This window comes from Diadema antillarum, unplaced genomic scaffold (assembly GCF_040938485.1).
Source record: "Diadema antillarum isolate AM-2024a unplaced genomic scaffold, OU_Dant_1.0 seq00000042_RagTag, whole genome shotgun sequence".
NCBI classification, from domain to species: domain Eukaryota; kingdom Metazoa; phylum Echinodermata; class Echinoidea; order Diadematoida; family Diadematidae; genus Diadema; species Diadema antillarum.
In genome coordinates this window covers 7640-151818 of record NW_027271154.1, presented here as the reverse complement: position 1 = coordinate 151818, position 144179 = coordinate 7640, and the positions used below count along the sequence as shown (strand labels likewise).

Sequence of the window (144179 nt, the reverse complement as noted above, 5' to 3'; positions counted from 1 at the left end):
GCCCATTCGTGGCGGGTACAGGTGGACTGGTGTCTGCTGCCGGGGATGGCCCCGTGGTCGGTCCAGCAGGTGTCCGGAGCTTGGATTGGTCTCACTGGCTGCACGTCCCCCATAAAGGCTGTTAGGAACACTCGGCATGGTGAGGTTGTCGACTAGCATTCACCTTTGATACGACAGTCATAGAAAATATAAGACCAGTTAATACAGTTTCCACACAAACAGTCTTACATAACATAACTTGTAAACATGAAAAAGCATTGGATGCACACATTGTGTGTAGTTTTTCCTCGCTAAGACAATACATCTTAATACTCTACAGATATTTCATGAAGCAAATAAATAGATGAATAAATAAATGAATAAATAAATAGAGAGCTAAATGTGTTTTACTTATAATAGCTTTGAATGCCGGTACAAAGGAGCCAGTAGACAGCTGCCCGACTCCTGGGAGAGATGATGTCCACGAAACGGCCGTGTGGTCCTCACCGCTCCTCACCGGCATGATGTCGGATGTCTTGCTGCAGGGGAAAGTGACTCGTTCCTCAGCATGCACGACTCCTCCATGAAGCAAAGACTCTCCTCCAGCGGCGATACAGGCTGGTCTCTATCCACGCTGTCCCCTTTAATACTTTTCACCAGGGAGATGGTTCCACCTCCCTGTTTTCACTGAATCTACCCCTATAGCCAATGACAGGAGTAAAAACTCTCTTCAACGCCCAAATAAGATAATCCCTCGTTTTCATTGGTTCTCACAAAATCAGCAGTTTCTCAATATATCCTGTCACGCCACCCAAAGTGGGTGCGGTTAACATTCCTAGTCAAGGGATTCCAATCATAGAAGTCTAATTTTATTGAAATGCATGCGAATTCCCGCCAACTGATGTTATGTGGGGCAGACTATACTAGGAACAATACAAAAGGGGCGAAATGTCCACTGACTGCTCTATTGACAAAATACCGTGTCTTTATTGGTGCTACGAACAAAATCAGCTGTTCCTTAGGCTGGGTTCACATAGGAGTACACTATTCGGGTATATGGTGCACGTTTTCGAGAGCACACGAATAGCTTGAATCGAACGATAGGATTTCCTAATGTTCGAAAATGCCGTACAGCTGCGTATAGCATGGTATAATGGGAATCGTGCTTGTTCGATTTTCATGCAGCGTATACAATCTCTCGTTTATGAAAACGATGAAAATTTTGGTCTGGATTTGCCCTTTAAAAAATAAACATGTAGACTGATATTCTGATGCAGTGTCGTGTATCATGATCAAATAATGTTATTAAACCAATTAAAAATAATCAGTTTTAGTTGATTTACCCAAAATGACCCCAGGTTGGAGTTGGATCAGTTTTTTATTCATATACTCAATTTATAGCTTTCTTGTCACAAAAATGGTACGTTCCAATGTAATCTCAGTTTAGAAACTCTTAATAAGATGGTTGTGTAGGAGGAAGAAATCCTCCCTGCATGGGATAGGAGTTTATGGTGCGGGTGATGGTGTACTGGATCGACTTGACGGCGCCATATTAGGACACGCGTGTCCAAAAAGCGTATAGCGAATAGCAAATAACGAATAGCGAATACCGTATACCGTGTACTTCTTATGTGAACCCAGCCTAAGGCTGCGTTCCCATAGAAGTACTCGGTATTCGGTATTCGCTATTCGCTATTCGCTATTCGGTATTCGCTATTCGAGCACCGAATACACCATCACCCGCACCGTCAACTCACCATCCCATGCAGTGAGGATTTCTTCCTCCTACATCCCAGCAAATCTTATTAACAATTTCTAAACTGCATCAGAATGTCAGTCTACATGCTTATTTTTGCCAAATGGCAAATCCAGATCAAAATTATCATTATTTCATAAACGAGAGACGGTATACGCTGCAAGAAAATCGAACAAGCTCGATTCCCACTTTGCTATACTATTCGCAGCTATTCGGTACTTTCGAATAGTGCCTCTTATGTGAACCGGTGTGAGGAAATCCTATCGTTCGATTCAAGCTATTCGCGTGCCCTCGAAAACGAGCCCCGAATACCCGAATAGTATACTTCTATGTGAACGCAGCCTCAGAGTAGGCCTTACCTATCATGCCTATCACACGAACCAAACTGGGTGCGGTTAACATTCTTAGTCAAATGATTCTTTTCAAAAGCTGAAATATATTCGAATGCATGCGAATTCTCGCTAACTGATGCTGTGTGAGGCAAACTACTACGAACATTACAAAATAGGCAACCTGACCACTCGATCGATGCCTTATCGAGAAATACCGTGTTTTCATTGGTGTCAACAAAATCAGCAGTTTCTCAAAGTAGGCGTAGCCTGTCACACGACCCAAATTGGGTACGGTTAACATTCTTAGTCAGTTGATTCCTTTCAAAACCTGAATCGTATTCAAATGCATGCAAACTCCCACCACCTGGTGCTATGTGCGTCAAGCTACTACTATCATCACAAAAGGTGGCAACGTGACCACTCTCCTGCCCCATTAACGAAAATACAGTGTCTTCATCGGTGCTATCAAAATCACGTCAGTTTCTAAAAAACAAAAACAAAAACAAAACTGGCACAAGGATCAAAACTGGGGGATGTTAACATTAATGTGTTTGCTTTCAAAACCTGAATCGTATTCAAATACATGGAAACTCCTGCCGCCTGATGCTATGTGAGACAGGCTCCTATCTACGGACGGTACCAAAGGGGCAACCTGATCACTCGCTGCCCTAATGACAAAAAATACCATGTCTTCATCAGTGCTATCGACAAATCAGCAGTTTTTCAAAGTCGCCCAAGAATCCAAACTGCGTGCGGTTAACATTTCTAATCGTGATCCCTTTCAAAACCTGAATCCTATTCAAATGCATGCAAACTCCCACCACCTGGTGCTTTGTGAGGCAAGCTACCACGAACATTACAAAAGGGGCAACTTTATCACCTCGCTGCCCTAATGACAAAATACCGTGTCTTCATTAGTGCTGTCGAAATCAGCAATTTCTCAAAGTCACCCAAAGATCCAAACTGGGCGAGGTTATCATTTCTAGTCAAGTGATTCCTTTCGAAATCTGAATCGTATTCAAATGCAGCAAACTCCCTCCACCTGATGCTATGTGAGGCAAGCCACTATCAACTGCATAGCAAGCCACTATCAACAATACAGAAGGATACTAAATGTCCTCTGGGTGCCCTATTATGGACAATTCCCCGTGTCTTCATTTACGCGCTTCACATCAGCCTACGATGTTTCGAAATAGCGCCCTATTTTTGCTGACTATTTTCTGCGAAAAATATCTCGAGCTCTGGATTTTTATCGGGCTGATGTGAAAACGCCGATTGGTGCCATCGAAATCAGCCGTTCTTGAAAGAGATGCCTATCACGACGTCCGTCTGAGAGGTGTTAACAGAAAATATATATTTTAAACAATCTCTCCTTTCTTTTTTTTTATACCCCAGATTGCTCCGTGTCGCTTGGAAGTTACACGACGCTAGTCTGCAGGTATTATACATGTACTGACTTGCTTTGACCATGGACATTCAATCACCCGTTAATTACATTAGGCGTTGTCAAATCAGCCCGATGTTCGCAATAGCACGCTATTTTCTGACTTGGGAAATTAACCCGATTCGAAATAGCGCGCTATTTGATAATGTGAACATCAAATTAGCGCACTAAATAGGCGTTTTCACATCAGCCCGATAAAAATCCAAGCTCGAGATATTTTTCGCGATTGCGAATTAGCGCGCTATTTCATTTCTTATTCACATCAGCCCGATGTTTCGAAATAGCGCGCTATTTTGCTGATCTATTTTCTGCGAAAAATATCTCGAGCTTGGATTTTTATCGGGCTGATGTGAAAACGCCATCTAATTAGCCGATTTTTTCTTTTCGAGCTAATTCGACAGCTGAGTATGCGAAAAAACAGCATCAGTAATGTGTGTGCCCATCTCGAAAATTCCTCATGATTTGTGTGCAGTTTGCCTCGATCGATCGGGTCACACACGCTACGCATGATGGGATGCATCGCGCTAATTTCTCGAGTCGTTTTCACATTATCAAGTAGCGCGCTACATATCCCGCTATTTTCAGAAATTTCCCGAGTTGGACTCGAGAAATTTTCTCGATCAGAGCGATACAATTTAGCGCGCTAATTTGTCTTCACATTATGAAATAGCGCGCTATTTCGCTATCGGGATAATTTCCCAAGTCAGAAAATAGCGCGCTATTTTGGAACATCGGGCTGATGTGAAAACGCCTATGGTATCTCTCTGGTCGAGAAAATTTCTCGAGTCCAACTCGGGAAATTTCTGAAATAGCGGGATAATTGGCGACTTAGCGCGCTATTTGATAATGTGAAAACGCCTCAAGAAAATAGAGCGCGATGCATCCCATCATGCCTAGCGTGTGTGACCCGATAAATCGAGGCAAACTGCACACAAAGCATGAGAAATATATGAAAGTGCACACATTACTAAAGCTGTCGAATGAGCTCGAAAAATTTTCGGGCTAATTCTCTTTGGGTGGATGTGAATAAGAAATGAAATAGCGCGCTAATTCACATCGCGAAAAATATCTCGAGCTTGGATTTTTATCGGGCTGATGTGAAAATGTCTAAATTCTGTCAAAAGCGTTACAATAACATTTTAAACATGCTTTCCCACTTGGATCCCATCATAACCGCCGACAACCTGCCTGGATAAAGACAAGGAGGCGTTTAAAGAGCGGTTTGGAACATGGAACACCAAAGCCAGAAGAAATGCTACTTTTTCAATAGTCATTGCTATAGGGGCTACGCATAAATTTGCAAAAGAGCGAAGAGATATCACTTCTTTTCCAGTAACCACCTGCCTGCGCCACCAAACTGAGTGCAGATAACATTTTCTAGTTAAGTGAATGGTTTCAAAAGCTAAATTTTATTCAAATGCACGCAAACTCTGACTGCCTGTTGCTATGTGAGGCAAGCAAACGGCGAGCATTACAAAGGAGGAAAACAAACAAACAAGTCTCTTCCTTCAAGACAAATTCCTCGTCGTCTTCAGTGATAACAACCAGAGATTCAGCAGATTTCATACACTATATTACGCAATCAAAACAGCTTGTGCTTCATAGTATGCACCCTGCAAACTGTGAAAAATTGAATTCTATGATTACTCAAGCAATTATCGGCGCCTGTTACCTTTGAGACCAACTTCTGTAGACATAACCAAAGGAGCAAGCTGTGTAGACCTACTCTCCTGCCCTCATGACAAAATCCTTTTCTTCACCAATGCAAATTGATCAGCAGTCCCCGCACCCTCCCCGCTCCTATTATATTTCATGTAATTAGTCGTAATATTAGCCTTAGCAGCCATATTGGAATTCAAAATGGCGGGCAAAACCGCTTGTCAGACAGATTATATTATTCCATTTCCTAACCAAGCGTGTTATGATATTTATGTGCAACCAATTTCAGCGACGTTTGCAATTTAGAACTTAAAATAGGGATTTTCAACATTTTGGTCGAGGCGGCATACTGAAATTCAAAATGGCGGCCATTCGATATGTTTGTCAGACATTTCAAAGCCATCCGTCACATGAATTTGAATTTAGCATGTCCAAAAGCCCTTGTGTACGAAATATTAATGCCACAAGTCATTTAGAAGCCAAGACAAGAATTTTTAAGCCCTAATTGTTTCTTCATTGCGGCCATGATATTGGAATTCAGGATGGCGGCCGACCCTGTGGTCATGTCTTTTGGATCCTGCTATTGTTTTTTAAGGTGCATTCTAATGTCTTTTGTTAATCAAGTAGTTCCTGAATTTGGGAGCTTTGTGAATGTCAGGGTGGCTGAGAAAACAGAGGTAGGCCTACATATGTACTGTATACAACAGTTTCGAAATCAAAACGTCACTCTGTTATAGCGATCGTGTCTAAAATAACAGCTAATGCTCTCCACTACTATACCAAAAAAAAGTGTTGGAGAAAAAGTGGAGTCTCTTCGCAATTTGTGCGAATAGCGTATGGGTTCTATAGCAAGACAAACCCTAACGCTAACCCTTAGCATTTCACTGGCTCTGATGTTCCGTGCTCCACGCCGCTCTTCCATAGGGTTTGGATATGGAGACCAAAGAAGAGGCTCTTGATTTTAAGAATTTTGAACTGTATTTCAGAGGAAATTTTGAAATCTTGTATGCAACTTGGCGGTAATCGTGTATGGAATAATAAGTTTTTTTTCTTCTTCAAATCTCCTTATTATTAATACCTTCAGACTGAATATTAATATCTCATAAAAAAAGGTAATATTTAACAATCTTACGTATATCAAGTGCATAATATTGTTTGCCGGGTTTAATACTCAATTATCAAATCTTTCGAATTTAGTACTTGGTAATTGCGTGTTTCTGCCTGTTTAGTCAGTTTTACAGTTAAAGAGGTACATTTTTTTTTACTACATTCCTTCGTGTGTCCTATATAAATTTATATTCTTTGCACATTGTGCCAAGGAGGTTTAAGAACCTCCTTGATTGTACGCACAATTGCTGCTGAAAATATTGGACGGGCAGCGCATTGCTGCTGGCTATAGGTATGTTGTATTTTAGGAATGATGCATTAAACAGAAGTGCTGTCATAGGTCAAAGCAATTTATCAACACCTGCGGTAGAGTGCATAACTTCTCGGCAGCATCCACCGGGCATGAGCAAAAGAAAAGATTCTCGTTTCTTCTCCTTCTCTGACACCCCCCCCCCCCCCCCCCCCAATGCTACTGTCAAGGACGCGTAATCCCGGCACGTAAAGTAATGCGTAATTTGCCAAAGCGGGTAACGTTTCTTTATTCAAATCATGGAACTTCCATGTTCAAATGAAGCCTTTCGACCGTCGAATATCACGCAAAAAAATGCATGTAAAGCTCGGGGCTGTTGCTATGCTGTACAGGGATCCGCAGTGACACGCCGGAGCTGACTTTTATTTTGAACATATCAAAAGAAAAAAAAAAACACCTGCTCCAGCGTATCTCTGCGAAACTAGCTACTGGAAACAAAGACCGTCAAACTTGGTGATTGTTATGAATTATTCTTAAGCATTAGCAACGGATCCGAACGCATCTCCATTTTTGTTTAATTCGTTCGGGAATTCGTTGTCTCGATAGGCCTTTAGAGAAGGAGCGAAATCTCTTCGCACTTTGTGCAAATTTTTCGTAGATTCATTGCATGACAATTCTTGAATGCTTACAGACATTCCACTGTCTTTGGCAATGACAGTGCTCTAAGCCGCTCTTTTACAGAGTTTGAATATATCACGGAGACCTCCGTTCAGAAGATATGTGGAAATCCTGTGTGGGCCTTGGGGGTAATAATTATGGCGGCGAACAAATCCCTTCAGTTTTTCTTCATAAAAAATCGATCAACTACCTTGCGCACAAAATGGCTTCGTTGGGGAAGTTTAGAACTTGAATGTGAAATATTTCTAATTATGAAATGTAATTGGCTATAGCAGGGCCCTACTTTTGTGTATACTTAATTATCATGTTACAGTTAACGATCCGAAGTATGCCTACATTTTTTTAACTGATTTTTGTTCACGTGTCCTGTTCTCTATACACATTGCTGCCGAAAGTATTGAAAGGGGCATCGAACTGCTGCTCGTTCGGTTCACTGTGATTGAGGAACTACGCATACTTAAACAGGAACGCTGTGTTTCGTCAAAGCAACTCATCAACACCTGCGATAGATCTCATCAATTCTTCCTTGCACGGAGCAACATTCGTCATTTAGAACTTAAGATAGGGATTTTCAACTTTTCGTCGAGGCGGCACACTGATATGTTTGTCAGACATTTCAAATCCATCCGTCACATGAATTTGAATTTAACATGTCCAAAAGTCCTTGTGTACGAAATATTAACGCCATTAGTCATTTAGAAGCCAAGACAAGAATTTTTAAGCCCTATAATTGTTTCTTCATGGCGGCCATGATATTGGAATTCAGGATAGGGGCCGACCCAGTGGTCATGTCTTTTGGATCCGGCAATTTTTTTTCTTTTTAGCGCCCCCAAAATACCTCTGAGAAAAAAAAAATCATACTCTCCGCCGATGCATCATCTCGACCAATCTTTATAGCTACATTATCTGCGCCACTACCAGTCTTATTATATACATACCAACAGCATGCATGAATTCCTGAATCTATAATGCCTAATACATCTAAGAAGCATGCTATGTTTGGCACTTTTCCAGACATAAGGAATCTGCAATAAACATTTGAATCGAGCACACCATTTCTAATTGTCCATTTTGCTACTCGTCCATTTATTTCCATTTGCTTTTCATCCATTTATACTACCGTGTATAAGGTTTGGAATAAATCGTTCCATAGTATAGAAGTGACTAATTACTGTACTTGCTTCATTCAAATAGCTAACAAATCAGAGATTCCGTTAGATTTTCCATTACTCAGCTCAAACTGCACGTATATAGTATAACCCCCTGTCAGATAAACCCTTGCAATGTCGAATGTCGAAAAAGATTCTATACTGAGAATAGATTCTTTGATATCATGCGAAATCAATGCTCACTCATTCTCGGTTGCTGTTTGTATGCTAATTTCTAACCGGGGGCTTCAAGTATACTGATAAAAGATAATTCATGCACTGACATTGCAACGCCCTGACTCCTCTCATAACCCATTGAAAGTGCTTTTGTTCTTCTTTGGAAGCCCCCAGTTATGGCTGGCTGCCATAAGCTATACAGTGCTCTGAAGTCAGATTTATCTATAGGGCGGCTTGCCCTCGGGAGTGCTGACATCGCTACACACTATCTGTAAAGGGGGTTGTGGAGCCGGGAAATGTGCAAACGCCGGGAATTGTGCAAACGTCTCGCCGGGAAATGTGCAAACGCCGGGAAATGTGCAAACATCTTGCCTGGAAATGTGCAAACGCCGGGAAATGTGCAAACGTCTCGCCGGGAAATGTGCAAACATGACGCCGGGAAATGTGCAAAAGTTCAATTTTGCCGGGAAATGTGCAAAACGTCGCCGGGAAATGTGCAAATCATTTACTTTAGCGACATTGTGTATAAAGATAATAGATAAACTCCATATCAAAACTGCCCATGAACTTCCACCATTTAGATTTTCTTAATAAAATCCTTGACAGATTTTCAACAAAATTGGCAGGTAGTACGATTATGGCAATGGGATCTCAATTTGTTTATATAGTAGCCACCACCCCCCCCCCCCCCGAAAAAGGGGAGGGGGGCTCAATTAAGTCCCCAAACTATGGTATTATCGAAATTCTTCTTGAATTATATAACCAAATAAGAATGAGCTAGGATGTTTTTTTTTTTTTGCTATGCTCACACCGCCCCCCCCCCCCCCCCCCCATGAGATCTCGGCCACTGGTGGTGCGATCGCGATGAAATTTCGCATGCGTGAGACCCACGTCATAATCTACAAAAGATTGTGTCATAAGATTTTTTGAAACAATCAATTTCTAATTCCAATCAATTAATTATGCAAATTAAGCTCAAGATGATATTTTAGCCTAATTAAAAGCATTGAGAGTCTAATTTTCGATCTGTAAATCTGTTTTTGCATATTCAACAATTGTACATCACAAAAACTTCCACAAAAACTTCCGTCCGGATCGCGGGGGAGGGGGTGAGGGGAGGAGAGGGATTTTCTACATTGTCAGTATCTTCTTGAAAAGTCTAGGACAGATTTTCACGAAACTTGTCAGATAGCCTCATTACGGTGATATGATCTTTATGAATTGAAATTAGCCCCCAATCCTCCCCCCCCCCTCCCCCCGGCCGAAAAGGGGGGGGGGTTTAAGCCTCAGAGTCCCTAAACTCTGGATTTTTAAAAATCTTTTTCTGTCGAACAAAAAAAAAAAAAGATAGAGCTAAGTTAGTGCCTTGTATGACTGAAATTTCATGTTTGATTATGGCAGATCCAGGGGTGCCCTGATTGGGGGTGGGGGGAGGGGAAGTAATGGAGAGGAGGGGGATTGTCCACATTTACTGCATCTTCTTGATAAATCCCAAGAAGGATTTTCACCAAACTTGGCAGATACCATCTTTACGGTGATATGGTCCATATGGTAAAATGAGCTCCACCCCCTCCCATCGCCAAGGGGGGGGGGGGGGGGGGAGGAGGGGTGGAAGTTTTAGGTCCCTAAACTCTGGAATCTGTAATCTTCTTCTGTTGAACCGAAGAATATGGAACTACGTTATATGAAGACACTACAGTTACTAAAGTTTCAGGTTTGATTATGACGGGTCCAGGAGTGCGCTGATAAGGGGTGTGAGGGGGATTTTCCACATTTTCTGCATAGTCTTGTAAAATATATGACGGATTTTATACCGAACTTGGCAGATTGATTATGGTGATTCGATCTTAATTTCTTAAATTGAATCCCCCTCCCCCCCCCCCTCCCCGCCGACGAGGAGGGGGGGGGGGGGGTGAAACCTCAGAGTCCCTATTCTTCTCTTGATTTTTTTCTTTTTACTTCTGTCGAACCAAAAAAGTTAGTGCTGTAAAGCCATTAATGACCGAAATCTCATGTTTGATTATGGCGGATCTAGGCGTGCTCTGATCGGGGGTAGGTGAGGGTGAGGGGGAGGGGGTGCTGTTCGTTATTCCGAAGGTTCGCTGTTCCGAAGGTACGTTATTCCAAAGGGTCGTTAATCCGAAATACGCAAAGTCCCTATACCTAGAGGTTCGTTAATCCGAAAATGAAAAAGGGTTCGTTAATCCGAAAATTTGTGGCTTTATCTCGAAGTTTTGTTATTCCGAAGACTGGTTAATCCGTAAATAAAATTCGGAACAATGAACCTTCGGAAGACTGGTTAATCCGTAAATAAAATTCGGAACAATGAACCTTCGGAATAACGAATCTTAGGAATAAAAGAGCCCTCGGAATAACGTTCCTTCGGAATAACGAGCTGTAACCAGGGGGAGGAGGGGGATTTTCAAAATTTTCTCCATCTTCTTGAAAAATCTATGACGAATTTTCACCAAACTTGGCCATAGCATCTTTATGGTGATAGTACTGTAAATACAGTTAATGCATGATGTACAAGTAGGCTCAAGTTTACAATGACAGATGAAGGGATGCCCAACAAGGTGAGTGGGTAGGAAGGAGGCTTAATTTTCACATTTTTTGTCTTTTTCCTGAAAACTCAAGACGCATCCCTCGGATAATAAAATTATATATCAGCTTTAAAAAGAAGAAAAAAACCTTCTATACAAATATGATGGAGCTAATAGAGTGCTGGTGCCTGTTATGGTAAATTAATTCATGAATATTAACGTTAAGTGCGGCGGAGGCGGATTTGTCACTTATTCAGCTTCTTCTTGAAACCCTTATAATAGATATTTGCCAAGCTTGAAACGTAGCGTAGCGTATTTATCTGGTGATATGACCTCAATTTGTCTAAATGAGCACTGCCCCAACCCCTAAAGTGGGAGGAGATGGAGCCCCCCCCCCCCCCCTACCTCATCTCCGCCCCTTGAACTTGAAAGGAACCAACACGAGGGGGTGGGGTCGTTCGGGTGGAATTCAGAATTTTGTTGAAAACCCTATACATATGAAAGAAAAACCCGGAAAGAAATTTTCTATACAACCAAGAGTAATAAAACACAATCTTATCACATTTTTAGAAGGTAGATCTATACTTTGATGAAATTTCACTTCTGCTTACTAAATGATGTGGGGGCTACCCTGGTCTTATCCCTATAGCTTTGGGGAAGGGGAACAACTTGGACTTGTTGCCCCTTCGAACAAAGTGGGACTCTATTACCCTATGAGAGATGCTACCTCCCACGTTCGGTGGAAATCCGTCAAAGATTTCTCAAGAGGATGCAGAATGTGTGAAAATCCCCTCCTCCCCCTCCTCCCCCTCAACCCCCCCCCCCATAAAGACACCCCTCGATCCGCCACAATCAAACTTGAAATAAAATTTCAGCCATTAATGTCTTCATAGCACTAACTAAGCTCTCTTTTCTGGTTTGACAGAAGAAGAAAAAAATTGAGTTTAGGGACGCCGAGGCTTCAACCCCCCCCCCCCTTAAGCAGTGTGTGTGTGTGTGTGTGTGTGTGTGTGTGTGTATGGGGGGGGGGGCTCATTTTAACAAATTAAGTGCGTATCACCGTAAAGAGGCAATCTGCCAATTTTGGTGAAAATCTGTCGTAGATTTTTCAAGAAGATGCTGAAAATGTGGAAATTCCTCTCTTTGCCCTCACCCCCTCGATCTGGAGACCCCTTGATCCGCGCCATAACCAAACATGAAATTTCATTCATTAACGCTGTGTCTTCATAGCACTAACTTAGCTCTATCTTTATCGGTTTGACAGAAGAAGTCCTAGAGTTTAGGGACGTTGAAGCTTCAACCCCCCGCAGTCCCCCCCCCCCCCCCTTCGGCGAAGGGGGGGGGGCGCATTTTGACAAATCAAGATTATATTACCATAAATATGACTGTCTCTATATTTCACAAGTTGGGTGAAAATCCGTCCTAGATTTTTCGAGAATGTGCTGAAAATTTGGAAAATCCCCCTCCTCCCCTCACCCCCGATAAGGGCACCCCTGGGTCCGCCATAATCAAACATGAAATTTTAGTCATTAATGTCTTCATAGCACTAACTTAGCTCTTTCTTTTTCGGTTCGACAGATGAAGAAAAAAATCAAGCGTTTACCATGGTATAGGGACTCTGAGGCTTCAACTCCTCCCCCTCCCCCTCCTCAGGATTGGTGTGTGTGTGTGGGGGGGGGGGGGGCTCATTTTGACAAATTACGATTGTTATCTGCCAAATCTGGTGAAAATCGTTGTAGGGTTTGCAAGGAAATGCTGAAAATGTAATAAAAAACTAGAAATGTCGCTATGGCGACTGATGCCTCCGCCATAATGCATGATTCTCCCAATAGGTGTATACTAGTAGTACAATGTCTTCACAATGTGTGATGACAGTTTCACATAACTGGCAAAATATTGAAATGACAGGTTTGTCAGAAATATCTTGAATGTTCACTTTCCTTGAACTGGGTTTGCTATAATTATTGTCTAGGAGTGCAGGTACACATATTTAGGAAATTGAGAATTTTTACTTGACTTCTGACGGACCCTTTTATAAGTTTATGCATTGAGTAATTTCCAAGGTATGAAAAAAGAATGTAATTACAGTACAAGATAGTTTTTTGTTGTTGTTGTTGTTGTTTTTTGTTTTGTTTTTTTTTTTTTGGGGGGGGGGCATTGAAACCTGGCCCTTGACACTTAACCTTTGACCTTTGATCTTCTGGCTGGAAATTTCCCGGAGAATCTCCATTAGGTAATGCACGTATATATTAAGTTTTAAAACTAATAATGCAAGCATTGCATATACTAGTATATGAGGGAAATAGTAAACTTTGAGGAGTTGACCTTGACCTTTGACCCCCTGACTATTGACCCACGACCCCTAAATTCCCTAGATAATCCCTGCCAGTCAGTACATGCGTGCACCAAGTTCCATGAAGATACATTGAACCATTTGCGAGAAAAGTGATATTGCAACATTTTCACCTAACCTTTGACCTTTTGACCTTTGACCTTATGACATGAAACTCTCCTTGGAGAATCTTTACGCAGTAGTACATGTCTACACTAAGCTTCAAGAAAATACCTTTGGGCATTGCATAGATATGGAGAAATAGCAACATTTTCAGCATTTGACCTAGACCTTTTGACCTTTGACCTCTTGCCAATGTCACCTAAATCTACTCAACTAATTGATCCATCCTACATCATCCTTGGACCAAGTTTGGTGAAAGCTGCTTCATCCAGTTTTGAGTTATCACGTAAACAGATAAATTTTAGGATTTGACCTTGATATTTGACCTTTGACCTCTGTCCGATTTCACTAGAAAACTAATCAAGTAATTGCCCCATCATACATCATCCTCCGACAAAGTTTGGTGAAATTTGCTCGATCCAGTCTTGAGTTATCGCGTAAACGGATACAATTTCATGATTTGACCTTGACCTTTGACCTCTGACCTTCGGCCGATTTCACCCAAAATCTTATCAAATAATAACCCTATCATACTTTATACTTGGACCAAATTTGGTAAAATTCCAGTCAATATTACTTATCTTACTTATATTACTTAAAGTTATCGCGTAAACGAAAGCGGATGGACGTACGTACGGACGGACAACCCGAAAACATAATGCCTCCGGCACCACTTCGTGGCGGAGGCATAAAAAGACAGATGGTCGCTAAGACAGGTGGTAAAGATGGTAATATCGTGCGCAGCTTTGATTGAGAGTTTCTCTTCCATCTCTACATAATATAGGTGAAATGAATGGTTTGCACATTTCCCGGCGACGTTTTGCACATTTCCCGGCAAAATTGAACATTTGCACATTTCCCGGCGTCACGTTTGCACATTTCCCGTTGATGAAATTTAGAGATTTGCACATTTCCCGGCAAGACGTTTGCACATTTCCCGGCGTTTGCACATTTCCCGGCGAGACGTTTGCACATTTCCAGGCGTTTGCACATTTCCCGGCGTTTGCACATTTCCCGGCTCCACAGGGGTATCTCACTGAGCGGCGAACGTTGGCAAACGTAGCGAATTTGGGATTTTGCCAGGGTTCGTAAAGGGGGTATCTCACTGAGCGACGAACGTTTGCGAACGTAGCGAATTTGGGAATTCGCCAGGGTTCGTAAACGGTTGCAAAAGGTTCGTTAATATTCTCAAGCAAGTTCGCAAACGGTTTTTATTGTCGCAAACAGTTTTTCTTGTCGCAAAGAAATTTTGAACATGTTCAAAATTTCTTCGCGAACCTTTGCGAATTTGTATTTTCGCTAACAGTTGCAAACATTCGCAAACATTCGCAAAACACTCGTAAGAATTCGCAAACGGTCGTAATACGGTGTCGCTAACGTTTTATTCGATTCGCCACTGCTAGCGAACAAGTCTTATGTGAAAGCTCCTGAAACAGGCAAGGTTTCTTGAAGCTCTTGACATCTCCATCATGTAATTGCTGCAAAAGCTTTTCATTGTAATTACCAAAGTCTGTCCTCTGCAACAACCACTCTTTGATCCAAACAGTCTTTCTTTTCTTCTTCCTTTCTTGTTTTTCTTCATCTTCTTTCTCTTCTTTCAATAGGGGAGAACAACTTTTTCTACTAACACGCATAAGAAAGAATATCGATATTTTTATGTATATCCAAAAAATGGGCCCTTTCGGGCATTTATCCCCTATTGGCCAGAGTCAAACCTTGGTTATCAACAGATATGAGTTATATTATATGATTATACCAATATGAAACTGGCCAATAGGGGATGATAGCAGCAACATTTACAAGCGATATTCCTCTATTATGGAAAATACACAAATTTCCAAATACATCCCCAAATAGGCCGTTTTGGGCATTTATCCCCTATTGGCTATGGTCAAACCTTGTTTATTAACATTTATGAGTTATTTGACGTCAGTTATAGTAATGTAAACCTTGCCAAAAGGGCAAAACAGCTTTTTCTACTAACACATATAACTCAAGTACAAAAAAAAAATCGATATTTTCATGTTTATCACAAAAAGGGAACTTTCGGGCATTTATCCCCTATTGGCCAGAGTCAAACCTTGGTTATCAACAGATATGAGTTATATAATATAATTATACCAATATGAAACTGGCCAATAGGGGGATAGCAGCAACAATTACAAGCGATATTCCTCTATTATGGAAAATACACAAATTTCCAAATACATCCCCAAATAGGCCGTTTTGGGCATTTATCCCCTATTGGCTATGGTCAAACCTTGTTTATTAACATTTATGAGTTATTTGACGTCAGTTATACTAATGTAAACCTTGCCAAAAGGGGAAACAGCTTTTTCTACTAACACATATAACTCACTTTGATTTACTTTGTTTTTGGATGTTTCAGTCATTCAAACCCGATTTTCATCAAATGAACTTTAAATTCCTCTTTAAATGATATGCTCTGTACTATATCATAAGTGTTTTCTTGGTATCTTGCAAAAAGTTAAAAGACCAATTCTCATCTCCACCAATACTGTACCACCCCTTTAAGGGAAAAGGAGTGGAGAAGAAGAGCATGGATGGAAAGCTTGAAGGGAGAATAGTTGAAAGTTATGGAATAGGCTATACAATGGTACATGTATCAGAGAGTTGTGAAATAACATGATCGCTTAAATCTAATGACACCTGATTGGAATAAACATCATACATTGGAAAATGTTTGATTTTTTTCTAATTTTAAAATTAGTACATTGTATCAAAAGTGTTGTATTTGTCTTTCAGACCCCCCTCACTCTCTTATTTCTAAAACGTCTTTCTCTTCTCCCGTCTCTCCATACATCATAAGTATTTGTTCAAAATACAAGCTCTCTCTATCTCTCTTGACTTCCTCTCATATCACATGATTTCTGTTTCTAAGACCCCCTCTCTATATACATTGTATTATGTACATGTATTGATTTTATTTCTCAGACCCCAACCCCCTCTGTTATACTAGGTGTTTCAAAAAACATTTCCCACTTTTGATTCTTAATAATTCAAAAACTATTTATCAGATAACACTGTCATTGATATGAGTGATAGCTGAATAGTGTACAGTTTGGTTGGAGGTGGTTTAAATATGAAAGCATGAATCAGTTTCATGAAATTCATGATTAATTTCACAGTTTAGGTTCCAGATTTTGCTCTATTTTCAACCCTCTGTACAAAATTTCACTTTGCACAGGGGTCAATGGGTGTGTATGGGAGTGTGTGGTTAACACCCTGACAATGGTCCTGAACAATGGCCAGGCTTTGAATGCTTCATTATTTATTCATGAGAAATTCCACTATCACAACTAGTCTTTATTCAGCCTCTAGCAGTATCTGTGTAAAGTCAAACGCCTGCCAATACTGTCGTTGAGTCGCGACAGTGCTCTCCTTACTTCTGAAAAACGAAATTACAATGAATACCTTCTGTTCTATCGTAAACATGGTGACACGAAGCAAAGAAATCAATTGGACTATACACTTGTGTATATGGAGCCTTAAATAAATCTACTGTGAAACAAATCGCCCCAATGATAAATGCTGCTGAACTCTTTACCAAAAATAATATCTTTTTATCAAAAAAAGCGAAAAATTTGTCAACTATCTAATTAGTAGACAATTGTATTAAAATGAGGAACTTTAGATCATTTATGCTTATTTATATCCCAAATTTAGTGATATGTGAAGCAAAATTTGAAAATGATTGCCAGCTGGAATGAAATGTGGTGTTTGCAAGCACATGGAAACATGTGCTTACTTTTTCCATGTGCATACATTTTACCCTTTACCGTGCATGAATTCAGACTAGCAGTGCCCAGGGCAATCCACATGAATTATTGATTAAGCATTCATGTGCCAGGGAGCGCGAGACTGACGCCTAGTCAACAGGTGGTTCAGGCATGTCCATTGTTCATGGCCATTGTCAGCACACACTCACACTCACATGGTCATTGTCACATATCATTGGTTCTTGTGCAAAGTTCAATTTTTGTACAGAGGGTTAAAATTTGACCAAAATCTGAAACCTTACTTCAAAATCAATCTTATATCTAATGAAACTGATTTATGCTTTCACATTCAAATTACCTTCAACAAAATTGTACACTATTCAGCTATTACTCATATTAATGACAGTTTTATCGGATGAATAGGTTTTGCACTATTAATGATCAAAAGTGGGAAATGTTTTTTGAAACACCTAGTATCTGTTGCTATTAAAGGCCCTAAATCTATCTTCATACTGATGGTATATTATTCTGTTTCTCAAACCTGCCCCTCTTTTCTTCATACTAGTTTCAAAGACTCACTCTGCATATTCATTTTTCCGACCTCTCTCGACCCCCTCCTTTTTTCAAATGCATGACTCGTGTATTTTTCCCTTCTTCGATCATTGCTTGATCATACAATTTATTTGTTTCTCATACGCGCTCTCTGTCTCTCCCCCTTCTCTCTTTCTGATTCTTAAACTTTACAATGTTTGTTTACAAGACCACTTATTACTCTCTACATTGAAACATGTACGGTCACATGTTATGAAGGAAAATTACACCACTGTTGCATGAAGTCATTATGCACTTTATTCACTTCTTTATGTTCAAGCACTTTTTCTTTTCATGAAGGTACAGATGTAATCTGATCCTCCAATATCCAAGAAGTATTGTAATACAAACTAGAACTATCACTCGATGTGATTAATATCCCTAAAACTAAACAATGAGGCAGTTAGCTCAACAGGCAATGATTACTTTGTAAGCTTTTCTTTGAAAAAAAAAATACCATGGCAATGTAATTTTCAACATTGAATAAAATTAACAGTAATGTGTTATTTTGCTCACTGATAGTCACATGTGCCATATCTCGTCAAGTGCTCAAAACTTGAGTTAGTAAAGTAAGTAAATCAGCAATTTCTATACGATTTTCATTAAAAAATACTGTTACCATGTCAACACAATGTTTTACATATATTAAAAAAAATGAAGTTTGCACAAGTATATGTCATAGCTGCCACATATGCCAAATTTCAAGTCAAATGCTCAAAATCTGAGGGAGTTAGGTGAATTCATATCATTGTATGATTTTCTTTCAAAATATGCTGTCACCATGTGTAGAGCCCACTAATGTCAACAATAATCGACCAGTATATAGAGTCATAACAACCACTAATGTGATTGTCGTATCGTCAAGCTATATGCTCACTTGACGACAATCTTCTGCATTTACACTCCCTTAATTCAGTCAGATCATTTGATTTTCTTTATTCCGAGTGGTTCCCAATCGACGCGTTCTCTTACTCTTTTCTTTAATCTGTTGATACACGTATATCTCAATTTTATATTCGGATGTACACACTGCATGTTTCATTCTCTTGTAAACAAAAAGAAATGACTGTATTTCATTTTTGTAATATCATAATCGATGCAGAAAATTCTTAATAAATTCATTTGAATTGGGATCGCATGTAATGTCATAACAACCACTAATATCATCATAACACGTCGACGACAAATGTCATAATGGCCATAACACGTCGACAACTGTCAAAATCGGATTAACCACAAATGTCATAACACGTCGACGACAAAATGTTGAAATCAAATTAATCACAAAATGTCATGCGTCGCAAATGTCATAACGCGTCGACCACGTATGTAAAATGTCAAATTTTTCAAATTTACTTCAAATGTCATAACGCGAACAAAATATAGAGACGGGGCACAACAGAGGGATGCTCCCCCTCTCGATCCGCGATTGCGTCAGCCACAAATGTCAAAATCGGATCAATCACAAATGTCATAACACCTCGACCAGAAATGTCAAAATTTCCTAATTTACTGCAAATGTCATAACGTTTCACAGGGGAAGATCCAGGAATTCCGTAAAGGGAAGGCGCCTTTTCAAAATCAAAAGCTTGCGCAACCAGCTTCCTTTTATTTCATTTTATTTCTTTTTGTTATAGCAAAAGTAGGAGAGGGGCGCCGCGCCGCCTCTCTCAGAACCGCGACTGCGTCAACCACAAGTTGATGGCAAAACCCAGTCCTTGCATTACAGGGAGGCGACTTTTCAAAACTACAAGCTGGCGCAACTCCTCCCCCCCCCCCCCCCGCCCCCATTTTTTTCCTTTTTACTTCTGTTGTTTTTAACAAAAATAGAAAGGGGGCTCCAGAGGGGGATGTGCTCCCTCTCGATTCGCGATTGCGTCATCCACAAATGTCAAAACTCATTGCTTGCATTTCAGGGGCGGATCCAGGAATTCCGTAAAGGGGAGACACCTTTCAAAATGAAAGGCTGGCGCAACCTCATCCCCCTTATTTTTTTTTTTCGTTTTATTTCTTTTGTTTAAACGAAAAAAAAAAGAAAGAGAAAGAAAATGGAGGAGGGGATGCTTTTGTAAAGGCACCTCCCTTTACGGAATTCCTGGATCCTCCCCTGTGACGGGTTATGACATTTGCAGTAAATTCGGAAATTTTGACATTTCTGGTCGACGTGTTATGACATTCAATCTGTTAGTCCGTTTTTGACATAATTTTTTGGTTAACCAAATCGTTGATCGAGGGGGGGGGGGGGGGGGGGCGGCGCATCCCCCTCTGTTATCTCCTCTGTTATTATTATTTTTTTTGTTTAAACAACAGCGATAGAAAGAAAAAACGGGGGGGGGGGATGGCAGCCTTTTATAATTTTGTAAAGGCGCCTCCCTTCTATGGAATAATTCCTGGATCAATCCCTGTAGTGCAAGCAATGGGTTTTGCCATTTTAAACTTGTGGTTGACGCAGTCGCAGATCTATAGAGTGGGGCGCGGCGCCCCTCCCCGTTTTATTAAAACAAAAGAAATAAAATGAAAAAAAAAAAGGGAGGGAGTTGCGCCAGCCTTTGATTTTGTAAAGGCGCATCCCTTAACAGAATTCCTGGACCATCCTATATGACGCGTTATGACATTTGCAGTAAATTTGGAAATTTTGACATTTCTGGTCGAGGTGTTATGACATTTGTGGTTAATCCGATTTTGACATTTGTGGCTGACGCAATCGCGGATCGAGAGGGGGAGCATCCCTCTCTTGTGCCCCCTCTCTATATTTTGTTAAAACAACAGAAATGGGGGGGGGGGGGGGCGCCAGCCTTTGATTTTGTAAAGGCGCCTCCCCTTTACGGAATTCCTGGATCCTCCCCTGTGACGCGTTATGACATTTTGCAGTAAATTTGGAAATTTTGACATTTCTGGTCGACGTGTTATGACATTTGTGCACATGGTCAATTCGATTTTGACATTAATTTGTTGTCGACGTGTTATGACATTTGCAGTAAAAAATGGGAATTTTGACATTTGTCGTCGACGTGTTATGATGTGGTTAATCCGATTTTGACATTTGTCGTCGACATGTTATGACATTAGTGGTCATTATGACATTTGTCGTCGACGTGTTATGGCATTAGAGGTTGTTATGATATTGCACGATCCAAATTCAAATGAATTTATGAAGGATTTTCTGCATCGATCATTATTATCCCATTACAAAAATGAAATACAGTCATTTCTTTTTGTTTACGAGACAATGGAACATGCAGTGTGTACGTCCGAATATAAAACTGAGATATACGTGTACAGATTAAAGAAAACAGTAAGAGAACACGTCGATTGACCCACTCGGAATAAAGAAAATCAAATGATCTGACTGCATTATGGCACATGAATTGCGAGTGTAAATTCAGAAGACTGTCGTCAAATAAGCATATAGCTTGAAGATGCGACAGCCACATTAGTGGTTGTTATGACATTGGTGGTCGATTATTGTTGACATTAGTGGGCTCTTAATACACATGGTGACAGCATAGATTGAAAGAAAATCATAATATGATATTGTGAATTCACCTAACTCCCTCAGCTTTTGAGCATCTGACTTGAAATTTGGCACATGTGACAGCCATGATAATAGTTTTGCAAACTTCATTTTTCTTTATGGCAAACATTGTGTTGCCATGGTAACAATATTCTAATGAAAATCATAGAAATTGCTGATTTATTTACTTTACTCACTCAGGTTTTGAGCACTTGACTTGAGATATGACACATTATTGTGAGTGAGCAAAATATAATGTACTGTATTCAATGTTGAACAATACATATATACATTGTCCTGGTATTTTTTCCAAATACAAAGTAATCATTGCTAGTTGAGCTAACTGCCTCAGTGTTTATTTGGGGTATCAATCACATTAGGTGATACTTCTAGTTTGTATTACAGTACTTCTTGGATATTGCAGGATCAGGTTACATCTGTACCTTCATGTAAAAAAAGTGCTTGAATATAAAGAAGTGAATAAAGTGCATAATGACTTCATGCAATGAGTGGTGTAATTTTCCTTCATATATACATGTGACTGTACATGTTTCTAGACAAACTGTATGATCAATGTAGAGAGTAGAAAGTGGACTTGTAAACAAACATTATAAAGTTTAAGAATTGGAAAGAGAGAAGGGGAGAGACAGAGAGAGTATGAGAAACAAATAAATTGTATGATAATTCAAGCACATAATCGAGGAAGGGAAAAATACACGCGGTGTCATGCATTTGAAAAAAGGAGGGGGTCGAGAGAGGTCGGAAAAATGCAGAGTGAGTCTTTGAAACTAGTATGAAGAAAAGAGGGGCAGGTTTGAGAAACAAAATAATATACCATCAGTATGAAGATAGATTTATGGCCTTTAATATAGCAACAGATATACAGTACAATTGTATAACAGAGGGGGTTGGGGTCTGAGAAATACAAGTAATACATGTACATACAATGTATATAGAGAGGGGGGTCTTCTAGAAACAGAAATCATGTGATATGAGAGGAAGTCAAGAGAGATAGAGAGAGCTTGTATTTGGAACAAATACTTATGATGTATGGAGAGACGGGAGAAGAGAAAGACGTTTTAGAAATAAGAGAGTGAGGGGGGTCTGAAAGCAGGCGCGCCGGAAGCAGTTTTGGATTGGGGGGCAAACATTGGAGGGGGCTCAAGATTAGACCATGCATATGTTACACAATATACACATACACACACACACACACACACACACACACACACACACACACACACACACACACGCACACACACATCTATTATATATATATATATATATATATATATATATTATGTAAAGTGGCGTACGGTGGGTCGAAATATGGGGGGAACCATAAAGTAATTTTGACCGTCCGTATGCTTGTGCGTGTGTGCGTGAGCAATAATGGGACTACAATACATTACGGAATGTGACATTCAACAACGCAGTCATTGAGGAACATTGTAAGTTTTCCTTACATGGATTATGAATGACGGTGTGAAACGATCGACAAATTATATACTGTCAGCAACATAAGGTGAATGGCATAACAATAAAATGCGAGCGAGCTTGAAAATTTTGATATTCTACAGTTCCAAAACTGGAGTTTTTTATTGTAGCTACATATTTCGCTTTGAAATAAATGGGGGCGCATCGGGCGCAACTGCTGGCAATTATTGGCAGCAACATTAGGAGAATGACAAAACGATTCAATGCGAGCAAGCAAAGCGAGCAAGCTTGAAAATTGTGACATTCTACAGTCCCAAAACTGGGGCTTGTAGCTTTATCTTTCACTTTGGAAATTAATGGGTCGGCGGCGCATCGGGCGCAACTGCTGGCAATTACTGGCAGCAACATTAGGAGAATGGCATAACGATTCAATGCCAGCGAGCAAAGCGAGCGAGCTTGAGAATTTTGACATTTTACAGTCCCAGAACTCCCGTTTGTAGCTATATCTTTCGCCTTGGAAATAAAGGGGGAGAGGGGCATCGGACGCAACTGCTGGCAATTACTGGCAGCAACATTAGGAGAGTGGCATAACGATTCAATGCGAGCGTAATTTTGACATTCTAGAGTCCAACAATTGCCGTCGTATAGCTTAGAAATTAAGGGGGAGGTGCACCGGGCTCAACTGCTGGATGCGAGCGAGCGAAGCGAGCGAGCTTGAAAATTTTGACATTTTACAGTCCAATTAAAAGCTGCCGTTTGTAACCATATTTTTCCCTTTTATTCATATATATACATATTTATTGTATTTTCTTTGTATATTCATTTATTTTTATTATCATTATTATTATTTTTTTTTGGGGGGGGGGGGGGGGGGGCAAAAATGCGTTTTGCCCCCCCCCCCCCCCACTTTTTGGATGGGGGGGGGGGGGGCGCCTATGTCTGAAAGACAAATAGTATACTTTTGATACAATGTACTAGGCCTAATTTTAAAATGAGAAAAATGGCCAACATTTATTTCCAATGTATTTCATTCCATTCAGGTGTCATGTTATTTCACAACTCTCTGATATACATGTACATGCACAATGTACCAGCCTATTCCATAACTTTTAGATCTTTTGTTTTGTATTGTTTTGTTTTTCGCACTCTCACTCGTTTACATATTAAATACGTACATGGTTTGGATGCAGGTCTACCACGGCAAGCAAAATTTTCACAACGCGTACAAACACTCACTGGTGCACGTGTACGAATCGAATCGGCGCGAGCGGAGGCACTGTACTTGTAAGTACAAGCAGGTACAAGTAAACCCACAGAACTCTTCGCAACCTGAGCGGAGTAAGCATAGACGCATCACGAGCGGTTTCATTGAATTAAATTGCGAAAAACCACAGGCTTGCGTGTAAAGTGATTACTGTCCAAGATGGCGGCGCCCAGTAAGCTGTGGAACAGGTGCACCTGCTATGAACTCGGGCACTGCTGGTCTCCAACATGTCTCGGAGCCACGTTTTCCATAGCCAGAGCTGCTACCCAATATTCACTTAAGCTGTATGCTGTATTTTACTTGGTATGTACACATTTCATAGAGAAATTTGAACTTCGCCGCCCACACTAACGTTATTCTTGTCGGCAATGGCCCAATGCTTGCTGAGAAGCGCGCCGGGCGGCGTGTTTTTTTTAGACGGCACAGATTGGGGAAACTAAAAATCTATCGGGGACCCTATCCCTAAACCTGACCCTAATCCTAATCCTAACCCTAACCATCAAACCCTAACCCTAACCCTAACCCTAACCCTAACCCTAACCCTAACCCCAACCCTAACCCTAACCCTAACCATAACCAAAAACCCTAACCCAACGTTTTTCCCATAGGTTTAACACGCGCCATGCCCCAATGTGTGCCGTCTTAAAAAAAAAAACGCCGCCGGGTGCGGCGGTGGATCTAGTAGAGTAAACTTTGTTTTAAGACTAAGAGTAACGAACGAATGTTGTTGACAATTTACTTCAAAACAGACAAAGAAATCAAGTGAAACGAAAGGCAGTCATGCAGTAGTACTAGCCCCGGAGACCGCGCCGCCAGGCGCGGTCCTGGCGGCTTCCACGCAGTTTCGCTTATGTTATAGTTCAAGTATTCTGTGCGCTTGTGCAAGTGATTGTGAATTCTGTGAACATCGGTGAGCTGCTTATAAGACATCATTTTGTGCATCACAAGCAATGAAATGCATCAAACAGTCGCCGATGATAGTCATTTAGGTTTCATCGACCCATGTCAGTATTCCTAGTAGTTTCTGTTGAAAAATTAAGGAAATATAGCGCCGCAAAGGCACCCGTTTGTTCAACATGAAGATCTTTTATGGGAGCACGGCGCAGCCGCCACACTGCGTGTGGCGGCTGTCGCAGTTAGCAGTAGTACTAGAGCTAGTAGGCTAGATACTCTTTCATTGAACATATATAATAAGTCAAACAATGAAGCAGGATCACCTCCGAACACAGAATGACTGGTGACCCCTCCCACCCACGACCAGGGTATCGCAGGGATTGTGGGGTCAGGGTTTGTTTTGAGGGGGCGGATGGTGTGTATTATATGCGTAATAGATTGGTCTATATTACATTAGTAGGATGTTTGATATACTAGCATGACCACAAACTACTGTGTAGACCATGCATGAGTTACAAATGTCAGGTGAATGTTGCATGTTGCAACCCATTTCAACTGACTCACTGAAGAAAAATGATTGAAAAAGCAAATGGGTCTAGGACCCTAGATCTAACGTTAGACAAAATTCTAATACTAAAATAATACTTAAAAGTAAAGTTACTTAAAAGTAAAGTTAAACAAGGTTTCCTGTCATGCAAGCAAAATTATTGAAGGCTGTTGTATAGGCCTTGTGTAAATCAACATAGAAATTGGAATGCATCAGAATTCAGATACCATTCTCTTTCATAGAATAAAAGATGAAGAATCAATAAATAATTATTCGAAGAAATTATTTTGGAGCATATGAATGCTTACAGTGAGAGAGCAGGGTTAATGATTGTACTGTAGTCTAAAATTAATCATATTTGTAATGATGCAATGAGGAGAATGGACATTAGTACTGGTAATTGAATATATTCAAATTTTATGCATGCCATCAGAAAGAGCTTGGCAGTCTTCAGAATTGAACAACAATTGTTTTGTTAGCACTTCATGACCTCTAGAACTTCTGTGCTCGTGGCTGTAATAGTGCAAATTTTGAATGTACAATCAGAATGTTATCTTCTATGTAATTGTAGGTGTCAAAAGCCAAGTGCTTACATTCTGTTTTAATTTTTTTTGTTTTTTCTTAAAATAAACAGGCAAGTAATTGGGTGTGGTTAATACACAGACCCTGTGGCTGGAGGTGGTCACATATGGAAAACAGCAAGGTTATGATGAGTGCGACACTAAGAGTGCTTTTGTATCTAAAAATTTTTTGAGGCAGAATCATGATCCTAAATGCATTTGAGGCATTTTTTGGCAATAACGCAACCATGTTACCTTTTCAATGCATTTGGAAACACGGATTTGAAATGCCATTCAAGGGGCAATTTGAAAAGCATTTGAGACCACGGTGCCTTTCTGCGAGTAGATGAATGCAAGGCCATTTTGAAACACATTCCTCGGAGCTGCCAAGGTCAACTTCCAGTATACTATACACACTGTCAGAAAAAAAAAAACCCGCATACCTCGGTGTTGACCTCTACTTTGCAAAGCAGCTCCACAGTGACAACACTTGAATTGCCATTATATGATGTTAAGACAAACGTGGCTCCGCTAGAACTCCTTGCGTTTCAAACCATTTTGTAAATGTGTTTTGAAATGTGATTCTGGCTGTTGAGTTATGTAAATGCAACCTAAGTGGAAAAGGTGCATTATAGATAAATCAAGTGAATCTTTAAACAAAGCAAATATCATCACAAAATTAAAGCGCATTGAAACCAAGATTCCAAGAACATAATTTTTCGTTCAGGTATGCCTGACATTATCAAGCATTGCTTAATATGTTTTAGTATTATGTTAGATTTTCCAGTTTAACAGAACTAAAGCTGTTGCAGTCTCTTAGCAAAACTCAGGAATGAATGAAGGGATAGCTGGCAATTAAGGATAAGGAAATTTCAGTGGTTTTCTAACAGATGATTTAACTTTCCATAATTGTTGGAGGGACTTCTAAATACATGCAAAAGAAAAGAAAAGTGTATGCAAGAGGTGTTCTCTTTTCTAAAAGTGCAACTGTAAACTAAATTAAATCGGTTGATTGATCAGTTCCATGATTTAAGTTTTTGCAAGGTCTGCTTGTAGATCAAACATAACAAAACGAAAAGACAGGAAAGCAATGTTGCATATTGTGGTGAAAACTAAAGTCATTGTCTCAATTCACTCTGTAACTTGGTTGTTTTTTGTTTTGGCAAACTACCTCTCACTTTCACAGATATCTCATCTCTATGGACTGCATCAAGGTCGTCCCTTCTCCATCACCCGTGTACTGGCTTACCTGAGAGATGTGATCCAGTCTACATCCTTTCTCAGTGTCAATGTTTCACTTGTTATAGCATCATTCTGTTTTTTTAGGTACAGGCTCCATTCAAATGCATGATATATTTTTGTCACAGCTTTGTAAAAAAACACATTTTCTGTGTTTTCAAGAAATTTTTTGTTTGTGGTGTCAGAATTTTGTCAAGGCCAGTTATGAGATCATGAAGGCAAGTGTACGCAAAGGTTTAACAAAATATGACTTGGTTTATTTCTTGTTCATGTCTCCTTTTCAATGTACATTTGGTACAAAAACAAATATGAATATTTTCTTCAACATAGGCTTTTGTAAGAATCAACTGCAGACATCTTGGTGTTCAATCGCTGTCTAAACTTTGGTTTCTTCAATACTTATTCGAGTTCATCATTCTTAACATTGGTTTGTAAAGAAGATTTTCCAATGATCACGCCAAGCTCCGTCTGTGGAGAACTTTGACCTGAGGTCAGAGTTCACTCAGCAGCTTGCAGATATGAGATCATGTTTTCATGGACTGATACTGGCCTTCACAGTATGTGTTATTCATGATGATGTCAGTGGTAAATGTGCTCTCACATGATGTGTAACCATTGTACAGAACTAATGTGCCTTGTTGATAAGCATGCTCTTGTAAGCCTGATCAATGAGTGTGCTCTCCATTCAAGACTGTCACTATTAGTCAGTATGCTGCTGTTTTAATATACCGTACTGAATTTTTAGCCACAGTACACCAGATAATTGGAATTCAGACAAAGCTGAATGGCAAGATATCTTATGCTTATACTACACATTACAGGTACAATAATGATAGAATATTTTCAGTAATTGCCATCACTCACAAACTCATTTGGTAGATATCACTCATAGCCTTGTACTTACACTAGTGTATGAGCTTGATATGAGCCTAAATTCTCATGAAGAATTGCCTGCACAAAATGCTTTGTAACAGACTAAAATGTTTCCAAGGTGTGTTTGCACAATTTGCTACTATGGCATCATCATAGATAACTCACTATTCACTATAATCACTGTGTAAGCTTGATTTCTTTAAAAATATCTTCCTTTTTATGTTGTGTGTGTATATGTATATCCCACACAGATTTCTGCTTTAGTTCGTAAGAGAGGTTGGCAGTATTTTCAAAAAGAGCTTCTTCCGGAAATCCTTCAGTCATCAGTATTTTTGGCTACCAATGCAGCCCTCTTCATGTATGACATATGTGTCTATAGGTACTGAGACCAAGCATCACTTTTCCTTTTAAGTTTATGATTTAGAAATGTAGCATTTCACTTCTTTATTTTTTCTTTTACATTACCTTCTGAGAATTGCCAATAACCCACTTTACATTATGAGGTCAGCACTTTTCAACTTGAGCCTTACATTATGACAAAATAAATATGTTTAAGTGATATTGTAAACAAGTTCCTTTGAGATGTTGGCAGAAAATTGATTCAGTTTTTGCTGTGTTTCCCCCTCATCGCAGTAAGGGGTTAATCATTTTCTATCTCAGCAAGACAATGTCAGAAATGTAACTGTCGTTTGAGTTGTCAAAGCAGCAGATAAAAGGATTGGAAAGGAATGTGAATACACTTGGCTGAAGGCTTCAAAAGTCCTGTTTATTCCAGTGGTTTTCCATATTTCAACATGACCTATTAATGAAGACATTTGATTTACATATGCTTAGACAAACTTAGATATCACCCAGACACTGATATGAATGGATGGTATTCTTTTTCAGGGAAGTGAGTGAAAAATTAAACTTGAAAATTTGTCAGTTCAGCTTCAAGGTCAAGGGTATGTCTTAAAAGACACTTTAGTTAAGTTTGCAATTAGTGAAAGTAGAATTGTTTATGCTAATTTCCCTTTGATTTTAACCATTGTTTTCAATAAGACATTTCTGCTTCCTATAGAGCATGTGAGATTCAGAGTTCAGAAGTGCTGATCTTACTTTGGTCATGGGTTGTTATTCATTACCATTATCAATGCACACATGTGAGAACTGTCTTTCATAGAATTGACTTAATTAGTTGGGTCATTATATGTGATCATCACCATTTGACCATATCAAGGTACTCAATTCACATTACCTCCATGATAACTGGCTACAGTAGGTTCCCTGTCCCATTCATGACATTACCCAATATATATTATCCTTGAGTCCATGGATAATGCATATAAGCATTAAATTGCTGTCTAGGGCTATCAACAGCCACCCTTATACTAACAAGTGCCTTAGAGACATAAACATTATTTGGCCAGTATTTGAGGCATCTAAGCTTTCCTTTGGCTTTTTATTCTCTCTCTCTCTCTCTCTCTGTTGCTTTTGGTATTTTTACATATACACATACTGTTGATACCAATTTTAAGTTGGGAAGAAATCCTCGTGTGATGTACACCTAACTTCAAATTTTTCTCTGTAAGGATGGTGAAATTCTTACAGAAACTTAGAGCAGGTTCAGCACATAAAATCTCTTCAGATGCTCAAATCTCATAGCTGTATATCAATTTCCAAATGCTTTTTCCAAATGCGCTTCCATATCCCATTTCATGGCATGCTGCATCATTCATTTGTAGCATTAACCTTTTCCTCAGCTGTAGTCCCATGCTTACACCAGATGAGGAGATCACAAATAGGGATGTATAAACACCAGTACTCTAATAGGTTTGTGACTTGACACTGCTGTATTACCAGTGAATCGTGACAGAAACTCTCAAATTTACAGCTCATAGAAGCAAGGTGGGTTTCCAGGAGTTTGTTTATCTTGGTTATATGTTTTTTGTGTGTTTTTGTCAGAGAAGTAGTCGTTTCTGAAAGGCCACTTGTGAAAATTGAAAGATCAGAAAAGTATTACAGGAACACATGAGGTTTTCTCCTGTGCCCTCCAATAATTTTGTTAGTTTCAGCTGTTATGTTTTGGATCTAGAATTTTTGTTATTTTATGTCAATTGCATGAGTTGTAACACAACTGCTGAACTGTTTTTGGCAAGTTTGGGTTTGAAAGGAAGTGTACTTCAGATATCGATACATCTTGTATGGTGTTCCCTTGATTGATGTTGATTATTGTCCAATGAATACATTTCATATTTGAAATTACTTTGCATGGCAAAAGGAGATGAAATTCAAAAGTTGATGGAAGTGTGTATCTAAAAGTGTCAATGGAGGACCAGGATAAATTGGCACTACAAAGTTTAAACTAAACACAAATATTAGGCCTACAACAGACTTGAGATTTGATGAGCTTTGAGATGTTGATCTCACTTCTTTTTTATTGTCATTGACATGTCAATCAAACAGAATTTAAATCAATCTGGAAAAAAACTAAGCTCTTTATTCATATCTTGATATTTATTGCAACACAAAGGTCCCTAAACATTCTGTAAATGACAGTTTGCTTCATACACAATTAGCATCATAATGTCTATAATGGTCATTTTTGTCATTGGTATATCCATAGTGACTGGTTGAGGACAATTTGAATCCCAAACCTTTTAAACAGAGGATTAGCATGTGATTCCATTATCAAGCTTATTATAGGAAGGAAAGTATGTGTGGGACAATTCTGATCTTTATATTAACAAGTTTATTCAATAATCCAAATTCTTATATACTTTTATCACATACAGTAGATTAGCAGATATTGACATCCATTTCTATGTACATATTAATCATTACTTTCAAGCATTTTTTCCCTGATGGTCTCACCAACTGAAAATGGTCAGTGTTTCTTCAAACTTCCAATGAAAGTCGGGTGAAAAATGAAAGTGAAAACATAGTTCTCATATGCCTGTGGAACTGTCAATTTTTGCTCTAAAATGTACAGATGTGCATAAGAAATGTGTGATATAACAAAATTTCAGTTGGGTAACCACGAAAATGCACAATATTAGCCAAAAGGATTTGCTGGAAGTATTACAATTTCAGAGCTTACCGATTGTGTTTGCTACATAATTTTTTTTAATCAATTATTGATGATAAGCAAATCGGGCCGCAGCAGTATCCACTGATCTGCTGCACTGCAGTGAATCACATGCAGCTCATTGAAAGATACAATTGCTAGGGCATTATCCATCATCACGCAACATTCTACCTACCTACTACTGAAAAGGGAGGGAGCTTCTGGAATGAAAGTTGTGTACCATGATTGAAATTATTTTACTCCTTTGATCTCAAAAATACTCTAAAACAACTCAATATCCTGGCAGATTGCAGCCTTCTGAGAACTGTGTTTTGGCTTTAATATCAGTAGGTCCGTATATGAGACAATACACACCACTAGCAGACATTGAAGTTCAACAAACATAACTATGTCACTTGTCCCTATGCTGACATCAAAACTTTAAAGGACAATAACTATTGACCTTTGTAAAGACCCTGTGCTTGTTCATTAACTATGCTGTAAAAGCAGTGTCATCACTTTGTTATTAATAACCCCAACACACTTACAAAATATGAGCAGTTCATTCAAGAATCATCCAGATGATGTTCCAGCAGTACTTTTTAATCACACTTATACTCTTTTTTCAGCACAAATGATCAGGCAAAACAGGAGTAAAAAAAGATAGAGTAGACTCACCTAAGACCAATTTTACAAAATGTTGCCAAACAGACCTTAGTTGACAGACCAGTGTGGTGGTTCCAAAAACAGAAATATCTCCCTCCCCCCCCCCCCCCAAAAAAAAAAGACAATGATATAGGGGCCTATCAGTGAAATTGTTGTCAGACTTTCTATATGAAGTTGTTATCCTTCCCTTCCTTCAAGTGGGAAGTGGCATTCAGATGTGATAATGAAAGAAAAGCAAAGTTTTGCAATGATTTGGTAGGAGTTTCCAAAACCTCTGCGGGTGCCTTAGACTATGAAATCTGGAAATTGGTTTGAAACCTTTAAGTTGGGACAAGTCACATTTGCCTGTGAAATACTTCATAGTTGGGTTGGAGTTCAATGCATTCTGAGCAGGGGCATTCTGAGCAGGGACCTACTGAGACTGCCCTTAGTTTGTCAGTGTGAATTGGGTCACACTGTCTCTCTATACCTGTGTGCATGTATCATGTGTATCCATCTCTCTTGTGTGTGTGTGCCTTAACCACCATTCTACTAGCTAGACCTACCTCACTTTACATGCTCCAAGTATATAATTGCATCAAGGTCCATGAAAAGGTTAAAATTTCTTGCAAGAAATCTGGGCAGGGACATGAACAAAGATGGCCCCACTGCAGTGACTTGAAGGTGTATTTATCATGATCACAATATACTTTTAGTGGATCTGAATGTAAGGCGTACCATTTCTTATCAAAAAAAAAAAAAAAAAAAAAAAAAAAAATCCATTGTCAGTGCTGCTGGAAACTTCTATGCTTACAATGTTAGCATCATTTTGAAATGTTGGTCTTTAAAGAGTTAACCAGATTAAAATTTGTAGGACAGTTTTAGAAAATTAAATCAGAACATGACATTGTATCAGTCCGGTAACGGGCATCAGAATTTGGGACTTTGCAAGAATTCAGCAATTTTACATAAGGTTGCCTTTATTGTGGGAAAAATTAGTTCTGCCATTTGGAATACATTTCAACAAATGAAATGCAGTAAAAAAAAAAGATGAGGAAATGTAAGAAACCTATAGTGTATTGTGCAGTGGCAAGGAATTTGTCTTGCAAAAAGTTTACTGAATAGTATCACATCTTTTATATATGTATATAATATATATGTATATATATATATATATATTAGAAATTATGGAGTATTTTTAGTTTGTACTGAGGTCAAGGGTCATTGATATACACAAATGTCAAAAGAGATAGCTTAAATGTTTTACAATGCAAGCTATGTGTCAACTGAAGGAGTTCTGACATTCCAGTGATTAAAATATCTACACTGTTGTTTTGTCCCTGGACTACAGGCATCTTTTAGGAGGTTTCTACCCAGGCTTTGGCTTCATAGCTTGCTTCCCAGCATGCGTCATAGCCATTCTACTGGAAAGGAAAGGAAGGTAGGAGGATGTTACTCAGTAGTTTTTGGCTGTCACCAACTCGGGTCATTGTGGAATGTTTCCAAACAAACTTGGCTCACATTTACTTCAAGTGCTGTTCCATGCCACATTCACAATTACATTAATGGATTAAATTCAGTTGAACAGAATTCTAGAGGTGTCTTTAAGATAGTACCCAAAATGCAAAAATGTTGTTCAATCTGAAAGTTTATCATGTCAAACATTTGTCACTGATAAAATAAGTTGCAACTAAATATTCATATTGGTAGATATCATCACCTCACAAGTCTCCCATTAAACTGTTCTCAAATCTGTACCAAATTTACTGTTCTGTGACATTAGATTAATAAGAATAAGATGTATCTTTTGCGTCATATTGTTGGGTCTTGTAATAACCTAGCAACAATAACGTTTAGTGGTATGTGAGGTTGCGGTTGAGAAATCATATATCAAAAACATGATTTTAATGGTATTCTTATGCAAAGAGCAGTGAGAGAGTTTTAGGATGATAACACCATTGACTCTTATAATTCCAGGTGTGGCTACGACTGAAATTACTGTTTGATGACAAGATGTAAAACTGAAATGTACAACTGAATTCCATAGCTGTCTTATTTTATGTCCAGTTTTGATGGAAACACTCTCCACCAATCAACTGATCTGACACTGTTTATTGGGGTCAGCTTGAATGTGGTGTAGATTCACACTTTCTGCCTGAATAACTGTGTTGTGTTCATACCGACAGAGGAACCTCACTGTAGCAAGAACCTAAAAACCATGACACTCGCCTTGTTATGTCCAATTTGTCACTAAATAGAGGTACAAAAATGAAGAGATAATAAAGAATTGGGACCTGCGAAATCACCTTTATATTTGTTATAAGATGGTTTTGTTTTATCTGACCTCTTAATAATGGGATTCCACTGTTTTTCTCTGGTAAAGTGCCAATTCTGTCTATTCCACTTTGCATCATTTTGTTGACATTTGAAATTCTAGACATCTTCTACGTCCTGACTTTCGATGTATTGTGAGAATTTGTCATTGAAAATTTCTATTGGTATACATGTTATTAAACTAGGGCTATCCTTTGGTGAATATGGGGTAAATGCATTGTACACTTCTACTGACTACTTATGATTAATTTCATTTCAGTTACATTTCAATTTTGTGTTTTATTTCTTTACAGGAGAGGAATGTTGGCCTTGTACACAATGAACCTTGTAAGTGTTGTCAGAACTTGTGTGATGTATACCCAGTATATTTCTCAGCATCTTAACCTTCACAAATGTTGTTAGATGACTCATATTCATGAAGATTTACAATGCACAATGATATTGCCTCCTGTGCCACAAAGGCATGGTACTACACATCTTCTTAAAGGTGGGAAATTACTTTTGTCTCTTGGAAAGGGTAAAATCTCTTTCTCCATCAGTCAATGTTGCTCGTGATCACAAACTGGACCACTTCCAAAATTGGCATTTGCAAAATACAGTGTATATGGTTCTTACTGGCCAATAGCATTTTAGAAGACTGGCTGCAAAGCTGTGGGCAATGTTCTCTGCAGGCTGTTTTCTGGCACCTTTAAAATGTCATTTCCTCTTGAATGAAGATTCTTTCCTGCTAGCAAAAACTAATGATTGCTACTGGATGGAGTCACTGGGTTGTTTATGCTACAGTAGGTAGTCTTGCTCTAGCCTTATGGGAAGTAAAGTTTGAGTAACAGCAGCCTATATGAAGAATAGTTGTAGCCTTGGCTGTTTGCACTGTTCTTCCAGATAGACTAAAGTTGATGTGATCAACATCAGTTCCTCACAAATTGGCTGAAATCAAATCTACATATTGGGAATTGTACCTAACCAGAAAACTACACCCATTCCATTAGAACATTCCATTTGAAGATGATGTATCTTTTGTTGTTGTTTTTTGACAGGCCATGGAAGTAGTCTTCAATATGTTAGTCCAGCGAGGTCATGTGACTCCAGTCAGATATGGAGAGGTGAGAGCCTGAGGGCTTGTTTGTTTGTTTGCTTGTTTGTTTTCAAAATGTATTTTGTTAAAAAGTGTGCCAAACAGAGATATTAGTGGTCTACCCTTGGCAAAACTATCATTGATATGCATGGTGAATAGTGTGTTCTTTCCCATGATCTTGAACAAATTGAAATGTTGAATAACAATTAATTGTTCTTTCATGTTACTGTGAAGCAGTTACTTATGAGAGAAGAAAGGTTAGATGTTTTTAGCCCAATGTATTGAATACTGTTTGATTTCAGAGACTTTGTAAGTGTAGTATTAAGATTTTTTGACATGCAGGAGAATACAAATCTTACTACAGAGATGCAACTTTTAGTGCTGCCTATCTATAAAGCAACACATTGTGTTATCACAACTATTTAGTAGTCCTATGGGAACTATGTGAATTTTCTTATCCTGTTCTTTATATGAATTTCCATTTGGACAAATGATGAGGTATCCAGGGGTGTTTTCTAAAGAACTAAAGTCAATCTAAAAAGTTAAGATCAACTTAGAATTATGGTATGCCTTTTTTTTTTTTTCATATTCAGTTCAATTTAATGTTTCAGAATCTACTTGAAATTGTTATCAAACTTTACAGAAAAATTTCTTTGTCGGTCATTTTATTTTGTATATCATGCCCTGCATGAACAATTTTCATTATTTGGAAGTTAGAATATCATGGAAGGCACACAATACGTATTGTAATTTTAAATTGATCTTAAGATTTAAGATTTAAGATTGACTGAAATCCTTTATGAAAAACCCCCTGATGGTTGTGCATGGTGCATGCAGAGCACACACAAATAAAGTAGGAATCAGAGTACAGTTAGACCATTGAAGCTAGTAGAAATGTATTAGCTGATAGAAGAGATCCAGGGAGATTAACATGTGAACTATGCTGCTGGACTTTGACTGTGTGGTGAAAAGAGATAGAAACTTGAAAGAAAAAGAGAAAAAAAAATAGAAAGAGAAGGAAAGAGAGAGAAAAGAATGATAGAGAGAAAGAGAAAGAGATGGATACGGGGTGCAACACAAGTGTGGTATGCGTTATTTGCTTATTCTTGTAATCATTTATACTATGGTTTAAATGGATAGGATCAATTCAGCAAGATGTGGGACTGTTTGCTGATTAGATGGTTCTGATATGAATCGTTGCCCTCTCTCAGTTCACACAGAAGAAGTAGATTAAGTCCAGCATCCAAACACAAACCTCTGAATCACTCAGCATGCAACATTGAAGTCTATTTTCCCTATTTCAGAAGGTGGAGGGAGCTGATTGTTCATATGTGTCTATCGTATATTAAATAGTTAAAGTCTTATTTTCACCCTAATTGTCCCCGCCGAACGAGTTCGAGCAGGGGACTATGAAACGGGCTCCGTACGTGTGTGTGTCCGTGTGTCCGTCTGTCCGTCTGTCCGTCCGTCTGTGCGTCCGTGTGTGATCAAAATGTTCAAAATGCTACTCCTTCGCCATTTCTAACCCGATTTTGATTCTGTTTGCTTTATATGATAGCACTACATGGGAGCTTTGAGACTTGTATACAGAATTTCAGTTGTGACCTTTGACCTTGACCTTTGACCTATATTGTACATTTTGCTTCAAAAAGCTACTCCTTCGCCATTTCTAACCCGATTTTGATTCCGTTTGCTTTATATGATAGCACTAGGTGAGGGCTTCAAAACTTCTACACAGAATTTTGACCTTTGACTTCTTTGACCTTTGACCTTGATTTTTGACCTATATTGTACATTGCCTACAAAATGCTACTCCTTCGCCATTTCTAACCCGATTTTGATTCCGTTTGCTTTATGTGATGGCACTAGGTGAGGGCTTCAAAACTTCTACACAGAATTTTGACCTTTGACTTCTTTGACCTTTGACCTTGATTTTTGACCTATATTGTACATTTTGCTACAAAATGCTACTCCTTCGCCATTTGTAACCCGATTTCGATTCCGTTTGCTTTAAGTGATGGCACTAGGTAAGGGCTTCAAAACTTCTGCACAGAATTTTGACCTTTGACCTTGATTTTTGACCTGTATTGTACATTTTGCTACCAAATGCGACTCCTTCGCCATTTCTAACCCGATTTCGATTCCGTTTGCTTTATGTGATGGCACTAGGTGAGGGCTTCAAAACTTCTACACAGAATTTTGACCTTTGACTTCTTTGACCTTTGACCTTGATTTTTTTACCTATATTGTACATTGGCTACAAAATGCTACTCCTTCGCCATTTCTAACCCGATTTCGATTCTGTTTGCTTTATGTGATGGCACTAGGTGAGGGCTTCAAAACTTCTACATAGAATTTTGACCTTTGACTTCTTTGACCTTTGACCTTGATCTTTTTACCTATATTGTACATTTTGCTACTAAATGCTACTTCCGGCGGGGACATATATTACGCACCGCGTAATTTCTACTTTTCCTTGTTTATTATTGTAATGAATATAATTGGTACTGACACTCATGCAGTTGTGCTTCCCATATTTTAATACGCAATTTGCCACTGATACCTCTGCACATTCCTCATACTGCTTTAGAATATTATTCCATTTATCCATTTCACATTAAGGTGTGCATATGTAATTGTGGTAGATGGGCAAGACAGAATCTGTCCATACCTTGTTTATAAACTATTTAATTCTGGACTTTAGCTTCTCCTTTCTTGTACCTGCTGAGGACGAGCAGATTTTGCTGCAACACACATTTCCCGTAGCCATCTGCCCGTGTATACTCGGGACTAGTCTTCAATGGGTTAAGGATCTTTTGTTGTCCTGTTTTGCAATAAGTTCCTGTCATTTTCTTTCAGACCACCTTTCAGCATACTGTTACGCTGTTATTTTCGCTTACAGATATTTTTGCAAATGAAGAGGTCACCGCCAATTTCATGAGATGTGGTTTTTGCAAATTGATGCCGAGGCTGATGTAAGCGCACCATCACCCAAGCGCTTTGAGACATTTCCACGTGTTGTTAAATTCGCAATCCAACTGTGATTCGCAAAATTCGTGAAAATTAAACCTTCGCGAAAATTAAACCCTCATGAAAATAACAGCTTATACAGTACCTTTTTTCGGAAGTGCTCATTATTGTTCACACGCACACACACACACACACACACAAGTAATGTTTCAACAGTGCACTTCACACAACTAATAAGTTATGAAAACAAGAATAAGTGCTATGCCTCAAAGATATCAACTATTCAAGATGCAGATCCAAACAACATTCTCCTTCAGTCAACCCTGAGGGCAGTGTTTATGTTTGCCTGTAATCCTGGCTGGAGAATACCTTCATAGCATGAGTCTCAGCAGGCAGAGCTGATGTGTGAGTTAGATACTGGAATGAGACACATTGCTTCTAGCACTGTGACCAAAGTGTCATTAGGTGCATGGAAATTATAACATTGACAAAATCTCTTGCCAACAATAGCTGTTATCGTTTTAGCAAATACATGATCAGTGATTGCACACATTACATGTTATGTTTGCATTGAGATGTAGAAATTCTGCAATTATAGTCAGAATTTGTTTGCACTCTTTTAACAAATGAAATTCAGGAAACTTTCAGTTTTTATGCCCTGCAAGGAGTCAGATTATTGTAATCATATTTTGATACTTTTTATCATCTGATTGTTATTTTTCTAGATCTAGCACAGGATATGATATGATTTATTTATTGGTGAAGGTAAAGTATAAGGAAATACGAATGACCTACTCAGTCAATGTTCATCAAGGTCAGCCAACTTGTAAGTTGTGAGATGAATGACTTTAGAATCTTATAAATATTTGAAAATGGTTGTTGTTAGTCACTTCACGGTGATGCCGTAAAGTGGCAAAATGGAAACTGTAATGAATTGTCCGACAAATTCTTGTTCAATGTGGAAGCCTTATTTCCATCAGCCGGTAGAAATGAAAAGCTAAATAAAACCAGACATAAATGCCTAACGATGCATTATGAACACAAGACCCCTGTGAATTTGCAAGAAACTCTTGTCTTGTGAGTGTTGAGATTTCAGTGACCAATAAATACATAACCTCATTGTAAATTATGGGAGCAAGGGAAATTGTAAACCCTTTCTCCCCCTTTAACATCTTCAAGATGTCTTTTCTGACAGTGTCATGGCAACCACGGAGTTCCAAATTTGGCAGCAGAAAGTGTGTGTCTGTGTTTGGGCCACTGGGCGGAGACAGTGCCATCTTCTCTTATCAGGACAATTATTTCATAGCCCAGGGAGATGTAGAGGAGTAGACAGGGTCAGTTATCTCTGCTGGTATTAAATGTTCAAGTAATGATTGACAGATGTTGATACTGGAGATCAGCCTTGTAGTAGCATGTGGTGACTTCTAGGACACACACCTCTTTCAAAGGCACAAAGTATGTCTTATCTACTTATTCATGTCTTGGGCTAGAGATAAAAACCCTCACTTTCACTGCCTGATCTTTCTATCTACTATGAAACTTCACCTGTAGATGCCAAGTGTGGCTTGAGTGCAGCTGCCTTGATTTTTGAGAGCAATAGCTTTCTAATCATGCCTACAGGGCTACTGCTCTGTATGTCATAAAATAACTTGAGTCTTTATTTATAGAAATGCACTATTGAGTGTTGTGATCAGATTGAATGTAGCTTGAATTGATGACTCAAGGGGTAAACATGTCACAACATTTCACCCATGGCCATAGTGTAACACAGCTCATGAAAGATATTATCTTACTCCAGGATCAACTCCAAGATACTGGAAACATTATTAATGGAAGCCATGTTTCCGTCAATCCTAAACTGGTGGTTGCTCTACAAAATTAAGTACACATTTTCTTTGTAAGGAATCTCTATGGGGTCACTGTGGGCAAGTGATTGTTCTTGACAGTTGATGATGATGATGATGATGATGATGATGATGATGAAACAGCATTTATATAGCGCCATTTATCTGTAGAAACATTCAAAGGCTCCCACAATGTGTCACACATCATTCACAAAGTTGCTGGAGAAGATAAGTCTTCTGTTCAGACTCAAAGGTATTGACGCTGTTACAATTCGAAGTTTGTCTCTAGAGCAGGTTGACTGTGTGTGTGAGAATGTATATGTGTATGTTTGTTTATAAAGAGAGAAAAATGAGGGAGAAACCTATCATTTGATATATGAAGTCATGCCAAGTTAGCTCTCTAAAATTGCTGTCAATTTTTTGTTTGCTTGTTTTTATGTTTGCATGACTAGGTCTTGCTGTATGCCATTTCATCAGCTGTCCTGTTCCTGATGTTTAGGTAAGAGATTTCTTGTCTTGGTGTCATGAATTGATGTCATACTGAAAAAGACAGGTAAAATATATGGCTGTAAGCTTTTCATGGGACACATTTGTGTTTGTTGCAATGCTGGTGTTATGTTTGAATGGATGCTTACATTCAGCTGTACCACATACATTATAGATAACCATTATACATGATTACCCTAGTGTAATCTAAATCTTGTGTTAAATTCTTGCATCCTACGGGTATTTCATTTTCAATTTTTTAATGGGGTTGGAGAGGAGGCAGCATTTATCACACAGTGTGTGTGTGTGTGTAACTTTATTTTGAGAGAATAAGAGGAAGACCTTGAGCTGTCATCTCAGGGAGACAAATTTCTTCTTACATCTGTAGAATTGTAGAATCTCAATTTGATGCTTCCTGACAGCAATGGGCCATCAGGCACAATATGTCATTATCAGTGGAGTGATTCATAATATCTCCAGAGGCAGTGGAAGGGTTAACCACCGTGTGGCTAGTGTCTATGCCAACCTGTCACACTTCATTACATCGCCTTTCTCATCTCCCTCCTGGCAGGATGGGAGGTTGTGTGTCTCTATCGTCTGTCAGTCACTCATTTTGTGTTCGCACTGACACGCTATGTGAATGTTTTAATCTGTGGTGTAATGCTCCCGTGTAAATGATCATGTCACAATCTTCTGCACACTGCACTGAAGAATTTTTCTTCTTGTTGTTTTCAGTAGTCTTATAACCATCCAGAGCATATTGTATAGAAATGGTTAAAACATTTAAAACAAAAAAAATCAGAATAGTTATAGATCACTGAAATATTACTTTGAAAACAAAACAAAAATAACCTAGGCTTGCAATATAATGCATACTTACAGTGTATGTTCATGTTTTGCAAGTTTATCAGCACATGGTACTGGCAAGAGTTTATTGTTTTATTTCCAAAGCCACAGTACAGTAGCATAGAGCAGATTTCATATCAGGCTGCATAGCATGTAGTGAGGTTCAACAGGAAGAGCTGTGTGAGTTTTGGCACAGTTCGACAGCATGCAAACATACAGGCAGAGTCATAAGAGATGGTGGGTGCGTGATGGAGGCACCCTGTACTCCTGGCCTCAAAAAAAAAATTCAAAAAAAAAAAAGAGCTAAAAAGAGACACAAACGAAGCCACTGACATTCAAGGTCTGTCATGTGTTAGAATGGGGCTCTCTTATCAAGGCAAGATGGTTGATACCAGAAATATACTTTCATGAGGCAAACGATGGCTTTGTCAGTCAAACATGTCCATGTTATTTTCATGCCATGACATGAAATGTGTCACACAAAACTCCACCTTGAATTTTTACACTCCACAGCAGCTTTACCTCAGTGCACGAATGCATCTGATTTTTTTTTTTTTTTTTTTTTTAGTTGCTAATAGCATTTGGTTGACACATGCATGGAAGCTCAATAGAAAATTACTCTTTTCTGGTTTTTTTTTGCATGCATTTTTGCTTTACTTGTTTGAAGCTTCGTGGACAAGTGAGCAAAAGAAGTGATTACTAGCCTGTTAATGTACCTTGATGTGATGGAAAGATTTGATTGTCTGCCCCCCAAAGTGTCTGCTTGATGTGGGTAGGCAGTAGTGTGGGTGTGTTGATCCCAGCTCCTGATATATGTGCCCTTATAAATTCATTCTATATCATGCTGCAGTATGCCCTTCCTCTCTCTCTCCCCCCCCCCCCCCCCCTCTCTCTCCCTCTCTCTCTCTCTGTCTCTCTTAGGCTCTGGCTCTGTGCCATATCAAGTTTTTTTGAGTGTCAATCTTTAATGAAAAATAATCAAATTTTTCCTTTCTACAAACTACAAACTACAAACATGTTTTCCAACTTTCTTTCCATTCATGGTCATAACTGAGACCCACCATCTTGTTATGAAACACCAGTCTTCTCTCCCACCCCCCTTCTCTTCCCCCCCCCCCTTCTCTTTCTCTCTTCCCTTCCTTCTTCCTCTTTCTGTCTCCCACTCTGCCTATCTCAGTCTCTTACTGTCAATATGTGTGAATCTGAGGTTTTGTGTGTTCGCATATTATCTTGACATTGTTTATGTTTTCTTTAATTAACAGTATAATTTACCATTTGCAGATGAAACAAAAACCCAGCATTAGTGCTTTAAAATAGTTAGTGAGTTAGGGATAGAAACAACCACTGTAAAAATTTGAATCAGTTAAATTGACGTTCAGTATTATTAGATATACAAAATGTGAACAATAATTATAATAAAAATGTTTCCAGACTAAACCATCTACAGTTATGATTTATTGAGAAAAATACAGATAATATCTCCTCATATTTTAGGCTTTAGCACAAAAATTTCATATGATAGGATGTTTTGTGGTACAACAGAACTACACATATGCATTAAATGTCATATCTTGAAAAAATTTTGAAATCACTGTTCCCAGAGGTAAAGAACACCTTTAATGTATGTACCATCTGTGCTACATTTCAATATTATGTTTAGCTTTTTCAGCATAATTGAACGAAATGTGAAGTCTGAATCAGAAAATTGGTGTGATGAACTGATATAATGCTGTATGTTTGCATTTTGCTAATGGTGGTCGACGTAGGCAAACAGGTGTTTTTGTAGTGGCATATCATGATAAAATTTCACAGTTCTCATGGTGTTTTGAAAGAAAATAACAAAGTTTTATGTTGTGTAACTTTTATCAGAACCTTTGTGCTTTGTGCAAAATGCCCTTCTGTGTGTACAAAGATGTTTTGGAATACTGTGTGCAGAAGTTACACTACCGTACTAACTTAGAGAGGTTTACAGACCATTTTAGATTATATTTGTTTCATCATTTCTTCACTGGCCACTTGTAGACAACACTGAAGGTTAGAAAAATGGTTATTGATTAGCAGTCCTTGTAGCTTCCTAAAGCATGTATTTATTTATCTGATTATTTTTCTGTCATTACATGAAGTTTTCATCTGCATTCCCCATGAATCATTTCTGGATATCAAAGTTACAAAAAGCATGTAGGAATGTTCAGCATTTTTTGCTATATATCTTCCTTATGCTTCCTGACATAATTACCCTTACAATGGCTAAGCACAGGTAGGGAAGATTCAAGAATGACAGAATGTTCATAACTATCATAGATATTCATACATTTTCTTTACTGCATTGTATTGTGATTGCTTTATGGTTGCCCAAAATGTTCTGTTTGCAGTTGCCCTTAACTAGATTTGCAACTGTTGTATTCATAGCGATCAAAAGTCCACAAAAAAAGAGAAATGAACAAAGTTGAAGTAACCTGCAACTCTTGGGAAATCCGAACTCTATTCTATATAGATTTACAATTTTATTCATTAATTTATTTGTTCCCTTATTGATTGATTAATTAATTAATTAATCTATTTATTTATTTAAATTTATTTATTTATTTTTGGTCTTTTTGCTTAGTTATGTTTGTCATATTTTGTCAGTAGCAACATCAAACACTTTTGATATTTTGCTTTCATATTATCTTCACTTTGGGTTAGTTTGCCCCAAAGGAGCCCCAAAGGAGCCCCAAAGGGGAAAAAAGGGGATCTAAAGCATTATTTCACAAGGCAAATCCATCATTTTATTGGTCACCTCATCTGCTTTTCATATTGACATCTGTAGTCTTCGTTCAAGAATGCAAAGTGTGACAGAACTTGATAAACAGAAAAATAAATGAACTCATGACTGTCAGACTTTCCACTTTCATCTGTAGAGGATCCAAGAAGCCTTTGATAGCAGTGTAGATGTGTCTGCTCCTTGCCCTCCTGGTGTTGTGATTGGGATTGGCGCTCCATCAGATTATCTGTCACTATTCAATGTTCACTCTTTCGCCATTCCCAGTGGAGGCCCTTGTTAAGTCCCTTTGATAGCACAGTCAGAGTGAATTCAGCTTGATTTAATATGTGGCTGATGAGGGGACAAGGGAAAGACCTAAAAAACTAAGACTGACTTTGGGTCTGTAGAGACTGTAATCGTTGGTCAGTTTGGTCTAATAATCATACTGACCTAAAATCAAAATGCATTCCTTATTTCAAGAAAAAAAGAAAAATGAACTGGCACAATATTACAAGTGTTTCGTGTCTCAATTCCATTGCTCAAATTGTAAAACATGCCAGCAGAACATAATCACGTATATTATTATTAGATTATATTGTTCAAGACATGTATTAAACTCAAAATAGTATGGCAAATGAGATGATGTGATTTTGATACTGATAAATCCAGGCAGTATGAGAAATTTAATGTGTTGCATAACCCCCACTCGACTATAAGGACTAAAAATCTGTGTGTAGTCTTGTGGAAAGCAAGCAAATACTTTGCAAAGTTTTCATACTGTCATACTTATGGTTTAAAAGAAGGCTTCAACAAACAAGGATGTAAGTTTTCATTCAGACATTTTTAACTCTAATCAATGTTGCATCAAAGCCTGCAGTTTATTAATTTCACTTTTATCATTGTAACAAATTATTGACTAAACTTAAGACAGTTTTTCATGAAAATATAATGGTCATCATTACAACCATTCAGAAACTTACAGATATGGTCATACATACGATATCTACACACACATGCACACACGCATGCACGCACACACACACACACACACACACACACACGCGCACACATGTACTTTCATGTGCAGTTGTTGAACACAACAGTTTATAACACGTAATTTGTACTTGATATACATGTAACAATGTCAGCACTTTTGTCAAAGCACTTTCTTCATCATAATGTTGTGTTTGAGGTGCTGACTTTTCTACATTGAAATATGAATACCCTTGTATGTGAATTATCATAATTCAAGTACAAGCGTACATGTATCACTCTTTCACCAAGTATGCAAACACAGTCATATACATTGATGAAGTTTGTTCAGATTTGTATTTTCCAAATTCAAAATGCATTTCAGAGATTTTTTTTTCCAAATAGGTGCTTGTAGAAGATTGAAATAGACCCAACCATGAAATCATGTTCGAAATCATTACAACTCTAGTTGTGAGATGCCAATGGATTTATGTGCATGTGTGGCATATAAAGAAGAGAAAATACTGCATAGATTCATGCTTGCCAACTGTAGCAGGACCAAATGCATGGCAAATTTTTAATTTCAACAGCCAACTGACTTAAGGATCAGCATTTGCATGTAAAGTTGTAGCTTATTTCTTCAGTCTTGAAGAATTTGACTGACACAAGGTTGCCCTAACAAACATAATTACACAAGCAATCAATTTCACAGAAGATATGTACAATATAGCTAAAATGGCAATCACCTGTAGCTTTCTCTACCTGCTTCTTGTAGTTAGTAAATACAATGATTACAATAATGCAATGATAAATATAGAGTATTTATACAAGAGTACAGAGAAAAGTCTACAGCCTATGTTGAGTCTCAAAGTCTCATCAAAGTTGTTAAGCAGGGGAAGTAATGTTGGTAAAACTATCTCACATAACATTTTTGCCAAGTAACGATAGATGGTGCTACGATTAACATAGGCAAAATGAAGTCATATTTGCCCAAACTTGTGACTGCATTTCTAAAATGTTTTTATGTCAAGATAAAAAATTGTACCCCAAGAGCATTCCATGTAACATTTGGTGCCATCATAGTGTCATTTGGTATGAATTTAACAGACATGTGTAGAGCTGATGGAAATCTTATAGCAGACTTCAAAGATGTGAAACACTGAACTCTACAAGGTGGATATATGATATTCAAGCAATCTCAAGGTCACAGTGGAGAGTATCTGTTTAACAAGCAAGTTTTCTTTAACTAAGATGCTTTTATGAAAATATTTCATCATTCAATTCACTATTTATCATGATACATACAGTATAGATTTTTTTTTTTTGCTGTAATCTGCTCAAGAATTTGTGATTTACATAAAAATGCAGTTGTGCCAGAAACAAGAGGTTACATCTCCTTTAATACTGCACTTGAAGTTGGAACCACATGATAAACATCATGAGTTTTCTGCTGTTTGTGTTCACACTGTAAATTACAGCAATCTTCTGGCAGTTGAAGAAAAATCCCACTGTAGTGTGCCATTGTTTTTGACAGTGTTTCTGGTTGCTTAAGGCAACTTTCACCAATTTTTTCTCTGTCAGTGTGAATGCTCCTCATTTCAAAGCAGACATCAAAGAACATTTATACACAGGCAAGTTATGGGGGGGGGGGGAATAACGACCTTGAGAATATAATGTGAAGATGGCATTAACGACACGATACAAACCATACCAGAGAAAATTACAATGCTTGGTCTATTTCTCACAATTTGTGAATTAATAGTTATCAACAAACACAAGGTCTTTTGCAGCTTACTTATATTCAATACTGCTTAGATAAAATCATCAAGGCAAAATGCAATGTTACATGATCAAATGTTCATCACCTAGCACATAATGAAGTCTTGCAAAAAACAAACAAGCAAACAAACAAACAAACAAACATTGGGGTTGCATTCTGAGCATAATTTGGTCCATAGTGTAGTTTGAGAAGAATGGCTCCCCTTTAGTGAGCCTTACCCAATGTGCACTGTTTCTCCTGATTTGTAGGATTTGAATTCATTTTGCAGGATTTGAATTCATAACTTTTGAAGTAAGGGAAGAGCATCTGCAAAAGCAATAAAATTTATACTGTATGAGCTGAAATTTTCGCGTACAGATATTTTCGGGGATTGCTACTTGGAGGACATTTTCGCGTGTTGTTAATTTCGCGGTTGCGAGGGTCTAACTGAACTTAGTTATTTGCGCGTTGTTATTTTCGCATGTTGTTATTTTTGCGGTTCAAAGGCGATTCGCGAAATTCGCGAAAATAAAACCACTGCGAAAATTACAGCTCGTACAGTATATTGAAGCCTGAACACAAGGCTAACCCCAAATATGTGTACCAAGGAACTCATTATTCTACCTGGTGTGTAGTCTCCTTTCACACACCCTTCAAATCTCACTGTGCAGGCATCTTGCACATGAAAGACTGTTTCTCCGAGCATGAGACATCCACCCAGACAGCAACCCCCATCATGGGGACAATCTGCCTGCCACAGTTCTCCACATGTACTGTGTCGCTTGGCTCGTTGTTAGCACGGTACCAGTTGGTGTAGGTGGAGGTGGACCTGTCTGCCCACTTCCATGTTCCCTCATTGCGGCGGTCTGAGAACCCAATCCACATCCCTGGGTCTCCTAGCAACCAAGAGGAGAGAGATGACATCAAATGTCAGTTGTGATGTTGACACTTTTATAAGGGATGGTATAGTTTTGGTTGAGACTTGGCTTCAGGCTTGTAACTTTTTGTGGTGAGATAATGAGAAACCTCTTATGAAATATGAAAGAGTAGGTAATTCCAAGAGGCATTCAATGTTTATTTTCTGAAAATTGGTTTTGATATGGTTGAGATATCCAAAACAAAGTGATCCTAATAACAGGTGGGACCCACCTTTTATTAGGATTGCTTTGTTTTACTTTGTTTTGCTTTTCTTTTGTTTTGTTTTGTTTTGTTTTGTTTTTGATATCTCAGCCATACAAATTTTCATCAAATATAATTTGAATTCCTCTTAGAATGGTATGCTCTGTAACATTTCATAAGTGGTTTCTCAGTATCTCTCAAGAAGTTGAAAGCTCAATCCTCATCACCACCAATATTATACCATCCCTTTCATGTTTGTAACAATCAGCACCATGGTACATACTGTGGACACTACGCTTTAGACACGACTACCAGTGTGTGTGCACCATATTTACATGCAATCACAAATGTGACGAGTGGCTATGAATATAGAGTGAACTTTTTGTGTTTATTCTATGTGACTGGAGCTCTCATAAAAGAGTGAAATGTACCGATTTAAATCATTAAAATCCTTTCTTTTTGTCCCCGCCGAACGAGTTCGAGCAGGGGACTATGAAATGGGCTCCGTACGTGTGTGTGTCCGTGTGTCCGTCCGTCCGTCCGTCCGTCCGTCCGTCCGTCCGTCCGTCCGTGCGTCCGTGTGTGCGTCCGTGTGTGATCAAAATCTTCAATTTGCTACTTCTCTGTCATTTATGAGCCAATTTTGATTCTGTTTGCTTTATATGATAGCACTACATGGGAGCTTTGAAACTTCTACACAGAATTTCAGTCGTGACCTTTGACCTTGACCTTTGACCTATATTGTACATTTTGCTACAAAATGCTACTCCTTCGCCATTTCAAACCCGATTTCGATTCCGTTTGCTTTATGTGATGGCACTAGGTTAGGGCTTCAAAACTTCTACACAGAATTTTGACCTTTGACTTCTTTGACCTTTGACCTTGATTTTTGACCTGTATTGTACATTTTGCTACAAAATGCTACTCCTTCGCCATTTCTAACCCGATTAAGATTCCGTTTGCTTTATGTGATGGCACTAGGTGAGGGCTTCAAAACTTCTACACAGAATTTTGACCTTTGACTTCTTTGACCTTTGACCTTGATTTTTTACCTATATTGTACATTGGCTACAAAATGCTACTCCTTCGCTATTTCTAACCGGATTTCGATTCCGATTGCTTTATGTGATGGCACTAGGTGAGGGCTTCAAAACTTCTACACAGAATGTTGACCTTTGACTTCTTTGACCTTTGACCTTGATCTTTTGACCTATATAGTACATTTTGATACTAAATGCTACTTCCGGCGGGGACATATTTTACGCACCGCGTAATTTCTACTTTTCCTTGTTTTAAATTGTTGTATGATGTTATTTTCTCTCAACAAGTTTGTCAAAGAAAAGAAGAGTCTTACTTGCAAGTGAATGGCAAAGATTCCTTTAAGCATGGTCATGTTTGAACAATACATGTATACCACTAGAGATATCTACTGTGGTTAAGCCCTGTAGTAGGATCATTAGTGTTTGGGTGTATCCAGATCCCTAGATTATGTGTGCATAGTTCACTGGAGGACTGTGCACCCACTGATCTGAATACCTTGCATTTGATGACTAATAATTAAAACAAAATTTGTAGGTGATTCATCAAATACTACCCCCCCCCCCCCCCCCCTCCCGAACATGAAGCAGATAATGTGAGTGGATGCAAGGATGGATTTGTACTGGTACGAGGCCATGGTTACATAATAGGTTTCAGTAAGTGACATTCGTCAAGGGCTAATATCAGTCAATTCCTTATTTCTGAAGGTTTTGTTAAGTTCAGTTTTGTTTACTCCAACCCTCGCCTGTAACACATAAAGACGAGACTAAACATGCCCATGGTGAATATGATACTATTGCAGACAATATCGATTTATAAAACTAGTCGAAATCCCAGAAAGAGAAATGCACACACACACACACACACACACACACACACACACACACACACACATACACAAGGTAATATAAAAATGATTAAAAGCAATACATTGACCCCTAAAAGGCTGGCTGACAGTTATGTGTTTGCAGAGTGATAAATGGCAAAGGGAAGTATGTGTCTGTTGATCAGGTCAGGTGGTATTTTCTTTGAGTGAGCACAAATTCCCCCATACATTGTTTTCCCCATTTAAATGAATGATCAGTTATAGGACCAAGACTGCCTTTCAATGTACCACCCTGAATTTTGTATTGTCTCTATGTATAGAAAGAAAGTTTGAAAAAAAGTTTTTTTGTTTTTTATATAGATGCAGTAGATGATGTCTTTTCCATCCTTATAATTGTAATAAATGTGGGCATAAGTAGCCCATTTTGCAAATACAGTTAAACTCGCCTAAGTCGACATCGCATATGTCGAATAATCGCGCAAGTCGATGATTTTAAAAAGTCCTGATTTTTCCCCATTGACTTACGTGTAATAATTCACTCACAAGTCGAATTTTGTAAGTCGAATAATCGCCTAAGTCGATGAAATTCCAAGAACACTTTCATGGAAAAACCATTAAATTCACTGTGCCTAAGTCGAAGAAGATTTTATTGTGCAATAAATCACTGTCAAAATCACGAGACACCAGTTTTTGTTTACATAAGAACTAGCCCGACCAGACAGGTGACAAAAAAAAAATGATCTAAAGTATCAAAATTCAAAGCGATCGCATGCGATTGTTGAACTCTCTTCGTGTTTGGAGGTCCGCTGGTACAGCCCTGTCGCGCTAGCGCTACATACGTACAGCGACTGGGCTGTGTATAGTTGTGCGTACAGCGACTGGGCTGTGTATAGTCTGTGTATGTTTGCAGTCTGCGCTGTGCAGAGCTTAGTGGATGGATGAAGCTGCTGAGTTTTCAAAGCGGAAAGTAGGTGGGAAGTTACGGGCACGGGTAAATCAGAAGTACACCTCTACACGCATTTCAAGCCATGGTATGGTAAACTGGAATCAATCACTGCTCAAATATCATTCATATTCACTTCCCCAAGGTTTAACAAGGGTGTAAAGTAATCGGACCTGTGCCAATGCTAATGCACTGTCCATGCAAAGTTAGCCGCGGCCCTGCCGGGCGACTCGTGCTGCGGCACACCTCTCCAGCTCTCGGCTCCAGAGTAGACAACATACATGTACATTTATACATAATGTACGTGTGGTGTGACTGTTGTTAAGTCGATTTTTTTTCGACTTACGCACTAGTCGAAACTCGCCTAAGTCGATGTGTTTTGCTCAGTCCCGAGAAGATCGACTTATGCGAGTTTAACTGTATGTTCTATATTTGAGCATTTGTCTTCCACAGGCGTCATTTTGCCTGAGGTGTGCCTGACATGACTACAAATACAGAGATTTATATAAAATATTTTCTTCACACAGATGAAAGATCAAACCTATGATTATTTTTTTCCATGTGTACTTGTAAAGACAGTGAATAACTTAGTGTTTGAGGGTTTAAGCCAAAAAAAAAAAATTGTCATGGTGTATCACTACAAGATTTATGAAAAGGGGACATACATATATATATTGTGTGAAAGTGATAGAGCAGGGGTGGATCCAGGAATTCTGTAAAGGGAGGGGGGCGCAACTAATATTTCTGGTGCCACTTCCAAGTTTCATTTCATTTTTTTCTTTTTATTTCTTTTGTTTTTAATGAAAAATAAAGGGGGGGGGCGCGCGCCGGTTGCGCAAACTTAGAGAAAACGGTTGCGAAAACATAGAGACTGCCAGGGACACTTTGACTATTGGTGTTACTTCCATCACGTCATGACATAAAACTCTTTTTTTTTTCATGCAATGTATGTATGTATGGCAGTGTGATTGCATTGCTTATTGAGACATCACAACCAATTTATCTTAAACTGTATCATGGAAATGCTAGGTAGGAGAATGTTATTATCAGTGCAAACTGAATGTTTAATCAGTGATTGTGGTATTATGTAGGCACTCAGATAACAGCTGCTGCAGTTGCTGGGACTAATCTCATCGTACCAACCAAGGTAATCTCTGTTTTGATTGCGTTGTGAAAGTGGTTCATTCATGACACACCTAAAGAGGATACTAACATTTAAATTTAAAGGTCACATAATGAGATAAAGTCTTACATTTTGCTTGAGAACCAAAGTGTATTAAATGCTGAGTGTCCAAATGCTCTGCATCTATAGGGTTAATATAGTATGCCTTCCATGTCATCAGTAATCTACTCAGCCTATGAGATCATTAAATAAGCAACTCATGAGATGGAAATCTGTTAGGATTCAATCATAGAGTGTCTCTTGTACCACAACTTTTTTTTCTTTGTTAGGAATGATTTTAGAAAAGCATCATGAACTCTTCTGAAAAATTGATAAGATTGCAGAGCATGTTCTGTCAAACTGCAGCACACTATGTCTAGCGTTTGTCAGTGTTAGTGTACTTTTTTTTTCTGATGTGATGTTTTTGTACAGATGAAATGTGAATGCACATTGAAGAGACTCTGTACCAACAAGGAAGGGAAAGACACATGCCTTCAATCTATTCCAGGGTGTGTAGCAAAGTTTTGCCCTATTACCAAACTTGTGGAGCAAATTCACAGAGACGAGAGCCTCATTTCTGTATTACAACATTCAGTCTACAGGAGAAAGTCTTGAGCAACTTACCTCCACCAAATATACCAGTGACGCTCTGTCTGTAGTCAATGACAAACATTTCCTCTTCTGGTCCAGTGAGGGACACTAGGTGAGCCAGCTCCTCCCCTTCACAGGATGAATATCCAGCACATGTTATCTCTGCCTCTGCCCACGTCACCTTTTTGCCAAAGAACCGGTAGCAGAAGATGGTTTCATCTTCCAGCCGGAAGTGTGTCCAGTAAGGGGGGCAGTAGGTGACTGCCAGACAACACTCTATGCTGAGGAGGAGGATGAGGAGAGATCTCATTGTCATGGTAACCGACACGTTGGGATGGCTCCTTATTGTCCTTGGTGGAATGATGTTTCCTTTAAGGTGGAGAATTTGAAGCTTTTTCTCTATTTGATTGTGTTGGATGCAACTGTGTGTGTTAATTTCTCACTGGATTCCTCACTACAGGTGAAGCACTGAACAACAACTGTTTCATCTAGGATCTCTTGAGGCAGTGGTTCATACAGTGATGTAATCAGGATCACAGCAATGCTTTAGTTGCCAGTCCGCTAGCTCTTTGACAGAGTGAATCCTGAAAATGACGTCAGTGATGCAGGTTCAGTTGGTTCAATACGTCATCCACGTTATGTGTACATCCAAGCAGTAGATCAGACCCCTTTGTGCTGGCTTAAAGGTCTTATACCTGAGGTGTGCTGGGACACCTCTTTCGATGAGCCACAGATTTTCAGGTCCAAGTTGCACCAAAGCAAAAACTTTCTGAGAACTTTCCTTGCTTAGTCCTGCTATAAACACATTTGTTGTATATCCTGGTGGGCAAATCAATGTTGTTTACAATCATGTCCAGTTATCAGTGGCATTTAACAGCCCTAGGCCATACCACCAGTATGTTTTTAAGTAGTGTGGATGTTGCGTGTGATGGTTATGAGTCCAAATGTCGTAGCCAGTCTTTGCGCCAGATTTCTCAATTAGGACGCGAGAGTGACATCCAAACATTGGTTGTTGTCCGTTGTGGGAGGCCCCTGATATGCTGGCACGTGTTGCTCCAGAAACTGGGTTATATTTTTAAATGCAAGTTGTGCCAAAGCCCAAAGTCAGTAATTTATTGTTCCTGTCATACTGTTGCCACTTTTTAGTTCTGACTGGTACCTGGGTCAAAAGAAGGAGAAAAAGGGGAAACAGTGTTACCATCAATTACTGCCGATTTCCGTTCTCCACAAGATGCGTGCTAGCGGGAAATAGCTTTCTATCAAGGTGTTGGTTTGGGAAATAATGGAAAGTTCACAATGTGGTCTGTACCTTTGGCAAGCTGTCAAACAGTTCATGTCATACATAACTTGATGCTGAATGTCATATGTGTTCACTGAGCCTGGTAGGCACCTGTAATCAATTCTATTTCTGAAAGTGTCAGGTCTAGTTATCCAAAGAAAGGAAATGTAGCTAGTCACACAATGAATACTAGTATCTTTTGTCCTGTGACATAGCTCCAACAGATTTCAAACACATTTAAATGTTACTAACTAGCTTGAGAACTTGTGATAAGAAATTTATGCACTATATTTTAGCTGGTAATTTCAATAGCCTAAAATAATGAAAGGAACAGAGAAGTAAAAATTAAATTTTCAATTTTGTGAAAGCAGTAGCTGAATACAATGAAAAAGAAAAACCATCGGAATTCATCCAATTGAGGCTGAAGATATGAATGAGTTCGCTGTAATAGTTTATCATATCTCTTCATAGAGAGTTGTGACTGTGTTTACAGTTACGTATGTCATATATTCTAAAACTATCAACAAACATACTGTCTTGCCTTCATCTTTCCCAGTCTAGGAAAAAAATAGAGCAGATATGTGACAAATTGCCATGATAATCACATTAACATCTTGTCTAACAAATATACAATATATCCTGTTGGTCAATTTGTTAGTGACAGTCAAAGTGAAATGGTCAGAGAAAATGCATGGTGTCACATGTGGCCCACACCCAGTGTAGGCTGACCCCTGCCTCCAAGTTGACATAGATTCTAGATTGACCACATTGAAACACCAATGTCCACTGTGTACTCACCCTGTGTTGACAGTCTGCAACTGTGAAAGAAAACCCTCAACCCTTAAAGACCTAATAAAATGCTTGCAAAATGTTTTAATATGCAAAAGAAATGTAAAATATATGTCATGATTATCAATGTAAATATGTTGTCAGTGTCGTTCCGGTTTTTATCGCTTCTAGAAACTCCCCCAAATATCACATTTTTGGAGGACCCCGTTACAGCTTTTGCGAAAAAGATAGTCACGTGACCAACACCCCTGAACCGATTGATGACGTATAAGCACGGAGTTGTGCTCAGTTAGCAGACGCCGCTCAGCACAAGCACTCAGATTACTAGCTTGGTACACGCGCGTACACGATAGCTAGCCCGGCCAGGCCCGGGCCCCGCGCGGGATGTGCGCTCCCGGTCGACCCACTGACTGTCGACATGTACGCATTACCACGTACATTATCACTAAGTTGGCTTGCACAGATACCTGGTACCTCGAGCATAATGTCTTCCCCTATATGGGTAAACTTCGACATTGATGATGATGATGATGATGAAGACTGCAGCTCTGACGATAGCGGAGAAGAAGAGCAGGCACATGAAGTTGAAGGGGAAGATGGGGAGGGAGAGGCAGCCGATGAACCAGAACGTTATCGTGGGGCTGCACCTTACCGATATGAACCAGCTGCATCTCCCCCGCTGCCAGTGCAAGAGCGTATAAAGAACATGGCACCAAGCCCGAGAATAGACCTCACGGAAACGATCGCCTGGGAAATACAGAGTGGTATGTCTGGTATGCCCCCATACAGTTTAACGTTAGGAAGGATATACGTGTACTGTATTCTACATGATTGACATATTGTAAGTTGTAAATGTTTGTCTAGTAAATAGATTAGAAGAACAGACTCAGCTTGCTCACAAAGTGAGCGGCTACTCCGGCCGCAGCAAGCAAGCGGGAGCGTCCCGGCCGTGGCCTGGCCCGTCGGCCGGCGCTTACAAGTTAAACTACTAGTAGTAGTCTAGTAGTAGATCTAGTAGCAGTCTACTAACAATGTTAGTAGTTATAGTAGTCTACTAGTAGTAGTAGTCTACCAGTACTACTACTAGTAGTAGTACTATTACCACTACGGCACTAGGTCTAGTAGACTAGTAAGTAGTAATAGCAGTATCTTTGGTAGTAGTAAAAACAGAGGCTACACTCTAACGCCTATTCGGGAGATATGTTGTTACAGGGTGGGTCGTGGCTATTTATAAAAAAAAAAAGGCCTAACCAGTTTCCCATAGTCAGTTTCTGCAATATTTGTTATCAGTACTTTAGATGCGCCATTTTCAAAGAAAAACGATACCAAGAATGATCGTCAATTGTGGTCGAGTAGTTTTTGTTTTATGCTAAAAATCATACTGTGGAAGGAAGCCCAAACGCCGTGCTTGGTCTACCGACGAATGCCACGGTGGGGCTGGATTCACGAGTAGGTCTAGGCCTATAAAGCAGGTGAGTCGCCGTAGTATTAGTACAGACACGCAGTGGTGGCGGGGCTATCGTGAAATAGGCCCCACCGCAGTGCGCGTGCACCGTACCCGTGCGTTTATAGCAAGCAAGGGTAGGTCCTCCTAGCCTTAGGGTTTAGGGTTGGGTAGGGTTGTATGGTTAAATTGGCCGTTAAATTAGTGGAGGGCCATATTATCAAGTCATTTTCGCCGCATTCACGAGTATTGACTGTGGAAGGCAGCCCCACCGCCGTGCTTACCTACCGAGATGAACGCCACACGGTGGGGCTGAATTCATGAGTATTTAAACAGGCGAGTCGCCGTAGTATTACTATTTATCTATTAGTACAGACACGCAGTGGTGGGGCCTATTTCACGAGTTTGCCGAAAATAATGGATATCCAAGCGTACCACAGTTGTAATCTGTATTATTGGCAGTATTAAATCCGATACAGTTCACTAAATATTCTTTTGTCTAAAGGCTTAGCCAATGACAATAGTGAAGCGCAGCACCTGCTATGCGCTCGCTAGCTCGCTCCCCCGCCAGCGCTAGCCAGTGCAGCCGCCGGCCGCCGGCTGTCGCTGCGCTGCGCTAGCATAGCCTTGCCAGCTCGCTGGCTACGGCTAGACTGGTCGTGAACGAACGACTCCGTTCTTAGACGTCATCACAATTTAGAAGTGATAGTGCGCCGCATGCGGCGAAAGTATAGCAAGTTTTCCAAAACCGAGGAAATTGCATCCATTATGTTAACAAACATAGAACAAAATTCAGAACAGTAAAAAAAAACCGCACAACCATAGAATTACTTAGAATTTAACATTTAATATTATTACATTATTGAGAAAAAAATGCCTAAACCATTTTATTAGGTCTTTAAAAGGGATGATACAGTATTGGTGGAGATGAGAATTGGGCTTTTAGCTGTTTGCGAGATACCAAGAAAACACTTTTGAAATAGTACAGAGCGTACAATTTTAAGAGGAATTCGAAGTTTATTTGATGGAAATCGGGTTTGGAATGACTGAAACATCCAAAAACAAAGTAAAACAAAGCGATCATGATAAGATATGGGTCCCACACTTTATTAGAATCACTCTTTTTTGGATATCTCAGCCATTTCAAACCAATTTTCATCAAATATTAAATATTCCTCAGTAAATTACATGCTCTTTCATATTTCATAAGAGGTTTCTCATTATCTCACAAAAAAAAAAATGTTTGAAACCTGAAATTAGGTCTCGACCAAAACTATACGATCCCTTTAACTGTCAGGAGTGGAGCCATCCCAGAATTTCCAGTAGCAGGTGATTACTAGTACACTACCATATATACCCCAGTTAACCACCAATGTTCATGATATCGCTGTTGTTCTAGGCCTCATATCTCATCAAGACAGTAGCATGTGTTGTGGCACAAAGTTCAATTCCTGAAGCAACAATTTAATAACTTAGAATGATACATCCTTGTCTAGCTAATGTTACAGCAGCTTTACAACTTGACAGTTGTCAGTTGCAGGGTTTGTTTGTTTGTTTGTTTGTTTGTTTGGGGTTTTTTTTTCAACTGGTGTAAAACGAAATTGAAGCATGATTTTGGCTAGAATCGGTTGGTCAAAGGTACTGGTAATATGCGTGAAGAATGAAGTATGTGGATATATTTGAAACACTCTACTCAGGCAACAAAGACAGAAAATGGCTGAAAATTTGATCAATTTGTTTTCCCTTCTAATACCCTGCATTACGGAGAGTTATAGGGAAGATCCAAATAGATTCCAGTTGCATATTAGTTATACACAGAATGGGTTGTAACAGTAAACCAGTAATTAGCATTAACATTAGCATTAGCATTAAGATTAGCATTAGCATTAGCATCAGTCAAAGTAGATACCCCTACAGCTCATCTCTTGTAAATCTAAAGGCCCGGTCACACTGCCCAAAAGTCGCGTAAACGCATGAATCGCGCAAGAAATTTGGTTGTGCATGCTTGTCCGTCGAGAATTTTTGCTGATTTACGCGATGAAAATCACTGATGAATTGCGCAAGAACTACGGAAAGATCACTCAAAAATCACTAACGAACCACACACTTTCAGCGCATAGGCACGCAAAGGCCCCAAATAGGGCGAATTCGTGGTTGTGCGCGACTACTGAGGTCCTTGGAAAACCACGCATAATCTGCACATTATCACTAATGAACTGCGTATGAATCGCGCATGATTCGCACATGAAAGTGATAGCAGCAACATTTTCGCGAACGATCACTGATATTCCACGCATATTTCGCGCATTGTTCGCGTAAGAACTACGCAAACTATGTATAACTATATTATATATATTTTGAGCTGCTCAAAACTTGGAATCGCGCAAAGCGCCGATCCGGCGCACATCGGCAGACAACTACGAAGGTTCCACGTCAGACAAACTCATGAAATGCGCAAATGGTGAATGTATCGCGTAAGGATCAGATTTCTTACGTGATTCATGCGTTTACGCGGTATTTGGGCAGTGTGACCGCGCCTTTACTTCAGTGAATTGGATACTCCATGTACTGGTATTCTTGTTCTCAGAAACTCTCAAATGCTCCAAATTCCTGACCTGGTGGAGGAAAGAGAGAGAATGAAGGAAAGTGGAACAAAGTCATGAATTTTATCGACTGTCTGCCAGCCAATGTATGAGATTTATGTCCTGGTATTATACTGAACAAGCTGTCATCAATGGTCCCATCCATAGGATTCCATGGTGGCAGTGATTAAGTCATTGATTATTTTATCTGGAGCAAAGTGGGACACAAGGGCTGGCTGTGTTGGTGTGTTAAGGGACAGGAAACAGACGTGACTGAGTGTTTCCACTTGCCTCCCACACACATGTATTGCCCTGAAGGGTCAGTGCTCAAATTTGACAGAAGATGGGGGCTGGACAAGGGACCATTCAGATTCAGAGATGAGATAAAACTCCAGACAAATCTTAGACTCTTCCTGAAGTAGTAAAACCTGTTATCACAGTCTATTCTGTAGAGTCAAATCTACTTCAACATCTCAGGAAAGAACACCCATAGATGACTTTACATAGACTAGTAAACAAAATAATCATGGAAATGCTACTTCATCTATCAGATGTCATGAGAAATTTATATGCTGCTCATTCCTATTAAATGCTGTTTGTTTTGGGATTTGTTGACAACTTTGCTTCTTGAAAAGGGTTGATACAGTTTATTTCCTATTCCATTACTCTGGTTCTCAATCAAAACTATAACCACTTGCAAAATTGTGGTACAAGTCCCAATTTGCAAAATGTAATGTGGTCAAAATTTACAGGAGAAGTTCCTAGAATATTTTCTAGGAAATCAAAGATTTTTTTGGGGGGTGGGGGTGGGGAGGGGGATTCAGGAATATTCAAGTTATATGCAATAAACCCAATAGGAGTTTAATATTGGCACAAATTTTCTCTGGTCACTCAGATACTTAATTTTGTTTTCCACAAAACTTTGTCCATGATAAGGTTAATAAGGTTTTTATGGGTTTTGTTTTGAATTTTGTTTTAAATTTATCACAACTTTATCATTCAGTCAAACAATGAAGATATTCCTGCTTTAGGGCCTCTTAAATGCTTGCATTTTATGACAGTGACCACCTCAACCTTTTTCTTCCCCCACAGTGTTATGAATCTAATGCAGATGATACTGTCCAAGGATTAAAGTTGGGGCAGAGTGGGAAGGAGGCTTTGTTCTGATGGAATATCATATAGAAATCATTCTGACACACAGGATTATATAGACCTCCCGTAGCATTCAACAGGTGCTATATACAGCAGGTGTTCTTCGGCTCGTGTTTGCCTTCCAAAGTGGAATGCACACCCTGATGAAAGTATGTAGCTTGATGTGCTACACTAATAACTTATTTAGACAGCGCTTGTATGACACTGATGCCCCTTTCAAACTGTGTTTGGTTTGCTACATAACTATCCTCCTTTGACAGTGTTTGAAGTGATACACAATTTCCCCTCTCAGACAGCGCTAGGTATACTCTACTAATACCCCTTTCATACAAGGCAACACAAGGCAACATTCAGCAGATCTCCCAGCTTTTGATTAACCCCTGTTTAAATGGAGATGAAGTACATGAGATTTGAACCAAACTTAGCCTCCTCACCCTGAGGGTGAAGGTCCTATCTCACAGGAGGGATTGTCACAACAATTGCCCTGACTGATCATTTGGGGAGAGTTGTGTGACTCAGAAGATGGACTTTCATCAAGAAGGTGACTCCAGGGCAAGATTTGAGATGTCTCCAATCAAGGTGACAGCTTTTTTCACCCAGGAAGTCACCAGGACATCCACCATGACATCTCCTGCAGTCATGGGGACTTCTCTGTGACTTCTTCCCAGTTACAGAGATGTCTTTGTGATGTCGCCACATTGTCACAAGATTGTGGAGACGTCTCAGAGACATCGCAGACAAAATGTGTTTCTGCGGCACGGCCGTTTCCGATGGAGATGTTGTGGAGATGTCACTAAGACATTTCAGTGACCAGCTGGAGACTGGAAAAAAGTCTCAGAAAAAAAAAATGAACATAATTGATTCTCGTGTGACTGCCCGGAGACCCAGCTATTCTCCAGGAGACATCTCCACAACCAGCACAACTTGAGTTGCACCAGGTCACTACCTAGTTTCCAATGACATACTAGTACCCACTTAATAACTTGCAATTGTTAAACAGTAATTCCGTAAAAGACTCTAGTCTGAAAGGCTCTCTCTGTGAATCACCATGGGAACAGTGAATTTACACAGGTCTGCTGCCTACTAAGCAGCAAGGTATCCTTCTGCACTACCTGTACTGTATGTAAGAGCTCAAAGCTAGCTGATGATAGGGGTTTTAGTGTTTTCCTCCTTTGGGATTCACTGCCGCTCAGTCTGAGAGATAGGGAAAATTTTTCAGTGATAACGTTCAGAATGTTCCCCGTAGAATCACAGGAAATCCAGTGGGTAAACAAAAGGGTAAAGTCAGGATGAAATGTGTTGCAATCTATATTACCTCTAGGTAGTTGAAATATCCATTTGACAGAGTGCAATTATACACTTTATAGGCATCGCTGTCCTGCAACAGGCCAGTTTACCAACGTATTCATATTCATGGATATTTTTCCTCTGAAGACTAAGTGATAAGCTGTCCCATTCACCTGTACATACTCAAACGTGCTGCATTTCAATGCCTGGAGTCCAGTTTATATGCCAAGTTGATATTCCAATTATAATTTGGTATTCCAGTTCATTCAGGAAAAATGGCAAAAAAGAAAATGCTTACATAAAACAGTGCAATTTACACAATGTCCTTGGACAAAATAATCATGTTTCAACATTTGTTTATCATTTCATTTCAAACCTTTTACTACTATTTTGGAGGACAACTTCAATACCATACCAACCTAGAGGTGAGCTAGTAGTGGACTATTTCACACATGATACCATACAGTGTGTTTCTTTGTCACAGGATATCACTGATGAAATTAATCACTCTCACAAGACTGATTCACCAGGTTACTACATTTAACTCCCTCAAGGGTTTTTACTGATTGTGTTATCTGGTGCAGTCGCAGAAAGATGGAGCCAAATGATTCTCAGGAATGACATTTACAATGTCCACTGGGGATGTGAGGTATGTCACTGAACATGCCAAGCATTGTTCTCATTTCATGTGCTGGAATGGTATTGTCATTGAAACAATGGTTGCCCAGGGTAACCTCTCAGGCTCTGTACAGAGACCTAGCAACAATAGTTGTAACCTGCACACACACACAACACACACACACACACACACACACACACACTGAAGTTCTGTTGGCATAGAAGGTGACTCGGTTCACCCAGGGAGGTCTCACCTCCCTGGTTCACCTTCATGAGTTGTGTGTAGACTGTGTGTCACTTGATTTACCTCCCTTACAAACCCTCTCAATATTGTTTAGTATGACTTTCAAATGATTTTACCCTCAAAATCACTTTTGACATTTGAAATTACGATTCCTCCCATTTCGAGCAGAGACACATATCATGCAGTTCCATATATTCAAAGGAAGAAAGTACACAAACTTCCATTTGCCATATTGTCTGTACAGTGAGAGGCTTGTAAAAGGGCCTCATTTCAACCCTCAAATTCTCACCATTGCACTTTAAAAAGTGCTTGTAGATGCCTGCTATTGATATTTTTTGTTTTGTTTGATTCTTTCAGCATCAGATTAAAAGCTCTGATTCCTTTCTGTAGACATAATCAAACACACACACACACACACACACACACACACACACACACACACACACACACACACACACACACACACAAACACACACACATTAAGAAAGGGAATTTAGGGAAAACATGTGAGCCAAATCCCCACAACAAGGGAATCATATATCATTATTTTATGGGTCTTCTTTTTTTTCAAATTATTCTATTTCAAATATTTCTTTTCTTGATTAGTAGTCACATTACATAGTATTTTAAGCATTTTATCATACCTCCAATGTTTTCGCTTAATATTTGCTTTTTATTGTATTATCTCACTGTTTTATGGGTAGTGCTGCTCGGTGACCACACGTCTCAAGTGGTAGTTTTATTGATTTAATTTGTTTTTATTCTTGTATATTTTTGTCGTGCCACCAAAGAAAATAAAAGATTGTGATTTTTTATGGCCCGAATGGGCCATGTCACCCAGAAAAGTTAGTGTTAAGTCTTGTGCAATGGCGTAATAGAAATTATGTTTTCTTTTGATGTCTTCTTTCTCCCATACTTAATATGTCTTTGGTTTTTACAATTTTGCAATTTAATCTTTGATATTATGTAACCCTTTCTGTACCAGTAACTTTGGACATTGCATAAAATGGAAAGGGATTTTTTGTGCCAACGCCACTCAAAACACGTAAAAGTTAAGCTTTATATTTTATTTGAATAACTGAAGTTTAGGAAAGGTATGCATACAAGAGAATTGGGACCTCTGAGACAGTTACATAATTACTTCATGTGTAGGGCCTAATTACCAATAGGCCTGGTTTGTTTTGTTCAAATATTGTGTGGTTTTTTTTAGGTCAAGTCACACCACAGCATGATTCCACATTATAACTGTTTTTTTTTTTTTTAACATTTGATTTTATTGAAACTTCTACCATTGTGTTTATTTGACTTTATTTCATTTCTCAAAGTCAACTTAAACATTGAAAAGCATTTCACCTATGAGAGGACTTCTTGTTACAGTTCTCCTCCCTACATATCCCATGAAAGCAAGACATCACAGTTACTACAGTATCTTGTATCTTGTATCTTGTCAGTGGTACTAATACAGATAGAAAAGAGTGTCTGGAGAACCCTGGTCATCAAATAAATATGACACACTTCGCTGGTTATAGGAAGAGACAACATCACATCAAATGTTATCATTGCAATGTGATAAAACTTGTACAGCGGTGAGCAGGCTACTTTTATGGGTCGGGTAGTCTATCCTTCTCAGCCTAATATTTACATGGCATTTAAAATGAGACAAATTTTGATTACCGGGACCCTGTTTCATAAAGCTGCTCGTAAAGATACGAACAACTTACGCGCGACTGGTGATCAGTTCTGATGTGCTATACTTGTCAGAATTTCCATAATTCAACACAAGAACTGATCACCAGTCGCTCATAAGTCGTTCGTAACTTTACGAACATCTTTATGAAACACCCCCCTGGACTCAATCTAGTGGCTGTGAGTCCTTCATTAGATTGTACAAGTATCTACATTTTAGCAATCATCTTGTAGAAGACTGACAGTCAGAAAGAATTTCTTAGGTTTAAAGCCAGTCTGCACTGGCCATTATTTTGATGCCAGAACTTTTCGTAAAGAGCGCCATCTATCAAAACTTCCGGTGGCCGGGTTACATCCATAGAACTCTAGTTAGAACTCTAGTTCTGTGGTTACATCGTTTGTGGCTGATCGCCGCCTTGCGCCTGCATGATATGCCGGTCAGCGCACGATCTCACAGCAGCTGTGCACAGAGCCGAGAGAACACACACAAGCAGTGCATAATAATTATGGTGGGGTACCGAGAGCCCAGCCCGGCCCGCCCGGCGCGGCCTCGATCTTTCGGCCGATCGCGAGGGAACGGGTTACTAAACCTTTGTCGCGAGAGAGATCCGCGACAATCCACTCACTCAGCCAAATGACCTACTCGCTATACACAATACCAGTGCAGCGAGCAGAAAAACATCGCTGGGCGGTGAATTACTGTAATGTGGCCGTCGGTTTCTTCGTCGGGCCAGCTGATTTAGATATCTACATGATGTGCAGTAAAATATTCCTTCAAATTTCATGCTCTTTATTGAGTTTTCATGAAGTCCAACACGATGACTCATGAGTGATGAAAGCTCCAGATGCATTTACGAATATCTCTCACACATAAATCTTTGCTACTACTAACAGACGGTAAGAGTTATAGATCTAAACGTTAGTAGTAATAGTACTACTACTAGGCCTAGTAGTACCAGAACAAATATAGGCCTACATGCGGTTCCTATATCTATGTGCTGTCCCCCTGCCCTGAATATTATTATCACACAAAAGCATGTGAGAAATGACACCAAGCTAATATCTCGAGATTGCAATTGGAAAACAGATAACATATCTTGAATTGATCATGATTTCCCTTCCTAGAAATTTCATTCGACAATTTGTTGAGGCTGGGTTAGTGAGGAACAATAACCTTAAACGCTAAAATGAAAACGTTCATACTGATTGATAGTGATACTGATGTGGCCCGTTATGGGTCTACACCGTACACGTTCACTAATTGACTTAATCAGGCCTAGGTCTAGGTCTAGTCATTAAGTCATCATAGACACTTCTTGTCGTAAGTTGGACGTTAGTATTTATTGTAATAATCACTGAAAAAATGTGAATAAGGTTGTTTTAAATTTTGTCATCGTTCATCACGATGTTATGATGATCAACGGCAACGCAGCGGTAATTCGAGTAACGCCAACGGTAACGTTAGTCGTTACATGGATTTGGAAGGTTATAAATTCAACGTTCAGTGAATGTCATTTGCAACTGAATAAAAAGTAGGTACAATTGTACAGTAAACCTCGCATGAGTCGAAGCTCTCGGGACTGACAAAAATGCGTCGACTTAAGTGAAATTCGACTCTCGCGAGAGTCGATTTTTTTTTTCGACTCACAGTTATGTACATGTATTATAGTACATTTGCATGCATGTGTGTGTGTGTGTGCGTGCGTGTGTGTGTTTGCATTCAAATTTGTCTGTTCTTGAAGATAATGTTCTTATTTTGTTCTAAATTGAACATGGAATTTGTATCAATACTAGTAGTTAAACGTAGTTCTGAGAATGTCTGCGCTAATGTGGCAATGTGCATGTGCTATGTCTATGGTGCAACATAGGTAGCCATCTCTGTCAACCTACCCTGAGACAAACACTCTCCCAGGCCCATCCCACCTCCATTGAACAAAAGTATACAGCCAGCCGGGCACGCACAAACAAGCTCCGCCCACTTGGCCTGTCACTAAAATATTAAAGCAGCGATTGGTTGACCAAGGAGTTCTGGCTTGACATGGATAAAGTACAGTGAAGTATGGATGTGCTGTGTGTATGGATAAAGTATATGGATCGATGTGCTGTGTGTATACATGTATACATGTGTATGTATTTGACATGCGTGCAGAGCGGTACGGTGAGTGTGCATGCTTTCCTGCAGCAGGCCAGTGACGGGGTTCTGCGACATGCCCATTTTTTTGTTCTCCTCTAAATGTAATGAGAATGCCAGACAAATCTTCTTCGGCTCAAGTGATGTAAACTACGTGTATTTTGTACAAAAGGGACTGAATGTTTTACTTCGACACAGCCGAAATTCGACTCTCGTACTTCGGCTTATCCAAATATTTCTTAGAGAAAATACATAGGGAAAAATCGGGACTTTTTATTTTGCTTCGAGTTAAGTGATTTTCGACTCACTCGACGTCGACTTATCCGAGGTTTACTGTATATCATACAAGTTGAGTTTCACCCATCTTGGCTTATCAGAGGCTTCTGACTCAGTCTGAGTGCACGTGGAAACTTTCACAACGGGTTGATCCCGCAATCCTGGCAAACAGCTTCACAGGCTCGACACCAGTGCTGATGCCCAGTGGTGGACATCCAGCAGCTAGCAGATGACCAGCTAACCCCGGAGACCGCGCCGCAGTTAATGACCAGCAAAGTCATCCTGTGTTGAATGGCTTGATGGGCCGTCAAGGGCGACGTTTATCTTGTTCATTTCTTGCCGATAAACAGCTCGCATCTCCTCCTACTGGATCCAGCATTTACCAAGTCGTATCCGCGACATAATCGCAGATTGAAGTTCGACACAACGATCAGAATAAACGATCTGAGTGCAGATCGCGCGCATCGCGAAGTGATATAGACTCTAACTAAATCTAGATATCTGTGGTACGTGCATGTATGCACTGGACTGCGCAAGATAATGCGGGAGCGAAGCGAGCCGCTGCGCTGCTAGGCCATCCCCTACGTTTACGGGAACCTGGTGATCTGTGTGTTAAGTCTATGGGAATATCGGAATTCAGTAACGGGTTAATTTTGATGCACGCCGCTCGGCATTATGGGAGACATGCTGGGCACCACAGAGAGAAATGAGCCTTATGATGGCGCTAGACATGTTTCTTACCAATGCAGACCCACTTTGAACCACATGACAAAAACACAAGCACACACATGACAAAAACACAAGCACACACACATGCACACACACGCAGCAATTATGGTTGTTCATCATAGAGAATTTCTACATGATGATTTGTTGCTCATGCATGTGTATAATTTGATAGGTTGTCATCCGATATTTTAAGGAAGCAATCTATAAGTTAAAAGGGTGTCAAGCTATGTGTTAATGCCTGTATATTATATGCTATCAAATTGTTACACAAGTATGACAAACAGATTTCAGAGTGATGTGCAAAGCATGCTCTCTTAATTTCTTTGATAAGTTATCTGTCGAAGATACAAGAACTGACACAATAAAATACTTTATTCATAAGGATGAATCAAGTGATAATTGGCTGTATTGCTGAAAGTTGTGATCAAACTGTGCACAAAATGTTCACATGTACCGCTGTGACGTCTGTTTCAAATATGAGTTTGAATCCCAGCATGAACAGTAGGTTGTGTTTCTCTGTGTGATTGTTGCCATATCTTTGATATCAGCAGAATTCATGTCATCAGATATCATCCGTCATAGAGTCGACAGTTTCCTGAAGGCATTTAGCAGCTCATCTCATCTATAGCTGGGCTTCAGTCAGTAGTTACGTTCAGACGGCAGGCCCTAACCTCGAGGTTAGGAAACCTCGAGGTTTAGCTCTTGCCCCCTAACTACGACGCGTGTCCACACGACGAATCTTAACCTCGAGGTTACGAAACCTCGAGGTTAAGCTTCTGCCCCCCGTAACTACGAGTGGGTCCCACTCGATGTTAAAACCACAAAACCGGAAGTTTCAGCCCACACTGCTAACAAGGCGTCTATTTATTCTTTAGTCCAACCCTGTCGGACTCGCTTACAGGTACTCTTTTTCTCTGTCATGGTATGCAGGGATAGCACTGCACTGATGACTTTATGCCTTTATGAAGATATTCGTCGAAAACATTTTTTTTTTTTGCGTCGGAGAATATATAATACAGTAGCGAGTTCGACGTGTTCAGTTTCATAGATCAAGCGCATGGGAAGAAAAGATGATGTTGTTGTGTCGTGCGTCATAGGCTTTTCACGTGTAATATATAGTGTATTTGTGGTGTACGTTTGGGAGGTTGACCCGGAAGCAGATGAAAATTGTGGGGGCTGGAGTTTACGGCGAGGTCACTCTTAACTTCGAGTTCGTTGTTTTTTGTGTCCACACGGTGCTTAACTACGAGTGGGGACCCCCCGCGGCTCGTGGTTAGAGCGCTAACCATAAGATTTCTCGTGGCTCGAAACATCGAGCAAACCTCGAGGTTTGCTAACTACGAGTGCGTCTTCACGGTCCCTAACTACAAGCTCTAACCTCGAAGTTTCCTAACTTCGAGGTTAAGGGCTCCCGTCTGAACGTAACTAGAGATTCAATGATGACTCGACAGAAGGCATCATCATTCTCATTACCATTCTGCCCATCTTGAAATTCTCTCACTGGTAATCACTCCATCGCCAACTCCTAAGAATCAGTAGCTATCATCCTGTCGTATGCTTGGGCTTTTTTGCCCATTGCAAAAATTTGTGCAGACAAAAACTCTGCTATTTCAGTGAGAACTGTTATGTTGGAAGAGTTTGTTTTGGAGATTTTGATTGAAGGACAGTGGTTGGAAGGAAGGGCTGATTTGTGGCTTGAAGGGCAAAATGCTATAATGTGTTGAGTGACTCATGCAGAGTTTGACTTACGGCTCCTCCCAATAACAGGTAGTGATTCTTGCTAATGTTCATAGAACAAGACTTCTAAGTCTCACATGCACTCAGGTTGTTATACACACACTGTATACCACTTGCTGTGTGAACATCTCTGTATAGATAGTGGATTGTTTCATCAATACGATTACCCTGCAGTGTTCTGCTGCAACTCAACATTCAACTTGACTTAAATAAATACAATAAAGTCAGTGACAGAATGGCAGCACTCCAACTAAGATTAGACGCGATGTAAAGATAATTATTGAATATTAATGTTCTCACAAGTTTTCAAGAAACACAACCGTATATCATTGTAACTTATATAACACCCTGTGGAGAACCTCTGAAGGACATGCCAGATGTATATGAGTCATAGAACTGAGGCAATCCAGCATATCAAACATAGTTTGTTTTTTTTAAGTTATGATAATACATCAAAAATTCGCCATTTTCATTTTCATGCTGGCATCACATAGTGCAAATTATGCAAAAATGTCCACACCACAAAATATTCAACACTTTTGGTATTGAATTGTAGCAATGAAACCTGCCTCAAGACGTTAGGGAATTACAAATATGTGGCAAATACTTTATCATGAAGATACTATCTGCAGAAGTTCATAACTGTCAGATTTTGAATATTTATGTCAGTTACAATGACAATTTTACCTGAAATACTGTATTGTGGTTTGATAAATGCATAATGCATGGATATCATTCTGATTGTCTATCAGCCACACAAAAACTTGAGAAAATACTATGATCATTGCTGTGCTTCTTGACACCTAAAGGAGAGAACTGATTTGAAGGGAATTTCATAACAGAAATCATTTTCTTTTTTCCATTCCACAATCATTGCTGTGTATTATACATGCTCTTTTGCCTTCACATTTCCACCTACCCAGAAGCCAAGTGTGAGGTGGTAACAGTTGGTCAGGTGTGAAATTGACCCTTTGCTCAGGAAGGTTTGCCACATGTCAAACACATGTCTTAGCTGGGGTTATGTCATTAAAGACTTTCCGGAATTTTGTGGTGAAGTGGTAGTATATCAAAAAACACATCTTATGCTGGCTGATAAAATGAAATTTCCAGAAAAAAAAAATGCCAATAGAAGAGTAACACTTAACACAACACATGATAGATTCAATGTAGTGAGTAAGCATTACATGGAGCAACTGCCAACATTTTGGAACAACTTCCACTGCAATCAGACATATGCCTTTTGTCAATGATGATTTGTTTCAAGTTTCTTTATTTCACCAAGCAAAGAAGCTTGAAACTTAAAACTTGAAACTTGAATGATGATTTGTGCATTGGGTTGAAACTTTTAAATTGTCAGAGTGTGACAGCAAATGTTTGCAATCTTGTGAATGTCTTTGAAGTATTCTTGTATGTATACTGGTCCATAGCTTCATATCAACATTTGGGAAAAACTGCTTTTTTGAAAATCATTTTCTCAGTGACAAACTGGGAGATGCTACATAATACTGCATAATGAATTTTTACGCATTTAAAACATGTGCAAACATTCAGAGCTTATACTGGAGGTGCAGAAAACCAAGATTCAAACAGAACCTCCTGCTGAACTAATATGTCCCTCCAGATGACATGCTGAGACACCTAAAATAAATGTAGCTGCCATGTGGTATATTTCTGAATGAAAAGTGCGATGGAAGGCAAGATGTGGTTAACTCAATCAGACTCTTTCTGCAGTGGTCTGAACCAGATAACCGCTCCATTGGCTCTACTCACCAAACAAGTTGGGCCAGTGGGTTGTAATCTATGGGCTTTAGATTTCCTCTCTTGATGACAGAAATAATCAAGTAAAGGATTTCTTTTTTTTTTTCTTTTTTTGCTTGCCAGTGGAATGAAAATATGAAACTTTTGGCAGATGCCAGAGGCAGGGGACTTTTGAGGAATTAATGCCAAAATACAGAGATTTTGTTATTTGGAGGTTTGTTTGTTTGTTTGTTTGTTTGTTTGTTTGTGGTTTTTTTTTCATTTCAGAGTTCTTTTGCACATTCTGTTTAATCTCAATATCTGCAGGATAAATCTATATTTTTAGGGATGAATGAATGATTCATTGGCTTGCAGAGTGAGAAAAAAGTCTGTGCTAGAGAATGGCCTTTTATCATCACCGTCGGTCCCTCTCATGAAAAAAAAAAAGGGCCTCATAGACATTCATTGTCTTTACCTTGCCAATAGGCAAACCAGGGAGGTGTACACTCACACCTCCCTGAGGAAACAGCTAAAGCTATACATACCAAGAAATTTCCCTATTTTTATTAAGTTGAATTATTGTTATGTGGTCATGCTACAAAAGATGAAATATTTCTGTGCAAACCCATGTATAGTGGTATCAAACTAATTTCTCTACCCTGGATGGTCAACTATGGTCTTTCAAATCCATAGAGCTTACTCTTGACTAGAAATAGTTTGAGTACGGAGAAAGTTCTTCTCAGACTTTGTCCAAGTAGGTCTCTTCTGTCTGTTTTTATTATACATGTCATTCAGATAAACATGAGGTTTACAAATCTAGACCAGTAATCGCAGTTTGCCTGAACTGCCACATGTAATAATCATCAGTGTTAGTCTATAACCTGTGAAAGCTTCAGACTCCCCATACGGTAGCTTAAATCTTGAAATCCTGCCAAGATTTCGTGCTCCCCCACGTGGGCCTGAATGGACATGAAATCCCATCAATGTTTGCTGTAAGTAAGGAGGCATCCTACACCTCCTTACTATTTAAGTAAACAGCAAATCCTAATTAATCTCATTTGTAACCTTCCTATTCAAAAGCACATAGTAAAGCTTGATATGGTTTTCAAAGCACATTTGCTTACTTTTCAAGGCAATATGCTGAGTACCGGTAGACCTCCTCAGCACATCCTTTGTTTTGCCACCCAAGTTTTATTGTTTGTCATCCACAAAATGTTGTGGAGATCAAGATGGTGGACAGAATTAGGGCAAAACATTCATGGGGGCTTAGAAGTCATTACCTAGCATCCTGACAAAGTATTTGACACATCACACAACTACCAGTACCACAAAATGTCTTTAACAAATTTCTGGACCAAGTTTGAATTAATGGTCACAGACTAATGAACACTGCAACAAGCTTGCTAGAATACATTAGATTTCAAGCAAATTTAAGGAAAGACTGCATATTTGTATGAAAAGATCTTCCCTGTCTTCAACTTTGATATGTGCAACAGGAAAACAGACTTACAGTAAAGGCTAGCATCAATTTCTTGTCCATCAATATAACTGTTTTTAGGAAGTTAGGCTGACTTATTGATGAGTAACCAGTGAAAACCAGTATAGTTTTTGACTAACCTCATGATTTTTTTTTTTCTATCATTGTACCTCACTCCAGTTGTTCACAGTATATTATTTCTGTGGTTCATTATTCTGAAGGTTCATCGGGAATAATAAAACCTTTTTCATTAATTGGAAAATGAAAAAAGTTTCCTTATTCCAGAAGTTCATTAATCGAATTACGAAAATAACTTCCATAATTCAAATGGTTCAGTAGTATGCATCTTCTTCTTTTTTTTTCATTTTCTGATTAATGAACCTTATTTTGTTTTCAAATGAACATCTAGGTAGACAGAATATATGTGTTTCATGATAATAAACCTTATTTCATTTTCAGATTAATGCACCTTCAGAATAATGAACATCACCCACTCCAACCCTCCCCAACAATATCCCAAATTAATTGATATGCATTAATTAGCTGTTTTGGCAAGTTTTTTGCAAGTCCCCCATGTTTTTGCTAGCTGTTTTTGATGTAAATAGTTCATATTTCCTGTGGTGAAGAAAGCATGGCATAGTCATCAAATGCTTGAAAATGATAAGCTCATCAAAACAAGTAATCATATGTACCATCACCCGCTGAAGTATGCCAGATGACACTGTCTTTGTGCTCTCAGGGTTGTGCTTAATCAAGATTCTCTGCAGATTTAAGCTTGACTTTTCTTCTCAATTCCTTGAGGCCTGATATAAAGAGGAACATGTTATACTGTATAGATTTCGCAGGATTTTTATTTTCAAGAATTTTGTGAGTCGGGTGCCATTCAGGTATTTAAAAAACAACTCTGATCCCAACATGAATGTGACATGCATGCATACATTTCTCCATTCAGGACTGTACTCAACAATCATGAATTCAACTACTTGCGAAATTCTCGAGAAGTCCCAATTCGTGAAAAAGTAGACTCATTACATATATGTCGTATACAGTAACAGGTACCAAGGGGTGGCTATTGGGAAAATGCTATAATGTAAAGAATTTGAAGTCCCCAAACCTATGTTTTTCTCTGTATTGTTTTCTGTTTGACATCATTTTCATACTTTATCATCTGGACTGGCTGATGTGCATGTTAAAATTTGAAGTATTTTCTGATCAAAGATGTTTACAGATTATCAATATCTAATTAGACAAAATTATGCATCTTGATATTGTGTGTATGCAAAGAGCCAGTGGCTTTCCGAAACCCCCAAAGAGACAATCAATTATCATCAATCATCTGTAGCAAAGGTTGGTTGCAGTAATCAGAGGGTTAAATTTCCCATCAGAGTCACCTGTCATGCCAGTCTGTCATCTCGTCTGGAACAATGTCCCATCCCCTTTCCCCTTCTGGGAGTCCAGTCATGGCATAGGAAATGTCGCTTGTTCCAGTAATGAGCAGGAAAGGTTGATTGCACAATGAACTCAATATTATGACAACTGTGGGGAGTTCACTGTACGAACCATCCCCTTCTTAAAGGAGACCTCTGGCTGATTTTCAGATTTTTACATTTGAACAACTATAAATTAGTTATACTGAGGATAGAGTTTCAGAATTTGTGATAATTGGGATGAAGAATAAGAATATTTTCAAAATTTAGAACAAATTGCAATGAACAAGGATGATGACATGGCAGAGTCACCATAAGAATGCATGAGTTGGGGCTCAAGGAAGCAGAACAAAAGAAGAAGGCATGCATAGATCATACACAGGTGAACTCGCAAGCAAGCGGTATTGTAATGAAATTACACTGCTACATTTTTGAAATATGTGAACCTCCTCTGTCATCATCCTTGTTCAGTGTAATTTGTTTAAGGTTTTTCAAAGTATTGTTTCTCTGCTCAAGAACCACAATAAATTCTACAAAACTATACATGGAGTTGTCAATTTATGTACTACATGATGTGAAATTATGAAAATCGTCTGGAATGTCCCTTTAACCCATTGAGGACGAGTCCCGAGTATACTCGAGCAGGTGTCTATGGGAATTGCGTGTTGTAGCAAAATCAAACAGTCCTCAACGGGTTAAGAGTACAGTTCAACATTGCATCACCAATTAAGTGTCATGAAGTACAGATATGACTCACCACGTGAAGTGCACTTTGTTTGTTTGTTTTTAATTCTTTATTTTCTCTCTTTTTTTTCTTTTATTTTGCCCCTCTTCTTTGTTTTTTTTTCCTGGTTATTCATGTTCTCTTTCCCCTTTTACTTCATTCATTTTGTTTGCCATCTTCTCTTCCTTGTTTTTCTTACGTAACACTGTCTGCCATTTACTTTGCTCTCTTAATCCTCTTCCTCCATTCATTCTGTCTTCAAGTCTTTACATCTAAATTACGTTGTTAATTCATTTACCCTCATTTCACTTATCACATGCCTGTATAATTTCCATTTATCTCCCTCTGTCTCCTAAGATAATAGTCAAATGAAAGATGTCTTCGGTAAAGAACACCATGGAAATGACAAATCCATCCAACAGGAAGATGCTGTCAAATCGTAGGCAGTTCTAGATAGTGGAAGTGTGGATAGATAAATAACAGAGTACATGATAGAGACAGGCCTACTTTCCTGGGTATCTAAAGTTGGGCAATCATGATTAGAAAAGGTATTTGATTTGACATCAAGTTCTCCAAGGACCTGGGAACAACCCATTTAAGCTTATTTTTCTCCCCACACTGTATTATATCAATAAGGTTATGTCTGCTCATTATTACTACACCTATTTTATGCTAGTATTTGTTTTCAGTTCATTTACAATAGACTTATATACAAACATGATTTGACGTCATCTTTTGTATCATCAAGATATTTTGTATGAATGACAATGAATAGTTGATATATTTTGTTGCTGTGCTTCATTGAGGATTATAACCTTCAGTTCTGCTCTTCATTGTTAAAAGTGGTAATTCTATGATTAGTGTACAAGGACAATGACCTGTGTGTCATAAAAAGTATATTTTACCTTTAGATAGTGACAGTGACACAATTGCAGTTTCATTCTGGATACATCTTTGATTTCTGTGTTATGATCAAATATGATTTTTTTTTTTTTATTCTTCCATGAAAATTTGGAAAAGTGTTGTGTTTATGTGAAACTGTGATGACAATTATAAGACAAATGTACAATTCAGAAGATGCCTGGAACATTATGGACTTTATCGAAGACATTTACATAAAGAATGTGACATTTTCCTTTATTTTAATACCACAACTCTTGCTTACCTTTCATAGCAGAGAAAATAACATTTGTGATTCACACCTCTCAGACAATAATAGTGTCAGGTTCACCATTCTGAAGCCTATTTGATATGTTTAGATACTTTTTTATGTGTGAGTTTATTCCCAAGGGATATTAAGGAGTTCCAAAAGTTTGTGTTTTGGCTCTGAGGAAATCACCAAAGGGATGAGAGTTAGGGTTACCAAACTCACAACAACATGTCATCCTGTATGAGGATAACCCTACTCCCTATACAGGGAGATGCCACTCTTAATGCCTTCTCTGCATGGCTGATGGTAATGAACTAATCTAAGGGATTTCCTCACATGTGAAGGCATTTGACCATGGTTCATCCATCCTCAGTTTATATGGCCATAGTACTCCAGCTTCTTAATGAAGCTCTGTACCCTTATGAATGGAGCTATTGGACTTGATAGGGATATAATGACATGGATGTGAGTCCTGTGTCATGTTACCATGGCAACCATCATCTCATGCTCAAGGCTGGCCCAATCTAGCCATGACTTTCCTCTGTGTTGTATACCACAAGTTCTGAAATGCATGAACACTTTTGAGAAGCCTCCTCAGTTAAGTATTGATCCATTTTCTCAGATTTCACAAAGAAAGAGTCATTTTAAACTGACATTAGTGAAAATTTGATCAAAATCCAATAAAAACAGTCATTAGGAAATTGTAAGGTGATAACATTCAAGATCACTCATTTGCATATTCATATCAACCTTTTAAGAACTGTTTTATGAAAATTAATGAATCTTTAAAATTTCCCAACTGCCTTACTCGATTATGATCGAATTTTTGCTATTGTGCTTGTAACATTTTCCTCTTTCTTAAACAACTTTTAATTTGTCTGGAACTTCCCTTTAAGTACAATTCCACTTCATATCCACATTGACTTTATCAGACAGAGTACGATTAGACTCACAGACTGTCAGAAATATCATAAGAATTAGATATAGAATAAACTCATTAGAATCTGAAGTTTCTCAAGTTTTCACATAACAGTGATACTTGTCACATTCACAGTCACAGATTGCAAGGGGAATGATGCCAGCACGTTGAAGTGTTACCATTGACCTTTGCACCAATCGTCACTAGATTTCCAGTTTAAATTTTAAAAAAAAATGATAAGTAGTATCCCTTATGTTGCATTAGTATAATAGTGTTTGATCATGTAGCAATGATAATTTTTTTTTAGTAGAGTTGTTGTTGTGAAATCATTTACCACAAACAAAATTGTGTATTTTTTAATGTGAATACCAATTGGAAGTATGTGGATTGATGATACTGTTACCTCTTCTGATTTACATGACTGTGTGGTTACAAATATATCTTTTTAGATGAAAATATAGCAAACTTTAATTCCCAGAACTTTCTGATGTTAGCTGTAATAGTAATGAAATATCTGTTTAGGTTTGAATTTCCTGTGTGTATTGAAACCAACTCGAACATAGAGTGGAACTACCTTTCAGTGCTCATTGAAAGGAAGTAATATTACCTTTAGAATGTCAAATTAATTTTACAGACAATACCTTGTCCCACATACCTATAGCCATGTTGGAAACTTTGAGGATACATTTCCAGAGTTTCTCTTAAATATAGTATAAAAGTGTACTAATGGCTAGTCTTCAAGTAGTGATGCATCATGATCACCACTTACAGTGTGAGCAGGCATAAAAAAAAACTGAATTCAATACAATATTTCCTGAAGTAAACTTTCACTACCAAAACTGCTGCTGACTTAGAATACAAAGAGTTAATTAGTGTGCAACAAACACGCTTAAAACCAGCAATGTGAACCACACAATGAAATCTCTGCCAAACTGATATGACATGGGCATGAAAGAAAGAGACAGTGAAAAGAAAGAGTGACTTACCCCTGTCACTACTAGTCATGTTGTCAGCTGAGCCAAACTTCTAGCCAAATGATCTGCCAGCCCGGCCCTGGCCAGTTCCAACCTCCTTCCTTACCAATACTGTGAATGGCCTGGATGCCTAGCGTGAGGGGAAACCAATCAGTATGAATGAACCCACACTGCTGAGCGGAGTAAGAGAGCCGACTTACAGATGTAATACAGCTGTGACTTTGGGGGGGGGGGGGGGGGGGGGTGAAAGAGAGAAAACAATATCTCACAGTTTGTCAAAAGTACATGTGACTTGTGTGTTTTGTCTGGATTGTGAAAGAAGAAAAAAAGTAGATTAGTGTGCCAGAAACTATGTAGAGAGAGACTTGGGAGGAATACAAAGTAGGTTGGGTCATGCTGAAGAAGATGTAATTTTGCATTGATCCACTCATGTGTATATATGAATGGACTGATTGTTTGATGAATAGGTGATGGCCAGACAGATAGGTGATATGATGAATATATAAATATACAGTTAAAGATGAAGAGATAGATAGATGAAGAATAGATATATATCAATAGATATATAAGTAATGATGTGATTCATGTATAGATTAGAAGACAAAGTGATGAATGAAGATCATTGATAGTTCAACTTAGCAAAATGTTAACTTTCAGGAATAGAAGGAAGACATTTGAAATGAAATTCATAAAGGATGATTATGAAATATGTACCTATCAATCAAGTGTCACATATTTTGCTATAAATGTGATTCTTGATTTTTGCTTAGTTGTGTATCAGTGAGAGAGACATGTTATTTTGTAGCCAAGTGACCCATTCTCATACAGCTGAAAAGGAAATGCAAATAAAAACCAAAAATTTATTTTTTCTTTACAACTCTGTCCATCAATTTCCACTTTTGATGACTCAGAGATAGTGAAAGAAACTACACAGTACAATATACATTGTGTAGCAATTTTACACTAATCTATACATCTAAAACAGCATTGTCTGAAAGATGTACCATTTTTGTCTCAAGGTGACTGGCAGAAGGCTAAAGACACTTTGTTTCAGTACCATTAGTGTCTTGTTACCACTGAGATGAGGGCAGCAAACAAAACATCTGAAGAGGAAAATGGATCAGCTATGTCACATCATAGAAGCATGTGTGAACAGTTGCTGTAACATTTGTTGATGTTGTTCACTTTTACCTTAGTTTGTACAATGTTCACCTGTGCAGAAATATCAAAAGTTGCTATGAAGAACTTCCTTTGATATGATTCCTGTATCATATCTCAGATGGACTTTATCCTTCAGACCTTTGTGTCAGATATAAATTGGTATAAAAGGCCCATAACTCAGACTTTTAAAGGATTCTGTTTCAGCTTACTGCAAAATCAGAAATGTTCACATGCATGAAACCTTAGTAAATTTCACGAGGAGCCAAGATTCATTAGCAAAAAGCAAGCAGAAGATTTTGTCTACTCAATGCACTGAATGCCAGTACTATACTGTACAACGTATAGTACTGTATAGTATAGTAGCTATTTTTCATGGTCGACAATTTGAGGAACTTTAATCCTGAGAATGTTTCTTGTTTTCAAGTATGTTTATATGCTCAAGGATAGATTTAGCTTGAGTTTCCAGCAAATGTCACAACTCATTAAGTGTTTCTTCCATCAAACTCTGGATGGCATGCTGCTCAAAATCAGTGTCATCAAATCTGCATGGGGTGTGTTTGTAACATATTTCAGAAGGCATGTATATATCAATGTGTTTGTATGCACAAGGTATTGATATGCACATGCCTTCTGAAATATGTTACGAACACACCCCTTGTAGATTTGATTTGAGCAGCATGCCATCCAAAGTTTGATGGGAGAAACACTAAATGAGTCATGACATTTGCTGGAAACTCAAGTTAAATCTATCCTTGAGCATATAAACATACTTGAAAACAAGAAACATTCTCAGGATTAAAGTTCCTCAAATTGTCGACCATGAAAAATAGCTACTATACTATACAGTACTATACGTTGTACAGTATAGTACTGGCATTCAGTGCATTGAGTAGACAAAATCTTCTGCTTGCTTTTTGCTAATGAATCTTGGCTCCTCGTGAAATTTACTAAGGTTTCATGCATGTGAACATTTCTGATTTTGCAGTAAGCTGAAACAGAATCCTTTAAAAGTCTGAGTTATGGGCCTTTTACACCAATCCTACTCACAGGCAGAATCCACAGCTCTGTTTCAAGTGCCACTTCATTTTTCATTTCCACTAAGGTAGAGCAATGCCTCATGAATGAATGTTTGATATTTGTGAGAGAAACTCTTCACAAAGAAATAATCCCAAGGGTGCAGGTTTGCCAGTGGACATAATGCATATCACACTCACATTGCCACTCTGTTATCTTAATCACAGATAGATGCTGCTGTAAATAGTCATACCCTGTCTAGCATTGTAGCTTTAAGGTTTCCATGGCAACTAGAGGATCAAGGAGCAAGAGCTTGCTAACTTGATATTCAGGCCACCCAAAGGGTGTGAAAGTGTTAAGAGTTTAGTTCCTCTGTCAAATGTAGTTATAGTTATTAATGTGTGTATATTATGAGGCATGGTATCACTTTGATCGATGTGTTTGACTTACTGTCTTTTCCTCTGCACTGATCTCACCCCTCCCCCATGTGAGCACCTTTTCTGTGCTCTGGTTCACTTATCCAATGCATGAGTTCATTTGCTTGATTTGATATCTGCAAGGCCATCATGCATCCTCACGTTCACTCTATCTCTTTCCTTCTCTCCTCTACCCAATACTCTCAGTTATCAACATTCTTGTGTCTTTAATTTTATTCCTTTTTTGAATGCTATGATATCATCAAAATATAAGTGATGCAAAGTTTGTTATGATTGTTAAAGTGTGACTGTAATGTTCTTTGCCTCTCTGCAGGATGGGTAACTGTCTGTCAAAAGATGCTCAGTCAGCATTAAGGTGAGTCTAGAAAAAAAGCCTTTGTTTGTTTTGATGTAAAGAAAGTTGATACATGATTTCAATTTTATTATTTATTCAGCCAAATGAAAATAACAGTTACATACCATACATTCACATTGAAATGATACAGTTGACATATAACACAAATAGTATGAACAGGGAAATGACACATGGGCTAGGGCTCACAAGAGTAATTATTGTACTGTTGCCCTCAGGCATGTGAGCCCTTGGTATGAAAATGTGTTTTATTGAGTGATGCTCACAAAAGCATATTATAAGTAATGCATCATAGTTGTCATACAAGTGAATGAAGTATTCCTGTAGAAAGAGTATGCTGATGACCATGATTTTTTGGTTTGAGCATTACTGACTGTGCAAGGTGTGTTCAGATAACTGGACCCCATTGAGCTGGACATTTTCATTAGAAAAAGAGTATTGCATTGACTTTCTCAATAGTGTTCGTATGCATGGATTACTGCAAGCTAATATAGGTAGTTTTTCTCCCCCCCCCCCCCCCTTCTCTCACACGAACCTCCCACCCCTTTGTAGATTGCTGGTGGGTAGTTGTGAGCTACCAGCTTCCCAGCAGGAGTCAAGCCGAGACAGGGAACAGCCCTCTTCACAATCAACATCCTCCCAGGATGCTCCAAACTTCACCCAGTTTCTTCCCAAGCAGCTTCAACTCCTCATCACAAACTTCATCAAGAGGTAAGTACTGACCCTACTTACCAAGACTACTCACTCAGAATTGGTATATATATCACTGATGAAGATGCTGTTACTATGGTTACTGCAGTAGTGAATGAGATGACCGCAAGGTTGAAACTGACAGAGGTCATGATGAAGGTGGGAAGAAGATAGAAACCAGGATGATCAGATAATTTTGACTGCAGTGATGATGGTGGTGGTTGTGACGATAATGTTGAAGTAAGAAAGATGTCACAGAGGATGAGGGACAAGGGTAGTGAAGAGAGAGATAATTATGGTGGTGGTGCAGATGATGATGATAACCCGGTAGTGGTGGTCATAGTAATTGATGGTGATGAAAATGTTAAAGGAGATGATGTTAAGCATTAGAAAAGATGATGAAGATGAAAAGTGATGACTGTGGTTCTAAATGTGAGGATCAATGACCAAAATTTGATCAGCAGTGCTGAATAGTTTCTCAGTGATGCTAAAGGTACTTACTACTCCACTGTTTGCCATAAAATATGCTTTATTTAATCAGTACAAAAGTGTTTATGGTTTCACAGCCATGCCATTCCTTATATAACCTTCCCACATGTGGTACTGAAGGATATTCACCTTTTTTATTCAGACAGAAGTGCACCAACATAGAATGCAAAGGTCTCCCCTTCCAGTCCTAACTCCAATCTTGACCAGACTTGGCAGGGGGCTGTAACATTAGTTGACATTAATTTGTGCCAAGCATTCCTAATAGACGTGTGGTTTCCCCAACACATGCCACAAGATGAGTTGGAACACATTACTTTCTGTGCAGTGTTTAAAGTCTTGTTAATCTATACCATCAGGTGTTTCCCTAAGTGATTTAATACATGTTCGCATTGTGGATTTATTTTGCCAAGTAGAGCAGATTTCTGTGACTAGGCATACATTAAATCACACCAGACTTTTCTTTGTTGAAAATGGAAAAACAGTGAAAGTCAGAAGTACACACTGATGAAAGCTCTAACTTAGAGTCTAACTGAATGCTTTAACAGTGCAGTCTTTTATATTCTGTGTGTCCAGGTTACAGGATAGAAGTAAACATTCCTTGTGTCTTCATCAGTTCAGCTGTGCCTACTACTCCACTGAGGTAAGTGACCCATTCACCACTGACTACAAGGTCCTGACTCCAGTACTTTTTTTTTCAGACTTTCACCAATTTCCACAGGCACATGATCTTTACCCTTCTGTAGTAGAATATTCCAGCAACTTGTTTTCTTTCACCATCATTAAGTTGATGCTGTGAAGATGGGGATGATTTGAAAAGACCAGAAGAATATTTTTGGATGTAAAGATGCCATGATGAAAAGAGTATCAAGCTTGTTTATAATATGTCATAGCTCTAAAGTGCTAATGAGTTTGCTGCCTCAAACAAAGAGAGAGAGAGAAAAAAAAAACAGTCATTAGATGATTCCTACTTTTGTTTTTGTTTTTTTAATGTGACAGAGCACACATGTGATAACATCGGAATGATGACTGAAAAAAAAAAAAAACTTTGCTGGTTGACCTGTTCAAAAAACAAGCTGTGTCTGTGAAAATGAAAACAATCGTATCTTGACATGCCTCTAAATTTCATGGATTGATGTGAGTAAAGGCATGCACAAAAGGATAATTGCAGAATAAAGAATATCCTGTGGCCCAATTAAGAATCTTTCCATGTGCAGTAGACTAAAAGTCAAACAAACTGTCTTGCTACTGTCATCATGGATGTGTCATCACCATCCCTGTGTGTGATTACGTAACAGATATGTCGCCAAGCAGGTTGATTCACATCTAACAGGTAGTTGATATATTAACTGCAGGTAGTGTGATGACTACAGTGTTCCAGACAATAGCAGTGATACTGACAGCCAGCAATTGGCTAATCCATATACACCTAGTCTCCTCTCAAAGCTCTTGTGTTGCATATCTTTTCAAATAAAGAGATTTTTTTTTTTTTTTTTTTTTTTTTTTGGGGGGGGGGGGGGGGTAATGCCTTTTTTGATAATGATACAGAAGTAACCAGGTTATGTTCAGTAATATCATAATACTTCATTTGAAATGTATAAAATATTTAAGCCAGTACATCATGATTTAAAGGCCTAAAACACTGGCTCAATTGCAGTCCTTTTTTGGACTTTCAGACATTTCCATGATCACGTTAAAAAAAAACAACAAATAAATAAATAAATAAAAAATAAATAAAAAATAAATAAATGCCCAAAGAACACAATCTGTATGAGAAGTTCTTTTTTAAGTGGAAAATGATATTGAACAGTTCAGTTTGGACTCTTCCAGGTTTCAGATGCTTAAAGGGTGTGTACAGTTCTGGTCGGGGTGAGGATTGAGCTTTTAACGTTTTGCGAGATATTCAGAAACCATTCTATGAGATGTCAAAGAGCATGCAATTCTAAGGGGTATCAAAAGTTTATTTCATGAAAATCGGTTTTGAAATGGCTGAGATATCCAAAAACAAGGTGAAACAAAGAGATCCTAATAAAGGTGGGGCATGTCGCCTTTTATTATTATCACTTTTGGGTAAATCTCAGCCATTTGAAAACCAATTTTCATCAAATAAACGTTGAATCCTTCTTAAAATCACATGCTCTTTCATATTTCATAAGAGGTTTCTCATTATCTCACTTAAGAATGTTCAAAACATGAATCCCCACCTCAACCACTACTGTATAGTCCCTTTAACATAAAATATCCGAATAGAGCACCGTGCAGCAAAAGTAATCCACTGTTCATGCATGGCAACAGTGCTGGCTTTATCAAAAGCATTGGTGCAAGACTACAAAAGTGTGCGTAGGTTGCAGAGGAAGGTGCATCCCCCAGTTCATTGAGAATCAGGACATTGCAGTGCTGTTGGAAGACTGCCACATCTCCTTCTCTTGGAGTTGCCCAGTCGTCAGGGTTTAGAGGATGCTTTTCACGATGCCATGACCCAATGTGATTAGCCAGTGTTATGACGTTTACATGAAACCATATCAAAGAATTTCTAGCAAACCCACTGCAACCACCCTAGGGCCCAAATTCACGAAGGTGATACAATTGAAACCATGGTTTAAACCATGGCCAAAGACCGTAGTTTTGTGTGAGACGCCAAGTGATGCATGGCTTATTTCATTACGGTATGAAATGTTAACATTACGTCAACGAAATGATCATTTCGTAATGAAATAGGCCATGCAACACTTGGCGCCTCGTACAAAACTATGGTCTTTGTCCATGGTTTAAACCATGGTTTCATTGTACCACCTTCGTGAATTTGGGCTAGGAGTCTTTGAACACATGTGCAATGCATGTTGCATGCAGTAATATACACACAGGGACGATGACAGCGCTTCCACTTTAGAGTTGTCTTGTATTTTATTACATTTCCTTTGAATTGTGTGCATCAAAAGTACAAAGCAGGCTTTGCTGTTTGTATTCATGAGAAGCTTACTGATAACTTGGCTACTGTTCAAATGTGTGTCACCTGCTTGATTCATTCAACAGTGAAATACAGTAACAGAATGTTTAAAAAAGAAAATCATATCAGGCCACAACTTGAATAGAAATTCCAGTGATAGTGTTACTTGGTGGAATAGATAGAAATAAAGTAGGAAGTGATTCCTTCACACAGAGAGGGTTTAAAGGGATAGTACAGTTTTGGTTGAGATGAGAAATAGGCTTTCGAATTTTTGCAAGATACTAAGAAAACACTTATGATATAGCACAGAGCATACCATTTTAAGAGGAATTCAAAGTTTATTTGATGAAAATCGGGTTTGGAATAACTGAAACATCCAAAAACAAAGTAAAACAAAGCGATCATTACAAAGTGTGGGTCCCACACTTTATTAGAATTGTTCTTTTTTGGATATCTCAGCCATTTCAAAACCAATTTTTATCGAATAAACGTTGAATTCCTCATAAAATTGCATGCTCTTTCATATTTCATATGAGATTTCTCATTATCTCACCTAAAAATGTTAGAAACCTGAAATTAGGTCTCAACCAGAACTGTACGATCCCTTTAAAGTCAATCCTAGTGTTCAGTGGTTTAGATTGATTAACTTCATCGCAATGTGAATGAAAGGCCTTGCACTTTCAGCAAAATCTAATGATTACATGAGAAAGCAAGCATGGACTGCCCAGTAGACTGTGTTCTGCAGTAAGATTGCTCCAGTTTTACATATGAATACAGATACTGTTATGTGTGCATTTATATGGGAAAGGAGTATACAATGAAGTTACTCGTCTGGGTATCATACATGACATGGCATAAATGTGAACAAAGATTTATTTCCCTTGGTATGACACTTCTACAGACATGCATGAATCTCTAGCCACCTACATGCCTCAAATGCACAAATACTGGTTTAAAAGGCGGGAACCACAGTCTTGGGCAGTGACTGTTACTTTATTATCACTCGATGCCAGCCCAAGAGGTTGCTGAGATTTCATCCATTTGTCTTTGCTGTGCAGGCATTTGCCAGGAGATTCTTCCTGGGCTACACCATCCAAGGTTTCATCAACGTCCTGAAAGCTCTGCCATCCCTCGTCCGCAAACCCTCCACCCTCATCAAGGCTCTCTACCACAAGGACAACTTCTCACTCGGTCTCTTTCTTGGCTTGTACTCAGGGCTATTCAGGGTCAGTCACACACACATCACCTTGAACTCTGACCCTCCATATCTGTCCATGTTAATCTCACAGTGATATTGCAATGTAGTGTTAGCAAACCACATGATTAAAAAAAAAAGAAGAAGAAGCAAAGGGTTACATATGGAAAAGGTCATATGAAAAGAAGATGTCATATGATGAATACATGTTAGGTTCAAAGAATGAGGAAATGTCTGAGACCAAAATTTTTCATTAAAAACAAGTCAAAGATCTATATTATTCCTTGTCTTTCTTTATTTTGCTCATACCCTTTAAGGTTGATATTCTTCTGCCATGTATTTTTTTTTATTTTGTTGTAATTTCTATAATCAAAGAGATTGAAGATTAACCACGTGAACAAAATGAAGTGAATTGTTCTCAAAGATGTATTCATCACCAAATTTACCCTTCACATGAACTACACTGTAAACGTGCTCAGTATCTGCTCTTTTTGGCGAAACCTACCTGTATTAATGCTCTTTTTGATAGCATGGGTCTGGTGGGAGACAAAATTTGAAATAAAATGGACAGTGACACAGAAGTGATATCATGAAGAGGTAAACATTGCATAGAATGTGCTATCAGTAACTGGTCTTCCAAGCTGGACTAACTCCATGTTTGGTTCTCAAGCAAACCTATGTAATCATTTTCATCAAAATTGACTAAGATGATGATGATCAGTGTTAATAGCAAATTACCAAAGATATTATTGTATTTCCATTCATCTTATTTATTGTGACAATGTTCATGGTAAAGATAATGTGGATCATCAAACTTCATCATCATCATCGTAAATTAGATCAGTTGTAATGTATGTTCCCAACATGTCAGTACAACCAACCAACATGAAAAACTAATTTACAACATATCAACATTTATTACTAATTGTCACAGAAGCTTGTTTTCACACATGAAAAGTACATCACACTGCTTGTATTGCGTTTGGTTTTAATGTTTGTATTTGAATACTTTGATACCTGCTGTTTTTGTTGTTGTTGCCTGCAGAGCTTGAATTGTTTACTAAGATGGCTGCGGAATAAGGACAACCCCCTCCATGGATTCCTAGCAGGTAGAGGATGCCATCTTTCTGTGCTTATTTGTGGGAAAGGGGAGAGGTTCAAGAGGAATGATCTAAATATTCTGAAACTTTGGCTTTCCTTTCTATCTTGCAGCATTTTGAATAAACAGTGAAGATATTCTGTGGACAGAAAATGAGAAATTGAGCTGTGAATTTGTCAACTGGATTCAGTGAAGAGGCTTGGTGGCTCAGTGGAAATCACCGTGCTACACATTCAAGGTCTCTGGGTCAAATCCCAGAGTGGTCCATCAGTCTTTAAAAAAAAATGAAAAAAATGAAATGGTATCAGGGAACATGTCTTGCAATCAAGACAATACAGAGCATGTCATAATACATATTATAGATGCCAAGTAAAACAAATGCAACTTCCAGCTTCACTTTTAGATTATGACAATACCATAGTAAAACCTGATGAAGTGGCACACGATGCTCGTAAATCTTACTCAGTAATGTCTGTGACAGCTCTATGGTTTTATGGATAAACCTGGAGACATATATGTATGTTGCAGTGTGCAAAGAGAAAACAAGCTTATTAGAAAAAGAAATATTGAGCAATGCTTTCTGAATTCTTGATTCTTTATCTTAATTCTCAAGATCTTCTGAATAAAAGGGGCACAAAAAAATAAACAAGTACTGTTCTATAAAACATTTTATTCTTTCAAAAACATACCATATCTTCACAGGATTTGTTGCTGGACTGTCAGCCATCTTCTACAGAAGTAAAACCATTTCGTTGTATGTCTTATCGAAAGTTGCTGAGGTAAGTATTTGCTCCGTTTATCACTTGTGGTAGCACAGAATATATTTTGGGCAATGCAGCCAAAATAGATGTCCCATTGTAGATCAGATGCTTGTACCGAAAAATGTCTACATCTCAGGATTTGGCAATGTTTTGAGTCACGTAGGGCTTACAAACATTTTGTAATAGGCACTACACGAATGCTTCTTATTATTATCATTGTTGTTATTTTGTGTGTCAACCCAAAACATTACATGCTCAGTGTAGTTTCCTGTGTTTTGGGGTTTTTGTTTGTCTGCCAAATATCCACAGATATTTGTAGCTATTCATGGATACTAGATATCTTTATCATAAGCCTCTTTAAGGTCTCTGGTAAGGAGCTGTCACATTTAAACAAATGCATGTAATCTCACTTTGTCATACTACATGTTCACAGCAATGCTCAACCCCTTTATGCATATAGATTCTGGTGCTGATGATGACAGAGTGATAAACATGAATTCATGCAATGTGTGCTGTATCTGTAGAGATGTGATTTTTGCTTATCTTCCAGAATGTGTTTTTCAAGATGCAAGACCTGAAGTACCTTCCATACATCCCACATGGTGATATCCTTCTGTATGCAATCAGTACATCTATTGTGCTACAAGCAGTAAGTTACTCTCATTGAATCGATCTCAGTTACTATTAACCCTAATCAGGCTGGGCTTTTTTGGCTATGCTATATCTGGGGGGGGATTCCGCCCCCCCTTCAGATCTCGCCTATGGAACGCGTGATCGTGCCGAAAATCGGCACACGCGATGCCCGCGAAGTTTACTATCAAAATGTGTGGTTGCTTTCTCCGAAAAATTTTTCTTATATTTTATATTAATTAATTATTGTAATTTATGCATAAAATCAGTTTTGGGCTCTAAATCACTTATTAATGTTCTAATTAAGCTAATTTCTTTTTAAAAATGTTTCTTGTATCATTCTCCTGAGACATAGGTTAAAAAAAAATCTGTATCGAAATTAATTTCTTATGTATTTGATTGTTTTTTTGAATTTCTTATGTATTTCTTTGTTTTTCGACCTTTTGTTTTTGTTTGTTTTTTGGCCAAAATTTGTCACAGACATTTTTCGAAGCTTTATTATGCTAAAATGAATTAATTTCGTCCATTCTAAGTCAAGATATGAATTTTTATGTGAATTAATTGAAAAAACACAATTTGCATTGGATTTGTACACAAAATCACGTTTTGGAGCAATTTTGGGGTTGACAAATTTTTTTGAACGGGCGTCGCGTCAAAACGGTACGCGCGGGCGCAACAATTTTGGTCTCAAAAGTTGCGTGATACTTGAAAGAAAAAAGTAATGAAACATCGCGGCGGGAGCTTATCGCGCTGCGAAGATATTGCGCGAAACGTCGAGGGGGGGCGGATTCCGCTCCCCCCAGCCTGATTAGGGTTAAGAATGCAGCATTACCTTCATTGATCTCTTCAATATATTTGCCATCCTCAGCAAACCATCTCACAAAGTGTGTGTTAAAGTAGCAGTGGTTATCAGATTACTATGTAGCTAGGGGTCCAAGAATGAGTTGAAACTAAAGTAACAATGTACTTTGGTGATGAAGCAGTTTTTGAAGAGGTTTTTCTCTGCCAAATTTGTTATAAATGACTAAGTGTGTGAATTTCTATGAACTCTACTATACAGTAATGTTTAAATCACCAGCAATCAAACATTATGACAAAACCTTGTTGCAGACTGTGTAGTATAGTAAAAGGCAGTCAAGGGCCCGGTCACACTGCCCAAAAGTCGCGTAAACACATGAATCACGCAAGAAATTTGGTTGTGCGTGCTTGTCTGTCGAGAATTTTTGCTGATTTACGTGATGAAAATCACTGATGAATTGCGCAAGAACTACGGAAAGATCACGCAAAAATCACGTACAAACCACGCACTTTCAGCGCATAGGCACGCAAAGGCCCCAAACGGCGAATACGTGGTTGTGCGCAATGACTGAGGTCCACGGAAAACCATGCATAATCTGCGTATTATCACTAATGAACTGAGTATGAATCGCGCATGATTCGCGCATGAACACGATAGCGGCAACATTTTTTAGAACGATCACTGATATTCCATGCATGTTTCGCGCATTGTTTGCGTAAGAACTATGCAAACTACTCAAAAATTTTGTGAAACAGCGCAATACTGCGTAAACTTTTACGCCAAGCTGAGTTTTGAGCTGCTCAAAACCTGGAATTGCGTAAAGCGCCTTTCCGGTGCACATCGGCAGACAACTGCGAAGGTTCCACGTCAGACAAACTCATGTATCGCGTAAGGCTCAAATTTCTTACGTGATTCATGCGTTTACACGACTTTTGGGCAGTGTGACAGGGCCTTCAAGTAATTACTTTCTTGTACGCCTTCCTCTGTATATCTACTGCATTGTGTCAGGTTGTCATCTCATGTCTGTTGAAGACACATATCTGGTCATGAAACAAGATCAATGTATGTTCTATATTCTTAGGATTTCATATAGACATTAACCTTTATAAGTATCAGGCACTGTCCATGTTTTATGTGTATACTGTATCTCATGTATCACCTCATGCCTCTGCTGCCCTCTTACATCCTAGGCCGTGTTTGAGCCCCACAATATCCGGCCAGCGTACTGGAGGTTCCTGCTGGGTCTCACAGGAAACAAGTGAGTTTTCCATCTGTGGTCATCATTCATTAACCTGTTGAGGATGGGCTGATTTTGCTATAGTACGCATTTCCCATAGACACCTGCCTGAGTATTCTCGGGACTCATCTTCAACAGGTTAAGATCCCATTGTCCATCTTTACGGTCCAGGCATGAGCAGCCCCAGTCACTCAACAACAGCCTATTGCACCACCAGCCAGGTAGCTTGAGAGCATCTCACAGCATCCAAGGGTGGCATCAGATCTAACCATCCTCTTCCACATTGACTCTTGATGTCATTTAATGCAGTAAAAAAAAAGAAAAAAAAAGTTTTTGAATGAAACATCTTATGTCAACCCTTCAATTTAGTATTTTTACATTATTTATTTATCCATTTTTTTATGCAGAATATGTTTGTCAGCGCTTACTTTCATGTCTTTTTTGCTTTGTTTGATTTTGTTTTGTTTTGTTTTGTTTTGTTTTGTTTTGTTTTTGAGGGGGATGGTGGCTTGGTTGGTTGGCTGGCTGGCTGGCTGGCTGGCTGGCTGGCTGGTTTGCTGGCTGGTTGGCTAGCTGGCTTTACATCACTGCTTGATATGCAGAGGCTTAGTTGGCGATCCTGTTGTAGTCACACAGTCACTCTCATAGGCAGTCCTTCATTTTGCAGGACACAATGAAGGCATCTGCTACCTTGTGTAATAGACTTAAAGGGACGCAGTCCTCACGAAATTTAAAAAAATATGTTGTTGTTGGTACCTCCAATGAACTACTTTCATCAAAAACAAACTTTCAAATCACCGAATAAGCTCGTACATTTCGGTTAAAAAAGTGTGACTCTGCAAATGAGCAAGTCTTGGCGGAGAGTCATACGTCATCGATGCACAACTCTTTCCAGCGGTGTTCTGCTGGTCATCCCTAGTTATTTATAAATACATGTTTACTATTTATTTTTATATTAATTGTATATATAAATAAGCTTGAAATATTTTGTTTGAAACAATAAAACCACATATTGTCACATTTTATGAAAAAATCCGATATGATCATTTTGAACACTTAAATTGGTTTTCTGAGGCACGGCTGTCAACTTGAGAGTAGGGCATCAATGACGTTGCACCTTTTGGCAGGCTCTTACACGATCGCTTGCAGGAATTATTTTTTAAAAATCGCGTACGGAGACAATTTTTGATGTCCACGCGTATAAATTGGTGAAAGGTTATATTTTTTACTCTTCTTAATTATCAGTACAGTGAAAATCTCAGGACTGCTTCCCTTTAAGGGATAAAGCTAGAAAAAGACCTTGTCCATACTCTTCACCTTGTGAGCATCTCATAATTTTCAGTTTTGTTCCTCGACGTTGTCAAATTATCAAACACTTGGTCTCCTTGAGAAGAAAGCCAAGAGTCAGTGATGATGTCACAGCTTACTCTGTCTACCCTTCTGTCCTCTTGGATTTTATCCTCATTTCAGATTTGCCTTGATGAACCGAAAGCTGCTGGACATCCATGGCACACAGGCCTCTAAGCTGTACCCTGACTACTGGCCACATTACGACACACGCTTCACTCCAAACCTTATCGCTGCTGGGCTTGTTTAGACACACCCAGTTAGTAGACCGTACAGTGTACAGTCTGCCGAGGACCCCATATTACTGAAGACGTTACTTGTACTGTCATACATTATACATTCTTCACAGATTCACATGTACCATCATTCACAAGGACTCACAGATGTATTTTGAATGTGTGTTTCTTTTTTGTAACAGAGTACACTTTCTTGTGGGTTTTTTTTTTCTGTAAATGATTCAAAAGAAAGCTCAAAGTTGTATTCAGTTAATGTTAAGTATTGTGCCTCCTGCCATCACAATACTACATCACTTTAATTGGTATACAAGCTACTGAAATCGTAATGAAAAAATTGAGTTGCAGTAAAGTCAAAACGTAATTTCAAAGGAAAGCTTGCCATGTGAGTCAATTATACACTTTGTACTTTGTACAAGCTGTGTGATCACTTTCCACGTACCACACAAGGTATTGTAAGTTTGTTTTATATGAGGGACCACAGTACAATTACGCATAATCAAATTAATGCGGAAGCAGACATCCGTGAGTCTGAAGTCTATTACTGTATGATTGAGTGTCAAATAAGTAACTAAACACATGTCACAATGAAGACAGGCTATGTCTGTATCTTGAAGTATACAATTAGTGTTCCACTTGATTTTGAGCACAGGAAGTAATATTTTTGGATCCATTATACTACTGTAAATTTTCTTCTTTTTTCTTCTGCCCCCACTTTACACGTTATTAGGTTGAGTTTGGTCTTCTATCATGAGCCTGAGATGTCTGGTTTTAACGTAATGAGAAAGGCCACAGGAAGAATGTCAGCCTGAACATGAATAACCCATTGAGTTTCACATACTAATCAGACATGGGTCAGAGCATGGACAGTCATTTTAAACCCCAAATCCCTGATGGATTAATGTGTGTTCTGATTGTGCAAACTGAATTTCATGTACTTTGAACAAAAATGATCACAAATTGCACATTCCACAGAATTATTGTGAATGTGAGTTAACATGCTAGTTTTTGGAGAAATTAAATTATGTACAAAATACTTTTAATCCACACAATATAAAGCAAGGTATCAAATCCACTGAAATTTGTCATGTGCAAAACACTAATTACAGGCAAATTTTCACTCTGAATGAAGAGTGTTGCGTGGACTATTCTGAGTGATTTCCAATTCTCGTGCAGTCCCAGTCCTATTTTATCACCCAGACGCATTTATTGCACAAGATGTTCATGCAGCGAAATCTATCAGTGTACGTTTAAGAAAATAACCTACATTGTATGTCAAGATGCCATGTACAAAAGACGATATCCAATCAGATGACTTCAGCATTTTAAAGTGATTTCTGATGTAGAAACCAACATGAAAACACTTTGTTACAGTGGACATACAATGTAGGTTTTTTTTTTTCCTCAGGTTAACAAATTAGCATGTAATGTGATGATACAAGTGTTAAACATATGGTGCTCCACTATGAAAACTGTATAAGTGGATTATTTTAGCGTGAGTAAGTTTTCGTTTTAAATCTCCGGAATCAAGATATTACATAGTGGTACACATAGCAAGCGAAAATATTCACACGCTTTTATTTTTGTCCTAGTTTTTGGTCGTGCAAAATGCGCAAAAATGTCCACATCACAAAAATTTCTACCGGGTATTTTTATAGTAGATTCCCAAAAGTCTGAATAATTTCATACCATTGCCGGTATAAAGCTCCCATTCTGCTCACTGATTCCTCTCACATTACAAGTACCTGAATTTTAGGAAAACTTTGGTAGCCATGAATACATGTAGTTGAAAGTGTGGTCCTTGTTGGGACAGTGTTCTTTGTGGGTATGTGTGACTATCAGACTGTAGGTATAGGTGAAATTTTCTTATTCCCTGTGAAAGGAAACAATGCTCAGCACTATACTGTAATATAAAGACCGCAATGCTGGACAGACAAACTTGGAGTGCCATTGTGGATCGAGAACACCACTCGAATTAAGCAAGTAAGCAAGTAAGCATACTACAGTGGACTTCATTATAACGAATTTCTCGGAACCGGCAATTTTCTTCCGTTATATCAAAACTTCCTTATGACCAAACAAATAATCAATAAAAAACATAGAACTGATATGTTACAGCCTGAATTTTTACTTTATTGTAACCGGAATTTCGTTATAACCGTTTTCGTTATAACAGGAGTGCACTGTATGTGATCACATTTTTTGACTGCATTACAGACCTTTTGAAGCAAACCCAATGAAGTTTTTACTACCATAAGTGTGGTATGTACTTACTGACAACAGGTAAGGGGGTGGAGGAGTGTGTGGAGGTAGTAAATAATGGCCATAAGAGTGCTTATAAAATCTCATTAAGTTGACATGAACATAACAGTTTTCAACGTGTGTTAGTGTATATCTGTAAATTTTATAAATGTACCTTGTTTGCAATACCAACTGAAATCAGTATGAAATGAGATATGATGATGATGAATTATATGTAACTATAATGAGAAGTATGGAGCAGTGACAGGTTGACCAGAGCACAACTCTTTACAGGGAGAATGTATGTAGTGGCAGATTGTCTTTGTCTCATGTGCCGTTATGTTGATTTTATTGGGTCATGCCAAAAGCTCAAATTTACCTCATTTTTTGTGTCGGTCATAGATGGTGTTTAGCATGATCCATCTATTTCTGTCGGGTTTGACTTTATGTTTATGTATTAAACACTGAGGCTAAAAAAAGACAGCTTGTTCACAAATGTATGTTGGCAATATCTCTGCTGCACACATTATTGCCAAGTACATAGTATATGTGATACATATTTGGCATAGCATATAGGGAGTGATATGGACTTTACATTGTAGTTATTCTACTGCCAGTACTTCACTGTATTATTATGACAGTTTGCCCTATTTTGCATTTCCTCTTTCACTCCCTCATATTTCACATGGAGATAGCATACAATTTAAGAGGTATATTTGTGATAACTCCTCTACAGTGCTCATAATTAGGCATTCAACAAGGGATATCTGTAGGATCACTCATGTCACTTAAAGAAATTAAGGCATTCTGACAGCATAAGCATATGCAGTAACCTATAGTGAACGCAATGTTTTATTATGTATGTAAGGTTGTGGTTACTGACAGACTAGACAGCCCCTTTCTATACCAGAATCCCTACAATGTTTTGCAAACAAGGAATACTGCCTGAGGCTTCAGAACAGAGATAGAGGACATGGTGTGTGTTCTGCTGCACGTGACAGAACTGGATAAAGTTTGCAAACATTCCATTACACAGAAAATGAAAGAGATGTATACGGCATATAGTTGTGTTCATGGAGTCTCTCTTACTGGCTCTGTAATCCTCAAAGCAATTTAGGACACTTTTGTAGTCTGCCATTTTCGAGATAAAGGCCTGTAGACTGCAAAAACACAGTACCAAATACACATGTATAATACATGTAGGTTTAATGCACAGTAGTACATGTATGTCATTTCAGTGACTGTTCTGTTTATTTTTATGTCTTTCTATTTGGTCATTACTATTTGAAGCTGTGGCAATCTGAAAAGAAGAGGTAATAGTGGAATGAGCAAAGTCCACGTCTCATTTGTAATGTATAAGTGAAATACATTTGGTAAGAACTTTAATATCAGAAACTCTAACCTCTAGCATCTCTTTAACTGGCAACTCAGCCGCCTAAACCTCCCTTGCAAACTGGAGACCCTGATCAAGGAGACACTAGGCCTTGCCTCCTTGCTCTGACCGTGCAAGTGTGCACACAGTATCACATTGTATGTGCATGTAGTGCACATAATGAGTGCAAAGTGCTACATCCCATGTACCGTGTCAGGAGTCCAAAATTAGTGGATTATATTGCGCTGCATGCTAGTGCTATCTTAGCCTTATTTTTTAATGTACTGGAGAAAGCAAAATTGTAGTAAAATGGGAGAAAATACATCTTCAACGGGAGTCACACAGCTAGAGTGGTAGGAATTCAAACTCAAGCTGGAGAGCAGGAGTTTTTGCAAAAATTGTCTCAAAGCTGGAGATCTCTCCCCAAAAGCATGAGAGTTGGGGTCTTGGTAACATAATAAATCTACATTGTACAGTAGTTGAAAACTAAAAGCAAACAATAAGTTTTGTACCCAGTTAATCTTTATAGTGGCTCTCACTTTTCATTGTCATAAAATGCTATCAAAGTATAGTGAGAATTTGTTTTGTTTTTTTTTTTTTTTTTTTTTTGGGGGGGGGAGGGGGTTTAACCCTATATAACTGGGCTACTTGAGACCAAGTTTTTACTGGGGGGGGGGGGGGGTCAATTTGACCCCCCCCCCCCCCCCTTCAGATCTCGGCCGCCGATCGCGTGATCGTCGCAAAATTTTGCCTAAAGATAGAGCCGGATGTCAACTACAAGATTACATGGTCATATAATAGAAAAATATTGGCTCTCTATTTTTAATAAATTAATTATGCAAATTCATGCATGAAATCATATTTTTCACCTATAACTCCATTAAAAAGACTGAAGGATTGCTAAATTTTTGTGTCAGAATTCCTTAAGACACATCAAACAATTTTCTTGTAAAAAATAGGACATTCAAAATCAATTTCTTTTGTTTTTTATTGTTTTGTTCATTTCCTTGTGTATTTTATTGTTTTTTCGACCTTTTGTTTTCTATTATTTTTTGCCAAAATTTGTTGCGACTTTTTTTCAAGCTTATCTACACTAGAATTGATTAATTTCAATGGTGAAAAGTTGAAATAATCTAATTTATATCAATTTAACCAAAAAACAAAATTTGCATTGGATTTGCACACGATATCATGAATTTGAGCTGTTTTCGGGTTGACATGCATATGCAAAACATTAGGTTACTTCAGAACGGTGTACCCGGATGTCACAAATTTGGTCTCAAGATATGCGGGAGACTTCAATGAAAAAAGTCATGAAACGACGCGGCAAAATTTTTGCGCGCTGCGGAATCATGGCGCGAAATGTTGAGGGGGGGGGGTCAGTTTGACCCCCCCCCCCCCCCCCCCCCGTTAAATAGGGTTAATGGGAAAGGAGATTTGATTGACATGCTCATTATGCTTTGAAATCTTCTAGAGGGTAGCAGAGACTACCAGTAATATATGCACTAAATATTTTGTATGAAACTTGTATATGTTCCTTGACTGCAAATAATGATGTGTGAGATATACTGTACAGTGCATCTGTTGTGTGCATCAAGTATGTAAGATGCAATAAAGAATATTTCATTAATTATGCATCTGCGTAAATGTATTTTCTCTCCTCAACTTTGATCTACAAATTACTTCATTGATCATTTTTCCCATTAGCTAATCACATGTATTTCAGTAAATTCAATCCCCTGCATGTGATGACCTGGGGGGTTTTCCCAGCCATCCTACAAAGCTGAATTTTTTAGTGTAACCATTCAATATTTCAAATTGATTACAGCAGTTTGCACAGGTAGATCAAGCCTCCAAAGTTATTTCTTTTCTCTTCTTTTTTTTTTTGGGGGGGGGGGGGGGGGCATGAAACAAGGGAGGGGATTGAAAGAATAATAACCTCAGCCTTTGAAGACACAAAATTCAGTACATAGTTCAATTTGACAGAATGATTCCAGAAATAAAATACATGTATATCATCCCTAAAACTTACACTCGGAAAGTTGTACATGGGACTTCTGCTAAAAATGCACGTGTGGAAAATTCCTCATGTATACTCATTATAAACATATTTTATTTTCCTCATTTGACAAAAATACAACAAATTGTGTTGACAACACTTTAGGTCAATAAAACACATGGAGACTGACATTACACACATTACACAACACAAAATTATATGAAGAGTCTCTGTAATTGAAAAATTACATTGTGAAGACGAATGCATCACATACCAGTTTGTGTGAATGCAATGAAGCAAAAGCAGCTGATCAATAAAGATTTGAGTCATATGAAAGAAATGGTATTGCACCATGTAATGTTTGTAATACCCTTTGCTTGAACTGGGCACCACAATGTAGTATTGTAGTCTTACTACCAGGACACTAATATGATTTGCTTCATACTCGTTAGTCTTCTGCATATGATTTCACATTTCTCAAAAGATGTATTCATATGAGCCCATTACCATTAAGGCTACCCAGTTACTATGCATCCACACGACAGAGAAACTTGGACATTCAGTAATTTTGAACATTTACGAACAAGTGAGGATCTCAACATAGGTAATGTCACCATCACACGACAGGCCTACTATTTCAAGGTCACACAGGATGTTATTAAATGGGCTTTAGAATCTCTGCAATCTGATTGGTCAATTGTCATGCATTGATTTTTGCTGATCCACTCTGAGCCATGCATGCGGTAAAATCCAACCGCATGGCTGAAGTCTTGTATAGTGTAGCAGGTGTACTGGACACATGATGGGGAAAATGGTTGTACAGTGTACATGTATTATGAATTTACTGGCCCATTTTATAACACAAATGATGCATAGGCCTATTTCGTGGATCAGTGAGAACTGGATTAACAGTCTAAAACCCATTCACTGCGCTCCTGGGCTTAAATACAGTTCCAAAGTTAAACTTGCGCATCCAATTCTCACCGATCCACTCTGTCCTGTGCATCATTTGTATATTATGTTTGGAAACATATTCATACAAGACTATTACAATTAAAGCTACCAAGTTACTATACACCCACATGACAGAGAAAGCTATCTCTTCTTGGACATTCAGTAATTTTGTACATTAAAAGACAATTGGGGATGTCAACAGAGGTACTGCCATCATCACACAACAAACCTTTCTTGAAATTGACTGACTTTTACACTCATAAAGATCTGCTGACTCATTTCACCAATGTCATTCAGAGCAACTTTGGCTTTTTTGTAGATTGCCCACCTACTTATTCTTCATTCATTGATATTTATATATACATGTACATACATGTATATATATATATTATATATATATATATATATATATATATATATATATATATATGTTTGTTTTTGTTTTGTTTTTTTTTGGGGGGAGGCTCTTTCAGTAGCAGGTTTATATGTGACAATCTTATCATACCCACACATATTACACCCCTCCAAAAAAAGACTTCTAATAAATAAACAGATACATTGTAATGGTACTTCACCAAGTAGTATAAATTAAAGTTGGTGTCACACAGAGCCGGTGATGCCTGTGTAAAGTTGTGTCATACTACCGTTGGTACACACTTCAACAAATGGCTGTCGCCTGATTGCACTTTCACAACACCCACTTTTGGTATCATCACCAGTGTTTCTATACAACAAACATAATACAGACGACTCCTGATATAACAGAGTGCTCTAGACTGGCAGTTCACCAATTACAATTTACAAATTCGAACTTTCATTAAGAAACATTTTTGATATGTATTTCGTTGGCGAAAAACATTTTCTTACGCATAAAGGTGAGTAATTCCCTAACACACATTGCAAGGTTATCAATATTAATTGAAACGTGATATGTAGTCCCACATCTACAAATTAATGTCTTTATGCTATGCTTTTGTTTTTCATGCCTACTGATATAACGAGATATCGGCTGTGACGAGGAAAACTGCTCGGTCCCGAGCCTCTCGTTATATCGAGTTTCCCCTGTAAGATAATGATTTGGGGACCTGAATTCTTACTTTGTTGTTACAGAAATTTTATTTTAACCATGTTCGTTATAACAGGAGTGCAGAATGTATGACACCCAAAGCAGATAGGTATAACTCTTTTGTACATCATCTCTTCATAGCAAGGTGTCCTTATTACCCAGGCCCTAAAACATGAAACTCGCCTGTCAACCGCTAATTCATATTGACTTTTCAGCACTGTACACTTGGTTAGTGTTTTACAGTAATGGTCCTAGGTCACACAGCATAACCATACAGATGCAGGTCATTATACTTTTCTTCATCTGTATTGGTGTACTGTACTCCAGAAATAAGTCTCTCCAGATAATTCATCAAAAACCTCAAACATCACTCTCCTCATCCTCATGGCATCTGCACTTGTGGTGGTCTGATGGCAGAGGGTATTTATGGTGTTCAATGGACAGGTGGAAACAGTTCACATTAATACATCACATGCTTGTCCACGACGAAAGCTCAAAATTCCCTCAGCATTTCAGTTTCCCATTTGGTCCAACATACTGCCCGTCTTCATTGTTATCAGCCATTCAGAACTCAGAGTTCATGAACAGGTCCAAGGAATATCCCATGCTAATAGCATTGCAGGCAGCCTGCAGCTCCATACAGGCAATGGGTCGTGGACACTTCCCGGGGCCTGTTTGTGCCTTAACAATTGCAGTTTTCACAGCAACAGCCTACACATTCACAACTGACTTCTTGTCCACTGGCATCTGCCATAGTAACTGCCATTAGTGCAAGTTAAAATGTTGCTGACCCCTGTCTGACAATGGGCTCTGAGAACGGTTGACACCTCTGTCCATGCTGACGGCTAAATCACACCCACATTGGTAGAATTGCTGGTTGAGTTGCAGTGAGGTATTAGTCACACATGGTATGGATATGTCTCACTGCAGATGGCAAGCAGCAGCTCAGTCTGTATGAAGGCTTTTCATTTGCTGTGCAGTGCTGATGCGTCTCCTTTCTTGTGTAGACATTGCCTGCAGACATCAGAAGAAGCAGGGAGTGTACCAATATTATCTTACAGTCAATGCATTTCTACCCGATCTTCAATAAGGTTTATTTTTTTCTTCTGACTAATTTTAAGGTAAAAAATATAGGCCTTCCACTTTCTTTTTGAGTTTTACATTAGGATGGTTGAATGGGGATGATTCATAAATATATATTTGGTGCGTCATCATGTTACCCATATACAGTCAGACATCATAAAAGATAGAAAACTGCGTGTGCAGGCAACTTTGGCAATATAACCTTCACAATTTTTGAACTTTTAATTCTTTTTGAAAAAAATTTTCCTTGTAATAAAGTAGGAAAATTATATATCAATTTAAAGTTTAACATCTGATAATTCATATCTGCCCAAAACCCTGCAAAAATTATTTTTACGACATTACTAAGTATATGGCTTTTGTGACGATACATCACATACATACAGTGTATGTATGTGGATTGAGTGAATGCAGCAATATCTTATAGAGCACATGTCTGAAGTTTGAAAAGAAATTGATATCAGTGTCCTTCAGTGACATCACAAACTGTTGTAGTCTTCTCATCCAGTCATGGTGGTACTGAAACTTTAGAAATGCATCACTTTCGATCAGATGGTCTGATTTCCCTCCAACTCCACTGATGTATTCGACTAATATTGCTGCATTCACTCAATCCACATATATTTTAAGGTAGCATTCTTTTTTAATTGCAAATTTTTGTTCTATAGGGGTAAATATAGGTGAAATATTTATAGAGCATTTATTCAGTCTGCTCTATCATAGGGTACGCTATATGCGTAACGGAAGAATGACTGAACAAATGACTTAAATGAACCCCTCAGAGGGCATGTCTGAAGTCACTGCTGATGGTGTACGGCATTACCCAATGTGATTTCCCAATGTGACAAAATGCTGTTCCAATTTATAGTTTATCACCATAAAATGAATGCCTGGGACTAAGAGGGTCTGTCTGCACATATTTGCTTCTATGGCCCACACAGAAACTACAAATGTAAATAGAAATATAGGTTGAACATAATTACACACTATACATTTACACTTGCAAATGTGGTGAAATGCCCAAGCTCCTGCAGTGATGTACCGGTATATCAAAGTGTTTGCAGAAAATTGTGCCAGTGAGCTGCCGATTCTACTTGTCCATAAAAACAGCAGTGAATATATAATTCACACACATAACACATGAGAAGACATCACAACAAATAGGTAGGTGCATACACATATATAGTCATTAGATTAACCACCAGTTCAGCTAGGGTTTACACATTCTCATGGGTTGTTGAAAGCATGAGTTTCAGTGAAAATGTTGGAGAAAGACAACAAGACGACAAAACAACTTGGTGAATAACAACTCATTATATATATGTGAGCAAAGCAAGCTTGGATAGGTACATTATCCACCACAAGAAACTGTGATTTATGATCATTTCTGACCCGTATGTGACCATACAACACAGAACCCACAAAAAGTTGTGTGACCCAGTTTTACATGCACGATGAGGACTCAATTTAGGGACACCGCTGAGCAGTCCTTGTATGTATGGGAATCCCAGATATGTTATGGCATGAGAAAAGAGCTTGTCAGGACATGAGAAAGACCCCCGAGGCGTGAGCCTAATGCCTAATATGTGAGACTGGGTAAGTCTGGAATCCCATTATAATGAGGTTACAGAGACCAGCTAATTTTACCTTGTTATATTCACAATTTCATTGTATATGTACACTTGGAACCCCCCCCCCCTCCCCCCCCCCCCCCCCCCACAAATGTATATCAGATACTGTATGAATGTGTTCTGCTATGACAGCGTTACATACACTTTGTACAGTACAACATAATATACTGGTGAACAGGAAAACAGGAAATGCAACAGCAAAGTGCAAAGAGTATTCTCACATTTAAAAAAAATAATGAAAGAGAAAGAACTGTTAATTTCGATCATATGGAGCACACACAGCATGTTGCGCTCCTTGGGGTAATCACTTACTGCAAGCATACAGCGATAATGCAATAAAGAGTCCTGTAGTTTGCTGCTTTTGCCCCACTACATGATTTTGCCCTCTGTTGAGTTCAAGACCACATTTTCCTCGTCAGAAAATCACAAACTCTTCTTCATTTTGGGGGGGTGTGTTTTTTTTTTCTTCTTCTGTTTTATTTTTTTTTAGAGGCAACGTAAGAAAACACACAAAGACATGTAAAAATAATTTGGGAGCAGATGATTTACCTCGTTAAAAGCAGATTCTTGTTGTATTTCACCTCGTTATAACAGGATTCCCATGTACAACCTAGAGAGACTAGGATTAACATACAAAGATTGGTCGAGTGAAGGGGGTGGGGGGATATCCTGAAATAGTTCCGGTATGTGGTAGATAATTATGTAGTAGGTGTAAAGCTCAGAAGTTTTCTGGGTCATGAGAATCACAACCTTGTGTCTAATGGAACATTTCAACACTGCTTACTATGCATAGACTGATCTCATGAGAAGAATTCTTTACATAGTTGTGGCAGAAGTAGATAGAGAGCAGGCTTTGTTGTTGTTGTTGTTGTGGTTTTTTTGTTTTGTTTTGTTTTTTTTCCTGAGCCGTGAATCTCTCACCAAATACCTTGCTTAGGGTGAACTTCACAATTCAGAGTTTAGCGAGTACAGTGTATATATTTTTTAGACTGTAGTGTCGTAAGCCAATGATTTTCATCCAGCCCTACTTTGTACAATTGCTTTCAGAGAAAGACATATCCACAAAAAGGCTAAAGTTAAGCAGTACAAACATTGGTTTCCCACTACCACCTGTGGAGGGGCACTGCACTTAATTTGCTTTTATGTGTGTGTTTTAACAGCCTGCTTCCTGCAGTATAGATTTCATTTATTAATGGTAATATGTATCCTGAAGTGATTTTTTTTTAGCTACCATTCTTTACATATCACAAAATGCTGTCCCCTTTCCATCTCACAGTGTCATACATACATAGCTAGAAAAACAAACAAGAGACTCATAGGTCTAGTGCTCACCTGAGCATTACACTTTCCCTTCATGGCACTCTACCTCAGGCAAACTTGAAGAGGTTGGATGCTAGCCTCTTGGACAACACCCCCCCCCCCCCCCCCCCCCCCCAGTGTGGGTACTTAGTGGCCACATTATGATCCCCTCTCCCACTCATGATTCCTGCTAAGTTCAGTCAAAATCCTGCCGGCAGTTCTCAATTAGGACATAAAAAACTTTTATGGACAACGGATGATGTATGATGGACACCGAACTGTGATCAATCGCACTAGCTCATTTGGCTCAATTGAGAGGGGACATGTTACCTCTTACCTCAAGTGAGAGGGGACATGTTACATGTTACCAAGTTTTGTGAAAATCCATCATGAGGTTTTCACAAAGTCTACAATGTAAAAAATCTATGCATGGCAGACACCCGATAATATAATCACAATAGCTCACTCAAGCCAGGAGCAGGAGAAAGGCTGAAAAGGGATAAATTAAAGAATGTCTGATTGCACAATCAGATAATTCCACACATGCCCACAATGATGCACTTTCATGTACCTGATCAAGTTGCAACTCAAATGTAGAAGAATGTGCTCAATTGTCACAAGTATAATTTGTCATGTTAATATCGAAAAACTTGAAACATTTGTGTTATGAACCTTTCACGAATTGGAGCCAATGACCTTTTAAGCCACATGAAACTTTTGCAAATTGCCACTGGCATTCAATGCACTATAGTGTAAACAAGAACTTTTGTGAATCTTTGGTTCCTCAAGAAATTCATGAAAGTTTCATGCACGCAAAAATTTCTTGTGTTACAGTAGACTGAAGTGATAACATGAATAACATGTCATCCATCACAAGGTTTAAAGACATGCAGACTAGCAACTCCAATTGGCAGAGATTTATCTGAAGTTAGGCTGCTGAAAGAGATTCAAAAAGGGTCATGCCAACAGTGATAGAATGCAACATGCCAGGAATTCACAAGAGAAAGAATTTGCTTAGGCAAACACTAATAAGCAAATGACTGAAGGAATACTGGGATAGGATTATGGATGTTAACATACAGAGCCATTTTTTTTTCTTACGGTAAATTGCATATTCTATAAGTATGCTTGTATCATTTTTGCCCAAAATTACCAACATGTAATATACACAGAAGCATCTTTGCAGCAAAATCAACTAATGAGTATTAGCATTCACTGCCGTACAGTGCGATAAAAATGTTACAAAGAATAAAATGTAATCTTTTGATTACAATGTCAGCATAGTACCAGCACATACACAAAGGTTAGTTTCTACACATGCTATGGGGAGGACCATGAAATCTGGAGGAGGGACTGGATCATCATTCTGTCCAATTCAAGATGTCCATGACAAAGGTGGGATACTCTCTCAATTTTTTTATTGAAACCACTTTTGCCTTCTTGAATAGTTTCTCCAAATAATACAGCCACAATAGCTGGGGAAGAAGCAGAATTGGCTGAAATACACTTACTAACTCCAAGAATGTCTTTGTTTCATCATGTTACCATGTCCACAACAAAAGTTTTCAAGTGTCTATCCGTATTCCATCTTACTCAGGTCCCCTCCCTTCCCCCTCCCCCCCCCCCCCCAAAAAAAAAGACTCTGAAAAATAAGGAAATATGCAGGAACACAGGTAGGATACACTGTCCAACAATGCACAGATAGTGGGAAAGATACATTAGAGTGCTGCTAGGGGAACGCCATATGTAACAAGAGACTTACGCAGCCAACTTAAACAAGCTTTATGATCACCAGTTGTATAATGGAACACCAACCTGGGATGTGTCTCGGGGAAAGTAACGCCTTTCTATAACCTGCAAGAAAGCAAAGATAATGTAAGTTCTTATTGATTGACACTCTCAATGTAAAATAACTGTGCGCCTAATGTATATGTTCACTTTGTTGTGGCTAGAGATAGCAAGATTGTACTTTAATCAAAAGAAGCAAGAAACCCACAAAAAAATTTAGATCGAATCTCAAATTTGAGTAAAGAGCATAAATTCAGATTTAGTTAACAACTACACGAAACAAAGAACATTTCAAGGATCAGCATTTGCCGTCAAAATCAAGCTTGGCTACATATCGTTTACATTTAGTGTCATGAAAACTATATAAGGATATGTTGCAATATACATCTCGCATATCAAGACATGTAAGAACCAGAAAATATCGATGAAATGACAAATGGCATATGATGTAAATGACACCATATTGCAAAGCATGAACTATGACAGAAATAAAACGATGAATGGGTGGCAAGAATTGACAAACATGGTAAGTAAACTGGATGTTTGTTTTATGAATGATTAGTAATGATCATGCTTTGTTGAAATATGGTAATCAAGACAATGGTGATCATCAAATATCATAGCAGTACATTCTGGGCTATGTACATGTGTAATATGTCACTGATGCAGTCTTCTCACAAATAAATAGACTATGAGCATTTGCTTGTTACTGGCACTCAAGACATTTTCCAGACCTGAAATAAGATTAGCATCATTTAAAAAAAAACACACACTTATACAGATAGCAAGACAACTTCCTACATCACACTAAACTCCATACTATCATGAGTGCAGGGGTCCGTTTCATGAAGTCATCATATAATAAACAGTATTTACATAAATCTCAGAATAGCCGAAGTTGGTCACATCGAGCAGTCAGCTATATAAAACTTTCAAATCAATTTCATGAAGTCTCTCACAAGTGTGCCTTATGAGCAAAAAGTCTCTCATATGACGTTCATGAAACCGACCCCAGGACAAATGACATCATAAGCCCTTACTGCAAAAGAACAAAGTGTTGAACAAAAGTTAGTTGATAACTATCACTGAACAGAATGGCATAAGGAATAGATGCTGGGGTGACGAGGAAAAAAAAAAGATGCAGAGAAGTGCATCAAACTAACAAAAAGTCACCGCCAAAGAATCAGATGCTTCCAAGCCACGACATGACATGTAGCTATATCATACAATTTCTGTTGAACCATTTCAAATGTCCCAATACCTCGGCATTCTCACAACAATCCCCTCTTCACTTGACAGAAAAATAAACATTTACCATGATGAACAGATGCCTTCTTCATACTCCTATTTCAAACTATTCAAAATAATGCAGCCTGAAGGATGAAGAAGGAGGGTATGTGTAAGGAGCGGAGAAGGAAAATGGCTCTTTGGTAACAGCTGAAAATAATACATCATAATCACTCGATTGCATTTACGGGCTAAGGTCTCCATTCATGCCCTGTGCACTCATTCTTTATAATGCAATTACAGCTGATACTGTCAAACCAATATTAGAAATTAAATTCTAGTAGTAATAATAACAAGTTTGCAAAAACCCATTAAGTTACAGGTACATCCTATGGATAGTCTTCACTACAATTGTAGATACATGTACAACAATTAATATTATGCTGTCAGGCTTCTAATGACTTAGTAGAGTTGAAAAAGAAAACAACTGTTGCTATAACGCTGTTTCACTTTATGATATATTTGTTCATGCGCAAAATGCAGCAAACAAGCAAATGTTTACATAAAACCAAAACCTCAAGTATGGACACACACAAAAAAAGGGAAACTGATCTATCGAGCTTTAACCCCAATTACACACCTTTTTGGGACTGTCTCTAGAATTATTGCCGCAGCGACGGGATATTACCTTGAGGAACAGTAAGAATGGCCAGAGTGAGAGCAGGTGGAAGAGAAATGAACAATATAAGCAGCAAAATGTTTGCGAAAGAAGTTATCATGAAAACTCAGGTATGACAATGAATTACGATTTGATAAATATGATATCAATGTTAGAGTTCAGACATGTTAGCAAAAATATTGTTTGAAGCCTAAAATTTGGTAAAATTATGTATCACATGTTGTGGCCTCATTTACAGCCGTTGTAGCCTACACAGAGTACCAGTCATCATCTTCTTCTACGTGTTGGTCCTCTTTTCCATTGAAAGGTTTCATCAAGACAGCCAAACAGACAGAAGTGTGTGGTATGTCAAAAAAAGCATGTGCCTTTACATTTTATTTGCCCAACAAAAATAACTTTTTGTCATGGGCACACGGGCACATGGCTTTGTCGCAGAAACCTGCCAATCTCAATAAATTTCATATGGCGATGGCAAGATTGACCAATTTCATATCAAACTCTCTATCACTATAAAACTATGAATAAAAGCTGATTTTATTTCAATAATGCAGGTATTTGTTACTGTAAACATGTTGATTTTCTGCAGTAAGTGCAGCATTATGATTCAAACAATGTGATGTGATGTGATGAGTAATTACTTGCACAAAGCATGAATTTATCTTGTCTGGCATTTGATTTTATTGAATATAACTAGACAATTTCAACTTTATTGATATAACCTACCATTCATATCATATGCACATAAAGACCAATACTTTGTAGACATCTGAATTTTAGTCAGAACAGAAGTCTATGGATTCTACAAGGAAAAGACACTAAAATCTTTTATCTCAAGGGAAGGACATATCAAGGAAGTAAGGTTTCTACTGAAGATGTTTAATTTGTACTATTAGAAGTGAAAATCGTAGAGAGGGCAAAATGATCACAATGCTGTTCCTAATTTCTTCATGGGGACTCCCCCTACTATATTTGCAAATAAAACAGACTCACCTTGTCAAAAAATCTGCTGAATTTCACAGCATTGGTAGTACCAGGAGCAAGATGCTTTGAATCAATACAATTCTGCACAAATGGGGGAAAAAGTAGAAAGTATATAAGGAAATGCAACTGAAAACACAGATTATGACTTTTGCGTAGAGCAAAAATAATATTTGTGTTTCACTATCAATGCAACAGTTAAACAAGGAAAAGTAGAAATTACGCGGTGCGTAATATATGTCCCCGCCGGAAGTAGCATTTAGTAGCAAAATGTACAATATAGGTAAAAAAATCAAGGTCAAAGGTCAAAGGTCAAAGAAGTCAAAGGTCAAAATTCTGTGTAGAAATTTTGAAGCCCTCACCTAGTGCCATCACATAAAGCAAACGGAATCGAAATCGGGTTAGAAATGGCGAAGGAGTAGCATCTTGTAGCAAAATGTACAATACAGGTCAAAAATCAAGGTCAAAGGTCAAAGAAGTCAAAGGTCAAAATTCTGTGTAGAAGTTTTGAAGCCCTCACCTAGTGCCATCACATAAAGCAAACGGAATCGAAATTGGGTTAGAAATGGCGAAGGAGTAGCATTTTGTAGCAAAATGTACAATACAGGTAAAAAAATCAAGGTCAAAGGTCAAAGAAGTCAAAGGTCAAAATTCTGTGTAGAAGTTTTGAAGCCCTCACCTAGTGCCATCACATAAAGCAAACGGAAGTGAAATCGGGTTAGAAATGGCGAAGGAGTAGCATTTTGTAGCAAAATGTACAATATAGGTCAAAAATCAAGGTCAAAGGTCAAAGAAGTCAAAGGTCAAAATTCTGTGTAGAAGTTTTGAAGCCCTCACCTAGTGCCATCACTTAAAGCAAACGGAATCGAAATTGGGTTAGAAATGGCGAAGGTGTAGCATTTTGTAGCCAATGTACAATATAGGTCAAAAATCAAGGTCAAAGGTCAAAATTCTGTGTGGAAGTTTTGAAGCCCTCACCTAGTGCCATCACATAAAGCAAACGGAATCAAAATCGGGTTAGAAATGGTGAAGGAGTAGCATTTTGAAGCAAAATGTACAATATAGGTCAAAGGTCAAGGTCAAAGGTCACAACTGAAATTCTGTGTAGAAGTTTCAAAGCTTCCACATAGTGCCATCACATAAAGCAAACAGAATCAAAATTGGCTCATAAATGACAGAGAAGTAGCAAATTGAACATTTTGATCACACACGGACGCACGGACACACGGACGGACGGACGGACACACGGACGGACGCACACACGGACACACACACGTACGGAGCCCGTTTCATAGTCCCCTGCTCGAACTCGTTCGGCAGGGACAATAATCAGTGAATCGTTTTTGTATTACATTGTCAAGACTCATTACTTACTTTTTATTAGTGTATAGGAAGGCCCCTACACATGATATCTCACCATATTACCATGGTATATCGTAGCTACATGTAGTAAGGACCGAATGTTCTCTTCTCCCTACAGCGGGATGCAAGTATTCTATATCACACAGATTTTTATCACTCTTACCTTGACAAAAGAATACTTTTTGTTCACACAAATTTCAACATAGAGCACACTACCCCAAACCGAAATGTCCTGTTTCAAAAGTACATCCACCAGAATGAAACAGACACACGTCAACCCTTGTGCACAGTATTGGAAAGTACAATGTATGTATCAAAGAGTTCAGGAGTACAAATAAAGACTAGTGCTATTCTGGATATTAGAATTGTGGGTTGATGCAAAACAGATGAGAACTCACATGTCATCTTAATGATAGTCTTGCCCATAAGGAGATGAGCCTGGGGTCTGCTTCATGAAAGTCTTATGAGAGATTTTTCGCTCATAAGACACACTTGTGAGAGACTTCATGAAATGAATTTTACTTCTCTCTAAAAGTCTCTCACAGCTTCATATGGGCGACTTTGGCCATTCTGAGATTTATGTAAAGACTATTATGTAATGATTTCATGAAACAGACCCCAAGACAGTTATTAAAAATTTAAGAATTTCAACTACAGAGATGCTGTCAACTACAGAGATGCTGAAACACTGCTAGGGGACCATTTCTGATGTTCTAAGGATCAAACTCACTAAGTTGACTTCATCTGCTCCACACTCCTCTGCTATGGATGAGGACTGCAATGAGTTCTGCCTCTTGGCATCAAGTTGGTCCTTCTTTGCTCCTACCACTAAGATGGGTGTGTGGTGACCTGCAAACCGCTCAGGGTCATATTCACTCCTGAAATATAAATGCTATATTAATCATCACTGGCTTTTACTTGGTTTGTTTCATTGTTATTCTTTAAGTGAGGTCAAACACTTTTTACCAGCCACTGGTTATAACTAGTCAGCTACATTTTTAGTACTACTAAAATTCCACTGGGAAAAAAAAGAAGAAAAAAAAAAGAAACCCACTATTTACTGCCACTGCACACAGTACTTAACCACTTGTCCAGTGCCTACACCAATTAACTGTATATGGCATGCAGGGACAACTTTTTAGCTAGGTTCACGTCTGAGAATTAATCTTCTTTCTACTATCAGTTTCTGATTCATAATAAATTACTTTGTTGTTTGAAAGGCTTTAACTGAACTACTGACCACAATTATAGTAACAAAATGAAAATGGGTTAAACTTTATTTGCACAAATTACAGAAATATGAGAAAATGACAAAAGTTATAGCATTGCAGCATCAAAAGGAAATAAGACATTCAAAATTCACTTAGAAATAAGTTGACAGTACATTTGGCAAGTCATAATATAAAAAAATAAAAATGAGCATGGAAAGGACATTGTGCTGGAAATTGACAAAGCTTATTGTAAGTTAATTCTAGTGTGAGCATAGCAGACTTACACACTCGACCGGTGCCTTTCTGAGCTGTTCCCATGATCTCGTTGAAGAATCTCACTTAGCCATTTTCCAAGATTGGCATGAGACTTCCGATTGGTTAGGTCATGGACTAGTATAATACCTGCGGGTGCAAAATAATAAAGCTTTGTGAAAAAAAAAAGAAGGAAAAAGAAACCCCAAGTTGGCATTATCTATGAATGCAATTGCTTCAATAGGTCAAAAAATATATATCCATACATTGAACTGTTTAACGAATTCTTCAAACTTTTCACATAACCAAACTTACAGAAATTGGTACTGTAGACATTGCAAGTATGAATAATCAGTCAGATATACCAGAAACAATACTCACACATACACACCCACAAAGGGAAAATTCAGATCATTCTAACAGGGGGAACACTATTTCCAATCCTGTCAGTAAGAAGCAATTGTTCTGATCTATTTTAAATCACTTGACTTGATTATCATACATCATTGGCAGAAATCATGTAAATTCATTGTAATAAATTGAACATATAAGTGGTTATTGACCCGTTACTGACAAGTCCCGAGTATACTTGGGCAGGTGTCAATGGGAAATGTGTGTTGTAGCAAAATCAGCCTGTCCTCAACAGGTTAACTTGATATGACAAGCAAAGCTACATTTCAGGAAGTTTAGGACAAAGCCATTCTAAGTGTCTGCCTGGATACACTGTTGTTAGACAGCAGGACATCATCAATCAACATTAGCAGCCTTTCTTTCATGTCAAACCACAGCTTACTTTTTCACTAATTCTAAAATGCTAGACAGCACCAGTGAAAAGTTGTTGTTCTTACCATTGACGGCACTGTAGAATATATGTCTGCTATTGGCGTGGTTCACTGCACCTCCAATATCCCAGAATTCTATAAAACAGGTCTTCTGATCCAGAGTTCCTTCCTTGTATTCATGAATCTAGTATTTACAAGATGATTTGATTTGTCATATCAACCCTGCTATCTTGCAAAATAAAGTTGACAGTGTCCGTAAAAAAAAAAAAAAAAAAAAAAAAAAAAAATGTGCAGTATAGGCCTAACCATCTCATTCATATGAAAATAGTCCCAATATCTTAATACAACAATGATTACTTACTTTTTTTCACTAATCACTTAATGTGCTTTCTTTACCCACTGGCACAGTTGTCTGTAAACTAACTGCTAAAGAATAGATCACATACCTTGTAACCAGCTAATCCCTATTATTTCACCATGTCCTCTCCCATTACCCTGAGACACACTGCTAAACCTATTAAAAAGTGGGCTTCTAATCTACAATTTGGTCAAGTTGGGATGAATTACCTAATGCTGATGAAAAAGCTGGGCAAGTTGAGGTTGAAAGTGAAATTCCATCCTGATATCAAGTTGCTTTGTATTAAAACAAAATGACTAGAGAGAAGATCAGTGAAAATTTTGGGAAGAAATCAGACACATACACAAAAGTTCTGAACTCTTAGAAGTTTAGAAAGTCAGACAAATTGTTAACTCTGTGTGATGTAGGTGTTTAGCAGCTCTCTATTCATTCTGTACACAAAAATTAACAAAATTTTTCCCCAGTAAAATTTTCTTCAGACATGCTCTTGGTATATGATAAGAATAATCTATGTCTTTCCATGGCCTCCTCAGCAAATAAATTCTCTCTGTGCCCAAATATTAATTTTGAGAAAAATTAAAATAGTGACGTTTTATGTACAGAACAAATGTAGATGTGATAAACACCTAGATCACACAGAGTTGCAAATTTGTCTTACTCTCAAAACTTTTAGAATTCATAAACTCTACATTATGTGTCTTGGTTTGTTCCCTGATTTTAATTTATTTACTTGTCTGATTTTTGTGCGTCATACAAAGCAAAATGAAATCAGGATTAAATTCCCCTTTAACAGTGTACGGGCACATAAGGGTTAAAAAGACTCATGCACAAACAAGTCCAGAAGGAACATCCATTTATGAAAGGGTCACTGAACTCATCCAATTTTGCAGAGCAAACAAATGTTTTCTCCAATCACAGACTTCCTGCAGAATCAAAGCGTGAGGTAGCAGTCACAAACAAACTTGTTGATTGGTTCCCTCAGGCAGGAGTTAATACTATTGAGACCCTGTTTGTCAATATCTCACTAGAAAAACAGCTTTCAGCTTCATGAACCATCCTCCTCCCCCCCCCCCCCCCCCACACACACACACACAAAAACAAAACAGGAACACAAAACACACACAAACACACAGACAAACACATGCATTATATGAGTTTGCACAAGCTTGTTTTGTACAGAGCTCTGTGTTGCCATTTCTCCTCACCTTTACATCTACTGAAGCCCCAATCGTGTAGGACGTATTAAAAATGGGTCTGTCGTGGCAGATGAGGTGGACTAAAGATGATTTGCCCACACCTGAAACAGTTGTGAACAAAGGCAAGATAAACAAAAAGTCATCATAGGATGTAAATTGACATGTAGGCCCTACAGGTGTGCTTACTCTTAGTCTTTACCTGTACAGATTTCAAGCCATGCACACAAGTGTAAGATCATTTGTGAATACTGTATATAACTGAAAAACACTTCCTAATATCCAAACTACTGTATAAAATTACGCAAGTTTCAATGGTTTTGAGCAGGTACAGTCAAACCTGTCTATAGCGGCCATCCAAGGGAGACGGAAAAAGTGGCCATCATAGACAGATGGCCCCTATAGACAGGTAATCCAACTTTGTGTGCATTGCATACATGTACATGTATCATTGTTGTATCCTTACATGTACATGTATGTGTGTACGTATGCACACACTGTGTATTTCATGCATTTAACCATGCCGGTGTACATGAAATTGTTGCACAGTAGTACATGTATGTGTATTGTCGTGAAGAAAGGATATAACACTAGTGCATTATTATGACTGAATGAGGGATGAATGCAGCGGTGGCGATCACTGAACGTTGCCCGCACGGCTACAAAGCAGAAAAACATGCTGAATTATCGGCTCGGCTACGGCTCCATTGGGTTTTTGGCCGCTATAGACAGGTTAAAATCTACCGCGGGAAGCAAAATTTGTGGCCACTGGCCGCGTTAGACAGGTGGCCGCTATACACAGGGTCTTTAACAGGGCTTTTCTCTCGGGGGGATTTTTCAGTGGCCGCTATAGACAGGTGGTCGCTAAGGCAGGTTTGACTGTATTTTCTTTCTTTTGATTTTTGTTTTCTAATTTTACTTTGTATCTAATTTATATCCTGTGGTGGTGAGAGTGCTGGTGTGATATTGTTCGAATTTTATTCAGTGGGATTTATCATTATTAACATGGATGAAAGTACATTAGTGTCGATATCAATGTTGACTTTTGTGTCATGGCTCACAACAACTCTTTGACTCTAGTACTACTGTCCTGAGCTCGAGGTATCGACAACAGCACCAAGGTTCGACCTCTCGTGCCAAGGTTTGACCATGCGCAAAGCATAAATATGTTAAGTTTCTACATAGTAGGCGGTCGAATTTTGGATGGTGTTGTGGTCAAATTATTGGCAGCTTGCATTTATAGTACTATTACACTATACAACATTACATTACCCGCCCACGACTGGACCACAACGGCATCCAAAATTTGACCGCCTGCTACATGTACAAACCTATGTGCTTTTGTGCACGGTCAAACCTTGGTGTGGGTGCTGTACTGGAGTTTAGTCCATAGTACAGCACAACCTACAGATAGTTATTACAGAACTCAAATTAAGTCTCAACAGCAATCATCTGTATCACATCCATGTGACCATGGTGACGAACTGATTGTGAACAGAGGAGCAATGGGCAGGCAGGCGACAATCAAAATATTCATATCATTACATTATCATTAGATGTTTCTACATCAATTCATCTTTTGTCTAAATAGAGTCTAGATCCATAGACATGGCTGGGTTTAGAATGATTAGATATGATTGATATTCAATTGATCCTAGACTACTATGTCTAGACATGCTAGAATTAGAAATATTGTAGGGCATCCTAGTCCATCTTGTAGGAACCTATTAAACTTATTCTCTTTTCGGCAATCATGCACTTTAATATGGCCCTATATTATCGGTACCTCATCATTCCCCATACGATGTGCCAAGGTGATAATTGATATCCCATGAACCACCAAGCATTAAGCCGCCGGCAAGCTGCTCTTGTTGTATGGAATGCCGTCTGACCAGTAATAAAGTCACTAAAGCCCTCCTCACCCTGCAATTTATTTTGACACATCGAACACTGCGCAATCGATATCGTGTCTTTGCTCTCCGCTGCGCTGCAGGATTATTGAGCCTGTATTTACAATGTTGCATCGCAGAAAATTGCCATGGTTGATGGCGCAAAGTGTGAAAATTCTATTTTTGAACATCCTAGCTAGCCACATCAATTAGATACGCTAATATGGTATCTTAAAGGGACTGTACAGTACTGGTTGAGGTGGGGATTCATGTTTGGAACATTGCTAAGTGAGATAATGAGAAACCTCCTATGAAATATGACAGAGCATGTAATTTAAATAAGGATTCAACATTTATTTGATGAAAATTGGTTTTCAAATGGTTGAGATATCCAAAAAAGTAATAATAATAAAAGGCGACAGGCAACGCCTTTTATTAGGATCTCTTTGTTTCACCTTGTTTTTGTATATCTCAGCCATTTCAAAACCAACTTTCATCAAATAAACTTTTGATACCCCTTAGAATTGCATGTTCTTTGACATCTCATGGAGTGGTTTCTGAATATCTCGCAAAACGTTAAAAGATAAATCCTCACCTCAAAAAGAACTGTACACACCCTTTAATGTCTCTTTCATCCATCCGCACACATGTGTGTGCCTGTAGTGGCTGCCTGTAAATCGGTATCTATGCACTCAATGCAGACAGTAACAGACTGGCATATCGGTATAAGATTTTTGTGTATTTTTGTTGTTGTTCATTATTTCACAGAATAATTTGCCAAAGACAGTGCCCTTTATATGCCCTGTGCAATAGGCTGATAAGAGATCCCCTGCTTGAGATATACAAACGCAGCATCCATTCATTTAAAATCATGAATGAAGGATAAGAGTTTACAACTGTTGAGTTGCATTCGTGCCATGCATGCACAGCACCCTGTCTCTGCTCGATCACGCCACGCGGGGGAAGGGCATGGCATTGAGCAACGGTTGGCATAATAATGTAAGTGCTTTTATTTAATACGGTACACACATACATTGACACATGCACACACATCCAACGCGAGATCCAACACAACGATGTGAAATAGGCATACCTTTGATATGCACGTATCAATGCACATTTGCTACTGGACGTCTGTTGGCATACGCAACCTGTCGTGTCAATCGTATTTACGCAGAAGAAATTTTCATAAACCATGGTTTAAACCATGGACACATGATTGGTTACCACCTTCACTTCATGAATTCAGGCCATGCTCCAACCCGCGGTGCCTGGATAGCACTAGATGTACTCGAATCCGCATGCACTGCTCGATTAAGACAGAAAGATCCGTCTGTACGAAAGAGTCTTTTATTTTTCTGACGTTATCGCTCTCCTTCGGAGACAGACGAAAGCTTACCATATACCTCGCTGTATCGAAGCTCTTTGAAAACCACTGTTTCTATGCAGAATTGGGTGAGGTACCTCACCCTTCTCGATTGCGTCTAATTCACGGCCCTAGATCGGCAAATTTAAACTTGCATACCATGCACACCTACCATTTCCTTCCTTAATTTGTCAATGAAAACTTCTTGTGGCTATCAGAAATGTCAAGATGGACCATATCTGACGGTTTCATGAAATTTCAGTCAATTACAGAGGAAAAGTAGCTAATTTTTACTTAAAAGTACGCCGATCGATGGCTGTGTCAGCGTAGCATGATGGATGATCGATTATGTGGAAGAGCGATATAACGATGATAATCGATCGTTGTAGTCTGTGATACAGCCGCTTGTTTGGTGTTTAACCACAATAATTACGTCGGCTCGACAGTAAAATGTGGAAGAAAGAAAGTGATCTTGATGCGTCTGTTTTTTATCGTTTTAGTTAATTTTATCTTGCGTGTGACTGTATATCTGTCAACATATTTTGCTGACTAAATGATGGACGGATAATATGTGTACAAAACAGTAAAAGATATATGAAAAAATGGGAATTATCCATCATGAATATTGCACAATAAAAAGGATTTTTACTACAAAACAAATGCAAATACTGGGGTTGCAGTTTTTGTATACATAATCAAAAAATGAAATGGAAAAATAAACACTATCATAAAGACAATTACTTTCTACTATAGTATAAGTTGAACTTATCAATTAAAGACATATTACCATTTCAATTCCAATATTCTGTTTCTTTTTAGGTAAAATGAGCACTTTATGAGAAGTCCACACACTTTTTGTAATACTATTTACATTAATTTATTAAATTAGGCCTATAAATTATGTAGATTACTAGAAACAATCCCCTTTGAATTTAACTTCCTTCTCATCTTCTTTTCTCTCTCTTTCTCTCTCCCTCCTAATAGCCTAACCTTTTTCTTCCACTTTTCCTTCAACCTCATTCTATTCCCTTCATAACAATACTATTCAAATCGAATTATTATCATCAACTTTTGTCATGATAAAATCGATACTTGCCACAATTTTTAAAGAAAGGATCGATGTCTAAGTCCTGGTATGAATAATCTGTATCAATGATTTGAATAGTGATAATCATGATAGTGGCAATGAAAACAAAGAACTATCACAATAGCTCACTTGAGCCTTCGACTCAGGTGAGCTAACAATAAGAAAAAGATACGACAAAGAAAGTAGGGGCTACACGTATTGCACGAGTCAAGTTCAATATTGTTAATTTGTAAGCGGCTAGAGACTACCAGAATCGATTATAATCGTTGACATCGTTCTCTGCGAAATTGGTGCACTACTTAAACGTCGGAGGCTACGTTCGCGACCGACGTACTTTTCAACTCCAATTTCTCATTTTTTCTTACCTTTCGGCTTTCTAAATTCTAATTCCATGAAAACTCTCTGATATGGTTCAATTTAGCATCTCCAATAGCTGCACAAAATTTGATTGACAAACGGTGAAGCGAACAGTAGGTGTGCATTTCTACATGATTACCCAAATTTCTGCGATCTAATCTAGATCTAGATCTACAACCTCATGGTCTAGATCTAGTTAGATTCTACTGCATTTCGATTGCACAATGTGAGAAAGTTACCCCAAATATCACTGCATAATGTGTCATGTCATGTCAAACTTGTTTTAATGTAGAAAAGCGGTATGAAATTGGGTTTATTGTAACGTTTGGTCTGTGCGACCGCTGGCAGAGCATCAATAAATTCACAGGAGCTACTACTAGTGCTAGTAGTACACGCCTTCGGTCTGTATCAGTTCGGGAAACCCACTCACAAGGGGGGCCCCTCCTTATAAGTAACCCGTCCCCCTTATAAGTAACCCCGTCCCCCTTATAAGTAACCCGGCCCCGAGGGCACCCCTTATAAGGAGTCTCCACGCTTTTTTGCAATGCAACGCGAAAATGCAAGGACTGCGGCAATTCGCTTGATTATGTCCATAAAGCTTCACAAGTTTCCTAGTTACTCACGAAATTTGAGCAAAATCGGTTCGAGGCATCATATCTAAAATCATGGATTTAAATGCGATGTCAAACGACCCATGCGAATGCTGAAATGCGAGCGATTACTGGCGTGAGTGTCGCCAGGCGCGGCGGCGCGGCAATGCTTGAGTGCAGACGTGGCGACTGAGTATGGAGACTTTCGTTCATTCAGGTGGTTTAGCCACCTGAATGAACGAAATGCTTGAGTGCAGACGTGGCGACTGAGTATGGAGACTTTCGTTCATTCAGGTGGTTTAGCCACCTGAATGAACGAAAGTCTCCGTACATAATCAAGCGAATTGCCGCAGTCCTTTCATTTTCGCGTTGCATTGCAAAAAAGCGTGGAGACTCCTTATAAGGGGTGCCCCCGGGGGTTACTTATAAGGGGGACGGGGTTACTTATAAGGGGGACGGGTTACTTATAAGGAGGGGCCCCCCTTGTGAGTGGGTTTCCCGAACTGGTATAGGAGGGGATCCGTGAAGCCAGACGCAGTCCCCGCACCGCGGAACATATCCCCGACGACCAGATACAGACCGATCTTTGCCAGACTTTGGTCGGTCAATGCTCGACAAGCCAGAGGCATAGTTAGGGTGAAAACATAAAATCTGGCTCGTATGGCACCGATAGAAGAGCGGTAGGGCCTAGGTAGACCATAAATTAGAAACACAGTACGTCAGTACTATCACAGTAGGTCCTACCGCTGGCCGCACTACGACTGTACGAGTAAACGAGTACCGGTACATTGTACTATTGCCAATTGGTTGCCCTCTTTTCTTTCTTTCTTTTTTTGGAAATATGCGTACCTTTGACATGCGCGTATCAGTGCGCGTTAATTTGCTACTGGACGTCTGTTGGCGTACGCAACCTGTCAATCGTATTTACAACACAATCCACGGCGACGGGCTCGGCCATGCCACGGCCCCGGGCTCGGCCCCGGGCTCGGCCTCGGCCCCTTCATCATGACTTACGATCGCACAACGCAGTCGCAGTGCCAGTGCAGTGGTGTGATCCCGATAGCTTACGCAAGTTTGCATGCCTGGGACCACACACACGCCGCTTTCCACTATGTCACTTTGACCAGCTAGCGAACCCAACCCGTGGCGATGGGATCTCGGAGCAAGACATGCGACCGATACAAACATCAGGCACAATGTACTTACCTGAATCTCCGACAACTAGTAATTTAACCTTCTGCAAATCGATGGACGCCATTATATCTGCTCATAAATTCTAGTGGAGTGGAAGCCTTCTCTATCTTGACGTGTCCTCAGCTCAGCACAGAACTTCATTTATAACTTTATGTGTGGACGTCCGTGCATCATAAAGTATCATACATGCATAGTCCTCAAAGCGACAGCGTGTACTGTGCGCGCGTTCATAAGGCCAAAGGGTATACTAGTACGTGTAGAAGCCAAGTCAGTGGCACAGAACTCTTACAAGAGTTCTGTGGTCAGTGGTAGAAGCGCACGCTCGCAGTGCGCATGCATAATGGCTGGGTGGTGTGATTTGGGTCTTCTTATTGCTCCATATGGTTGAACCACAGAACTCCTTCTTCTTCTTCTTCTGATTAAGTCTGCCTCCTTCAATAGACTGAAGATTCTTGCAGACTGGTGCTATTTACATTATAATACAACTTATTTACAGATATTTACAAGCACATAGAAAATTTGACGAAAATACTAGCCACTGTGATTAACCGTTAGACGGTTTCGAAATGATCCCACAGATGGCGCTGAAACAATTTCTGACGACAGGGAATTCCAGTTCCTTACAGTTCTTGGGAAGAACGAATGGCGATGCGATTCAGTTCTCGAATATGGTACCTGATACAGGGGCGGATCCAGGGAGGACCGCAACCGGCGCACGCCCCCCCCCCCCTTTATTTTTTGTTGAAACAAAAGAAATAAAAAGAAAAAATGGGGGAGGGGTGCGTGCGCCCCCCCCCCCCCCTTTAATTTCGTAAACACGCCCCTTCTTTGCGGAATTCCTGGATCCGCCCCTGCTAGTGATAGGAGTGTGGTTGCGAGGCTCTCGTTAACTGAGTAGCCTGTTTGATGATATACTAGTATACGAGTAGTCCTGTGCTGAAAGAGGAGTGAGATTATTGTGTATTTTGTACATCATAATTAGCCTGTCATTTTCTCTGCGCTGTTCCAGAGTGGTCCAATTAACTTCTTGTAGCATTTTGGTGACACTCGAGGTGTTATGGTAGCGATTTAAAGTGAATCGCGCAGCTCTTCTCTGGACCATTTCCACTTGGTGGATTAGGTTCTTGGTAGATGGGTCCCAAACTGTGGAAGCATACTCAACAATTGGTCGAACCAACGTTTTGTAAGCTGTGGCTTTAACATCAGATGATTTTATGCGAAGATTGCGTTTTAGAAATGCAAGCACGTTATTGGCTTTATTGACAGTATTGCTGATGTGTTGGGTCCACTTCAAATCAGTGATGGTTACACCCAAGTACTTCACGGATTCAACAGATTCAAGAGGGGCGTTATTTAGATGATACACGTGTTGCACCTTACTTCTTTTCCTGGATATTGTCAAAACCTTACACTTATCTGTGTTCAAATCCATCATCCATTTTTTCGCCCAGTCACCAATTTTGTTTAGGTCCTCTTGAAGATTTTGCGTATGATGTTGATTGTCGATGGTCATGTAAGAAATTGCATCATCGGCAAAAAGGCGAACCTTTGACGCGAGACCATCAGGCAAGTCATTGATGTAAAGTAGAAAGAGGCAAGGCCCAAGAACCGACCCCTGAGGCATTCCAGATCCTACCGCTACTGAAGAAGATTTAATACCATCCAAAACGACCCTCTGACTTCTTCCATTGAGAAAACTTTGAATCCATTTCAGATTTTTCCCCCTGATACCGTATAGTCCAGTTTACGTAGAAGCCGCTCATGCCCAACCTTGTCAAAAGCTTTTGAAAAATCCATGACTATAACATCCGTTTGACGTCCTGCATCCAAGTTCCTATGTAAATCGCTTGTGAAACCAAGTAATTGTTGTTCACATGACATGTTCTTACGGAAGCCACATTGCAGGGGAAAAATGATGTTATTTTCTTCCCCGTGCTTCATAATTTTGCTGGCTAAAACGTGCTCCATTAGTTTACAGCAAAAACATGTCAGCGAAATGGGGCGGTAGTTTACAGGAGTAGATCGATTACCTTTCTTGTAGACTGGTACAACATTTGCTTCACGCCAATCATTTGGTATTTCACTTAATTCATATGACAACCGGAATATATTGCAAAGAATTGGAGCCAGAATTTTTGCCAGCTGCTTCAAGACTCGTGGAGTTATACCATCCGGTCCAGGGGCCTTACATGTCTTCAAACCACAAAGCAACTTCTCTACACCCTTTGATGTAAACGAAATCAGCGGCGTAGCCAGGATTTCATCTTAGGGGGGGGGGGGGGGCGGTTAGTCTGCGAGGGAGCGAAGCGACCGAGCCCGAGCGAGCGGAGCGAGCGAGGGGGGGGGGAGGGTGTGGGAGGGGGGTTTCCCCCCTGCCACGGTAAGAACTTTTTGCATTTTGATGTTGTAAATGGTGCAATTTGATGCATGTTTTTGCGCGTTTTATCGACGTGAAACAGTCCCGCTTGTTTATGGTAGCAGTTTATTTTGATGTAGATTATTATTGAACAATTTGCCTATAAAAGGGTATAATTTAGATACACTTCTTGTATTAATTCTTTTCACTGAATTTCATGAACGCGACTGAACCCTAGCGAGCGGAGCGAGCGAGGGGGGGGGAGGGTGTGGGAGGGGGTGTCCCCCCTCCCACGGTAAGAACTTTTTGCATTTTGATGTTGCAAATGGTGCAATTTGATGCATGTTTTTGCGCGTTTTATCGACGTGAAACAGTCCCGCTTGTTTATGGTAGCAGTTTATTTTGATGTAGATTATTATTGAACAATTTGCCTATAAAAGGGTATAATTTAGATACACTTCTTGTATTAATTCTTTTCACTGAATTTCATGAACGCGACTGAACCCTAGCGAGCGGAGCGAGCGAGGGGGGGGGGGGAGGGTGTGGGAGGGGGTGTCCCCCCTCCCACGGTAAGAACTTTTTGCATTTTGATGTTGCAAATGGTGCAATTTGATGCATGTTTTTGCGCGTTTTATCGACGTGAAACAGTCCCACTTGTTTACGGTAGCAGTTTATTTTGATGTAGATTATTATTGAACAATTTGCCTATAAAAGGGTATAATTTAGATACACTTCTTGTATTAATTCTTTTCACTGAATATCATGAAAGCGACTGAACCCGAGCGAGCGGAGCGAGCGAGGGGGTAGGGGAGGGTGTGGGAGGGGGGTTTCCCCCCTCCCACGGTAAGAACTTTTTGCATTTTGATGTTGTAAATGGTGCAATTTGATGCATGTTTTTGCGCGTTTTATCGACGTGAAACAGTCCCGCTTGTTTATGGTAGCAGTTTATTTTGATGTAGATTATTATTGAACAATTTGCCTATAAAAGGGTATAATTTAGATACACTTCTTGTATTAATTCTTTTCACTGAATTTCATGAACGCGACTGAACCCTAGCGAGCGGAGCGAGCGAGGGGGGGGGGAGGGTGTGGGAGGGGGTGTCCCCCCTCCCACGGTAAGAACTTTTTGCATTTTGATGTTGTAAATGGTGCAATTTGATGCATGTTTTTGCGCGTTTTATCGACGTGAAACAGTCCCACTTGTTTACGGTAGCAGTTTATTTTGATGTAGATTATTATTGAACAATTTGCCTATAAAAGGGTATAATTTAGATACACTTCTTGTATTAATTCTTTTCACTGAATATCATGAACGCGACTGAACCCGAGCGAGCGGAGCGAGCGAGGGGGTAGGGGAGGGTGTGGGAGGGGGGTGTCCCCCCTCCCACGGTAAGAACTTTTTGCATTTTGATGTTGTAAATGGTGCAATTTGATGCATGTTTTTGCGCGTTTTATCGACGTGAAACAGTCCCGCTTGTTTATGGTAGCAGTTTATTTTGATGTAGATTATTATTGAACAATTTGCCTATAAAAGGGTATAATTTAGATACACTTCTTGTATTAATTCTTTTCACTGAATTTCATGAACGCGACTGAACCCTAGCGAGCGGAGCGAGCGAGGGGGGGGGGGGGGAGGGTGTGGGAGGGGGTGTCCCCCCTCCCACGGTAAGAACTTTTTGCATTTTGATGTTGTAAATGGTGCAATTTGATGCATGTTTTTGCGCGTTTTATCGACGTGAAACAGTCCCACTTGTTTACGGTAGCAGTTTATTTTGATGTAGATTATTATTGAACAATTTGCCTATAAAAGGGTATAATTTAGATACACTTCTTGTATTAATTCTTTTCACTGAATATCATGAACGCGACTGAACCCGAGCGAGCGGAGCGAGCGAGGGGGTAGGGGAGGGTGTGGGAGGGGGGTGTCCCCCCTCCCACGGTAAGAACTTTTTGCATTTTGATGTTGCAAATGGTGCAATTTGATGCATGTTTTTGCGCGTTTTATCGACGTGAAACAGTCCCACTTGTTTGAGGTATATAGCAGTAAATTTAAGTTTAGATTATTATTGAAGAATTTGCCTATAAAAGGGTATAATTTAAATACACTTCTTGTATTAATTCTTTTCATTGAATATCATGAACGCGACTGAACCCTAGCGGGCGGAGCCAGCGAGGGGGGAGGGGAGGGTTTGGGAGGGGGGAACCCCCCTCCCACGGTAAGAACTTTTTGCATTTTGATTTTCTATGGTGCAATTTGATGCATGTTTTTGCGCGTTTTATCGACGTGAAACAGTCCCACTTGTTTAAGGTAGCAGTATATTTTAGTGTTGATTATTATTGAACAATTTGCCTATAAAATGGTATAATTTAAACACACTTCTTGTATTAATTTTTTTCACTGAATATCATGAACGCGACTGAACCCGAGCTAGCGGAGCGAGCGAAGGGGGAGGGGAGGGTGTGGGAGGGGGGTGTCCCCCCTCCCACGGTAAGAACTTTTTGCATTTTGATGTTGTAAATGGTGCAATTTGATGCATGTTTTTGCGCGTTTTATCGACGTGAAACAGTCCCGCTTGTTTATGGTAGCAGTTTATTTTGATGTAGATTATTATTGAACAATTTGCCTATAAAAGGGTATAATTTAGATACACTTCTTGTATTAATTCTTTTCACTGAATTTCATGAACGCGACTGAACCCTAGCGAGCGGAGCGAGCGAGGGGGGGGGGGGGAGGGTGTGGGAGGGGGTGTCCCCCCTCCCACGGTAAGAACTTTTTGCATTTTGATGTTGTAAATGGTGCAATTTGATGCATGTTTTTGCGCGTTTTATCGACGTGAAACAGTCCCACTTGTTTACGGTAGCAGTTTATTTTGATGTAGATTATTATTGAACAATTTGCCTATAAAAGGGTATAATTTAGATACACTTCTTGTATTAATTCTTTTCACTGAATATCATGAACGCGACTGAACCCGAGCGAGCGGAGCGAGCGAGGGGGTAGGGGAGGGTGTGGGAGGGGGGTGTCCCCCCCCCCTCCCACGGTAAGAACTTTTTGCATTTTGATGTTGCAAATGGTGCAATTTGATGCATGTTTTTGCGCGTTTTATCGACGTGAAACAGTCCCACTTGTTTGAGGTATATAGCAGTAAATTTAAGTTTAGATTATTATTGAAGAATTTGCCTATAAAAGGGTATAATTTAAATACACTTCTTGTATTAATTCTTTTCATTGAATATCATGAACGCGACTGAACCCTAGCGGGCGGAGCCAGCGAGGGGGGAGGGGAGGGTTTGGGAGGGGGGAACCCCCCTCCCACGGTAAGAACTTTTTGCATTTTGATTTTCTATGGTGCAATTTGATGCATGTTTTTGCGCGTTTTATCGACGTGAAACAGTCCCACTTGTTTAAGGTAGCAGTACATTTTAGTGTTGATTATTATTGAACAATTTGCCTATAAAATGGTATAATTTAAACACACTTCTTGTATTAATTTTTTTCACTGAATATCATGAACGCGACTGAACCCGAGCTAGCGGAGCGAGCGAAGGGGGAGGGGAGGGTGTGGGAGGGGGGTGTCCCCCCTCCCACGGTAAGAACTTTTTGCATTTTGATTTTCTAATGGTGCAATTTTGATGCATGTTTTTGCGCGTTTTATCGACGTGAAACAGTCCCACTTGTTTAAGGTAGCAGTATTATTTTAGTGTTGATTATTATTGAACAATTTGCCTATAAAATGGTATAATTTAAACACACTTCATTCTTTTCACTGAATATCATGAACGCGACTGAACCCGAGCTAGCGGAGCGAGTGAAGGGGGAGGGGAGGGTGTGGGAGGGGGGTGTCCCCCCTCCCACGATAAGAACTTTTTGTATTTTGATATTGCAAATGGTGCAATTTGATGCATGTTTTAGCGCGTTTTATCGATGAGAAACAGTCCCACTTGTTTAAGGTATATAGCGGTATATTTTAGTGTAGATTATGATCGAACAATTTGCCTATAAAATGATATCATTAAAATACACTTCTTGTATTAATTCTTTTCACTGAATATCATAAACGCGACTGAACCCGAGCGAGTGGAGCGAGCGAAGGGGGAGGGGAGGGTGTGGGAGGGGGGTGTCCCCCCTCCCACGATAAGAACTTTTTGCATTTTGATATTGCAAATGGTGCAATTTGATGCATGTTTTTGCGCGTTTTATCGACGAGAAACAGTCCAACTTGTTTAAGGTATATAGCAGTATATTTTAGTGTAGATTATTATTAAACAATTTGCCTATAAAATGGTATAATTTAAATACACTAGTCTTCTTGTATTAATTCTTACACTGAATATCATGAACGCTGTCTGTTCAGCAATCAAACAGAAAAAGCATGCACACGAGGGTGTAGATAGGGGCATATCCCCTGCCACACGAAGGTGATTTTGCGTTATTAATTCTTACACTGAATATCATGAACGCTGTCTGTTCAGCAATCAAACAGAAAAAGCATGCACACGAGGGTGTAGATAGGGGCATATCCCCTGCCACACGAAGGTGATTTTGCGTTTTCAGACCTGAAATTCAGCGATCTGGTGCAAATTTTTGGTGCAATACTTTTTGATCGAAGTGTTAAAATCACGGAATTTAGCTCTTATTCCGAATGTGCACCATCTGGGTGTATGTATAAAGTCTAGTGAGGTAGAGCTTAGGGGAAGGGGGATTCCCCCTCCCGCTCGTGGAGCTTTTGCGTTTTTAGAATTGAAATAAAGCGATCTGGGTATAGCCACAGTCTACTTCTATGCATGGCGGGGGGGGGGGGGGGGGGGGAGCAGGGAGAAGGCGTGGGCGAGTGTTATCTCCACCCTTCCCTTCCGATGGAGCTTTTGCCTTTTTAAGGTTGAAATTGAGATATCTCGTATACGCATATTTGATGGAATCAACATTTGGGAAATCACCACACACACAAAAAAAAAACTGATGGGGGGGGGGGGGCTGAGGAGGAAAGGGTCGATTAAAAGGGGAAATTCCCCTTATACATGAGGGAACCTTGAGTTTTCGGAATATAAGAGATAAGTCTTGTGCACTCAGAATTATTCATAATTTCTTGTAAATCTAAAAAAAGTATACTTAGCTAGGGAAAGAGGCACAGAGGGGGAGGGTTTGGGAGGGGGATACCCCCTCCCAAGCACGAGAGATTTTGCATATTTTGAATTGAAATTCAACGATCTGGTGCACACTTTGAGTGAAATATAAAAAAAAAAATCTTATTTGATGAAAGGTTGCAAAGGAGACCCGCTTCATGTGCATGCATACAGTATACACGCATTTTTTTTTTCCGCCTCCCAAATCCCCGGTCCAAATCTTAGGGGGGGCGACCGCCCCCATCGCCCCCCCCCCCCCCCCTGGCTACGCCAGTGAACGAAATATCCTCCATTTCTTCAAAGTCTGAGGTTTCCGGTAGTAAGTCATTCGGTATGAGTTTCCTTGGTGAAAACACTTTTGAACTGTTGGTTCAATGCTTCAGCTTTTGCAATTGGATCAGTGATCGTAATACCATCACTTTTCAGTTCTCTTATTCCTGTATTATCAGTTCTGTTGTGTTTGATGAAGCCCCAAAATCTCTTCATACTCTCAAATTCTGTGGTATCTTCATCGATAGAAAAAAGAGATTCCACATAATTCCAATAAGCCCTCCTTAGCTCCTGTTGCAGTGATTTCTTAACTGCTTTCAACTCTTCCTCCAATTGAAAAGGGACTACCCCGTGGTTTCTCAATTTCATGTTCCGACTTTTTTTGTTCAACCTATATCTCTCCTTTTGATCAACCTTTTAATCATGTTTGAAATCCAAGGTATGTCATTCTTTTTGGATGTCATCTTATGTGGAACAAACTCTGTCATTCCCTTCTCTATTCCATTCTTGAACATAACCCAAGCCTCATTCACTGAGTAGAAGTCAAGCTTATCTTCAATTTCCTTGCCTACACCTTGCATGAAATCAGCAAATTTTTCCCAATCCGCTTTGCTGTACTTCTTACTAGCTTCTGGCGAGTTGGACAACCAGCAATCGTGAGAATTGGGCAATCATGATCTGAAATGCCTGGTACAACTGAGACATCAGTGACTAACGTAGGATTATTTACTAGGAATAGATCAAGGACGTTTTCTTTCCTGGTTGTTTCCGTAACTACCTGCGTTAACCCATGGTCATCAAGCATAGAACCAAAAGCATGATGAAGCGCTGGGTGATGACATGCTTTCACCTGTCTTGTTTCCCAATTCCATCCAGGTAGGTTAAAATCACCTCCTATGATTACCATATGATCGCGATTCAATTTACAAAGGGATCGTTGAAGCTCTGCAAGACTCTCTTCGTCATTTTCATGAGGCCTGTAGTACGCAGCTATAATATGTAGAGTCTTAGATCCCGCCATATTTAATTTACACCAGAGAATTTCACAATCTGTTTCAAGTTCAATTTCTCTTGTAGCTAGAAGTTCTCTCTTAGTAGCAATAAATACTCCACCATGCATGAGGGTCATTAGGTCTATCTCTTCTCTCAATATGATACTGATCAGTTGGGAATAACTCATGTGGGTATAACTGGTTGAACCCACAATGTAGAACCACTGCATAATTATGCTTTCTGGCATTATTTTAGATGTTTCAATTTCTAGCAGTATGCTAGGCATAATCTGGCTGATTTTAGCATGATTCTGGCTTTATTTGTACGGGAAGGAAATCTCCAGGAGTTCTGTGTACTGTACAGGCCATACCTCTTTTTGGTTGGTTTGTTAGTTTGTGAGCTGATTTTTGACGAAATTGACAATAAAAAGTCGTGGAAAATGTGTTGTTGGGGTTTTTTGCGTTTTTGCTTTGGCGAGAGCGCCACGTAGATTGGAGCATAGAATTTGAGCGTCGGCTCATCGGGCACCACAAATTGCAGCAAAAGAGGGGAGGACTATTGGGCACCACAATGCAAATGGGCACCACAATGCGATGGGAAACAATGCGATTGGTGTTTGTTTGTTTGTTTGTCTGTTTGGTTGTTTTTTTCTTGTCAGTCGATCAGGCACCATAATTCGTAGCAAAAACAAAACAAAACAAAACAAAAACAAAAACCATGGGAGGACCTTTTCTTTTCTTTTTCTTTTTCTTTTTTGCTTGTCAGCTGAGTGAGGCACCACAATTGGTTTGTTTATTTTATTTCCGTTTTATTTCAACAGGGTAGCCCTTTCAGTTAAAAAACTGTTCTACCAAGGGGCCCAGCACACACAAAAAAATAAAAAACATATATTCAAATGCACAACGTTACAATCAAAACAAACGTAAACATATCAACCAGATAGCAAAAAAAAAAAGGATGTGTTACAAAATTATATATATGATAAAAATACAGCGAATAAGAAAGAAAGAAACCTAGATAATATAAAACGCGAGTTAAAAAAACAACAAAAATGACAACAACAAAACAAATGATATGTCAGTTCCCGGTGTCATAGAAATAAACATATATGTATTGCACTCTGTTTTTCCTTGTAAAAAATCACAATAGGGTTAAAACTTGAAAGAAAAAAATTCTACTCTGCTTCAAGCACAATGTGCCTCAAACACAATCCCACCTTGGTTGACATAAGATGACATAATTTCATGGCAATTTAGCATAATTGCAGGCCGCCTCAAGCACAATCCCACGTTCTTCACTGGTCACACTGAATGCAGCTTATTAGAAGAACATCAACCGCAAACACACATACACAGTACACACAAAAGTATAGAAATCCCTCACAAATGTAGCAAACATCAACCACGAATATAGAAAATCCTATACCAGGGTAACAAATTCTACTTCATCGATTGTTGACCATTCCTATGATCCTATACAATTCACTCAGGTGATATTGAGACAGATGTCTCAGATCGCTTTCCGATTTGTATTATTATTATTATTATTATTGAAAGCGAGAGTGCAGTGGCGTATCTAGGGAAAACGGCGCCCGGGGCAAGCGCGAAAATTGCGCCCCTAATTTCTGAAAAAGACTAGTGTCCAACCCCAACCCGATTCCGGTAGGGACTTTAAGCAAAGTCCACATGATATGCTTTTCAAGCCCTTATTAAAAGGGGTCTTTTGAGGGTGATTTGAATGTAATGAATTTTGATAAATTTTGGCGAGCGAGCGCAGCGAGCGAGCCGAAAATTTTTGTATTTCAGCTGACAAAACATGGAATTCTTGTCATTTTTTGCTTATCAAATCTTACAATAACTAATCAAGATAGTGACGGCCTTATAGATAACGATTTATCTATACCAAGAAACTGAGTACTTTAAAAAATATTCTAAATTAGGGGGACATTTCATGAAGCATTTCAGCCAATCAGAAGCAAGGATTTCAGTAGCTTTTAACAGTTTTTCAGACGAGATATCTGACAATTTGCTCCATGAAATGCCCCCATGTACGCGCGAGTGAGCCGAAATTTGTATATTTCCGAGTCATCATCACGTTTTGTTCTTATCTCCTTTTTGTTTTGATAAATTTTGGCGAGCGAGCGCAGCGAGCGAGCCGAAAATTTTTGTATTTCAGCCTACAAAACATGGAACTCTTGTCAGTTTTTGCTTATCAAATCTTACAATTCTAATCAAGATATAGTGACGACCTTATAGATAACGATTTTTACCAACAAACTGAGGACTAGAAAAAATACTCTAAATTAGTACGAGCGAGTGAGCCGAAATTTGTATATTTCCGTGTCATCATCACGTTTTGTTCTTATCTCCTTTTTGTTTTGATAAATTTTGGCGAGCGAGCGCAGCGAGCGAGCCGAAAATTTTTGTATTTCAGCTTACAAAACATGGAACTCTTGTCATTTTTTGCCTAAAATCTTACAGTTCTAATCAAGATATAGTGACGGCCTTATAGATAACGATTTTTACCAACAAACTGAGGACTTGAAGAAATACTCTAAATTAGTACGTGCGATTGAGCCGAAATTTGTATATTTCCACGTCATCATCACGTTTTGTTCTTATCTTGTTTGATTTTTTTGGCGCCCCCCCCCCCCCGTATTTTCGAAACCGTTGGCGCCTTGTTTTGATCCAATTGGCGATCGCTTCAGAACGAAAGAAATTGCAGCCGCTGCTCCGTGAAACATTTTGCCTGCTAAACATCAAATGACATGTGTGAACACAATAGACATTGTCATTTTGTCCGCGCCATCATCACATTTTGTTCTCACCTTCTTCTTCTATGTAAAATTTGGAGAGCGAGCGCAGCGAGCGAGCCGAAAATTGTTGTATTTCAGCTTACATAACATGGAATTCTTGTGTGAACACAATAAACATTGTCATTTTGTCCGAGTCATCATTATGTTTTGTTTTTATCTTTTTTTGATTTGGTTTTCTGCCCCCCCAACCATTCTTCCTCCCCCCCCCCCTTCGGTGAGTTGTTTCTTCTTCTTCTTCTTCTTCTTCTTTTTTTTTTTTTTTTCCTTTTTTCTTTTTTTTTTCTTCTTTTTTTTGCGCCCCCAAGGAGTGGCGCCCGTGGCACGTGCCCCCCTTCCCCCCCCCCCCTAGATACGCCACTGGTAATAACAGCATGTGCTTTAGAGCGAAAAGTTGCTTGGTCATACAGGACATATTTGATACCTGGCATTTCATAGAGATTTACAGAATACTAACTGGGCTCAATAGTGCAAGTAGACCTACAATCTGGAAGTGAATATAGAGTGTTAACGTTGCTATAGGGTAATCGTGACATATGTTTTTGAAAGTGTGTGTGATAAGCATGCACCTAACACACAACTATGAATCCAAGAAAAAGAATGGTCTTTAGAATCCTTGGATTTCATCAATCATTAGTTCTTTGCAGAAAAAAAAAAAACCTGTACACTCGAAAAAGTATAACAGGATATCAAATTTTGATGAGGAATATGGATCTAAGTTTAAAAACTGGATACCTTTACCTTTAGCCTGATTAGATACCCGAGATTCTGGAAGAATACTGTGGTATTGGCACAGCAGTCGGGCTTCCAGTTCTTGCTCTTGTGATTTAGACTCATCCTCTCTATTCCTTTCACTTTTAACAGTTATTATAAAGAATGCAAAGAGACTTTATTTAGTGTTTCAATACCAAAAATGATATGAGAAAGACCTGCATGGGAAACCATAGGACCTAAATGAATGAATGAGTTTATCAGTAGGGGTCCTAAATCTTTGTCAGTATTACTTTTTTTTACTTGATTCTTGCCATGTCAGTGTTGTCTTCCCACAGATGTCTTTAATCTTCAGTTTGCCTGTCTGTACTTCTCCTTGTCTCCATTCTTAATCATTTACATGCATTTTTTAATGCAAAGAACTTGTAAGATGCAGTCCACCAAGGATTTGACCTCTGATATAGGCCAAGAACCTTTGTTATCCCCTCACATCTGCAGCATTTTTTTGACTGTTCTACTTTTTTTTCTACTTTGTGGTAACCGTCCTTGTACTATTTGTGTTTTGAAATTGTTTTGTGTATACGTTCTGTATATATAGGTCCCTATGTCTATGTTTGTGCATTTTTAAGATATGTGAAATGAATTGAACTTAATAAAAAAGTAAGAATAAAAACACCGATATCGAGAAACCAGCGTTAGACAAGGTGGAATACATTAAATTGTCTCTTCAGCAAAGGATCGCAAAGGAACCCTCATTAAACTTCTTTGTTGCGCGCCGGCCAAATATGCACAAAATAAATGCCAAATGGGCCTCCATCCATTTGCTTAAAAGATGATTTACAACCTGACAGAAAAAAAAAAAAGAATCCATGACTTGGAAACTCATATCAAGAAAGGAAATTATAGATAGGCCCTAGTTTATTTGATCTAGACGCTCAAAGTATCATGGGCAGTGATGGGTATGATAATCTGTCAGTAACATTGATCAAAGATGCAACATCTAGAATAGTTTTGATGTACATATTCCCAGTTTAGTTACGCATACTATATAGGCCTGGCCTATATATATTTTGGATAAAAATTTATCCTCTAGTGATTGGTTCAAAGAGCTTCACATGATTATAGGGCTTTTTACACTTGTAAATTTTTGCTTAGCCCCGGACTATCGGTGGGGCTAAGGGGGGGCCTTAGCCCCACCGTTGGTACGGGACTATCCTTAGCCCACTTTCTGTTTACACTCGTTTTTGCCAAAGTGGGCTAGCCCCACCGATAGTACGGTACTATCTGGCCCTGCAAAATAGCAGGGGTTAGCACCGCAATTGCGGTGCCAAGCAAGTGAGTGTAAACAGAGCTAAAAAATAATCCTGGGCTAAGCGACGGAGACGAAGTCCGACCCTCACTGACCAATCAGAAACGAGGCAATCAAGTGCTGCCGGTGCGTGCGTGTACGTGTACAGTACACAGCGTAATTATGAATATTCATGTGGTTTGGAAAGTCCGGGGCTAAGAAATACGAGTGTAAAAAGGTCAGTTTTCTCCTTAGCCCCGGACAAGAGATAGTACGGGACTAATTGGCCAGTGTAAAAAGCTGAAAAAAATTGGTACGGGACTAACGATAGTCCTGGGTCAGAGAAAGTCCGGGGTTAAGAAACACAAGTGTAAAAAGCCCTTATGGGTGTTTTCAGCTATAACAGTGTCGGCATTTTTGACGCTCCATAAAGTACTATTTGCAAAGCATGTCACAAAGCATTTTTCAAATCGTGCGCAGCTTTGCACCGTCTCCCTGTGAAATGTAACATTTTTAACAAAATTGTTACGTCACAAAGCAATTTTGACATCGCGCACTGCATGCGTCGTACCGTCAGTAAAATGTACCAATTTCTGATAAAAAAGCAATAGTGACGTCACAAAGCAATTTTGACTTGTCTTGGGCGCTGCTCGTTCCGTCAGTCTATGAACTTATCAATATCTTGTAAAGCAATTGTGACGTCATAAAGCAATTCTGACAATGCTCATTGCTTCGTACCGTCACTCTGTGAAATGTAACATATTTGAACAAAAAAAAAAAAAAATAATATTGTAACATCACAAAGCAGCCTGACATCGTGCGCTGCTTACTACGAGTATCTAAAAGAATCCCTTCACAACATCGCATCCACCACTACGACACTTCTCGCTTCGCATTTTCCCCATTTTCATTTTTTTACTTAAATTTTTGATCCAAAATATAAAACAAATATACTTTTCGAGTAGGCAAAGTATATTTGTATACAAGTAATATCAACGGGGCTTGATTGGGAACGTTTCTAATAAAGGGGGGGGGGTCGCTGACCCTTGAACACCCCCCCCCCCCCCCAGCGTCCGGAAAAATGAAAGAAAAAAAAGAGGAAAAATCTGAACCTCTTTTTGTAACTATACCTACTCCCTCAGATACATAAATACAGTGTTATTTTTCGTGACATGAAACTGTCGCAAATTAGAGCCCACGGTTTTATACTCTGCATGAAACTTTGCTTGCATTCAATTAAATGTCCTGTTTATTAGAATCGTGCGCATTTTCTTTCGCGAATCTTGGCTCCTTGCGAAATTTGCGAAATTTTCTGCAAAATAAAATTCAGCACTTAGTAATTATAGGCCTATACCATGAAAAGTGATCAAGGCGAAACTTAAGCCTGTAGGCCTAAGTCCCCTATCAATTTCATCTTCTGTGTACCAGGTTCTTCTACATTTATAGATGTAAATTTCAAACTGTAAAACCTTTTTTTGCCCACTAAATATCTTTTGAATATTCGCATGAAGTGCAAATCAGAATTAACAGTTAACATATGAAAAAACAAAAAATGAAGTTTGTGTTTCGGATTTAGTTTGACGAGACGCTGTACAGCACTGCTGTACATCTTTATGTATTTCCTTTTGTAGGCCTGTATGCACTTGTGTTGTTACAAAATATTTTTGTTTACATTCAATAAAAACAAAGACAAAAACAAAACAAAACAAAATTCCAGCGGGCTCCTACTGTATAGTATCAATAGGTGCTGTGACTGTGAGGGGTCATCTCTCCAAATTTGGTGCTTTTATCTGCCGTGTCGGAACGGCAATCTCAAAATTTGAGCTGACTAATCTGAGTGACTTCAGTCTATTTTCACAATGGTGATCGAAGAACTGCGGAAACGACACTTATAGGCCTATTCTTGTAATTTACTACGTGCTTTTGTTGCACGTTGACAGGAGGAAGTTTCGGCTTAGCCGCGTCCGGATTGCGAAATACAGGTATAAGTTGAATATAATTTTACCAACATTTCTACATACAACGATGGCAGTATCTGTTGGAGGCGAGAGCACGCTTGATCGAGTTCTACTGTGTACTGGTGTATGCCATACAAACTCGCGGCTGGCTGGCAGCACAATAGTTGGTCGACCTTTCAAACCCCGAAAAGCAGCGTTTGAAACCCGTCAACATCGCCATCTTCCGCACTGCACACATAGTCTAGCGCTGCGAAGCCGCCGGACGGAGCAGGAATTCGTCCTTTACCCCTATTTTACTCCAGGTGAGTCTAAATTTTGACAGATATACATATTTCATACCCGATTCTACGTCGTTCTATGGCAATGGTTGATGTTTACGTGATTTAATAGTCTGTGCAAGCTGCTTTGGTAGACGAAAGTCAGAAGAGCGCCGAGCCCGAGAAACTGTAAGTTGTGGGTCGTGATGTTGGGTGCGCGATGCGTTTTACGCGTGCAATCATAGGACGCGTTAGCTAAACCAGCATGAACACTCTTTCTATACCATTTTCGTGGTTAGTTTTTTGGGGAAAAAATGTATGTGTGTCTTGGTTTTGCGAAGTATATGTCTTCTTCGAACTTGTAAAAAGGGGAAATGGGTTTCTAAAAGAATGCAAAGCTGCTATAGCTGAGAGATTGACATGCATGTTTCTCCGTCATTTGTGGATGCGAGTGGAAAACCAAGCGTGTTCGCTCTCAAGTCATCTCAACTGCTTCCACTCGCAGCGAAAAACTGGATGTATTCGAACCCGTTGTTACTGTCGTATTTATGGAAGTGAGCTACGTTTACGTTGCAATCTTAAAAGAATTGCGTATTCATGACACGTTGGATATTGAGAAATATGGATGTTGCTCTAGGTCTTGTTCATCGCGTTTGAAATGTGCATGTTTGGACACATGTACCAACTTGTTCGTACGTCGACCATGTGGGTTGTAAAGGGACGCTGACGTATTTGCATATGAATGGAGGACGCGACGCCTCGTGCGTGGGAGACTGCTTAGTGGCGGGAAGCAGTAGCTGCGTGCTGTTCGGGGTGTGTGTGTGTGTGTGTGTGTGTGTACGTGTACACTGTGTAAACTGCGTGTAAAATGGAAGACATGCTTTGTTCTCACCAGCTGTAGATCTTGTGGCATACAGCGTGCACATTGCCTGCCTCACTGTACATAGCTTTTGAATTTTACTGGTTTCAGAGGCATTTTCTTGTGTCTTTTTGTGTGTTTTCCCCAGTCAAAGAACAGAATACAGTATATTCCTATTTACTGTATATTGCATGATTTTTTTTCTTGTTAATTTTAGATTTATGTTTGATTTACTTGAATTTTCTTGTGATTGCTGTTTTTCATGGATTGTACAACAAGAATAGTTCTGTTCTAGAGGGGGTTGGGGGGTTATTCAACCACAATCACTTGAATTAGATATTCTGATATCAGTATTGCTCTTTAATACAATGTAAGTCATTTAAATTTACTGATACTGTTTTGCTTCGTTTGATTTTATAATCAGTTCTTTGTTGGAATTTGGTATATGAGCATGTAAAATGTACCCTCCATATGAATCAAATATTCACCTTTCAAGTCTGTTTTGCAGATTAAGATTTGTAGTGTTTAACTAAGATTAAAGAAAGATGTTTTTTTTGTTTGTTTGGTTTGTTTGTTTTTTGCCCACTTGTGTAATTTAAAAGAAAGGGAATGGTTCTTTTAAAGTCATTTTATGAAATAAAATCTACTTTACAGATAATAAAAATCCTTTGTGAGAGACTACCAAACCCTTGAACCATGGCTGATAATGGTGATATGAAGCAGGAGGAAATGGAGCAGCAGGCACAGGATGCTGGTGGTGATGAGCCCATGGAGACAGAGGTTGAGGGCAGAACAGACAAGTATGACAGCTTCCAGGGAATGGGCTTCTCTGAAAAAGTTGCAGCCGAGCTTGACAAGTTCTTTGTGAAGGGTAAGAGAACCTATTTAAACTCTTTCTGTCACTCTTTTCAAAGGAGATTAAACCTGAAAGAAAGTCTCATGTTAAGCACAAGTGTAAAACAACAGATGTGTAAATATTAGATGGCAGTAAGGACATCATACACAATGTTATAGCCACTCAAATGTCTTGTATTGTCTTGTATCATCGCACACAAAGCTCCATGAGTAATCAAATCAGTGTTGTTGGTTGTGTGACCAATGTTCCTCCTTTCATGCCCTGACAGTAAAATGCTTATGCCTCTTCCATTTGTTTATACACTGCCTTTGTCTTTTCCTTTTATATCTTTAGTGTCATCTGCATTTTGGTACTTGTTTTACTCATGGTAATGTGGGTTTCATCTCCAAAGCTACTGGTGTCTTTTAATCAGGAAGTGAGATCATATTGTACAGTGGTATCATATATGATATCAGTTTTGTAACAGAAGGGGAAATATTTTTAACTGGAATGTGAGTTGGTTTTGCAACTCTAACTGTTATATTTGTTCATCCATTTTTAGTTGCTCCTTTGTTCACATGTTAAGAAGCAAATGTGGTTATAATTGCTATGGCTAAGATACTTTAAAATGCTGTATCTTCTGGACTTGTAGGTATCCTTGCTGACGAAGAATTGGACGAGAGGGCGATCGATGCCCTTCGTGAGCTGGATGAGAACTCCAGGCTGGGTGTCCTGAAGCAGTTTGGTGAAAGTGACCTGTCCCATGTCAACAACAAGAGCGCATTCCTCTGTGGAGTCATCAAGACCTATCGACAGAAGAGCAAGATGAAGCAGCCGCAGGGCGGTGGTGAGGCCAAGGGGCCAGATGAAGCCAAAATCAAGGTATTCAATCAAGTTCAGTGACAAAGACAGCTTCGTACGTATGGTAGTGTTTACCCTAGTAGCATCAGTTATCGTTGGTTATCATAAATACTCCAAAGATAAAAGAATGTGAACTCGGCCAAGTATGCCACAAACTTATAGCCACTCATAAGATCACATGTACTGAATCTGCATCTCAAGATTATTGAAAGATTACTAATACTTGTTATATCTATAAGAATGTGTTGTGTGATATGGTCATTCTCCACAGGAAATCCTTGCCAGAACAGGATACTCCCTCGATGTCACCACTGGTCAGAGAAAGTATAGTCGTCCCTCACCAGAAGATGCAGAAAGCCTTCCTGCACCCCCACCAGGCTCTGAGGTAAAGGCTTTCCTGGTATATTTCCTTAAACCCATTGATTTTCAATTTATAGTATACTGTATAAAGCTGTTATTTTCACATACAGATATTTTTGTGTATGAGAGGAGGTCACGGACATTTTTGCGAGATATTTTCAACACCAACGCTATCATAAGTGCACTTATGCCTTTCGGTTTGAGATATTTTTGTGTGTTAAATTCGCGGTCAAACAGTGATCCACAGAATTGGGAAAATACCAGCTTATACTGAAAAAGCAATGTAAAAAGTCATTTTAGCGTACATTGAACACATGCAGCTCTGAAAAATGATACTGGTGCTTGCTTGCTTGCTTTTGACACTTGACAGGTTAATATGTGAAAACTGGAGTTAGATCTCACTTGTGGTTTGTTCCTTCTTTTCAGATCTTCATTGGCAAGATCCCAAAGGAGATGTACGAAGATGAACTCATTCCTCTTCTAGAGCAGTGTGGCGAGATCCATGACCTGAGGTTAATGATGGACCCCCTCTCTGGTCTGAACAGAGGGTATGCCTTTGCAGCCTTCACCGGTGTGGATGGGGCCAAGGAGGCAGTCAAACAGGTGTGTAATGTCACACTGAGAATATCAGTAGGAAATGTTCCCCCACAGAAAGTATGTCTTGTCTTGTACCAAGTATATCTAGGTGTGTAAGTCCCTACTTTCTTTTCTGCTGATTCATGGACAAGACAGGTTTTACTGTATCTCAGCTGTGGAAATCCCTGTAAGATGATTGAATGTCATTTCCCACTCCTTGTGGCATGATCTCAAGTAACAGTTAACCCTATTTTAAATTTGACCCCACACCCTCGACATTTTGCGCCACGATTCCACAACGGGCTATGATTTTGCCGTGTCGTTTCATAACTTTTTTTCATTGAAGTCTCCCACATATTTTGAGACCATTCTGACCGTTCTGAAGTTACGTAATGTTTTGCATATATGCATGTCAGCCCGAAAACAGCTCAAATTCATGGTATCGTGTGCAAATCCAATGCAAATTGTGTTTTTTGGTTAAATTGATATAAATTAGATTATTTCACCTTGTAACCATTGAAATTAATCAATTCTAATGTAGATAAGCTTGAAAAAGTGCCTGCCACAAATTTTGGCAAAAAAAAAACAATAGAAAACAAAAGGTCAGAAAAAACAATAAAATGCATAAGAAATTAACAAAACAATAATAAACAAAAGAAACTGATTTTGATCGTGCTATTTTGTTATAAGAAAATTGTTCAATGTGTCTTTAGGAACTCTGACACAAAAAGTAAGCAATCTTTCGGTCTTTTTTATGGAGTTATTGGTGAAAATTTGATTTCATGCATAAATTTGTATAATTGATTTATTAAAGATAGAAAGCCAATATTTTTCTGCTGTATGACCATGTAATCTTGTAGTTGACATCCAGCTCTATCTTCAGGCAAAATTTTGCGACGATCGCTCGATCGGTGGCCGAGATCTGAAGGGGGGTCAAATTGACCCCCCCCCCCCCCCCCCCCCCCCCCCCCCCGTAAAAACTTGGTCTCAAATAGCCCAGTTAAAATAGGGTTAATATACAGGGAGGTAGAAAAAGTGCATATTGCATTGCCCCCTGAAATAGTAACATGTAACAAACAAGTTGTTTTGTCAATAATGTTCTTACAGTAACTTGATATTGTGTACCAGTGTGCCCAAATGCCCTGACTGCAGAGGAAGAAGTAATCTATCATGGCAGAAGGAAATTTGATTGCATAATATAGAGGTGGATATTTTTGTGAGGGTAATTTTTCGCTCAGCCGGGTAAGATGAATTTTGCATGTTTTTAATCCATGGCATGCCAAAATATATGTATGCTTTTATTTTCACGCTAGCTTCTGGTTGTACGAAATGTGCGACGATTTCTACTACTACAAGTATAAGCAATAACCCCACATTTCACTGATCGAGAGCGTTCCGTTGAATTTATGTAAAGAATTCAGCCCTCTTTGTTTTCTTGACAGCTCAATGGACACAAAATCAAAGACAATTGGCAACTCAGTGTGAATGTCTCGGTACCCAAGAGCAGACTCTATGTGGGATCTATTCCCAAGACGAAAACAAAGGAAGAGATTCTTGAAGAATTCGACAAGGTTGAGAGTGAGTAGATTGTGCTTTACATTTGACTGCTTTTATTTTCTCAAGCTCATCCAATGCAATGTGATGAGTTTAGTGTGAAAAGTAGGAAATTTATCAATCAGAGCGCTGTTGCCAAAAAGTTGTGATCAAACATAAGAGCATCAAACATTAAGTCTCTGAATATTCGATTCTGATTGGCTGATACCTGACCTATGTGTGATATTCTGACTTATGTTTGATCTCAGCTTTTATGCAACAGAGCCATACTCAAGAACAAATGCCAGTGGAGTGAACTAATCATCATATACTTGTGTTAGCTTGTATGATTTATGTGTTTCACTATCAACATTATTTGATATAACCAGAAGTTTTTGTTCTCTCTATACAGAGGGCCTCGTCGATGTGATCATCTACCACACGGAGGACAAGAAGCGTAACCGTGGTTTTGCCTTCCTGGAGTATGATTCCCACAGAGCAGCTGCTAGTGCCAAGAGGAAGCTATCCTCTGGCAGGACCAAGGTCTGGAACCAGGTCAACTTCACTGTAGACTGGGCTGATCCAATCATCGAGCCAGACTCGGAGACCATGTCCAAGGTAAATCCCACAACAATGCCTAATTGTGAGTTGGATTAATATTGCCTGGTAGCATCAGATTTTGGCATCAGATTATTAATTCATTGTTGTCTGCGTGTTGACGCCCCACTCTGCCACAGTAATTTTTAAAGAGTAGCCTTATTAAGTTTACCTCACAGACTGTCAGTAAAGTGGCTACTTGTGGTCTCTATTTTTGGTAACGACCACTATGCAAGATTTATAGGGTAAAGAGAAATATTAGTTGAGAGCGGTGCCTTCTTGGAGTGGGTAAGGACATTAAACAATACTCAAGTGCAGCCGAATGTGGGTTTTTTTTTTTCAAAGCAGTCTAATGCTCTCTTTTTTCCCTGATTGAAGAAGCTATTAGGCCAGTATTAGGCCAGTGTAATTTCCTCTATTTTGATGTACAGATTACTCCATAGGCTTGAAGGCTGACATTCATGTGTGATTTACTGATAATGTTAAACAACATCTGGCAGAAAAAAAAATTGTTCACCCCCTCCAACCAATCAGGAAGGCCCCTTGAGAGAAATTACGGGGGCCCAAGTCTTGTTCATATGTGTGCAGACTAGTGAATTGAGCGAAGTACTGCCATAGGCTTATGTGTGGAGAACCTGCATGAATGTTCATTATAATGTAGAAGGTTAGGAGGCATCCTGTGCAAGAGAAATCGTCCACACGGGTGAATTATTTAATTTGTGTAAAAAGAGTAAAATGTGAAGTGAAAACTGTCTGGATAGAGATTTTCCATCTTGAATTCTGTGGAGGGATATAGTTCAGGTGATATTGGCCTTGTTAGTATCTAGAACAGTTTTGATGGATCAGGTGGATACTTCTTTCTGCTAACTTTTTTTAATGCTTTGTTTCACGTATTAGTCTTTGTACATGGTGGGGTTAAAAAAAAGGACAAAAAAACTGAAAAAGAGTCAGTGTAAGCCACTATATTGTCTTTATTACAGTCCATGATCTCACATGAGTTGAATTGCTGTACAGGAAAGGTTGTACAGACTGTGTGAAAAGCAGGTAATTTTTTTTGTGTGTGTGTGTGTTATTTGTACTCATCATGCATATATATGTCCCATCTCTACAGGTGAAGGTTGTGTACATCAGAAACCTCTCACAGGAGTCAACAGAAGCCAAGATCAAGGAAGATTTTGGGCAGTATGGTGAGGTGGAGAAGGCAAAGAAGATGAAAGACTACTGCTTTGTCCACTTCAAGGAGAGGGAGAGTGCCATAAAAGTAAGTGTAACATTTGAGTCTCACATTAGACAGGATGTGAGAGTTTAGAGTTAGAAGCCTCTCGTCTATGGTAATCGCAAGGGAAACACTTCTTGTTTGCTGCTATTTGCACATAAAAGAGCAATACACCTCACACACGGTAAATTTCTCACCAACTGTGGAAATAATCTGGAGGCCAAAACCCACTGTTCAGACTTTTTGCAGTTTGAATACATTGAAATGTTACAGTTCAAGGCACAGCAGACTTTTTTCAGGAAGTATTCTCACACCCCTGATTAATTTTTTTTTTTTTTTTTTTGTTAAGTAAGTCATTCATGGCATCTGTGCAAGCATCAAAGTTCTGACAGTTCTGCAAGACACCATGGAATCACGCTAGTTATTGACATATAATCGTGGTGCGTATGGCAGAATTTTAACGTGCTTCCGTGTGCATTGCAGAATGTTGTTAACCCTATACGCACTCCCACAGCCTAACAACAATCTGCCATGCGCAGGGAAGTGCATTCACGACAATCTGTCATGCGCATGATGATATGTACTAGACCTTGTGACCAAGAATGATCATTCATGAAAAATGATGGAAAATAATGAGCAGAACATTCCTGAAAAAAGGTTTACATTTGTTATGACAGAGACAGGATGAAATTAGAATTGAAGTTTTCTTTAGGATGAAAGCCATAACTTGCTATGTGCATGAGCTTCATTTGTACTAAGAGGAGTGAGTCTCTCATTTGTGATAGGCCATTGAGGAGATGAATGGAAAGGAGTACGAAGGAAGCTGCATTGAAGTCTCTCTTGCCAAGCCACCCATGGAGAACAAGAAGAAGAAGGAGCGAATCATGAGGCAGCAGCAGAGCTATCCCCAGTAAGTATTCACCTTTGTATCTTTGTGCCTGGGGGTCTGAAGTAATTTCCTTTGAGTAAAGCAATTGTTAATGCGCACACATTTCTTGCAGCAGGGCAACTTGAGCTGTAAAACCAAAGGCTACTGTTTCTGTTTTAATTAAATTTGCAAATTCTTAGAAAGAGCCAGATGTGATATTTTGTCCTCTTACTCCACTCCTGAAGACATACACACATTGGCCCATTTTAAGGAAGTAGTTTCAAAAACTTGCAACTTGCAAGTGCAGCAATCCGGGTCTGGCAGTTGTTTTTGAGGCTTTTGTGATTTAGATACAGGAATTCCTATTAAACACGGTCAAAAGATGTGAGAACATTTAACAAAGTAAGTCTTCTGGTCATTGCCAACCTTTACATGTTACCCTATAGGAATTAAAACTTGAATTTATCGTGTATGAATTTCGGTCCAAAAAAAAAAAGAGACTGTGCAGACATAAAGCAACCATTAACTAAGAGAGATTGGAGTAGAAAGAGAGGAGCTGGACTGATCACAGTGAGAGAGAAGATGGAAGATGTGGCTGGTAGGATTACAACTTGTCACCTGTCTTTTTCATACTACATAAACTAGTTAGTTGCTATTGAATGTTGTACATTGCAAATTTATGCATCAGTTCATGTAAGCTTCCTGCTTAATGTACAATTTACAGCTTCGGTTATGATGGCTATAGCCCACGCGGACGTGGTGGTGGCCCTCCCATGCATGGGCGAGGTGGCCCAGGAGGCTATGGTGGTGATCGATTTGGCAGGGGGGACTTCTTCCGATTTGATGACGGCTACTACGGCTACGACTACCAGGGTGGCTACATGGACTATGATGACTACTATGGCGGTGGCTTCGACTACGACCAGGGATACTACGGAAGAATGGGACGTGGCGTACCCAGGGGAAGGCCTAGGGGAAGGGGAATAGGGATGAGAGGAGGACCAGGTGCCCAGCGGGGTTTTCGGGGAGGTGGGGTCCGTGGGGGCCCCAGGGGAGGGCGAGGTGGTCCCAGGGGTGGACGTGGTAACAGGGGAGGTAGAGGGGGAAGAGGGGGCAACATGGGGGGCAAAAGGAAACTAGAGGGGCAGCCAATGGGGGACCCCAAGAGGCGCAACACCCAGTCCCAGTGGGGAACCCAGCCCATTGCTCAGCAGCCCCTCGATCAGGGATATGGCTATGACTACAACTCCTCCTACAATGATAATTGGGCATCAGACAATTTTGGCAGTAGCCACTGGAAGTAGACTCACTGCTTGAACTGTCAGGCATTGATACTGTGCCGATGACCACTGGACGACAAAGGCCGTTGACCTGTCTCCACATCTCGCTATCAACAGTACAGGTAAAGACA

General features: G+C 39.1%; 5 protein-coding genes across 7 annotated transcripts in view; 3 read left to right on the top strand and 2 right to left on the bottom strand.

Moving 5' to 3' along the window:
• The first annotated feature begins 24233 nt into the window (after window positions 1-24233).
• Window positions 24234-40604, top strand: LOC139725462 (transmembrane protein 135-like). Its single transcript, XM_071636537.1, has 6 exons — window positions 24234-24377; window positions 27262-27401; window positions 33230-33319; window positions 34506-34539; window positions 35250-35315; window positions 40554-40604. The coding sequence occupies exons 1-6, from the start codon at window positions 24234-24236 to the stop codon at window positions 40602-40604; spliced, it is 525 nt and encodes a 174-aa protein (XP_071492638.1).
• Window positions 40605-47542: 6938 nt separating this feature from the next.
• Window positions 47543-76979, bottom strand: LOC139725465 (echinoidin-like). The gene is made up of 3 exons (XM_071636541.1): window positions 76961-76979; window positions 52620-52955; window positions 47543-47803 (listed from the first exon to the last, which is right to left on the bottom strand). The coding sequence occupies exons 1-3, from the start codon at window positions 76977-76979 to the stop codon at window positions 47568-47570; spliced, it is 591 nt and encodes a 196-aa protein (XP_071492642.1). The 3' UTR covers window positions 47543-47567.
• Window positions 76980-79874: 2895 nt separating this feature from the next.
• LOC139725463 (transmembrane protein 135-like) lies at window positions 79875-91984 on the top strand. Its single transcript, XM_071636538.1, has 9 exons — window positions 79875-79915; window positions 80465-80623; window positions 81665-81731; window positions 85094-85261; window positions 86276-86339; window positions 87032-87108; window positions 87641-87739; window positions 89710-89777; window positions 91227-91984. Exons 1-9 carry the CDS (start codon window positions 79875-79877, stop codon window positions 91351-91353), a joined length of 870 nt encoding a protein of 289 aa, XP_071492639.1. The 3' UTR covers window positions 91354-91984.
• Window positions 91985-98626: 6642 nt separating this feature from the next.
• On the bottom strand, window positions 98627-119413 carry LOC139725460 (rab-like protein 3). 3 transcript variants are annotated; one of them, XM_071636534.1, is made up of 9 exons: window positions 119307-119413; window positions 112824-112915; window positions 111327-111444; window positions 110511-110628; window positions 109746-109893; window positions 107666-107737; window positions 106637-106684; window positions 104797-104835; window positions 98627-99982 (listed from the first exon to the last, which is right to left on the bottom strand). In XM_071636534.1, the coding sequence occupies exons 1-9, from the start codon at window positions 119356-119358 to the stop codon at window positions 99914-99916; spliced, it is 756 nt and encodes a 251-aa protein (XP_071492635.1). In that variant the 5' UTR covers window positions 119359-119413; the 3' UTR covers window positions 98627-99913. The 3 variants fall into 3 exon arrangements, with proteins under 3 accessions (XP_071492635.1, XP_071492637.1, XP_071492636.1); XM_071636535.1 differs by having other exon boundaries at window positions 99939-99982; window positions 104744-104835; XM_071636536.1 differs by lacking the exon at window positions 106637-106684.
• A 15643-nt stretch (window positions 119414-135056) lies between these two features.
• Window positions 135057-144179, top strand: part of LOC139725464 (heterogeneous nuclear ribonucleoprotein Q-like) — a 9908-nt gene continuing 785 nt past the window's right edge. Inside the window, exons 1-10 of the mRNA XM_071636539.1 lie at window positions 135057-135108; window positions 136577-136793; window positions 137410-137639; window positions 137890-138003; window positions 138405-138581; window positions 139997-140132; window positions 140500-140705; window positions 141796-141945; window positions 142686-142810; window positions 143493-144179. The exon at window positions 143493-144179 is cut by the window's right edge and continues 785 nt beyond it. Of these exons, the coding sequence (XP_071492640.1) occupies window positions 136619-136793; window positions 137410-137639; window positions 137890-138003; window positions 138405-138581; window positions 139997-140132; window positions 140500-140705; window positions 141796-141945; window positions 142686-142810; window positions 143493-144072 (1893 nt within the window). The 5' untranslated portion in view covers window positions 135057-135108; window positions 136577-136618 and the 3' untranslated portion in view covers window positions 144073-144179. The remainder of the gene's footprint in view (window positions 135109-136576; window positions 136794-137409; window positions 137640-137889; window positions 138004-138404; window positions 138582-139996; window positions 140133-140499; window positions 140706-141795; window positions 141946-142685; window positions 142811-143492) is intronic.

Coding starts and splice junctions, on each gene's coding strand:
- LOC139725462 (XM_071636537.1), top strand. CDS start 24,234: ATGGCGGCGCCCAGTAAGCTGTGGAACAGGTGCACCTGCTATGAACTC. Junction 27,402..33,229: donor GCATCATTCTGTTTTTTTAG/GTACAGGCTCCA, acceptor CCTGGACTACAG/GCATCTTTTAGGAGGTTTCT. Junction 34,540..35,249: donor CCTTGTACACAATGAACCTT/GTAAGTGTTGTC, acceptor GTTTTTTGACAG/GCCATGGAAGTAGTCTTCAA.
- LOC139725465 (XM_071636541.1), bottom strand. Junction 47,804..52,619: donor CACTGGTATATTTGGTGGAG/GTAAGTTGCTCA, acceptor CTTGGTTGCTAG/GAGACCCAGGGATGTGGATT.
- LOC139725463 (XM_071636538.1), top strand. CDS start 79,875: ATGGGTAACTGTCTGTCAAAAGATGCTCAGTCAGCATTAAG. Junction 87,740..89,709: donor CATCTATTGTGCTACAAGCA/GTAAGTTACTCT, acceptor CTTACATCCTAG/GCCGTGTTTGAGCCCCACAA. Junction 89,778..91,226: donor CTGGGTCTCACAGGAAACAA/GTGAGTTTTCCA, acceptor TCCTCATTTCAG/ATTTGCCTTGATGAACCGAA.
- LOC139725460 (XM_071636534.1), bottom strand. CDS start 119,358: ATGGCGTCCATCGATTTGCAGAAGGTTAAATTACTAGTTGTCGGAGAT. Junction 112,916..119,306: donor ACTAGTTGTCGGAGATTCAG/GTAAGTACATTG, acceptor CAACTGTTTCAG/GTGTGGGCAAATCATCTTTA. Junction 107,738..109,745: donor GAGCAGATGAAGTCAACTTA/GTGAGTTTGATC, acceptor CCATTTGTGCAG/AATTGTATTGATTCAAAGCA.